Source organism: Diospyros lotus, chromosome 4, assembly GCF_014633365.1.
Source record: "Diospyros lotus cultivar Yz01 chromosome 4, ASM1463336v1, whole genome shotgun sequence".
In the NCBI taxonomy this organism is placed as follows: domain Eukaryota; kingdom Viridiplantae; phylum Streptophyta; class Magnoliopsida; order Ericales; family Ebenaceae; genus Diospyros; species Diospyros lotus.
In genome coordinates, this window is record NC_068341.1 from 15,212,209 (window position 1) to 15,356,387 (window position 144,179).

General features: G+C 37.1%; 6 protein-coding genes across 15 annotated transcripts; 3 read left to right on the plus strand and 3 right to left on the minus strand.

The window, feature by feature from the left end:
* The first annotated feature begins 10,663 nt into the window (after nt 1-10,663).
* On the plus strand, nt 10,664-11,635 carry LOC127800355 (blue copper protein-like). 2 transcript variants are annotated; one of them, XM_052334926.1, is made up of 2 exons: nt 10,664-10,884; nt 11,109-11,635. In XM_052334926.1, the coding sequence occupies exons 1-2, from the start codon at nt 10,716-10,718 to the stop codon at nt 11,501-11,503; spliced, it is 564 nt and encodes a 187-aa protein (XP_052190886.1). In that variant the 5' UTR covers nt 10,664-10,715; the 3' UTR covers nt 11,504-11,635. The 2 variants fall into 2 exon arrangements, with proteins under 2 accessions (XP_052190886.1, XP_052190887.1); XM_052334927.1 differs by having other exon boundaries at nt 11,145-11,635.
* Nucleotides 11,636-17,017: 5,382 nt separating this feature from the next.
* LOC127798820 (classical arabinogalactan protein 5) lies at nt 17,018-17,830 on the minus strand. The gene has a single exon (XM_052332438.1). The coding sequence runs from the start codon at nt 17,631-17,633 to the stop codon at nt 17,241-17,243; it is 393 nt and encodes a 130-aa protein (XP_052188398.1). The 5' UTR covers nt 17,634-17,830; the 3' UTR covers nt 17,018-17,240.
* A 2,780-nt stretch (nt 17,831-20,610) lies between these two features.
* Nucleotides 20,611-65,123, minus strand: LOC127799358 (uncharacterized). Of its 7 annotated transcripts, none has more exons than XR_008022608.1 (12): nt 64,819-65,123; nt 64,521-64,676; nt 56,429-56,546; nt 55,861-55,957; nt 55,180-55,286; nt 53,369-53,491; nt 53,002-53,155; nt 40,236-40,296; nt 39,745-40,127; nt 31,065-32,649; nt 28,059-28,465; nt 20,611-21,093 (listed from the first exon to the last, which is right to left on the minus strand). XR_008022608.1 is itself a non-coding variant. In XM_052333328.1 (11 exons), the coding sequence occupies exons 2-11, from the start codon at nt 64,646-64,648 to the stop codon at nt 28,219-28,221; spliced, it is 3,003 nt and encodes a 1,000-aa protein (XP_052189288.1). In that variant the 5' UTR covers nt 64,649-64,681; nt 64,819-65,122; the 3' UTR covers nt 22,860-28,218. The 7 variants fall into 7 exon arrangements, 1 of the variants encoding a protein (XP_052189288.1); XR_008022606.1 differs by having other exon boundaries at nt 64,521-64,681; nt 64,819-65,122; XR_008022607.1 differs by lacking the exon at nt 20,611-21,093 and adding an exon at nt 21,113-22,852 and having other exon boundaries at nt 64,521-64,681; nt 64,819-65,122.
* A 2,003-nt stretch (nt 65,124-67,126) lies between these two features.
* LOC127800359 (protein APEM9) lies at nt 67,127-91,127 on the minus strand. Of its 3 annotated transcripts, none has more exons than XM_052334932.1 (6): nt 90,933-91,127; nt 90,306-90,476; nt 86,356-86,454; nt 84,647-84,932; nt 69,319-69,677; nt 67,127-67,621 (listed from the first exon to the last, which is right to left on the minus strand). In XM_052334932.1, exons 1-6 carry the CDS (start codon nt 90,986-90,988, stop codon nt 67,492-67,494), a joined length of 1,101 nt encoding a protein of 366 aa, XP_052190892.1. In that variant the 5' UTR covers nt 90,989-91,127; the 3' UTR covers nt 67,127-67,491. The 3 variants fall into 3 exon arrangements, with proteins under 3 accessions (XP_052190892.1, XP_052190893.1, XP_052190894.1); XM_052334933.1 differs by having other exon boundaries at nt 86,377-86,454; nt 90,933-91,125; XM_052334934.1 differs by lacking the exon at nt 86,356-86,454 and having other exon boundaries at nt 90,933-91,126.
* Nucleotides 91,128-102,881: 11,754 nt separating this feature from the next.
* LOC127798883 (homeobox-leucine zipper protein HOX20-like) lies at nt 102,882-109,865 on the plus strand. The gene is made up of 6 exons (XM_052332527.1): nt 102,882-103,265; nt 103,430-103,806; nt 104,492-104,934; nt 109,412-109,500; nt 109,615-109,645; nt 109,744-109,865. The coding sequence occupies exons 1-5, from the start codon at nt 103,211-103,213 to the stop codon at nt 109,626-109,628; spliced, it is 978 nt and encodes a 325-aa protein (XP_052188487.1). The 5' UTR covers nt 102,882-103,210; the 3' UTR covers nt 109,629-109,645; nt 109,744-109,865.
* A 33,342-nt stretch (nt 109,866-143,207) lies between these two features.
* LOC127800169 (uncharacterized) lies at nt 143,208-143,956 on the plus strand. Its single transcript, XM_052334626.1, has one exon. The coding sequence runs from the start codon at nt 143,249-143,251 to the stop codon at nt 143,693-143,695; it is 447 nt and encodes a 148-aa protein (XP_052190586.1). The 5' UTR covers nt 143,208-143,248; the 3' UTR covers nt 143,696-143,956.
* The last annotated feature ends 223 nt before the right edge of the window (nt 143,957-144,179 follow it).

Consider the following 144,179-nt stretch of genomic DNA (forward strand, 5'->3'; position numbering starts at 1 on the left):
TTGCTGTAAAAGGAACTTCAAGCTCTCATGGTCAGTATGGATGATAAAAGACTCGCCTTCTAGATAATGCCGCCATTTCTCTACTGCTATCAAAACAGCCAGCAACTCCTTGTCGTAGATACTTAACCCCGCATGATTTGGCCCCAAAGATTGACTTAGGAAGGCTATAGGTCTGCCCCCTTGCATAAGAACAACTCCGACCCCCATACTGCTCGCATCCGTTTCTAATACAAACAGATGACTGAAATTGGGTAAGGCTAGAACCAACACCTTACTCATTTCTTTTTTTAGCCGTTGGAATGCCTCCTACGCCTGTGCATTCCACTGAAAATTATCTTTTTTTAACAGCTCTGTTAGTGGCTTACTATAAGATCCCATAGTTGCGCACGAAGCGTCGATAATATTCTGTCAACCCCAAGAACCCAGCATCGCCTTATCCAATGTAGGCTCAGGCCAATTCTTCATAGCTTCCACTTTGTTTGGGTCCATAATTACCCCTTGGGCAGAGATAATGTGGCCCAAATATTCCACCTGCCGTTGGGCAAAAGCATGTTTCAACCTCTTCACATATAGTTGGTTAAACCTAAGGATCTTAAATGCAATCTGGAGATGGCTGAGATGTTGGTAGAATGATGGGCTATAAATCAGTATGTCATCGGAAAAAATCAGTATAAACTTGTAGAGATAAGGCTAAAAAATCTGATACATTAAGGATTGAAAAGTGGCAAGAACACGTGTCAAACCAAAAAGCATCACATTGAACTCATAATGCCCATGGTGTGTCCAAAATCCAGTTTTGTGAATGCCCTCAAGTTTCATACGAATTTGGTGATAACCAGCCTTTAAAGTCTAGCTTTGAAAAGAGGGCTGCATGTTTGAGTTCATCTAGGAGGTCTTCTATTATTGGTATAGGGAATTTGTCTTTAATGGTTATTGAATTCAATTGACAGTAATCAATACAAAAGTGTCACAAACCGTCTTTCTTTTTTAACGAGAAGGACGGGAGAAGCAAATGGGTTGTGGCTAAGCTGAATAATAGACTGCTGTAACATTTCCTTAACAATATTTTCGATTTCAGGTTTTTGTTTGGGTGGATATCTATAAGAACGGACATTAACAGGTTTCGAATTAGGTTTGAGAGGTATAGCATGGTAAAAAAAATGCACGTTTAGGAGGTAAGGATGAGGGTTCTACAAGGAGATCCTTAAATTCTTCCAACAAATTATGTAAAGAGTCAGATTCATGTACCTGCCATAGTGGTTGGCCCGAGCTATTGACTGTCACCGATAGCTAGCCCTCTTACGTTGGCACCTCCTCCTCCTCTATGGCTTGTAATGAAAACAAGTGCGCCACCTGGTGGATCCTTGCTTTCAGCAGCTTCCCCAACCTTTTTCTCGTGATGAGTTTGCATGTCCTACCGTCCAAACTCCCACCCAAAGTCACTGCCCTTCCATTCTTTATTAAAATCAAAGATGATAGGACTAATTTTCCTCATCCAATTGACTCCTAATACCACATTGCATCCTCCCAACTTTAAGAGCCTCAAGTCTCAAGAATACTTCACCCTGCATTTCCAAACGAAAATTTATGCAAGCCAATTTGCTCACCATCTTTTCTCCATTCGCCACTGTTACTGTCAACTACTGTACATTAGTGGCTACACATCCCAATTTCTTTTCTATCTTTTCATCTAAGAAGCAATGAGTGCTTCTGCTATTGATCAAGATCATCAACCTGTGATTCCTCGCCTTTCCTTCCACTTTAATTGTTTTGTTGTTTACCAAACCCCTTAACGCATGTAGGGATATCTCCCCATCCTTTTCTTCAGCCTCCATCACCTCTTCCTCTTCTATCACTTCCTCAGCTATTAGAACTTCTTTGTCTCCTTCCAACATCAACAATTGTTTTCTGCATTGGTGGCTTGGTACATATCTTTCTCCGCATTTAAAACATAGACCAGTCTGCCTTCATTGCTCTATGGTTCCAGATCTGCCACCCAACGCCTAATTTCCCCCGGCCATTGGCACCATATTGTTTTTCACCATTAGGCACACTTTCACTACCTCCTTAACACCCTTGCGGTTAAAAACCACCGGATTACTTTGAAAGAAAAATTTTTGCTTCCTCGTTAGGGTCTCTACCAACAATTTGTCACAGCAGTGTGGTGATTGTTGTAATGAGCGGAAGACTCAAACATAGTAACACAAGTATTCATAGAATCCAAACACTTCGGCAGAAGGAAATCACACAAAGACTTACGCAGAAAATAAACGCAAGCAACAAGATAAACCGAGAAAAGGGACACAAAAGTTTTTACTGTGGTTCACTTTAGAATAGGGCTACGTCTATGTTGAGCTTCGGGAGAAGAGCTCATTGCGCTATTTGGAGAAAAAGTTACACCCTCAAACATACAATCTGTACATCAATGGTTCTCTAACAAAAATAACCTCTCAATCACCAAATACAGATTAGAAGCAAACCCTAAGAACCAGAGATTACACAAAAACATAAAACATAGAGAATGAAAAACCATTGCTCACCGAAAGAACCCTTCTGCCGATCGCTCTTCCCTCCATTTTCTTCTTTCTTCAATTTTCCTTTTGCAATCTTCAATCCCGAGGAACTGTAGTATTTATATAGAATCTAAGCGGTTGAGATTGGATCCAAATAAAGACAGAATTGAGGGCCAATGATGGATCGTATAACACGATTAATAGAAATGGCCAAAGGACAATCAAGGGGCGTCGAGCAGAGATGAAAAGTTGTTGATGGTTGCCAAGTGATCATCCATCAGGCGCCTATGTTTGGGCAACTGAGGTTGCAAACTTTACCCTTCATCAAGACGACATTGTTTTGATGTAATTCCCTCCCAAGGTAAAAAAGAATGTTGTCGTGGATTTTCTGGAGTCTTTATTCCCTGCAAAATTTGAATTTACGAATCCCACAAGATCAAGAGTATCATATCTTCTTTTATAACATAAGCTAATATTAATATAACCATTAATATATCTTAACAAGTATTTCAAGGCATCCCAATGAGGTTTTTCAGGGTTTGACATAAATCTACTTAGCAAAGAAATTGAATAAGCAAGGTTTGGACTAGTACTGATCATTGAATACATAATGGTTCCAATTGCATTTGTATATGGTATATTTTCCATCTTAATAATTTCAAAATTTGAAATGGGACACTGTGACTTTGATAGAAGAAAATGACCAGTTAAGAGGATCGTTGCAGGTTTACATTTGTTCATACTAAATGTTTGCACTACCTTTAACAAGTAATCACATTGATGTATTTTTAAACTGTAACTGCTTCTATCCCTTGCTATTTTCATTCCTAAAAATTTTTTAGCATGCCCTAAGTCCTTCATGTCAAATTTCGTATTTAACATAGATTTTAATTCACTAATTTTGGACTTGGATTTGCTAATTAACAAAATATTATCTACATACAACAACAGATAAATAAGAATATCTAAAAGAGTAAAATAAAAGCAGATATCATATTGAATCCTAATAAAACCAATTCCTGTTACAAAATGGTCAATTTTTTTGTATCATTGTCTTGGAGACTGTTTTAGGCCATGCAAAGATTTCCTTAATAAACAAACATGTTGAGGTTTAATTAAATCAATGTATCCAGCAGGTTGAACCATATATATTTGTTCATCTAGGTTACCATGTAGGAAGATAGTTTTAACATCTAGTTGTTCAAGTTTTAGATCAAAATGTACAATAACAACAAGCATTAAATGGATAGTTTTAAACTTGACAATTGGGGAAAATATTTCATTATAATCTATACCCTCCCTTTGAGTGAAACCTTTGGCAACTAATCTTGCTTTGTATTTAATTGGATCAGAGAGAGACATACCTTCCTTTAGCTTGTACAACTACTTACACTGAATTAATTTTTGATTCTCTAGTCTGGAAGCCAATTCCTATGTTTCATTTGCAACAAGCGATGCCATTTCTTCATCTATGGCTTGCTGCTATCTGCCATTGTCTTGAGAGTGGGCAGCCTCATATGTAGAAGGCTCACTGTCCCTCAATTCATATTCTGCAACCAATGCACAATATACTAAATCCGAATAAGTATACCTAGAGGGTGGTCTTACCACCCTCCTGCTTCTATCCCAGGCTAGTTGATAGTCACTAAGATTTTGTTAGGGAGCATTAGTTTGTTCCTTCTCAATCTCAAGGTCATCTATTTGTTCCTCATGATCAAAATTGTGATCATAATCAAAATTGTGATCAGAGGTATGATTAATAGGGGATGTAACACCGCCCAAATTTGGTTCAAGTGTGGCTGGAGAACCTGGCTGGTCATTTATTACGGCTAGTTGCTCCACTTGAATCTGAGTATCACCTAAAATGGCATGATCATCTAAGTTTCTGTCCTCATTAGGTTCTAGTGCATTTGACTTACAAGGAAATTTGGTTTCATTGAATATGGCATCTCTACTAATAATTATCTTAACTTCACCTGAATGCCTATCCCATAATCTATATCCCTTAGTACCTTCTTGGTAGCCAACAAACACACATTTTTTGGATTTGGGTTCTAATTTTCCCTTAGATTAATGAGCATACGCCTCACAACTAAAAACTCTTAGGTATTTGAAATTTACTTTCTTATCAGTCCATATTTCTTCAGGACATTTAAAATTTAACATTGTTGAAGAGCTTCTATTGACTAAGTGGGAAGCAGTTGGAAGTGCCTCTCCCTACAAAATTTAGGCATATTTGAGGTAAATAGAAAACACCTAACTTTTTCAAGTAGGGTTCTATTCATTTTTTCAGCCACCCCATTTTGTTAGGGTGTGTTTCTAATTGTCTTATGTCTAAGTATGCCTTGAGTTACAATATACATCAAATTCCCTACTACAGAATTTCAATCCATTATCTGTCATTAATATTTTAATCTTCTTATCAGTTTGGTTTTCTACTAAAATCTTTCAAATTTTAAATTTTTCTAATGTCTGATCCTTGGTTTTTAGCAAGAATATCCAAAGTTTTCTAGTGTAATCATCTATAATGGAAAGAAAATACCTGTTACCACTATGGGAGAGAACTTGGGAAGGCCCCCACAAATCAACATGTAGGTATTCTAGGCATACCTTCGACAGGTGAGTTCCTTGAGGGAAACTCAACATGTGTTGTTTGCCCAGAATACATGACTCACAAAAATCTAAGGATCCTGCAAACACTGTTCCAAGGTAGCCTTAATTTTTCAGTGCCTGCAGACCTTTCAGGCTCATGTAACAAAGTCTCAAGTGCCATAAGTCTGTCTCATCAGAATTTACAATGCAAGCAAAATGCATATTAATAGAAGGATGATAGCAACCATTTAAAATGTACAAGCCATTTTTCTTGGTACCAGGCAAGATTAGATTATCACCTTTAAGAACATGCATGAAACCATTTTCTGCTTTATATGAAAAACTTAACTCATCAAGTGTGCCAAGATAGATCAAGTTTTTTTTTAAACCTGGTACATACATCACATCAGTTAAAATCCTTGTTTTGCTATTATGTAATTTTAAAGATATGTCACTAATACCTTGGACACTACATGAGTGGTTATTACCTATATAAACTGTTCAAGTTTCTTTATGGTTAAAATTTTGAAATCATTCTCTATTGGTGCACATATGAAAGGAACAGCCTGAATCCATTACCTATTCATTTTCAGCAAATGAACTAGAGACAGTAAGCACTTCAGCTAAACAATTAGAACTACCTGCATTCACATTTATGTTCCCCCTGTTTTTGTTTCCTAATAAAATTATAATAATATTTTTTAATGTGACCTTTTTTCCTACAGTGGTAGCATTTCTACTTAGTTTGTTTTTGTTTTCTCTTCTTATCCTTTTTCTTTCCTTTAGACCTTGTTCCATTAGATTGATTAGAATTACCTATGTGACTTCTACATCATTTTTAGCTTTCACAAACAGATTATTTCCTGACTTCTTAGATGAATTTAGTTCAAGTTCTATCTTTAATACTCTAGATTGCAAGATCTAAACTAGGAACTATGCCAGTATATCGTAAAGCATGTTTAACAACATCATAATCATCAGGCAAGGAATTCAATAAAATCATTGCCTCACTAATGTCTTCCAGTGTTTAGTAAATTCATCTATATTTTCATCCATTGATTTAGAGGTATCCATCTTAAAGTTAAACAACATGTCTTTTAGATATATAAGATTAGGTGCAGTCATAACAGAAAACAGATAATCAAGCTTATTCTAAAGATCAGTAAGGTTAGACATACCATCTACCTTTCGAATAACACTGTCACTGAGATGGAGAAATTTCATATTGTAAGCCTCATCTCTTATTTTCTCAGTTCGAGCAATCTAGTCTATGGATCATTTCCGATCATCTGGTCCCCGTACTATAAGCACTTTGTGATGAGAGAGTAAGACCCTCATCTTCTTTGTCCAACTACCGAAATCCCCTTTTCCATCAAATATTCCGATTTCAAATCGGGTGGACGCCATCTTCGCTTTGCACGAAGGTAACCTAGACCTCTAGATTAAGACTCACTCAGCACACACCCACTGACAATGAATCTCGAAGACCCTAGAGAAATGGTTTGATTTACAGAGCAAAGAACATACCCCCCCCCCCTTCGAAATTGAATAACCTGGATTCTAACTTAAACCCTAGAACACGATAATATAACCGTGTTCTGATACCACTGTTGTAATGAGCAGAAGACTCAAACACATCAACACAAGTATTCATAGAATCCAAACACTTCGGTAGAAGAAAATCACACAAAGACTTACGTAGAAAATAAATGCGAGCAACAAGATAAACCAAGAAAAGGGACACAAAAGTTTTTACCGTGGTTCACCCTAGAATAGGGCTATGTCCACGTTGAGCTCTGGGAGAAGAGCTCATTGCACTATTTGGAGAAAAAGTTACACCCTCAAACATACAATATGTACATCAATAGTTCTCTAACAAAAATAGCCTCTCAATCATCAAATACAGATTAGAAGCAAACCCTAAGAACTAGAAATTACACAAAAATAGAAAACATAGATAATGAAAAACCCTTGCTCACTGAAAGAACCCTTTTGTCGATTGCTCTTTCCTCCATTCTTTTCTTTCTTTGATTTTTCTTCTGCAATCTTCAATCTCGAGGAACTGTAGTATTTATATAGAATCTGAGCGGCTAAGATTGGATCTAAATAAAGGCAGAATCGACGGCCAAGGATGGATCGTATAACATGATTAACAGAAAGGGCCAAAGGACAATCAAGGGGTGTCGGGTAGAGATGAGAAGCCATTGATGATTTCTAAGTGGCCATCCATCAGGCGCCCATGTTTGGGTAACTGAGGTTGCCCACTTTACCCTTCATCAAGATGGTATCGTTTTGATGCTTCATTCACAATAGTGACAATTAGCAACTCTCCTGATTCAGCGAGAATCAGAGGAGTGTGCTGGAACATAAAAGAATAACAGAGAGGGAATTGTAGAGAAAGAGGAAGAGAAGTAGGAGGGAAAGTAACTGAGTTTTTGATTGAATTTTTCAATTGCTTTTACAGAAAAATGAATAAGCATATATAGCTTGTTCCGCGGGTGTTGTCACAGCAGATCCCACCCTCTTTAACCAACTAGTTTGTCTTATTCTAGCACCTGGACACCTAGCATAATTGCTTAACAAACTATTCAGCTGGAAAAAAAATACAATCAAGGGAATAAAATACTAGGCAATACAAAATGGGTAGTATCCGCATCTAAACACAAACTTTAGTTGCAAAAATTCAGATTTCTCCCCTGTCTTGTGACACAGTTCTTGTAGTCGAGCTCCTTTCGTTGCCTCTCTGACTGTTTTCAGTCGCTGTATCTTCACTACTGGCCTTAATTCGTCACTCAACCCACTTATAAAACTTGAAACTAAGTAGGCTTCGCTTGTTCCCGGATTCAACGTGAGCATCATTGACTTGAGTTTTTCAATTTTTTCTTGGTATTGCTGCATTGTTCCCACTTGCTTTAGCTTGTTCAATTCTTCCACAATGTTTGCTAAATTCTTATCTCCAAATCCTATACAGAAATTCTCCATGAATCGTGACTAGCTGTTGCCTTCTTGCGACTTGTACCAATCTTGAAACCAAGAATCGGCAATGTTGTTCAAGTAGGTTGCTGCTAACGTTATCTTATGCTCTTCCGATGTTTGATAGAGACTAAATAATTTCTCACACCTCCGAACCCACCATCGCGAGTTTTGTCCTTCAAACATCGGCATGTCCATCTTGGGCATAGGAAATTGGGGAGGGATTAAACCAATGACATCACTAACCTTCGACCTGCTTGCCCATTTCTGACCTTTGTCGCCAGTGCTTCCGCCTCCAAGCCTGCAGTTTTCGTGATTCTTGTTGGCACGACCGATTCCTTCCAACCTACTCGCCCAATTCCGACTTCCTTCGCCGCCAATGTTGTCGCCTCCAAATCTGTGGTTTCCTCGATTCTTGGCATCGTTCCATGCCTAGACAAGACCAGTTCCAAGCATTCTCTTGGATGAAATTTGGGTGATAATCTGATAGAATTCTGACCCACGAACATGAGCATAAAGCTTTGGATTTGGTCCTTCACTTCTTGAAACTGGCCGGAGACTTGGTCCTTCACTTCTCGAATTTGGTTGAAAACTTCCTCCCACATGTTCGCCATTGCATGATCCAACTTGCGATCAATGGTCTACTCAATCTTTCGTTCAATCACACCATTGATGGTTGCCATCTTCCTTTGAATGTCTGCCACTGTCGCACTGACTTGCTAAATTTGAAGCTCCATCTGCTTCAACCGTGTGCCGTTCGCCGTTCGCCATTGCCCAAACAGAATCGTCGACCAGTCCAAGGCTCGAGCTCCAATACCAAATTGTTAGGGTCTCAGCCTGACAAGGGGTAATTCTCCTCGTGTGAGGGGAATTAGGGTTGAGTTTAAGAGAGAGAGAGGATGAACAAAGAGAATTTAAGAGAGAAGGAAATTAGAATTCATCAAAATATGCATTGATGATCTCTTTTTGAGAGGGAAAGCCCCTTATATATGCCCATCCTCATAGGCGGTTCAACTGTTACAACCACCTTCAACCGCTTAACTCCCTCAACTCCTACTGTTATTTTGTTACAATCTTCCAACTGTATCAACTATCATTAACAACTTCTTGTTACGCTACCCTCTACTTGTTACAACCTCCCCATACATTGATTAATCCCTCTAACTACCCTTAACCAACGTAAAGGGTCCTGACAAGAATATGCATACATAGGAGCTCGTATGTGTTTGCAAGATGCACTTAATTGAATAGAACACTTGAAAGATTAGCAACACATGATATGATGATTATCTACGAAACTTTCACTTTCTTGATCTCCACGTGTTAGGCCAGAACATCAGATGTAAGAGAAACGAAAATAGAAATGAGTTATTGACCAAGAACGTGGATGGTGCGCTATAAGGTTAGGGTGAATTATAAGCATGATGCAGGACAGCAACCAAAAAGTGTAGCAAGTGGGGAAAGAAGTAGTGGTAGTAGTTTGAGAAGAAATAAAAGCTAAGAGAATAAGAGAAGAGAAGGGAATGAATGGCCAAGAGAGAATCAAGACCAATGTATTCAATAATCAAGAGGTGAATAAAAAGTTACATAATTAGCCAAAACTAAACTAATTATTAGTATGATTAAGAATCTAAGTTCTAATAGGATTCCAATCAAAATCCTCTAATGTGATGATAATCATCTAATAGAAATAGAAATAGAAACAAACCAAAATAACAAGATAAATCCTAGGCACGTGTAGATTAGGGCATCCCTTTCATCTTCTTGATTCTCAAATTTCTTTCTACTCAAGCATGATGTTCTAAAAAATGTTGGAAATTCTACATCCTGTTTGATGTCTGCAAAAACTCATGTCTTGGCTACAAATTGTCTTGTGGGTTTCATAAGAATGACATCGAATCCATGCTTCATCAGTCTTAGGATATACGGGAAGTTTCATCTCATATTCTTTCTGAAGTCTGTTATTTAATTAGTCATCGTGACAATTGAGGGTGGAAGAAGGAAATAGTATGAAGAAAATCTCAACTGAAAGTCAAAATGTCTTTATTATAATGAGAAAATAAAATAAGAATATAAAATATGCTTATACTTACGTATATATCTATTTTTACACGTGTGTATAAGTAATTTATACTATATTTTGTACGTAATGCTAGTAGGGAAAAAATAGCTCAAGGTTTGTTCCTATGCTTTGCTCAGTAGATGAAAAGCCTTCTCTCCTTCCCCTTACCAATGAATGGGTTTTCTTTAAATCTTTACTCTTTACCTAATAGACAAAAAAATAAAGAAGACTAATAATATTATCAACAGGATCCTAGTGTAGTAGAGGCAAAACTTGTATGGTACTTATTACTCCTTTTGAATTCTTTTAATAAGATGATCCTAAATTAACTTTTTACTCAATTTATTTTTTAAGAAAAAATCCTTTGGGCAGCTGTGGGCATTAGGCATAGACTCAAACCCAAGTGATCTGCGAGGAAGTTTGTCCTTTACAACCATGCACTTTTCGGTAATTTGGCCACACAAGCAGTTGCTTCAAATACCCTTTATTCCATTACATAAGATACACCTACTTTCCCATTCACCATCCCCAATCACCTCTCTCTCTCTGGCATTGACATATATACTGGCACAAAAATGGCAAGTTTTGGTGCTGGAATTGTGAATCTGCTGATGATGGTTGTGTGTTCAGCAGTGCCTAGTTTGGCCACAGTTTACGCAGTTGGGGACTTAACGGGATGGACAATGGGCGTTGATTACAGCGCCTGGACCACTGGAAAGACCTTCATGCTTGGTGACACTCTAGGTGAGTTCCTACTACATACCTCTTATCACCACTCTATACTCGGATTCAGATCAGAAGTCTAGGACTTCATTCAGTCTTCGGTAGAATTAGCTGTATGAGTTCTAGTTTTCAACCATCTCTATGGATAATAATCATATTAATTTTCGTAAGCCAGTCGTTTTTCTTAATTAGATGGTGATGATTTAGTTATCGTATATGTATGTATGTATATTGTGTTGTGGTAGTGTTTAATTATGGAAGTGGGCATACTGTGGATGAAGTGAGTAGAAGCGACTACAAGACTTGCACTGTGGGGAATTCCATCACCACAGATAATAGTGGCTCCACCACCATAGCTCTCAAGACTGCCGGCACCCATTACTACATTTGTGGAGTAATTGGCCACTGTGGCAGTGGCATGAAGCTGGCAGTCACCGTGGCCGGTGGAGCCGCCTCTGCCGCAGTGCCGCCTCCTGGTAACGCCACCGCCGCTGCTGCCTCAACACCACCGACAATGGTGGTTACCACGCCTCCCGCCACTGTTCTACAGTCATCTTCAGCCGCCGGGACCCTCTCTCGTGTTGTACCTGTTCTTGTTTTGTCGGTCGCAGTGTTTCAGTTTGCTCTCTCACAATTGTGAAAAGTCCCTTACCCCGCTCTCTCATTGTACTAGATCGATGTCACCACCAGAATGCTAAATTTAGTAGCATTACTGTTATAATGCCCAGGGCCGATCAATATTTGAGTTGTACAGAATGTTTTACAGGGACAATAAAATGACCAATTTACCCAAACTCAAAAGACTCAAAACTCTTTTCTCTCTCCCTTTGCTTCTCTTTCATTGTCAATGGAATCATCAAATCAATGATTGAGTTACTCAAAATCTCAAAAGATTAAATCTTAAGGATTAAGGAAGTTGAGAATCAGCCATGAGAGGGCGACAGTTGCAAAGCAAATCATAATGGGACACCATTCAATTCATTTATCAGTAAAAATGGATTGGAATTGGTAGATCTACAGAACACTAACATATTATTCTCTTTTTGACCCAAAATTTGTTCCAAATCAGGAACACCTCCCAAATGGACCCAAAACCCACAAATTTTGTAAATAAAAGAACAAGAATCAAAGGAAAAAGAACAGATTGAATTTGTACACAGCCATGAAATGAATATCTGAAAGAAAATGGAAAGAAGAATCAAATCAAATCAAATTTGAATGCGAAGAAGTCGATAACGGCTGCTTCAATCTGTGATGTTGCCGAAGATGGAACAGATCGTACAGCTGCCAGAGATAATCCAAAGGAAATGGGTTCTTCATGTCGAGTCGGGCCCAGGGCTTGCCCTTCCCGCTCCAATGGAGCAAGCTCACAGGACCCGGGTGGAGTGAGCGACAACTCTCGCTCCGGTTGTCGCCACCGAGCCCGTGCTGGTTCCACCGGTGGTCCACTGCCTCCATGTCGCCGGCGAACACAAGGAAGAACGACGACAGCAAACCCAGCTCGTAGATCTATCGTTTCTTCTAGAGCTCTATCCAACTCTCGATCTTGCTCCGGTAATGACCCACTCGCCATTCTTCTCCCTTTTCAGCATCGAAAAAGTCCCTCAAGTGTACAGTTTCTGGAAATTGGGTGCTTTGATTCTAGCCTTGGTCGTTATTTTCAACAGCGTAATCACCAGAATCAAGCTTTTAGTTATTCGATTCTGCAAAGATAAGTTCTTACATTCTTTAGGACCTTAGTGGACCCAGCAGCTCGACAAGGAGGACGATGAAGACTAGTCCTGCTTCTTGGATTCATCGAAGAACGACGAAGAGGACGACGAGCTGAGTTCTGTCCAGTCTCTCTGTCTCCCGCTTTTCATTTAGATCTAATTTATCGCGATAAATTGCTTCAATTTACATCTCAAATATCACTAATTCTCGCGATATATCACACCTGTAAACCAATTGATAAAAGTGTTTCTGTACAAATAGTATAACTCTCAATATTTTAACAATTAAGCAGCCTATTAGCTTGTACCTGTAGGTATTACCCAGATTGAAGGTGTCAAGGCACCATCAGTAGACGTGTAAAATGGACTGAACTGAATCGTTTTTCAGGCTATTTTCCCCCCCCCCCACCTTTTGTTAAAAAAGGATAATTCTTTTTATTAAGAACCCGCCCTGGTATGGGCTTCTGATGCAGCCCAGATTGCAGGCTGCATGTGGGGCACGGCATGGCCCTGCACATGTGGGCCATGACTGCCCCATGCCAGCGAGGCCTGCAGGCTGTGCCATCGTAAGGCCAGACTCTGGGCCAGGTCTGGCCAACGAGGACGCCTTTGGACGGAGACCATTAAACTCGTTATATTTTTTCTTTTTGGTAATGTCCTATCACTAACGCCCTCATCTATTGATCCTAAAATATAGTAAAAAAGTTAAATTAGAGAACCTGATAGCTCTCGATTTCAATTTCAGAACAACACTCTAACTATGATGGAGCAGGTTCCAAAGGAATAGCTAGGACTACTAGATTGTGTTATTGAGAGCACTAAACTCGTCATATTTAAAATGAATTTAGATGTAAAAAGTTTTATAATAAAGCAAAAGGGGAAAAAAAAAATTTCTCCAGTTGAGGATAAGTAAGGCAAGGGGTATATAATAAGGTTCCTAACTTTAAATAATTTTTTTTTTTTACCCTAAAGCAATTTTTTAATCTTAATATATAGGATTTTTATCTAAAATATTTTTTAAATTTTAGATATGCCCTTTCTTAGGGCCAAATTTGAGCCTATAATGCTTCATGAATTATCTTTTCTGTTTAAATTTTTATTTTTAATGTTTTAAATCTTCATATTTATTGCCTATCAACGTGTTTTTTGAATTATTTTATTTTATTTCAAATTTTAGTAATAATCTAATATGTAAAACCCTTACACTTAGGGTGAGAACACAATATTTTTCAAAAAGAAACTATTATATAAAAAAAATTATAATCTTTTTTTACATAAATTGATTTGATATTGATAATATTATTAAAGGTGCAAGGTGTACTAAGGTGCAAAAGAGTGTTGGAGCCTTAAGGTGTAAGGCGCAAAGCAAGATGAATGCCTGATAAAATATATATATATATATATATATTTTACCTGAAGAATAAAGTATAAATAGGTCTTAATTTCTAATAACATATTCGCAAGCATGTTATCAAGAAAATTAAAAAATTCAACATATATTAATAAAAAGAATAATAAAAAAAATTAAAAGATACAATATAAAAGTCTTTATCTCAACTGAAATTAAATCTTAAAACAATTTATAAGTCTTAAATCTTATCAAGATTAACTAATTATATATTTTAAATAATCTAAAAATCATACTTATCATCAAGATCAAATATTTTCATCATTAAAAACATATCTCTAATATCTTCTTTCACATTATCTCCCTCTCCATCTTCATCTAATTCAATTTTAATTGAAGCATTTGAGGTGATAGCTTTTTTACTCATTATCGAATTTGTAGTTCAAATAATAAATTTAAATTTTAAATAATAAAAAATTAAATAAAATAATAAATAGTAAAATAAAACCCTAAAAAAAACAGTTGAAAAAGCCATAGGCGCTCCTGAGCCCAAGACGCCCTGGGCCTAGGCGCACCTAAGCTCGCCTTGATAGAAGCATTCCAGCGCCGCGCCTTTAATAACACAAGCCAATCCTAGAGGGTTTTTTAACAAAGTTAGTCCAGCCCAAAATCAATGGTCAGTAATCCACCTGTTTGGACCATCTTAACGCCTCTATGCAGTTCAGGAAATTGATTGTTGCTTGAACATGTGGACAGAGAAGTAAATGGGTTTTTAATAGGTCTTAATTGATTTTATTTAAAGTAAAGATAAGCATAAGTATAAAATTTATTTAAGAATTTGCTGAAGTAAATATATGAAAGAGGTCATTGAGACTTATTTATATCCCTACTTTAGGGTGGGCCTTTTTCTATTTATTTGAGAAGGACTTGTTATCTTCTTGTGTGTTAATTGTCCGATAGAAGTTTCCTTCCTTAATCGACTAGTAACCCATTTAAGGATTAGTGTAATGGGTTCATATTAATATAAAGAGGGAATCTGGTTGAAAGGCACCCCACACCACCCTGGCCGGGAGTCACTAAGACATTGGTAGACCACTTAGCTACTACAAAACTCAGCTTTTCAAGTTGTATCTTATGATTGTAGCTAGACAGTGGTAAAAACATCAGTGGGAGTTGGTGTTTGTCCCTTCGTACAGCTCAAGCAAATATCTAGGGGCCAATGAAGCGTTTGGTGGTTAATTACTTCCATTGGACGATGGCGATGGGTTTAGGTAAAGGAGGAAGAGCAGGGTATCCAAGGAGTGAGCGTGGAAGTGGAAGTGCAGCTTTAACGAGTTAAATGTTAGACTTACATCACTAAGAACAAATTCTCTACGTTTAGCATCTGACAGCCTGATCGCTTCGCCCACTTCTCTAGAATTGAATATATGCCCGAGAACAAATTCTCTATGCACTTTCCTACAAGTTTCCAACACGATCACCCCGGGAAAAATAAATAAATAAATAAATAAAAGAGGGTTTGATTTTTTTTTTTTAGACTTATAAACCCTTATATTTATAATTGTGTAAAATTTAAAAATTAATTAACGTTTAAATTAATAACGTGTTTGGATAAATATATTTTATACTATCATTTATATAATTATATATTTAGTTTGAAAAAATTGATAAACTACCCCAATTTAACAAAAAGATTAAAATAGATATTTTGTTGAAAATATAAATAAAATTTATAAAAATATTATTTTTTAATAAAAATAAATTAGAAATTAATACTTATATGTTAATAAATTATACATAATTATTAAAAAATATATTAATATAATATTTATATTAAATATAGTGACTATTAAAGAAGTGAATGCCGATGACAAAAATAGAAGAGATAGCAACGGAGGTTGGAAACGGTGGCCATTGGGGATGGATGGGGTTGGAGGCGACACTAATGGAGAAGCTAGTGGAAGGCAACAACATGGAAGACAGAGGGTTGAAGGAGAAGGATAGAGAATTGAAATATTTGAAAGTAAATTTATAATTTATTTGATCAACAAAACAAATTATAAGTGGTACTTATTTTTTCAACTTTTTTTTTATAAATTATTAAAATAACTTATAAATTTAGTAGTGTTTAAAATTTTAAATTTTGACAAATACGTAATAAAATAAATCATATAATTTATAAACTAAAAAGATAACTTATAAGTGATTAAACCGCCGGTATGCCAACCACGCTCAAAACTCTTGCTAGTTGATAGTTTAATTTTTGTAGATACTAAATGCCAGCGAGCTTGAGATTTTGAATTAAGAGTGAGTTCTAATATCTTAATTTAAATGTAAAAACCTCTCCATTATGTGTTTATTATAGAGTTTACATATTGTTACTACTAAAAGAAGAAACACAATTGTTGAAGCCCTATTATTATATTATTATAGCATAATAATCATTAAGTGCCTGCATCTTGCTTCCCTCTTCTTCAATTTGCGGCCTACACAATCTGCAAGTGTAACCACAAAAGAATATAGTAATAAGGCGGGCAGCAGCATTTGATTTTTCTTTTTTCTTTCTTCCTCAAATCAGATTACTCTACGCTTCTAGCTTGCTTTTAGGCCAGCTAATAAAAAACTGAAAAGAAACACACACACACACACACACCACCTCTCTCTCTCTCTCTCTCTCTCTCTCAGCCACATGCAATGCACATGGAGCACTGAGACGTGGAGAGTTCAACGGCGACTGTGAACCACGTGACACCTGTCTACTTTTTCCAGTCTTACCGAAAAGAAAAAGTAGACTAGAAAACAACACCACCTCATTATTACAACTCACAGCTGGCTTTCCCTCTCTCCCACACCCCTTCTTCACCGTCATCCCTCACTAGCCGACAAATATTTCTTTTGTCTTTAGTTTTTTTCTTTTAGGCTCTACAGTCGTTCTCACATGGGATCTCTCTCTCTCCTCTATCATGCTTTAATACGTCATTAAGTGAATCAATAACGAAGATTGATCCGAAATACGGATGCCATTAAAAGAGATATCATATCACACAGCATGGCCAGAGACTATTTTTGGAATAACAAGAAATAACGATATATATATATATAAAAGAATTCATCATAATTCATCGTGATAAAGCAAATCAACTGTAAATCTGCCAAATGCAATGTAACAATAGTGAAAATCACACCACCGCCATCACCAACAGTCACTGTAATCAAATATCAAAAGTGGAAAACGAAAAAATAAAATCGAAACCAAAATATGAGATATAAACCCTAGCTCTTCAACTCTGCCGGAGCGAAGGAACTCCAGATCAGATCTACAGCAACAACGTCGCGGCGAAGAACATCACGGCAGCGGAGCCGGAAAGAGTGACTCCATTCAGCACGGCCGAGTTACCCGGAGTGGAGGTCGGGGACGGGCCGGGAGATGAGATCGGGGACGGAGACAGGTGGGGCGTGCCTGCGGGAGACGAGACGGGGCCAGTGGGAGGAGAAGGGGGAGAGGAAACCGGAGACGCGGTCGGCGGCGAGATGGTCGGAGCAGAGGTTGGAGAGGAGGTCGGTGGTTTCACGGACGGAGTTGGCGCCGCCGACACCTTGGGGGGCGAGGCAACTGGAGAAGTAGTCGGCGCGGCTCCCGGAGATTGAGCGATGGCCGATCCGGCCACCAAAGCGAACATCAACGCCAACGCAACTGTCGAGTACGCCATTCTCGCGGTCGTCTTCTCTATTTCTAACACCGCCGAGAGAGAGAGAGAGAGAGAGAGAGAGAGAGAGAGAACAATGGATAGAGAGAGGAAAGAAGGATCGAGAGAAACTATCAGAAAGCGGGAGAGAGTTGGGCAGCGATGGATGGAGACGGTGGGGGATAAAGCGGCAGAGGAAGACGGTATATATAGAAGAGGTGGAGAGAGAGAGAGAGAGAGAGAGAGAGAGAGAGAGAGTCGGTTCGAGGACTTATAATTTGGAATTCAATTAATTGCTAATGCTCGAAGTCTTGTCTGTCTAATCATTGATCGACAACTCAGCTACAGACAATCACAGCCCTGGCTCGATCCTAACCGTTCACTCCTACATCTGTTCCGCAAACTCTCCTTTTACTTAAAAAGATAATTTAAGTAGTAATTTCTTTAATTCTACTTAAACTCAGATTAAATGGAAATCATTGAAATACAAATCATCTAAGTTAAATAAATAAACCCATGATTATGATCTGTAATCTGTTGTTGAGGTTTGTTATATATATTTAAATATTATTAGAATAAATAAATGGGTGATATATTGTCATCTTCATTTACAAATATAAATAAAATAAAAAAAGCACACAATCACAGCTTATTTCTTTACACAATTATGCACTATTTGTGAAAAAATTCATATTCACTCAGTTATGTACATAATTCACTCTTGTCTTGATCACATGGATAGATTTAACATTAATTAATTAATTAATACGCGTCAATAATAAATTATGATAAAAAATGAGATTACTCTTTTATATATATATATATAAATAAAATTATACATATACGATGATGATATAGGTGTCTCTAGTCTAAACCCGCGTGAAATCCAGCCACAGCCAGCCATATCTCCAACGGCATCCAATATATCAGAAAAAAATGATCTGGACCGTCCACCTCGTGAAAGATCTTGATATCAGGAGCGTCCAAATTGGGAATTTGAATGACCTATGATTGATTGCCACTGAATGGGCCCTCTCCGCTCTCAGGTTGAGTCCGTGGAGGACCGTTGATTGGGGTACTGAGATTCGATTCTCCCCACCGTGAAATTATAAATAAATACTGGAAGAAGTGTACCGTTATGATTGGCACGTTCGGGGAACATTGTTTATGTTGCTTTGTTTCGTTGGTCGGAACCGTCCCTTTCGATGAACGGCCCCAACGGGCAAATTACAGATCATCCTCAAAAAATTTTGTGCTCTCTCTCTCTCTCTCTCCATTAACTATAATATATTTATATATAATTAAATATGTAGATATAAATATAATATCCCCGTACTAAGCGAAATCAATTATATAATTTTTAACTATTTAGTTTTTCATATAATTGATAAGGTTTTAAGAGTTTTTAATTGTTTTAATTTTAAATTTTTTATTTAAACTAATTTTAACACTATATATAACATCAAAATGGAAAATTTTTTATTATTCGTGTCGGGCAACATAAAATTTGTTCGACACAAGCAAATTAAGAGAGAGGCATAGACCCATGAGTGGTAGAACCCACGCACCCACTCTTTATAAACTCGTGTTGAGTAACATAATCTTGTTCGATGCAGACAACATAACATCCCTACATAAAGATAACAAGTTTCTAATGATTCTTATTTGTCCATAATTATTAACATATAATCACTAATTAATAACTGATTATTAATATTGAGTGTCATATAAAATATTAAAGCTTCGTGTTTAATAACATTTTTGTTTTAGTTTAACATTTTTCTATCATATTTGTTACATTTCTCCCCCATCATCATCACGCATCCATAGCTACATTTATTTATTTCTTTTCACTTATCATTTAACGCTGTAGTTATCCAAGTGTTTTTCTCATATATTTTTTGTTTTATGTATAATAAGCACCACTCTCATTTTAGCATTGAGAACTCTTTATCTTTTAATTTTACCCTATTTAATAATAAAATATATGTTAACAAGAGAATATATATATGTGTGTGTATTGTGTACGTATATATATATATATATATTTATGGGCCCCCACTCTCTCACTTTCCCTTAAGTTGAGGTTTCCATTCTGTATGATCAGGTGGGGTGGGGGACGTTTGAGTGAGATTGTAGCACTTGCAGGCTGGAACAGCTGTGTCATCTATTGAATGAAGGGTACAATACAACAACAAAGCACCACCGCCACCATGTGTACTGTACTACCTATGGCTCTAGAAACAAGCAACACTTCGTTGCTTTTTCTTTTTTCTTTTAAAGGTGGTTAGTTGGGGCCAATACAACTGATATTCCATTGAGATTTCAATTGGTTATTGCAACGTATTATATATATAAATATATACCCATCTATAAATTAGGTTCAAAATTATTATATTAACATGCGATATAATATAATCCTCTGGGTCTGGCAGCTGGCAAGTTTGAAACAAAATTTGATTGGAATGTCACCACAAATGAGTAGGAGTTACATTAGCAACGGAGAGGTCAACATTGACAAGTCCAGTTTGTCATGGCTTTAGGCTTTACCCATACAAATTGATAACACCATTCTTTTTATTGTTTTAAAGCTATTATTATAATATCAGAGCACCTCAATGTTAAGTTTGTTTTACATAAGTTCATATATAACTTTCAAAATGGAAATGACATGCTGCTATAACTTAATTTAGTGAATATCATAAATGTCCAGTATAATTTAACCTGCAAATAATAGTACTTTTATATTAATTAATTATAATGTAAACCTAGAACCTAAAGAAAAAGTTTTGACACAAGTGATACCGTTAAAAAAGCACGTTTTAAAGCGAGATTTTTCACTCTCTCGGTATTATTATATATTATATATATGCCCATGCCCTGATATGTTCTATTCACACACACCGTCTTGAAAGGATTAGGCATTTTCAAAGACACTTTATTCCAAGAAGAGTAAAGAAAGACTTCGTTATTCAGCAAACTAAGTTATCGCTGGAACAGATTGCAATACCTTGCAACACCCTCTCGCTTCGATTCAAAAACAAATAAATATCTGCCCTTTCTTTCAAGAATCATTAGTTCCAATGCAAATTGGCCAGTTTGTGCCAGGACAGATAACAAAAAATATGAACATCCAGACTTAAAAAAGGGATTTTTCAATATGTATGTTATTACAAAGCATTGGATGGGAATGAATGAAGCCCATATAGAAGGTGGCCATGTTCATGTTCCTCCTTTTACTCCACAAACAATGAGCCAAAAATCATGTCAGTTAGTTCATATGAATATGCGCCTATTGACTTTCATTATCATATGTTATGTGCATGTCTTGTCTTGGGTCAATATGCCCTGCTTTGTTAGCAACGAATCCCCGGCACTACTTCACATAAACTCAAGTGGAATGTTAAAAAAAAGAGTAAACTCTTCTTTAATTTCTCTTTTTCTTGTGGTCTACAACAGGATCTTACAAAAGCAAAAGTGCCATCTGCATACAAAGAAAAACAGCTAAATTGGTGAGCGAAACAAAGCAGTTTAAGCTAAAGGAGCGGGAGAAAGTAAAAGTTGAGTTTCACTCAGAATTTATTTATAGTTAACTTGGAAGATATTTGATATGATTATGTTTCGGAAGGGGCTTTCTCAAAAGCTTTCGACAAAATGGCAGTGTACGAATGCTTTAATGCAGCTCAGATTAATACCTGTCAAGGTAGAAAATTTTCATGGCTAATTTTCCTTTTTTCTTTAGCTGGGTCGAGGTAGAAAATTTTCTACTCTGGGTTGCTCCTGGGAAACTTTCACGGGAATGAAAAATCGCCATATGTCGATTTCAAGAAAGTTTCAAGCTTCAAAAAAAGAAATAAGAAAGAAGGGGGAGGTAACTGGCAAGTTCAACCATTGTCAAGAAAATGGGTTGACATAGCTGTGACTCTTTGAAGTTCCAATAATTGCTAGGAAAAGAACCTGAGGACAGTAAGCTGGTGGATGAGACAACGGGTAAGCTCGAGAAGGGGAGGGGGCCAGCAAGTTGATGGATAAGATAAAAGGTGTAAATAGCTCAAGATGTAAAGAAACACTTTAAACCCAGAGATTCTAAGTTAAATAGATTGAAAACAAAATATATAGAATGAAAGGTTAGTAAAAATATAATGGTGGATGATGTTATGGTAAAATTGAAAGATAAAATCGTATTGGGGAAAAATAATATAGATATGTCGGATCAATCATAAAAAAAGATGGGGAGTAATAAGGATGTTATCTATAAAATTAAGATAAGATGGTTAAAAAGAAAATTTTATAAGACAACTATAAGATCAACTTGTATCACACATATTCGCAGATGGGTACTAGCATGTGCAAAATATGTATAATGGAGATGAGGGTGTTGGATGAGGCCATAAAAGAAAAAATAAAATTAGAAACGAAATTATTCATGATAAGGTTAGAATAATCTCTATTGAAAATAAGATACATGAGATATAATTAAGATGGTTTGATCATGCAAAAATAAGACCAAAAGAGGTTTCCTATGGGCAGGGTGGATCAAATAGAACAAATATCTAACAAAAGAGATAAAAGGAAGACTAAAAAAAACTTGATAAGAGACACTTAGATATGATATGAATTACAAGGATCTTATATAAGATCAGGATATCGATAGAAATTATTGATGAGCAAAAATTAACATAGCCTATGTTAAATAAGATAAGTGAGGGATATTAATATAATTAACTTAAATACTTGTATGTATATATATTCTCTTATATTATACATTTTTTGACATAATACACATTATTTTACTCACATAGTATTAGAGCGCTAGACAAACCCTAACCCTAGATCCAGCAGCTCCCGCCGTCGCCGCTATCCAACGCTAGTCTTGCGTATATCTCCAGCAACATCTCATGCATCTTTATCCTCAAAAGTAGAGGTTCTTCTGTCAATTCATGTCAGATGTTGGCCACCTCTGTTTGTCCGTGCCTCGCTGTCGATCATGCTCTCTTAGATCTGGTGCGTCCTTTCGTCAGTGTTCGTGTTAGACGTTGATCGTGCCTCACCGTCGAACGTGAAGCCTTGCTCAGATCTTGTCTTGCTCTGTCGCCTCACCTAGTGACCGACCGACCTTTGACCTTCTACCATCAACCTTCCTTGTGCGTCTCCGGCTGCCGTTCAAGCTTGAAGAAGCTTCAAGCTTCTCACCTAGATTTTACTGCCAGATCTTCAAGTTTATCACCCAGCCCAGATCCAACCTGCTCTAGATCCAGTCAACTAGAACAATGAGGTGTTCTTCTTGTATCATGTCTTCATTTATAGCACTCTTATTCCAGAAGCCTTTCAACCATGTCCACAATTGTGACTATTCCCCATTTTTCAGGCACATCAGTTATTACCATGGAGAAATTAAATGGATAAAATTATTTAGATTGGTCATCAATAGTTGAAATTTGGTTTCTTGGACATGGCCTTGAGGCTTATTTATCAACAACCATTTCAACTATTCCTGAGGGAAATCAACCTCTTTGGTGACAGGTGGATGCACAGTTACTCAATTTGTTGTGGCAGATTATTAAGTCAACTTTGATATTTCAACTTCTTCGTGAGTGTAGTGCTCTATGGATTTGGGCTCGTGAGCTGTATATGAGTGACATCACCTGTATTTATGATGTGATTGGTGTTTTGTTCAATCTACAACAAGTTGATTTAGATATGACCACCTATTTGGTTAAGCTCCAAGCTTCCATTATTGATTTTAACGAGTTAATGCCCTTTGATACAAATATCAAGAAACAACAATAGTAGCGTGATTAAATGTTTATTGTCTTTTGTCTTCATAGGATTCGACCTAAGCTTGAATCAGTTAAGACATAGATTCTAGGTTGTCTCTCTACCTCTTTTGACAAATGTATTTGCCAGGTTACTTAGAGCCTCTTCTATTACTACTGATCGTGGCATGTCTATACCTGGAGATCGCGATGCCCTTGCTATTACCTAGACTGATCGCGGACGTCGCGTTCGTTGTTGTGGTGGTGGGCGTCCTTGGCCCCAATACTCCTATTGTCACACTTTGGAGACTTACTATTGCTTACATGGTTGCCCACCTCAAGCAGGTAGTACTGCTAATATTGTTGTAACATTGTTGTTAGCACTTCTGAAGGTCAAACGTCTATCACACCTAGTGATTCCTCACCAATTACTATCTCCAAGGGAGAGTAAGCTTAGTTCCTTCAGTTCCAAGCAGCACAACAAGCCACTTCACCTGTCATATCCCTTACTCACACCAGTCCTCATCTTCTCTTAGCCAATGGATCTTCGACTCTGGTGCCACCAATCACATGTCTAGTAATCGTTCTCTTCTATCTCATATTCAAACTTTGAAGTCTTTACCTCCTGTTACATTGGTTCATGGCTCTCACGCCTTAGTTGCAAGTATGGGCACAGCATTACCCCTTCCTACTTTACCACTTTCATCTGTTTTACATTTACTACAGTGTCCCTTTAATTTACTTTCTATCAATCAACTCACTCGTAATCTTAATTGCTCTATAACTTTTATATCTAGTTATGTTCTTGTTCAGGATCAGAGGACCAAATGGATAATTGGCACGGAGCTTAAGTCTCAAAGACACTACTATTTGTCTCACCCTACTTCATCAATGGCACACACGATGACTACTTCCCCACTACAGGTCCATTGTTGGTTAGGGAAAATGTCTCTACCTAATCTCAAGAAGATGGTTCCTAATCTCTCTAGTATTTCTTTCTTAAAGTGTGAGTCTTGTCAACTTGGGAAACATAGTCATAGTTCTTTCCCGAGTAGAGTCAATAAACGTGTTAGTTTTCCTTTTTTAGTGGTCCATTCGAATGTATAGCGTCCTAGTTGTGTTAGTTCAAAAGATGGTTTTCATTATTTTGCAACCTTTATTGATAATTTTTCTCGAACTATATGGCTATATTTAATGAAAAGGCATTCAGAATTGTTTTCTGTTTTCACTACCTTTTGTGCTGAAATTAAAACTCAGTTTAATGTGCCTATCTGTGTTCTTTGTAGTGATAATGTTATCAAATATTTGTCCTCGCCATTTAAATCCTATATGGCATCTAATGGAATTCTTCACCAAACTTCGTGTCATGGAGTCCCACAACAAAAATGGGATAGCTAAACGAAATAATCATCATTTAATTGAGACCGCCCGCACGCTTCTTCTTCATATGCATGTTTTGCTTCAATACTGGAATGATATTGTCTTAACTGCATGTTACTTAATTAACCGAATGCCATCTTCTGTCCTTAATGACTAGATTTCTCAGTTTGTTCTTTTTCCTCGAGTTGTCTTATATTCTCTTCCTCGTATCTTTGGGAGTACCTGCTTTGTTCACCATCTTGCCCCAAGTTGTGATAAGTTATTTGCTCATTTCGTCAAAATGTGTTTTTCTAGGTTATTCACGCCTTCAAAAAGGGTATTGTTGCTACTCTGTTCAATTAGCTCGCTCTTTTGTTTCAGCGAGTGTTACCTTCTTTGAGTTATCTCTCTATTCTCTCTCTTTGTTTGAGGTCTTCGAGTTTGTGTCTACTGACTTACCTTCACCTATTTATTTTCTTGACCTTTCTTCTTCTCCTTCTCCACCACCCTCTGCCTCTCGCTTTGATTGCCCTAATCTTCAGGTCTATCAGCGACGTTCTCGACCTGTGGTCCAACCAACAACGCCTATTGTCGCTTGTCCGAGGGAGTCATCCACTGACTCATCCTTTTTGCCCATTAGTTTTTCCTCCTCTGGTCCATCACCCTCGGTTTCTGATCTTGACTTACCTATTGCTTTTCGTAAAGGTACTTGTCATTACACCATTCTCCATCTCATTTCACATTTTATTAGTTATAATTCTTTGTCCCCTGGATATTCTACTTTTGTTTCTTCTTGATCTTTTGTTTCTCTTCCTAAATCTATTCTCGAAGCTCTTTCCCATCCAGGGTGGTGAGCTGTTATGGTTGAAGAAATGTTTGCCTTACATTTCATTAGGACTTGGGACTTGGTACCTCTTCCCAAGGGTAAGTCTATTGTTAGTTGTCGTTGGGTTTACACTGTTAAAGTTGATCCTGATGACTGGATTGATCGCCTTAAGGCTCGCCTTGTTGCCAAAGGATACACTCAGATTTTTTTCCTTTGTTGCTATGTTTCATAGGTTTCTTCATCAACTAGACATAAAAAATGTCTTCCTTCATGGCGATTTACAAGAAAAGGTGTATATGGAGAAACTTCATAGCTTTGTTGCTCAGGTGGAGTCTGGTTTGGTGTGTCGCCTTCGAAAATCCTTATACAGCTTAAAACAGTCTCCTCGAGTTTGGTATGGTTGATTCAGTTCAACTATTCTTGAGTTTGGATTAACTCGTAGTGAAGCTGATCATTTGTTTTTTATCGCTCTCAATTTGGCGGCCACATTCTCCTAGAGGTATATGTTGATGATATTGTACTTACAATGGATGATGATGTTGGTATCACCGAATTGAAGGCATATCTTCACCAACAATTTCAGACTAAGGATCTGGCTTCCTTGAAATATTTTTCAGGTATTGAGGTAGCTCGATCAAAGCAAGGCATCTATGTTTCTCAAAGAAAGTATGCCCTGAATATGCTAGATGAGATAGGGTTGCTTGGATGTAAGTCAAAAGATACTCCTATGGATCCGAATATCAGATTGTTACCGGGGCAAGGGGAGCCTCTTTCTAACCCTGGGCACTATTGTCGGCTAGTTGGGAAACTTAATTACGTCATAGTCACACGTCATGATATTTCATTCCTTGTGAGTGTGATAAGTCAGTTCTTGGATTTATCTTATGACAGTCACTAGAATGCAGTGATTTGTATTCTTTAGTATATTAAGGCTACCCCCGATCGAGGTGTATTATATCAAAATTATGGACACAGTAGATTGTGAGATATACGGATGCTAATTCGACAGGATTACTTAATGACAGGCGATCCACATTTGGATACTATGTATTTATGGGTGAAAACCTATTCTCTTGAAAAAGTAAGAAATAAACTGTTGTCGCTAGGTCCAGTGCAGAAATTGAATATAGGGCAATTGGTAGTAACAACATGTGAGCTAATGTGGTTGAAACAATTAATTGAGGAGTTAGGAGTTACGCAGGTCAAGTTTATACAATTGATTTGTGACAATCAGGCTATAATGCATATTGCTTCTAATCCTGTGTTTCATGAGAGAATCAAACACATTGAAATTAATTGCCACTTTGTTAAAGAAAAGATGCTCCTTGGGGATGTAGTTACAACGTATGATTTACTCATCAAGTCATTTAGAAGTTCTCGTGTGAATTACATTTATATCAAGCTAAGCATATTCAATATATATGCTCCAACTTGAAGGAGAGTGTTAAATGAGATAAGTAAGGGATATTAAATAATTAACTTAAAATACTTATATGTATATATATTCTCTTGTATTATATACTTTTGGATATAATATACATTATTTTATTCGCAGCCTATTGTCAAATGTGATGCTCAAGGCTCGGCTGAGGGGCTCCCTCTATGAGGCACGTGCCTAGTGACAAGGTGCACCTCACCCTAAGGCACAAGGAGCACGCCTTTTGCTCCTGTGTAATTTTTTGTTGTTTTTAGACGAACTTGTTAAAATTTAACAAATAATAACCAGAAAAAATTAAAGAAATTTGATAAAACAATAAAACACCCCATTATTTAGTTAAATAGTGTTGCTTATTTGATATTTACGAGTTTACAAGATTGCATTTACCTCTTTATAGGTGTATATTGAAAATAATGATGTGTAAGCATTTTTATACAAATTTTTTAAACAGGCGCCTCACATCCAAAAGGCTCGCACCTTTGCCTGGCACCTTGCATCTATAGGCTCCAAGCACTGTGGCGCCTCAATGCACCCTGACTCTTGATAACTACAAGCCTAGATATGTTATGAGTTGTAAGGCGGCCTTATAGAAGATAAGGCCATAGATTCAAATGATTGATGAACTAGAATTAATATAGCTGACGCCAGATAGTAAAATAAAGGCTTAATATGTAGTTACTGTTACAGAACCTGAGGATACAATTGCAGAGCAAAAAACCTACCTTCTTAACCATGTAAGAATTCAGAGAATGCCTTAAAACTTGAATAGGTCCATGCTGATTCACACTCAAATAGATAAAAGAACCAACAAATCAAAGTCTAACATTCATTATGAGGAAAAAGAACAAACATAATCTGATACCATTTAAGGAGACAGTTGTTTATCCACATAAACATCTGCTCCACAACACCACCAAAAGTTGCAGATTGCTTGCACGCTTTTTTTTCTTTGTTTAAGAAAATGTTAAAAAAAATAACAGGTGATCCATTTTAATTCAGGGTTTGCAAGCCAAGGGGGTCAAAAAATTTTATGTACAGGAAGATGCCAATGAAAGAGTATTGTTGTTTACCTTGAATAGCAGCTTTGGCTTGTGCACAATGACCAGCCCAAAGGTGAAGCATAATCAACAAACCAGCAGCACCAGATAACTACATAAAGTAGATGACAGTTGCCATCGGTAAGTATTGGGAGAAATTTGTGGTAGCCATGCAAAATTGTAGCTCAAAGCCTTATTTAATTGCTGAAGCTGCAGAAGCTGAAGAAGCCTCTGCCACTAAACAGACTGGCTGGCGAGCCTGCAGGCAAGCACCTATGTCGAATGGCCGCAACTCAGATCCGTCAAAAAGAAGATTAACACCAGGAAGTATTCCATCTCTGCCATCAGCATCATCTAATTCAATTTTTCCAGTACTGACTGGAGGTGATTCTTCAATTGGCCTTGTAGCAGCCTCGTATACGGGAGTAAGGGCATATGATCTGCAGATAGAATTTGCAAATAATGGTCATTTTAGAAGTTCACGGAAAAATAACAAACATATTAAGTCTATTGTTATACTTTTTCTGGGAGCAGTATACCTTTAATTGTCTAAAGCTATTTTATTAAAATTAAAACATGAAAGGATGGCCCTTGCAATTTAAATTTTCTAGGTACTGAAAAGAAGGTGTCTATGTTATCATATATCATTGAATATCAGCAATAAATAGGACTATAGATGCAGAAACTCTTCTCTGTATGTGAGGTAAATGGATCATTTTCCCAAACTCAGTGATAAGAGTCCCACTCTCTAAGCTGCTCCTCATCCTCTCTACCTCACCTATTTTTCCCATATATATAAATTTTGAAATTAACCAATTATGTAACAAATTTGTAATAGGTGGACATTTGGAATGAAAAAATGGATGCATACACCTAATTTGAGTTTATCTCCACAATTAATTCCAGGCAGCTACTGACCTCCTAACCTAATGTTTATACATATGTATGTATATACAAGCTAAAAGTGCAACTCCGTCAAACAAAAATTAGGAGAAATAATGCTCTTGAAACGGAGTCAAATCAAAGGGAAATTAAGAGCAAAAGTTTGCTGAAATCTTGCTTGGTAAGGTAGATTAATTTGTTGCAAAAGACAGCTTGGAACTGAGCTGAAAAGGAAGCTGAAATCAAGCTTGAATTATACAGAAACTGTGACTAAACAAGCAAGAAAACTAGCCTAAATGCCAGCAGAAAGATAAGGAAATTGTGTACAAGTTATGAAATGCATCCTTTTATGCCTATATTTGTTGATTTGAAAAGTGTTTATCATGCCTAAACTTTAACATAGTACCTTAAGAATGGGTTGTTTATAAAGGCAATAGTGTAGCTAAAATTCATGATATCTATCATTTCTCATTTCTCATGGACATGTTGCAATTATGGTGCTGTTAAATGAACTGGCTGAAAAGAGATTTGTTACATGCTATGTGTTTATATGATTATGTGAACTTGGCATGAAAAAATCTTGCTGAAATTGCATAGCACATATAATAGTGGTGTGCTAGGGTTAGATCGCGTAATTTCCTTATTGAATCAAAGGATTGATGTGGTACATTTTCATACCACTTGGATATGCAGAGCCCATGTGGTATATTTGTATATCACTCGATATGCAGAGCTAAAACAAGAAAAGAGAGATTTTGAAGGCTTCCGAAGAACATAAGCAGCAAGTTCTGTCATAGTTATATTTGCCACAAGACAGAGTTCTAGAAAAGCTGAAATTTTTGTAGGAATGCGTTGGTTTTGACTCTTTCTTAAAATGTTTAAATCTGCTGTGTATAAAGAAGTAAGGAGTGGCCTGTTCAATAGTAGTGGTTAACCTTCTTGTTTACAAGAATCACCCAATGTACTGTCAGTTTTAGCTAAGGCAAGCAAGCCAGGAGCAAGCTGGGTTTGTTGGTTGTAATTTTAAACTTGATGTATATTTGATGCATATAGGCTGCATCCAAGTGCCTTGAAATCAAGTGTGAAGTTTCAGTTATTGTGAATATAGTTAGTGTATCAACATGTTATGAGTAAGTCACCTGCTGGTTTACAAAGAGAAAGATATAATGTGGAAATGTAGCCTAGCTAGTTACTTGAAACGGTAAAGTTGTGGAATTTGATACAAACAGTAGTCTAGACACTTGGATTGAGTACATGTATAGCCCAAGAAAAATATGTACGGCATTTGAAAGGTACTCTAGCTGAAAAAAGGTCCTGAAAAATTCTCAGATTTTGACAGCAGGCAGACTGTTTCAAACTTTTGTCCAGACTTCCAAAAATCAATGTTTTCTCAAAAGCCTAGATTTAAATCACTTTCTACTAAGACCTTTCATTATAGTGGGACCAGAGCTCAAAGATCCCTTGATTTGAATCACTTTCTACTAAGACCTATCATTATACGGTTTCAGGATTTGGCTACAAATTGAACAGTTGGATATAACAGGGATGCACCACCCGAGGTATATAGTTTATAAGATAATGTATTTCAATGGATTTTGATACCCCTCATGACCCCGAAGTGAGAAATCTGATGGAAAGAAAGTAATCCTATAATTTTCAGCAAGGGTTTCACCAAAAGGGAGAGAAAAAAAAAACACTTTGAACTGTTATGGACTCAAAATCTGCACATCATCCTCATGTTTTAATAAGTAAGTTTATACTATAGGCAGACTTCTTTGCAATCTCTAGCAGAAGGGCCGCAGGAGCACATCCCAATAGGATGAGGTGTGACAAATCATACCCACAGACTCCTGTTGTAACGTTTTTGTTCCGAATGCCAGCATGGTATTGGTATAAAAAAAAATTCAGGCTGTTAACAGTACATATTTGCTTTGAAGGATTGTTTCTACCCTGTTTCTTTACTTAATAAAGTGACTCTACCAGGATAGTGAATTAACAGGGAATGAAAGAAAAATAGAAGCCAAAGGAACATAAGAAAATACTTATGCATCAAAAGATAATTAGATATATCATATAAAAGTTAAGACTAAGATTATGACTTCTTAGTGGATAAAGGTCCACATGAAAACATGCAAAAGAAGATCAGTTATGTCCCACCTCAAAATGTTACCATCAAAGCTCAGAACTTCTGTCCGAGAACGTTGTCGATTAGCAAGTTTTAACCTCTGATGCTCACTCGATGCTCCAGAAATGGGAGATGAAGGGTCCACAAGAGGATTCCATCTTCCACTTGCATAGTTCATAAGTTGTTGAGATGGATTCTTCAGTGGCTCTCTTTGATAAAGAAATCTTGCAGTTGGTCCTGTTGCTTGATACTCAGCACAAATATCATGCAATCTTTTCCTTAAGTTCTGCATTGCATCATGATGTTCAGGGAGTAGATCTGTTTGAAGTAATCGCGAAGAAACCACTCTTTTACATATATCATTACATAGTTTTGGACTAAAGAGCGGAACCCCAAGGTCCACACTTAATGGCACCCATTCATACTTCTCATCGTCAGGTGAAAAGACCTCAGATTCCCTTTCCTTGAAAAGCCTTAATAGGCGAATATAACCAATGGCCCACAGCTCTACTTTATTCGCCAGATCAGTTAACAAAGAATTTAATCTTAAACTTTCCTCTGACCGTAGTCCCAATTCCTCCCCAATTTGAACAATTAAACCATCAGAATTCTTCAAAGGCAAGGGAACATCCATAGTAATTGTTTTCCCATGCTCGTCAAGGTCATACCTGCTAAGGGGCTGCACAAGCACAGCTGAGTATTTGAGAAGTGAATTTAAGCAATGTAAGAGAATGCCTCCCTTCACTAAATTCCCTTCTAACTTGCCTCCCAAACCTCCAATTGTAGATTCATCCCAAGACCATATAAAAGCTTTCTCACAACCTGCTAGTGGTGCTGGAAGCAAGCGCAAGCATTGTCCTTTCATCAGAACAACTGATAGAGGCCCACTAGCCACAGCAGAATACAGTACCAATTTCATCCACGGTGTCAAAGCTGAATGACAGGGTGGACCAAAATGAATAGGACCTTTAGGTCCAGGTAGAACAGCAGAATGAGGAAGAGGAATCATAGATACAACAATATCATAGTCACGAAGAAACATCCGATCTAAAGTTGCAGGAGACAGAGCAGCCAGGCTTTCACAGCGGAGAATATCCACCCTGACAGTCCTTTTTCTCCTAGGTCCTTTCTCACCATCTAAAACTTCATCAGACATTAATTTCTCATCATTCTGGAGACTGGGATCTGATTTTGAATCCTCATTTAGGGAACTACCTTTTTCAGCCATAGTGGCAGCAACTCTGTCATCATCAGAACTTCCAGTTACAGGTTCTGCAAGAGCAGCATCATTATCACTTCTTGAATGCATGGAACCATTAGTATTTAGGATAGCTTCACCTCTATCAGAACATCCTAATTTGCCATCTGAACTGATATCAGCTATCAAAGGAGTAGCCTCCTCATTGCTTGAAGATACTACACTCTCATCTGTAGCAACGCCACCAGAGGCCAAACATTCTAGAACACATCGGAGACTAAAAGCATGATTTGCAAACTCTTGTAGTTCTCCTTCAAATTTTGTTCCCTCTAATGTACTCAAATCCTTGCAAAGATCTGCAATGCTAGCATGACCTAGTTTTCCTGCTTCATACAATGTGACTGCATGAGATTTCAAGCCTGCAAAAGACATTAAAGAAAAAGTGCATGCTGTCAGATATAGAATAGAGACAATCATAAAGGTGATGCAATTGTAAGCTTTAATCCCACTAGTTCAGATTGGATAAATGAATTCTAGCTCTCCAACAAGGTTTTCTTAGTGATGGCAAGGCCTGTAGATCCCATATCATGCCTAAGGGTTCACCATCAAAGTTTTCTTTGATCTTCCTCTGCCTTTTTTCATAAAAACTTCTTCCATTCATCCACTCACCTCACAAGTGCATCTATTATCTTCTTCTCACAATCCAAATCAAAAGGTAACATAATAGGTATAACTGGTGGGGGTGGGTTTTTTTTGGATTTGGGGGGGGGGGGGGGGGGGGGGGGGTTGATACACCAAGATGCAAATTTTGTGAAAACTCAGGTAATTTGACAACCGTAAACTAGAAACTATTTGCAGAAAAAAGAATAAAGCAAAAAACATCTAAAATCATTTTAACGTAGCTGAAGCAAAAAAAGGTTGAAAACAAAATACCAACTACTTGCTCATTTTTCATCAGAAACTTTATCAAATTCCAGGATGCAGTTCTCAACAAATAGATCCAACAAAATCAAATTAATAGACCAACCTACTTGGCCGACTACTCAACCAAGGGCTCAAATTCTGGCCATCTGTAAAGATAAGGTACATCTTAATAGATAGACAAAAAAGATAACTGGAAGTTATATCATTTCCAAAAGACATTCCAAGATGAAGATTTTTGAAAAAAAAAAAAAGATATAAAAGAAAGGTCATTGCCATTTGTTAGTGTTATGTTACATGCCTCAGTAACTGCTTTCTTAGTGGCTGAGAGTGTGCAACGTGCTACAGCCAACTTGACCAAGTTTTTAGGAGTTTGTTATTAGTTGTTTATTTTTAGTCTTAACAGTTATGAGAACATGGGCAACGTTACAGTTTGTTTGTTGAGTTTTCTATTTACTTAAAAGTGTTTCTCAATTAAATTAAATGTATGTGTCTTTGCAGCAACTTTGATTTTCTTTGGGGGTTAGGTACTTTTCTGCCAACAAAGTGGTATCAGAGCAAGGTTCTAAGGGATTGTGAGAGTTTGAGGGTACACCACACACTCAAAAACTAAACCAACCCTGTTACACCGATTATGGATTCTGATTCACCTTTCACAGCCGTTGCTCCTCCAGTGTTTGAAGGTGTGAATTATCAGGTATGGGCAGTTAGAATGGAGGCATATCTTGAAGCTTGTGATCTTTGGGAAGCTGTAGAAGAGGACTATGTGGTTCCTCCCTTGCCTAACAACCCAACTCTTGCACAAATCAAGAATCACAAGGAAAAAAGGCAAAGGAAATCAAAAGCAAAGGCATGTCTGTTTACAGTTGTATCATCAGCAATCTTTACCAGAATTATGACCTTGAAATCAGCAAAGGAGATATGGGACTTTCTCAAGAAAGAGTATGAAGGCAATGAGAGAGTTAAAGGGATGCAAGTGCTGAATCTGATAAGGGAGTTCGAAATGCAAAGGATGAAAGAGTCAGATACTGTGAAGGAGTATTCGGACAAACTTCTCAGCATTGTGAATAGGGTAAGATTGCTTGGAATTGAATTTCTTGATTCTAGAATAGTTCAGAAAATTCTTGTTACTGTCCCAGAAAGATTTGAATCAACAATTTCCTCTCTGGAAAATACTAAAGACCTGTCAAGCATTACCTTGGCAGAATTATTGAATGCTTTACAGGCTCAAGAGCAAAGAAGACTCATGAGACAAGAAGGTTCCATTGAGGGAGCTCTACAGGCCAAGCTTGAAATTGGTCAAAGTAGCAAAGGGAAGAAAAAGACAGCAAAAGGCAACAACCGTGCTCAAACAAAAGGCGCAAACAACAACAGTAGCAATGGAGGTTATAATAAACAAAGTTACCCTCCTTGTCAACATTGTGGCAGAAGAAATCATCCTCATTATAAGTGTTGGAGGAGGCCAGATGTCAAATGCCATAAATGCAATCAGCTGGGTCATATTGCAAAGTTGTGCAAAAATAAAAACCAGCAGCAACAAGTTGAAGCACAGATTACAAGTCAAGAAGAGGAGCAGTTATTTGCAGCAACCTGTTTTGCTACCAGCAACTCAAGTGAGAGCTGGTCAATTGACAGCGGATGCACCAATCATATGACATACAATGAGGAATTATTCAAGGAGCTTGATAGAACTGCTGCCTCCAAAGTCAAAATTGGCAATGGAGAATTCATTGCTGTCAAAGGAAGAGGGACAGTTGCAATGGAAAGTAGTTTAGGTACTAAAATTATAACTGATGTTCTTTATGTACCTAAAATTACTCAAAACTTGTTGAGTGTTGGGCAGTTGCTTGAAAAGGGATATAAAGTTCTGTTTGAGGACAGATTATGTCTAATCAAAGATACAGCGGGACAGGACTTGTTCAAAGTGAAAATGCGAGGTAAAAGCTTCTCATTAGACTTGATGGAGGTGGAGCAAGCTGTCTTTCCTAGTTCAAACAACAGTGTAGAGCTTTGGCACAAGAGGATGGAACACTTCAATCCTAATGTGCTGCTGCTAATGAGGAAAATGGATCTTGTGCAAGGCCTACCACCGCTGAATGAACTGTTGTCAGGCTGCAAGGTGTGTCAATATGGAAAGCAAACCAGGTTGCCTTTCTCACAGACAGCTTGGAGAGCAACAAAGAAGTTGTAGTTGATCCACACTGATCTCTATGGACCTCAGTCAGAACCATCATTAAAAGGAAGTAAATATTACATTGTCTTTATTGATGATCTAACCAAAATGTGTTGGATTTATTTTTTAAGATTCAAATCAGAGGTTGCAGAAGTTTTTTGGAGATTCAAAGCTTGGATTGAAAATCAAAGTGGCTGCAAAATTCAGATTTTGAGATCTGATAATGGGAAGGAGTATACATCAGCTCAGTTTAATAAGTTTTGTGAAAAAGCTGGAATTGAACACCAACTCACTACCCCTTACACTCCATAGCAAAATGGGGTGAGTGAAAGGAAGAACAGAATAATAGTAGAGATGGTTCGATGTTTGCTACATGAGAAAGGACTTCCAAAAAACTTATGGGCAGAAGCTGCTAATACAGCAGTGTTTTTGCTAAATAAGCTTTGTACAAAAGCTATCAATGGGAAAACTCCATTTGAAGCATGGTATGGTTATAAACCTTCACTACAAAATTTAAAAATTTTTGGTTGTATCTGCTTTACTCATGTGCCTTAGGTGAAGAGAGATAAACTTGATAGGAGAGCAAAACCTGGCATTTTTAATGGTTACAGCAACATCTCTAAAGCTTACAGAATTTATCAACCTCAAACTGGTAAGATTCTAGTCAACAGAGATGTTTATTTTGTGGAAGAGCAACAATGGTGTTGGGAAGGATAAGAAGAAAAGCAAATTTTTGAGCAAATTATTGACTTTCCATTGGAGCAAAGTGAACAAGTTGTGAACCACCTATTAGAGGAACCAGGCTGCTCGCTGATGTTTACCAAACATGCAATGTTGCAGTGTTTGAACCAAAGGGATTTTGTGAAGCAAAAGAAGATCCAAAATGGGTAGCTACAATGCAAGAGGAGCTAAATCAGACCTGGAAGCTAGTTGAGAGGACTCAACACAAAAATGTTATTGGAGTTAAATGGGTATTTAGAACCAAATTGAATGCAGATGATTCTATCAACAAGCACAAGGCCAGACTTGTAGTGAAGGGGTTTGCTCAAGTATTTGGAGTTGACTTCTCAGAAACATTTGCTCCTGTTGCACGACTTGACACCATCAGATTGCTCTTGGCATTGGCAACTCTAAAAAGGTGGAAAGTGTTTCAGCTTGATGTAAAATCCGGCTTTCTTAATGGTTATTTACAAGAGGAGATATATGATGAGCAACCGGAGGGATTTACAATGCAAAGGGAGGAAGACAAGGTTTATTTACTCAAGAAGACCTTGTATGGATTAAAACAGGCTCCAAGAGCCTAGTATAGCAGAATTGATGAGCATTTGTTGAGTCTTGGTTTTGCAAAAGTCTGAGTGAGTCAACTCTTTATGTTAAGCACTCTAATGCGGATACTTTGATTGTTTCTTTGTATGTAGACGATCTCTTGGTAACAGGAAACAATGGTCCACTTGTTAAACAATTCAAGCAGGAGATGATGAAGGCTTTTGAAATGACAGATTTGGGTGAAATGGCCTACTTTCTGGGAATGGAAATTAGACAGGATCAACAAGGGATTTTTATTTGTCAGAAGAAGTATACTAAAGAGATCTTAAAGAAGTTCCAAATGGAGGGTTGCAAGCCAATGAGCACTCCTATGAATCAAAAGGAGAAGCTTTGCAAAGAGGATGGAGCAGATAAGGTTGATGAAGCTGGTTTCAGAAGTCTCATAGGTTGCCTAATGTATCTCACTGCAACTAGACCAGATATATTGCAAGCTGTGAATGTATTATCTAGATTTCTACACTGTGCAAGTGAAGAGCACTATAAGGCAGCAAAAAGAGTACTGAGATATGTTAAAGGAACTCAAGATTTTGGAGTGATGTTTAAACATAAGCATGTTTTTTCCTTCCATGGTTTTTCAGACAGTGATTGGGTAGGCTCTTTAGACGACATGAAGAGTACTTCTGGTTTTTGCTTCACACTTGGGTCAGGTGTGTTCTCATGGAGTTCAAAGAAGCAAGAGATAGTGGCCCAATCAACTGCTGAGGCAGAGTTCATTGCTGCAACTTCAGCTGTCAACCAAGCACTGTGGCTAAGGAAAATCATGGCAGACTTACATATGGAGCAGGAGGAGAGTACCAAAGTGTTTGTGGATAATCAAGCAGCAATTGCAATCTCAAATAATCCAGTATTCCATGGTAAAACTAAACACTTCAATATCAAGCTATACTTTCTCAGAGAAGTGCAGCAGAATGGTGAGGTGAGTCTGCAATATTGCAATAGCGGATATATTCACAAAGGCACTCTCTAGGAGCAGAATTGAATTTCTAAGAGAAAAGTTGGGAGTGTGCAGCTACTGATGCAGGAGGAGTGTTATGTTACATGCCTCAGTAACTGCTTTCTTATTGGCTGAGAGTGTGCAACGTGCTACAGCCAACTTGACTAAGTTTTTAGGAGTTTGTTATTAGTTGTTTATTTTTAGTCTAACAGTTATGAGAACATGGGCAACGTTGCAGTTTGTTTGTTGAGTTTTCTATGTACTTAAAGTGTTTCTCAATTAAATTAAATGTATGTGTCTTTGCAGCAACTTTGATTTTCTTTGTGGGTTAGGTACTTTTCTGCCAACAGTTAGCTTCTCATAGTCAAGGGTGTCAGAATGGGTAGACAGAGAACAGGCTTTCTCCCACATAATCACTGCAGGGTGACTATCTTTGGAACCAATCCATTCATTAATGCTGCAGCATGAAATTGTCTGTTTTTAAATAAATAAATAATAAGTAAATAAAGTCATAGTATTTTGAATTTTGTACAATAATAAAAATGGCCATACATTGTTGGACTGGCCTTTCAATAAATCTTATTAGCTAGAATCTCTCTCCTTCATTCTATGCAGATTGCTAATAATAGGCAGTACCAGTGTCATCTATTAAGTCAATTTTTCATTACTAAGTTGTCTTTTCATCCCAGAAAGAAGAAACCTCTATGTTTTTCCTCCCAGAACACACTTCATCTAGCATATCCACATCCACTCTTAGATCCGCTTTAAAGAAGCGAACTAGCATAGTGGACCCTTATCGTGCTTAACTGGAAAAGAACATCCAAATTCAATTATTTATTGCTGAAGTCTGAAACATGTAGAGTACATTGAAACGATAAATCCATGATCTGGCCTAAGTCATAAATACAATCTTATAACCAAAGCTATGAACCTACATAGAGAAGTTGGCAATAAATAAAGAGCATCTACCCTCACATGAGTAGATGCAAGCATTGGGACGTAAATTCAAAAGGAATGCCTTGTTTCAAGCTTCAAACAAAATAATCACAGGTAGCAATCCTAGAAACACACTGATAAATCAGACAGTTTCAAACAGCTTTCTAACTGTACTCCGTTTTTTACCTGAATAATGAATTAACAAAGAAGTTTATGTTTCGGATTACTTTTTCTCAAATACTTGTAAAGAAGAAAAGAAGAAAAAGTAGCTAGTTATGGATTTCTGTATAATCCACTTCTTGCCAATTCAATGACATTCTAGCAGACACCCCAAACAACTTAAAAGTCTTTAAAATAAAGATCTCCAGATATCACTGAAATATCACCATAAGGCTTAAGAAAACAAAGATAACTCTTCCCCTGCGACATGTAAGATTTCTAAATATTGTGCTGGAGTTTTGGTTCTCTTGATGATTCTATTTGGCAGTCTTCCTCTGACATTTGTATTTTATTGTATAGAGTTTCTTCTTTCTTTTCCTCCTTGGTTCAAACAATTGTTTTAGTTATTAGCTCTTTGTTTTTTCGTTCTCGTTGTGAGCTGGGGTATGCCCCAGTTATTGATGTAGACACTTTTGTGCTGGTTTTGTTTTATATAATTCTTCCTTACATAAAAAAAAAATTCTAAATTTTTTTTAAACAAATTTTCTTGACTAATTTATAGAAGTCAGTTTCATAAACCACAACTTTTATACTTTTGAAGGTGTGCAAGATCCCAACAAAATAATACCAAAACTTCACTTAAACCACAATAAGAATCGTAGCCATAAATAGTTTTCAAATGGGGTCGTAGACTTAACAGAAGTGTAAAATAAAGCAATTTGGATTTTCTCATACCAGAACACCATTTATGATAGATATTAAATGCATCAAAAAGGAACTTACTGTTTAGGTGTGGCAGTAGGTAATGTTTTTTTGGTGTCTAAGTAAACAAAAATGACTTGGGTGCTCCAAACGAAACAAAATGAATTTTGTTCCTTGATCATGCACGTGGATTATCAAATCAATAAGTACAATAGTAGAAACTTGGTATTTAAAAAAAAAGAGGCACTCATAATAACAAGGAGTAAATTCAAAAGTTCGTAATGAGGACAAGACTGGGTGCAATTGTTTCCCCAAGAAAATAATAGGGGTGAGTTTACGAAGAACAGAAAGGAGAAAACAAACCTGGTGAAACAGATCCCATCATAAGATATGATGTTATGTTAGCATCAATGACAAAAGCCACACGAGTATATCCAGAAGTTGGCCCATAGTTTTCTGTCCCTGAAATTTCTCCTTGCAGCACAGTAGTGGCCTCAGTTGACAAGTTCAATGAGCTCATGCTAGCCCGAGAACAATCTTCATCATCACTAAGATTGATGTTGGGAATGGAATGTATGATTGAATCATGAAGAACAGATGCCGGATCAATTAATTTTACTGCCCAACCTAATCGGCAAGCAAATGATGCTGCAGCTTGCAGCTGAGAGAGGTCAGCCTGTAAGGTGGCAGCCAATTCAGCCACAGTTGAATTCTCACTCGAAACCACAAAAACAGCATACAGTAACCTGGACAATGGAGTGATAGACTTAATCTTGTTATCATCCTTAATATCTGTTTGGAAGCTATAATCAAATTAGAAACAAAGTATCTGTTTAATAAAATAACTGCCTTACTCCTCAATAGGATCTTCGTATGACTGCTCCCTGTTAGAAACAAACCCTTCAAGCCTGCAAACTGAACTGCCACCAGATTAACAACCCAAACTCACAAATCAGGTAGGGGGAGCATAAAAATATAAATTATCTAGCTCCATTTCAAGAACATGCCCAAGATGAAATCATTTTTTTTTCTTTTTTTTTATATCTTTTAGTGTCAAAAACAAGTATTAGTAGAATACAAGCCAGTCTAAAACATAGAGAATTAAGTCAACGGGATGACAAGCAAGCATAAACAATAAAAGAAAGCAATTTACATGAAATTGGCAGTTATTTCAATTTATTCGAGTAATATGTTAATTTCTCAGGACTCTGGCTAACCAGATGGATGTTATGAGATCTTAACTATCCCAGTTTAAAAAGGAAGTAAGCTTTTTCTAAACGCTGCAGTAATTATCTGATTTCACTATTCCTAACTCCAAGGTAGGTTTCAGGGGAACACCCCTTTACTATGAGAACTAGTCCAATAAGTAGGTGGTCCGAAACAAGATAATGCAAGTTTTGAAGTGAAACTTTTCCCATTTTTGACCATTCCTGGGATAAGCTCTCCTAGGAAAAACAATTCTGAAAACCAATTTGGTTTTATGCCTGGTAGGTGAACAATGGAAGTGCTATCTACTTAAGTACTTATTGAGGAGTCTAATAGAAAGTTATAAATAGAAGAATTGGCTAGCGGTAATTATAGATATTTGGAAAAAGCCTATGACAGTTCTCATAGATGTCTTGTGAAGGACTTTAAAGAAGAAAAAGAGTCCAGACTGCTTATATACAAGTTATCAAGGACATACTATCAAGTAGAAATGTGTATTAGCACTTGTAGAGGAGATACTGAGACTTTTCCAATTATGATTGGATTACATCAAAGACCTATATAGAGCCCGTAGCTCTTTGCTCTTGTGATGGATGAACTGACAAAACAAATCCAAAAAGTACATTGGAATAAGTTATTTACAGATGATACTGTCTTGGGGGATAAGATAAAAAGGGGGAAATATTAAAGCTTGAATTATGGAGGAATACCTTAGAATCTAAAGGTTTCATATGAGTCAGAACATTAAGTTGACTTTATCTTTCTAATGATTCAGCAAATAACTTTACGAATCCCCAGTTTTCATCCAACTAGGTGATATTCCTTCAGTGATAGACCACCAGCACAAGCAAGCATCCATCAGAATTTTTTTACTTTACTTTTCATAAATTTTTGGGGCTTCACCACTCAGAAGAGTCAAAAGTAGATAGCTTATCATAGGTTGCATCATTGAGCTTTTATCCTCCCTTGACCCATGTATACTAATGTCATGTAATCGGGAGAACAGTATAGATAGAAAAAGATGTGTGGGAAGGTCTCAATCAAGATATAAGAAAGTTTTATATCATTCATGTGAATAAAATAATGTGTATATTCCTCCAATGTGTAAAACAAGAGAATATATGTATATATATATATAACAGGTATTTTAAGTTACTTACACTAATATCCCTTATCTTATTTAATACTCTCCCTCAAGTTGGAGCATATATACTGAGCATGCTCAGCTTCGTACAAATGTAATTTACATGAGGACTTCTAAGTGACTTGGTGAGTAAATCAGCCAACTGATTGTTGGAACCCACATATGTTATAACTACATTCCTAGAAAGCACTTTTTCTCTAATAAAGTGGTAATCAATTTCAATGTGTTTGGTTCTCTCATGAAAAACAGGATTAAAAGCAATATGCATTGTAGCATGATTGTCACAATTCACAAATCAATTGCATAGACTTAACTTGAGTAACTCCTAACTCCTCAATTAATTGTTTCAGCCACATTATCTCACATGTTGTTACTGCCATTACCCTATATTCAGCTTCTGCACTAGACCCGGTAACAACAGTTTGTTTCTTACTTTTCCAAGAGAATAAGTTTTCTCCCACAAATACACAGATCCAGATGTAGATTGCCTGTCATTAGGTGATCTTGACCAATCATCATCCGTATATCTCATAATCTGACTGTGTCCATGATTCTAATACAATACACTTTGACCAGGGGCAGCCTTAATATACCAAATAATACGAATCACTACATCCCAATGACTATCACAAAGTGAATCCAAAAACTAACTTACCACACTCACAGCAAATGAAATATCAGGATGTGTGACTGTGAGATAGTTAAGCTTCCCAATTAATCGATAGTAGCGCCCAGGGTCAAAAAGAAGCTCCACCTATGGCCGGGAAGGTTTGGATCTGCTATTTCCCTGGGAGGAAAATCCGGGGAGAGGCTTACTGGTTGTTGTTGCGCGACCATGACCATGAAGCCTTGTAGCTGCTCACAGATCTGCGCTCCTACTTCTTCTTAGATTTGATTGACCGCACCATCAAAGTTGCGATCGATGGAGATGATCACCTCATGATTACGGTACAATCCCAATTCTAGTTGATCTACCCTTGCCTGCAAGTCCGATATCGTGCATCTGAATTGGTGTAGTTGCGCTTCCATGCTCTTCATCCTCGTGCCATCTGCCATCACCGGTCTTTCTCGCAACTTCGCTTGGCCTAAATCACTTTAATACCAAATTATTAGATCCAACAGAGCTAACAAGTTTATCTCAAGAATTCCGCAAGGAATTCTGGAGAATTATGTAGAAGAAACTCAATCACAGAGAGAGAGAGAGAGAGAGAGGGGGAGAATTTAAAGGGAAATTCAGAATTCAATTCATTCATGCCTTTTCGAGTGAGATCAGGGTGTATTTATATTGATCTCCCCAGCCAAGTGGACAAACAAGTGAGCAATTCGAATAGTTCCTGCCAAGATTCTATACAACCACTAACTACCATGTGCTATGGCTACTTCTACTTTGCCGCCCTTTATTTAATAAGCACATGACAATAGTAGGGTTACCGGTGTGAGGAATCATTGGGTGTGATAGACGCCTAATCCTCTGAAGCGCCAACAACATTAGCAAAACTAGCTGCTTGAGGTGGGCGACCATGTAAGTGATAGCAAGTCTCCTGAGTGTGACCAAGACGATTACAATAGGAGTAATAGGGCCGAGGATGCCCACCACCACGACGTCCACCTGAATTACCTCCATGACTAGGATGAGAATCAGTCTGGATAGTAGCAAGGGTAGAGTGATCTCTAGGTACAAAAGTGCCAAGATCAGTAGTAATAAGGGAAGCTCTAAGTAACCTGGCAAATAACTCTGTCAAAGGAGGTAGAGAGGCACTGCCGAGAATCTGTCTTAACTGATTCAAGCTCCAGTCGAATCCCACCATGAAGACAGAGAACAGTAAAAATTTGATCATGTTGCTTTTGTTGGTTTTCTATATCTGTATCAAAGGGCATCAACTCGTTAAAATCAATAATGGAAGCTTGAAGCTTACCCAAATAGGTGGTCATATCTATGATAGGCCCCCAATTTACTTGACTTATCAAAGAAGGTCTAAGGGGCAGGGGCAAGGGTGTAAATTGGTTGGTTGGCATAACAGCCAGCCATGTGTGTAGGGGTAGAGAAGGGAAATTGTTGGGTTGTGTAACAACCCAGCAAGTGCATAACATATTTCTATTGAGGAGGAGGGGGGGGGGGGGGGGGGGAGAATATGTAAAGGGGGCCAAAGTTGGGGAAGGTAGAGAGTATTCTTGTATTGAATCTTAGGGAGAGTTAAGGGCCTCTCAAATGCCCAGTTTTCTTCTGGTAATCGGGTTGAGTTGGTGAATTGAATAGAGCTTTTGTGGATTTTCTTTTCTGGTTCCCATCAATTTGGTATCAGAGCATCACCGATTCTGATGGTGAACTTGACGAACCGAGTAGGAGAATTAGAAGGGAGGATGGAAGGCATGCAACTGGGAGTTGATGCCATGAGGGGTGAGATGCAATCGGTGGAGAAGAATGTCACGAACTTGTTGGAGCAGTTCGCATGGATGAGAATGAGGTGGGAAAAGCAAGAACGGGAGCGGAAGAACAAGGAGAAGATGGGAGGCCAGCCTCCAAAATTCATTCAAGATTCCAATGCGACCCTGGATGTGGGAGTACGGCACGCCGAGGCAGGTGGTTCTGATGGGGGTTGATGGCCAAAAATCAGAGAGTGACAATTGGAGATCCCCTCTTCGAAGGCGACGATCCGGATGGTTGGATATTCAGAGTTGAACGTTATTTTGCGGTGACTGGGATGAATGATGAGGAGAAGATAGATGCAGCAACCTTGTGTTTGGAGGGACCTACTCTGTCGTGGTTCCAATGGGAGGAAAAGCGGCAAAGGGTGAGGGGCTGGGAGGACTTCAAGTTTTTGTTGAGGAGTCACTTCTGGCCCACCCAAGAAGGCTCCGTTGAGAAGAGGTTCTTAGCCCTCCGGCAGGGAGCTGTCTTGGAGTACTGCCAATGCTTCAAGACATTGGCATCGCCTCTTGAAAACTTGCCGGAAGCCATGCTGGAAGGGCATTTCATAAATGGGTTAAAACCTGAAATCAAGGCCGAGTTGAGGGTGTTGAGGCCAAGGGGTTTGGAGCAGATGATGAACTTAGCTCAACATATAAAGGAGCAGAATCAGGTGGTTTGAGGAGGGGCGGTTGGAGCAGGTTCGAACAAAGGACCGGCCATGCCAAACCCAATTTCAACTTACCAGCAAGGGGGAATTCTGCCACCCTCACAACAGCCCCCAAAACTAACAATGGTCAGTCCTCCTATCCCAAATCGACCACAGACCAGTGGGAGAGGGAGTGACCCACCCTTCAAACGACTTAGTGAAGCTGAGTGGAAGGCAAAAAGGGATAAGGGCCTATGTTTTCGATGTGATGAAAAGTATACTATAGGCCACAAGTGCAGAAACAAAGAGCTGCAAATAATGATGATATATGATGAAGAGGTAGAAGAGAAGGTGGAGGGGGAAGAAAAGTTGGAAGAGTTAGTAGGAGAGTCGAGGCAAGATGGGGAGGTCATTGAGCTCTCCATGAATTCTGTGGTTGGATTGACTACACCACAAACCATGAAGCTCAAGGGGGACATAGAGGGGCAGCCGGTGGTGGTGCTTATAGATGGAGAGGCAACTCATAACTTCATAGCAATCGAGCTGGTGCAGCAATTGGCTTTACTAAGGGAGGAGACAACAGGATATGGGGTAGTTATGGGGACTGGAATAGCAGTGCAAGGGTCTGGAATTTGCAAGGGAATGAAGCTTAATCTCCAAAATCTGCAAATCATAGAGGATTTTTATCTATGGACTTGGGAAGCTCGGATGTGATTTTAGGAATGAAGTGGCTAGCAGCAGTTGGAAAAATGAATGTGGATTGGAAGGCTCTCACAATGAAATTTCATATAGAAGGCATAATAGTAACCTTGCAAGGGGACCCTAGCTTGAGTAAGACCTTGGTGTCCTTGAAGGCGATGGTGAAGGCCTTTAGGGAAAATGGGGAAGGAATGTTGTTAAAGTTGGGAACCATGGCGACAGAGATCAAAGAAGCTGAAGAGGAAGCTCCAGTGATGCTAAGGGGGGTGTTAGCTGAGTTTGAGAGGGTTTTTTCTACACCGAAGGGGATGCCACCTTGCAGGAGGAAGGATCACATCATCAATCTGGTTCTAGGAACCACACCAGTTAATGTAAGGCCCTACCGATACCCCTATTTGCAAAAAAATGAAATTGAGAAGCTGGTGGGGGACATGTTGGCGATTGGAATTATACAGCCTAGTTCCAGCCCATTCTCGAGTCTGGTTTTGTTGGTTAAAAAGAGGATGGAGGGTGGTGTTTTTGTGTGGACTATAGGGCCTTGAACAAGGTCACTATACCGGATAAATTTCCTATACCTGTGATAAAGGAGTTACTTGATGAGTTGCATGGTGCCAAGGTTTTCTCCAAGCTCGATTTGAAATTTGGTTACCATCAGATTAGAGTCAAGTCGGAGGATGTTCCCAATACAGCTTTCAGGACTCATGAAGGGCATTACGAGTTCCTAGTAATGCCATTCGGGCTGACGAATGCGCCAGCCACCTTCCAATCTTTGATGAATGATGTTTTTAGAGAATATTTACGGCGTTTTGTGTTGGTGTTCTTTGATGACATATTGGTGTATAGTAGGGATTTTGAACAGCACGCACAACATCTACGTTGTGTCTTAAAGGTACTAGCGGACAACTAGCTCTTTGCCAACAGGAAGAAATGCGTGTTTGGACAGTTAGAAATCGAATATTTAGGCCACATTATATCTCATCGTGGGGTTTCAGCCGATCGAAGTAAGATACAAGCCATGCTAGAATGGCCTACTCCTACATTGGTGAAGGAATTGAGGAGGTTCCTTGGCCTTACGGGGGTATTATAAACGCTTTGTGAGGGATTATGGCAGGTTAGCAAGGCTGCTAACAGAGAGGTTAAGGAAGAATAACTTCTTTTGGGATGAGGCAACCGGGCAGGCCTTCCAACAACTTAAGGCTAAAATGGTATCCCTACCTATTTTAGCCTTACTGGACTTTAGGAAGCCCTTTGTAATTGAGGCTGATGCATCAGGACAAGGTATGGGGGTTGTATCAATGCAAGAGTCCTATTGCCTATTTCAGTCATGCTTTCAGTCAGTTAGGGAGAAAAAAATCTGTTTATGAGAGGGAACTAATGGCCATAGTGTTTGTTGTACAAAAATGGAGACATTACTTGTTAGGCAGGAAGTTTGTGGTTCGAACAAATCAAAGGAGTCTCAAATACTTGATGGAACAGCGGGTGGTGAGTCCAGAATACTTGAAATGGATGGTGAAATTGTTGGGGTTTCAATTTGAGATACAATATCGGCCGGGTTTGGAAAACAAAGCTGCTGATGGGATGTCTAGGATCTGCCACCCAGCAACAATAGTGGCCTTAACAGTGCCTAAAGTGGTCCAAATGGATAAGTTAGCCAATGAGTTGAAGGCAGATGCAAGATTGCAAAAAGATATTCGGGAGCTCCAAGCTGATCCTACTTCACACCCCAACTTCCAGCTAGTGGAAAGCTTTCTCCTTTACAAGGGTAGGCTGTACTTACCCAAAGGCTCCACTCTCATTCCATTGTTACTTCATGAGAGGCATGATGGGAGCACAGGGGGACACTCAGGATTCTTAAAAACCTACAAGAGGGTGGCAACAAATGTTTGTTGGCAGGGAATGAATATATGGCTTTAGCACCAAGGGGACTCTTGTAGCCTCTTCCAATCCCAACCCAAATTTGGGACAACATTGCTATGGACTTCATTGAGGGGTTGCCAAAGTCGGGCAAGATGGATTCAATTTTGGTGGTGGTGGACAGACTTAGCAAGTACAGGCACTTCATTAGACTTAAACACCCGTTTACAGCTGGGGAGGTGGCTGGAATTTTTATTAAGGAAGTGGTGAGACTTCATGGAATTTCAAGGTCCATCGTATTAGATAGAGACAAAATTTTTATAAGCAAATTTTGGGAGGAGATGTTCCGACTGCAAGGTACCAAACTCAACAGAAGCACAGCCTATCACCCTCAAACGGATGGGTAAATTGAGGTACTTAACCGAACTTTAGAAACCTACCTTCGTTGTTTTGCTTCCTCAAAACCAAAGCCATGGTACATATGGCTACCTTGGACTGAATTATGGTATAATACCTCCTACCACACTGCTACCAAGGTAACTCCATTTCAAGCAGTGTATGAGCGAGAACCACCACCCTTATTGAGATTTGAGAAGGGAACCACCCCTATTTCAATGGTGGAGCAGCAACTGGTTGAGAGAGACTTAATCCTTGAGGAATTGAATGCCCAACTGATGAGAGCACAAGCAGTGATGAAGAAGAGAGCAGATTTGAAAAGAAGGGAGGTGAAGTACAAGGAAGGAGACTGGGTTTATTTGAAGTTAAGGCTATATCAGCAAAAATCATTGGCTGCCCGTGCAAATGAAAAGTTGGTTGCCCGCTATTATGGTCCATTTCAAATTGAGAAGGAAATAGGTCTGGTAGCTTTAAGATGATACTGCCATCTCATTGTCCAATCCATCTGATATTTCATGTGTCCCAGCTACGAGAGGCAGGAGGGGCATTGGAGGCTAATGTGGAGCTTCCTCGACAGCTGAATGAAGACCTTGAGATGCTGGTGGAACCGGAGGCAGTACTGGGAGTTCGACCAGGGACCGGAAAGAACTTGCGGGGGTTAGAAGTGCTCATACAATGGAAGGGGCTACCCCCATTGGAAGCTACTTGGGAACTTTGCCACTTGATCCAGCAACAATTTCCTTTTTTCCACCTTGAGGACAAGGTGTTATAATAATTTCACAGCTCTCCCTCAATGACACTCGCACTTGCAAAAAGACCCTCTCACAGAATCTCTCAACTCCTCACAGCAACAAGAATTAATGAAACACAGAAACAACGAACATGAAATCGAAAACAAGAACACCAACACATTTTTCCTAGTTCGGTCCTTTAAAGAAGACCTACATCTAGACTGCCCGAGGCACTTATCTTCACTATGTTGAATGAAAAACTCAAGAATTACATGCACTACAACTCTCAACAGATTTTTACCCAGAACTGCAATGAGTTTCCCAACCCAAGATTACAAAGATATCCCCTCTTTACTCTCAAGTTTGTCCTTGCGCATACTCCTCTCACTTTCTCGCCACAAGACAGAATAGAATGCCTCCAATGCCTCTCACCCGACCTCTATTTATACACCATAGAGGCGATAAACAGAAACTAACTAAAAAACCAATAGTTTCAACCAACTAACCGGACTATACTGCTATCTAAACCTTCTAGAAACAACCCTTCTAGAATAACACAAGTAATATACAAATGTTAATAGAAAAACCCTCTCCCGAGACAACCTAAAGCTAATCTAATACAAGTGATTACAATACAAGGTGAAAGTTTGGGGGGGGGGGGGGGGGGGGGTGGAGTAATGATAGGCCCCCGATTTACTTGACTTATCAAAGAAGGTCCAAGGGGCAGGGGCAAGGGTGTAAATTAGCTGGCTGGCATAACAGCCAGCCATGTGCGTAGGGGTAGAGAAGGGAAATCACTAGGTTGTGTAACAACCCAGCAAGTGCGTAACAGATTTCTGTTGAGGAGGGGGGGAAGAATATGTAGAGGGGGGAGAAGTTGGGGGAGGTAGAGAGTATTCTTGTATTGAGTCTTAGGGAGAGTTAAGGGCTTCTCGAATGCCCAGTTTTCTTCTGGTAATCGGGTTGAGTTGGTGAATTGAATAGAGCTTCTGTGGATTTTCTTTTCTGGTTCTCATCAATCTAAATCAGTCTACCATAGACTAAACAAAGCACCAATCACATCATAAATACGAGTAATGTCACTTGTTTATAGCTCATGAGCCCGAGTCCATAGGGCACTACACTCACGAAGAGGTCGAAATATAGGCATCAAAGTCAACTCAATAGTCGGCTACAACAAACTTAGTAATTGGGCATCCACCTTTCGCCAAAGAGGTTGATTTTCCTCGAGAATAGTTGAGATGGTCCTTGATAAATGATCCTCAAGGCCATGTCCAAGAAACCAAATTTCGATTGCTCTTGACCAAGCAAAATACTTTTGTTCATTCAATTTCTCTATGGTAATAACTGGTGTGCCCAAAAAAGGGGAATGGTTACAGTTGTGAACGTGGTGGAAAGGCTTGTGGATGAAGAGTGTGTTGTAGATGAAGACATGATACAAAAAGAAACGGCCAAATTTGTATCACAAGAGAGATGTATCGCAAATGTGTTGTAGAATCTAGGCAGTGACAGTGATTGCAACAAGCAGAGACAAGGAAGGCAACGCGATAACGAAGAGACGAGGAAGGCAATGCGACAGCGAGGGAGAAATGACCGGCGAAGGCAAATCAATGGCAAGGTGAGGTCGTGGTTGTGGTTCGACCAACAACCAAAGGCCTTTAACGGAGGAAAAGCCCCAAATGGAGGAGGAAGGCCGTGTGGACAGTGGCAGATGCAGTGTGGCTAACAGTGACGGTAGGGACAACATCGCCTAATGGCAGGGATTGGGATTAGGGTTACGGTTGAGGTTCTGATACCATGTGAATAAAATAATGTGTATATTCCTCCAACGTATAATACAAGAGAATATATATATATAACACGTATTTTAAATTAATTATACTAATACCTCTTATTTATCTTATTTAACAATTCATTTATTTATTTTGGATAGGTAAAGCAAATTTACATAAGGAAAATACCAAAAGGAGTGAACCGCATAAAAGCAAGGAGGTTTCAAACCTTGAAATCATGACTATCTAGAAATGGATCATCAACAAAAAGCACAAGAAGATAGAGAAAAGGGGTATCCTCTCTCAACCACAAAAAAAAAAAGAAAAAAGGAAACAAGGAGTATTCCTTCCAAAAAAAAATGCAAAGAATTTTGAACACCTTCAAGCTGTATTGTTCTCCCACACCAAGTACACCAAATAATAAGAGTGAAGTTCTACACCAATCTCAAGCTCCTTCTTAGGAAATCCTTTGTCTAAGAGAAGAAAGTCCATAATGGAGGTAGGCATCACCCAAGAAACACTAACAGACAAAACCAGGTTCCACAACAGCCAAGCCATCAGGAAATGAAGAAGAAGACAGTCCACTGATTTCCCACCTGCCTTATGCATATAGAATGTATCAGCTACCATATGCCTTGTCTTGTTCAAGTTCGTGATGGAAAGAATAAAATTAAGTGGGGTAATCCATACGAGGAAAGCCTCTTCAGAAGGCATTCTCACTTTCAAAATCGCCTTTCAAGGAAAACTTGATTCCCTGCCATCTAAGCATCTCATAGAAGGAATGAATAGTAAACATCTATCTCCTCAATGAGGCAATACTAAAGTGTCCTTCCCCTACCCTGTTATCCCATGCTCGTGAACTAAACCAAAGAAGGCATTCAAGGAGTCAAGTTCCCAGTCCTAACTAGAGATTTCCCTAAACAATATCAAAGAGATATAGGAAGACTTCACAGAAAGTCTTATACCCACCTCAACTATCAAACTAAGAACTTTACTCTAACCCCTTCCCATCCTTAAATATAAATCTGACAGACAAGCTATCCAAAACACACGCACACACAATGCCTCTCTAATCTCAATGCCAGAAAGTGACCTGGAGCCAATCATAGATCACCTGCCCAAGAGCAACCATACTTGTCAGCCTCAACTCTTCTCCAAAGTCTATTAGTATCAAAAGTGAATTCCTAAAATCACTTTTCCAAGAAGAGCTTTGGTATAACGGCCAACTGATGCGGGACAGCAGTAGGATTGCAAAAAAATGGAGAAGAAAGAGGAGAATTTGAGAGAAGGGAGACAAAATTGGGGATGGGGAAGAAGGAGAGAGGGAGAAGAAGAAAATTCAGCAAAGAGAGTCACCAAATTTTTATTCCAAAATCAACTATATCCTGATTATATTACTAATGTCTAATTATAGGCTAAAGTTCAACTATGAAAGATAAAATTTCAAGTAATAATTACTCAAATAAATCTACTAAAAATAAAATCTAAAATATGTAAATTCTAATATCAAAATTACAATAAATCAAATTTCCTATCAGCAAGCTTTCTAATACCTAGGCCACATTCCCTAAAAGATTATAAAGTTTGTTTCAAATCACAATATTGTACTTAAACTCGTCAACAATTCCACTCAAAAGGAAATCTCTTTTAAGCATCTCTAATCTGTAAATAATTGGGAAGGGAGCTAGCAAGAGGGGCATATTTTAAGTAAGAATACTAGACGAGTACTTAAGATAAATGTTGACAGACCTCCCTTACAGAGTAATTGTATTATCTCTTCCCTCAAGTCAGCATCTTTTCATATTTCTCCCCAACCCTATCCCAAGCTACTATAGACTTAAACTTGGAGCCAATGGGGAGGCCTAATTAAGTAGTCAAGAGAGGGCCAATTCATACCTAGAATATTGCCAAGAGTATCTTTGTTAACCAAGCTCCCAATGGAACAAGCTCAATCTTAGCTAAACTGATGCAAAGCCTAAATACGGCTTCAAAACAAATGAAGACACACCTCAAAATGCATAAATCTCTAGTCACAACTCTGCATAAAAGAATATTGTAGTCAGCAAAGAGAAAATGGGAAACAGAAACAATGCTATCTCTAGAAAGAGTAGAAAAGCCCTTGATCAATCCTAAAAACTCTATTAACCATAAGGCTGAGATCTCCTTGGTGAAGATCTCTAGAGGTTGAATTATAAACTTTAGAGGCCCATTCGACCAGAACGTAACGAGAATAGAGAATTTCACTTTTATGACACAAGGATCCAGTCTCTCCACTTGGCACCTAAATCCATCCTACCTAAGACACAATTAAGAAAGGCCAAGCTAGAAGATCATACACATTTCCAGTAACAAGTTTACAAAGAACTCCAAGGAAGTTGCTAGCCCTACACAAATTAACAAACTCATTAGCAGAAAAGCAGCATCAAGAATGATGTCCCCTCTCCAGAGCATCAATCAAATGATCATCAGCGAGACCTTTCAGAGACCAAGAGGAAAAAATCATAATAACTAGGGGTACATAATACTTGAGATAACAAATGCGGATCATCTAAACCATGCATAATAGCATGGACTAGCAAAAAAGGGTAAACATATAAACCTTCTAATTTGAAGGTTTTCAAGTACATAATAGTCAATGAAATAGGACAATACAAAAGACTCCCAAAAAAAGGAAAAATAAGCACAACTTCTTTTCTATGGGTAGGCAGTGGGTAATTATAGCAACTCTGACATAACAATTATGAATGTCCAGTAATAATTACCTTTAAAACGATCATCCGAATGAACAGGAACATCAAAGTAGATCAATCCCCTTCGATAAAGGCCTTTTACAATGTCGGGATCAAAAAGGATGAATGAATTTGCTTCCTCTTTACAAACTTTATCAATTGTTGCCATTTCTTCCTCTGAAAGTTTCTACAGGTAGAGGGAGAAATAGAAATCACCTCTCAAATGATTCACATAAAGCTTGACATGGAGACAATACTGAAAGATGTGCATAATTAAGAACCCTTTTTCTCAAGTATGCACAGTTGTGAGCTATATGTCCATGTTTCCCTAACTACAGATTAAATAAGGATTGACTAATCTGTACTTCCATTTCATTATCAAAAGGACTGAACAGCTTACCTTAAATTCTTCCAATGTAAAGTTGACAAGACAAACTCCCCACCAAGGCTCAATCACAAAGTCCACAGGTTGTGTAGGTAATAACTCTTTCGCAATTGACTTATTTAGTTTCCACATAATTTTCTGGATGGATTCAGAAGAGTAAAAGATAAGCAAGAAATACTAAGCGTTTACTCCTTTTGCTTAAAACTCACTACAGAACAACAGAATCATTGATTTTGGAAATAAAAAAGAAAAAGAAAGAAGAAATTCTCCTTTTGGAAATCAAAAGATTTTGACCATGATAGGAAAATTACTACCCATGGTACGTATGATTAAAATATATAAAGCTCATAACAAAGAACTAAAATTACTTAGGTAACCACTGGAGTACCAAAGACGGAAGCAACGTGATGGTCATGGTTTTACAGTTGTTTGTCCATAAAATAGAAAATGCATCATTAGTTCACAGAGATGAAAAATAGAATCTGGCATATATAGGCCAAAGGACCAAGATTAACTGGAGGTGTCCAGTGGGTTCAGGCCAAATCCTACTAAAGCTGACTAATGAGCCCAGTATTAGGTAGCTGGGCAGGTGAAGGCTTAGCTAGTCTTTCTGGATGACCAACCACACTGGGAATGAAACACCAACTTGGACTTCAGAATCAATCAAGTGAACTGTCACACTTTCTTAGTAAGTAAAGGTTCACAATTTTTCTCATGTGCTGCTCTCTTTACCACCACAAATTTTGTTACCTCAGGAAGGAAAGGATCTTCTGCAGTGGCAGTGGCAATGGCAAAGATGTCGTATCTCAGTTTGTCCATGGAAGACTTTATTTAAAATTAGGGGAATCTTATCAAAACTTTTATCCTTCTTTTTTGTTACTGTTCCTTTTTTATCTGAGGCATAGTTCAAATCACTCAGCATACACGTAGTCATATGCTTTTTCTCTGTAAGCATGTTGTTTGCCATATTAGCAGAAAGGAGAGCATAGAAAACACAATGTTATTGCTATTGGAAGCCACAAGAATCACAAGGCACTAATTGGACTTACATGATGAAATGAAAAGCAATTAGATGTCACAAAGTCACAAAAGAAAATCCCTAGCATTATAAATATCTTAAACTCCTGGCGAACTTGAGTAATAAGAATTCTATAACTAGAGAAAACAACATGCAAAACAATTGTCATCACATCACAAGATCATGTGTAAGAAAATATTCAAGGATCCATTTTACAACACCTAAAATTACAGCAATAGCACAAGTCTTCAGCTGGTTTAACCCTCCCTACCCTGCCTCCAACAAGAACATATCAAGCTTAATCCCACTAAATGAGTTGGCTACATGAATTCTAGTTTACCAGTTTTTCCTATCTATGGCCTCTCTTTTGTAAGGCCCTTATAAATCATATTACACCTGAGAGTTTCCCCAGTTCCAAAAAGAAATAAGCAAAAATGTACGTATATCAGAAAAAAAAAAAAGAAAAAGAAAAAGAAAAAGAAAAACACATGCACAAGGGTAAAAGAAGAATATAAATCTCAAGGGGAAGAAAAAAGGAAAAAGGACGTAAGAGTTCCCAAGGAGAATAGAGAGGAAGAATTGTGAAGTGAAAGATCAAGAAATAGCCCAAGACCCAGTATTCTAAAAATGGGTCAAATAAATGCAGCAGAATAAAAGAATCCAAATAACTACACTTAGTTGCAAATACATCAAATGCAATTATTTTGTGCAGTGAGAGAAGTATCTGAAAGAGACATACAGAAACTACAGATGCGTAGGCAAAAGGAGCTTGTAAACAAATTACCAAAAGAAATTCTCATAATAATACCTTAGATCTGCACCTGTTCATGATATCAATAAACTCATTTCTTCCTATTCCTGTGAGTCGCAAAGCATCTGCAGCACTGAAATTTGGGATGCTATCATAGGGTTGCTCTGCAGATAATATGAACCCATGTGAATAACAAGCTACCTAAGAACAGCTATATACAAAAAGAAACAAGGACACGTTGAACAATGAAGATATAGTATCCGTTCAAAAGACAAGAATAATGGAATAAAGATGACAAAAAAGACAAACTCCAAATCTCTACTCTCACAAGTCTTTGTTTCTCTTTCTCAATCTATTCATATATTAAGACTCTCATAAGACCTCATTTTGTAAAAGATTTATAACTAGAGAGAGAATACATGTAAACTGATAGAATGAACATATATAATCAATAATCCAGTTTCATAGGTTTTATAAACATTTATTATATGTAATGATTATCAAAATCATCAATACTAATGTAACGTAATAACGAATAACCATTAGAATGTATTAATGGTGGACAGCAACTTTTTGAGTGAATTATAATCTGAAATAGTATTTGATAAAATTTATTTTGTCAATAGTATTTCTTTCCTCCCCTGCATTGAACAGGTCAAGCGCTAGTATTATTACTATAACCAACATAGCAGCTTCACCTTTAGCAGAACTGTATCATATAAAAGAATAACCAAGTACCATTTTTCATGACTTCGAAAATCATGTCGCAGTAATATCTGAAAGGTGAAACTCTCAGTACACGACAAACATACTCTGCAAGGTGATAGGGGAACAACTGCAAACAAAAAATTAATAATTAAATTGCATGAACCTAAAGATAACAGAAAAGAAGGTGCACTAAAGCAGGAGATTTAAGTTCCATCTACAGCTCTCCCTCAATGTTTCTGACTTCTATTTATCCAACAAAATAAAGAAATGATATATCAAAAACTTGTAGCAGGAAAGAACCAAAACTTGTCAGTAAAAATGGGTGGAGGCCACAGAAAACATCCATACACAGCCAAAGATAGATACAAATGACATTCAATTGACAACAAAGACCAGATCTAGAATTAAAATCCCAATATCAAGACTTTAGTGGTGCTACATTGAATATATACTAATTCATTTTCCCTCCAAGTGGAAGAAATAAAGAAAACATGAAATAATGCAGCTACCAAGAGCACAAACAGATAAAAATCTGTATCTATATGAATAATTTCTCTACATACTTAAAATCAACTAGAATTTTCCCTGTATTACCCACCGCTAAATTCTTTCTCAGATAACGCATCATCTCTTCATAATATTCACCTTCTTTGATAACTTTACGTGCAAAACAGGTATTCCACTGGAGTCGTTTCTTTACACAGTGTTCAATTATCCTGCATAAAAAAGTAAAACACTAGAGTAGGAAGAGTGAAGGTAAACCTTCCGCAGACAACAGTGAGACCAAAATATCTGTCATATGGCTAATTCATGTGCAGTGAAAGCATAACTTTAAATTTGAATGCAGAGTAGAAATTTGATGCAATAACAATCACACAATAAACAACCAAGGTTCATGTGTTTACTACCTGCATCCACATGCAAAAGCAAGAAGATTTCAACAAGGAAGAAGACAATGATGGAACCAAAACTCCTAGCCCAACCTAGTCTACATAGAATGAGCTCTATCCATAAAAAATAAGCAACCCCTAATATAATTGGATAGATCATCAGGGTTTCAGAAGAGCACCTGTGTTCTTCATAGCTATGTCTCTCTCAGAGTGTCTTCAGGTTCCCACACCTTAAGCAGGGTAATAATTTTTCTTTCCACATTTTCCCAAAGCATAAGGGACTCTATACTCTTTACCTTTCTCCTTAAGATTCAACACTTCTCTTCTAGAGGAATATATAAGGAGGCCACAGGAGAAAAAAATTTGAGTGCTTCAGATGGAATGCTTAAAATCCTTGTTTCTTCCATATAAACTCATACCATGTACCAATATGAATTTTGAAATTTTACAAATATCTATATGGTTGTATTTTTTTGTTTTTTTCATAAACAAATATATAAATGCATAAGAGGTACCAAGGGGGCACCAATCCTGTATAAAAAGAGAAATCAAAAGAAATGCTTGCACCTTGTATATATCAATCATTCAAATACTTCCACAAAATCCTAATACTGAGATATTGATGGCTCTATAGTTAGGACCACCCAAGAAGCATATGTCAGATTCCAGATCTAACCGGCTAGCCGAGAGTAATGAGGGAAGAGGAAATAGAAGGCTCGAGATAGATGGGAGGGAGAATAGAGAGAAATTTAGAAGGAATAGAAGTGAGGAGGAAACTAATTTCCTGATTTCATTCAACATATCCCAACTAAGCGCCTTGATCAGATTATATACTGATCAAATCAGTTAGGTGCCAAAAGCCGTTGGTTCTCCCATGTGACTGCACAAGTGGCCATGTGCACTTACAAGTGGACAGTGGTCTACGCGCGCCTTGAATCGCTTCACGCGATTGTGCATGCTGGAATAGTTTCTCCAGCTAAGCACACTGCTTTATTTACATACTATCAATGCAATTATACTATGACTTCTACCAACACTAGTTAGCATAACATTCCCAGCCCCTTAAGATGTTTCTTGTCCGCAAGAAATATGAAGTAGGCTGGCCACATTGGGAAATTGCTGGAGAAGGTCTGGTAAATATTCCCAAGTATTGTTGTCGAAATGCAAAGAAGTCCATTGAACTAACACCTGAATCATAGGAGCGCCATTGTGGTGCGTCACCCGTCGGTCTATGATGGCCATGGGAACAGCCTCTGGTGGAATCTCACATGTTATAGGCGGTAAGCTTGGTGTAGAGCTGTGGCTACCCGCTGACTTCTTCAGCAAGGATACATGAAAGACAGGATGTATTCTTGCTTCAGCCGGTAGTTCCAGTCTGTAGGCCACAGCACCAATTTTCTCCAAAACTTTGAAAGGGCCATAAAACTTAGGATTTAACTTTGAAGTGGGCTGTTTAGTCAATGCCTTGTAGTGTTGCGGATTGAGCTTCAAGTAGACTTCATCTCCTACAGCAAATTCTCGTTCGCTCCGCTTCCGATCGGCTTGTTGCTTCATTCGGTTACGTGACTTAGCCAATTCCTCTTTCATCATTCTCAACGCCTCTTGTCTCTGCTGAAGATAGGTTTCCACAGTAGCCACTGTTGTGTGACCTCCTAGGGCAGGAAGTAAATCTGGTTTGTAGCCATAAAGGGCCTCAAAAGGAGTCATCTTAAGAGAGCTGTGGAAACTAGTGTTGTACCACCACGGTGCCATTTCTAACCACTTATGCCATCCTTTGGGCTGCGCGAAACTGAAGCACCGCAGGTAACCTTCCAAGCATTGGTTAACGCGTTCGGTTTGGCCATCCGTTTCCAGATGATATGCGGTAGACATTAGAAGTTTGGTTCCGAGGCTTTTCATCAGCTCCTTCCAAAACAGACTGGTAAAGATTTTGTCTCGATCAGAGACAATTGAGCTAGGGACACCATGTAGCTTGACTACATTATCCAAGTAGATTCGAGCCACCTCTTGAGCTGAGAACGGATGGGTTAAGCCGATGAAGTGGCTAAATTTGGTGAATCTGTCGACAACTACTAGGATACAATCCTTTCCTTCCGACTTTGGTAGGCCTTCAATAAAATCCATAGTAACATTAGTCCAAGCACGATCAGGAATCTCTAAAGGTTGGAGCAAGCCGGGGTGAGCCACTGTCTCATGCTTGCAACGTTTACAAACCTCGCATCTCAAAACATATTCCCACACATATTCCTTGAGTTGTGGCCAGAAAAAGAACTGTCTGACTTTATGATATGTGTTTTGGATACCCGAGTGTCCTCCAATTGGAGATCCATGCAATGCATGAATTATTTTGTCCTTCAACTCCCTGCAATCACCGATTATTATCTTGCCTTTGTACCTGAGTACTCCATTGGTCAGCGAGTACCCTAGTTTGCTGGTGATGCTCACGGTTAGCTGTTCCAGAAGATTCTTGGCCCATTCGTCTTGGTGGTAGCTGTCAGTAATTTCTTGGAACCAATCGGGTACCACTGTAGATAAGGTTGCAGCCATTCCTTCTTCATGACAGTGGGATAATGCATCCGCTGCAACATTTTCTTTGCCCTTCCTGTATTGGATCACATAATCTAAGCCCATGAGTTTAGACATATCTTTTTTCTGTAGTTGATTGTGCAACCTTTATTGTAAGATGTATTTCAAGCTCTCATGATCCGTTTTGATAATAAACTTTCCTCCTTCCAAGTAGTGGCGCCACCTTTCTACTGCCATTAACACTGCCATCAGTTTTTTCTCATAGATACTAAGGCCCTGATGTCTTGGGGCCAAGGCCTAGCTAAGAAAAGCCAAGGGTCTTCCCTCTTGAGTCAATATTGCTCCTATACCCGTGTTGCTTGCATCAGTTTCTAACGAAAAGGGTTTATCAAAATCCGGCAATCCAAGCGTGGGCACGCTACTGAGGGCTGCTTTTAATTGCTCAAAGGCCTCTTCTGCCTTAGTACTCCATTGGAATCCATTTTTCTTTAACATTTCTGTCAGTGGTTTGCTTATAGAGCCATAGTTCCTTACAAACTTTCGATAGTAACCAGTAAGCCCCAGAAAACCCCTTAAGGCCCGTATATTAGCAGGTTTGGGCCAAGCCATAACTGCCTCAATCTTCTTGGGATCAGTTCCCACACCCGCTCCTGATATAATGTGTCTGAGATACTCGACTTGGGTTTGTGCAAAGGCACATTTCAACCGCTTGATACATAGCTGATTGAATCGCAAGATCTCAAATGTAGCCCTAAGGTGGTTAAGGTGTTGGTCAACGGATGGGCTGTATATTAGTATGTCATCAAAAAAAACCAGCACAAACTTTCTGAGGTAGGGTTCAAAAATCTGGTTCATGAGGGCTTGGAATGTAGCGGGAGCATTTGTGAGGCCAAATGGCATTACGGTAAACTCGAAATGCCCATGATGTGTTCGGAAAGCTGTCTTGAAAATGTCATCAGGATGGACTCTAATTTGGTGGTATCCAGCCCTTAAATGTTTGAGTTCGTCAAGTAGATCATCAATGATGGGAATAGGAAACTTATCTTTAACAGTTATAGCGTTAAGCTGTCTATAGTCAACACAAAAACACCAAGTTCCATCTTTTTTTTTAACTAACAGAACAGGAGAAGCAAAAGGGCTGTGGCTTGGGCGAACTAGGGATTGATCTAACATTTCCCTAACCATTTTCTCAATTTCAGATTTGAGTTTAGGCGGGTTTCGGTAAGATCGGATGTTAACCGGTTCAGCCTGGGGTATAAGAGGTATAGTGTGGTCTAAGGAACGTTTGGGAGGTAAGGTTTTAGGTTCCACGAAGAGATCTTGATATTCATTCAGCAATGAATCTAAAAGGGTCAGTTTAAGTACCTGTTGCGATGATTTTGAGCTCACTGTCTAAATTTGCCTCTGATCGCTGGCCTCAATGGAAAATAGATGAGCCACCTGCGCCCACTTCTTTATGAACATCTTTTGTAACTTCTTGCCCCTTATCAATTTGCATGTTCCTACCTCCATGTGTCCCTGCAGCACCACTCTTTTTCCTTATTTATCCAGTGTCACCTCCATGTTATTAAAGTCAAAGCTAATGGGACTCACTTCCCCCATCCAATCTACCCCCAATACAATATGACAGCCCCCCAATCTGAGTAGCCTAAGATCAGCTTGAAATTATTCCCCTTGCATCTCCCAACAGAACCCCATGCAAGCTGCTTTGCTGAGGACTTTATCTCCATTAGCTATCGTGACTGATAATGGCTGTGTCCTCGCCGTTAGCCACCCCATTCTTTTAGCCGTCGATTCATCAATGAAACTGTGGGTACTCCCATTGTCGATTAATACCATGAGAGAACTATCATGCACCTTCCCTTCTACTTTTATAACTTTGCTGTTAGCCACTCCTTTTATAGCGTGTAAGGATATGGCGCCACTGCCCTCGTCCTCACCTTCTTCTATTGCTGCCAATTCTTCTGTCATCTCCTTCCTCTTCACCATCCAATAACAATAATTGTTTCCTACATTGGTGTCTCGGTGTGTACTTTTCCCCACACTTAAAACACAGTCAGGCTATCCTCCTTTGCTCCAGTAGTTTGTCTCTGCTCAACGTATTTACAGGAGGGGCAGGTATTGCGGAATACCTGGTATGCGGGCCCGTCCTGATTGCCTCTCTTCCTGGTGGTCTACCACCTTGGTATACCATTCCTCCCTGATTTCCTCTGATTTGTCCCCTTTGTTTCTTCAGCAACGCATCAAACGTCATTTCCTGTAGGTAAGCCCCTTCTGCTGGACCATCCTGGGCCTAAGGACTTGAACTGCCGATCGAAGCTCCTCATTAAGTCCTCCTATAAAGTTGGATACAAAATAATCTTCAGTGAGGCTGGGGTTCCTATTAAGCATCAAGAACTTGAGCTCTTCAAACTTCACTTGATAATCCATCACGGTTCCTTCCTGTCTTAAGCGATTAAATTCTTGTACTATATTCAACCGTCCCCATTCTCCGAATCCTTCATTGAGGCCTTGAGTGAAGTCTTCCCAATTATAGTTCGCTCTCACCCTAGACCACCCTTGGAACCACACATCTCCTTCATCGTGAAGATATGCTACTGCCAGGGCTACCCTCTGACTCTCTGGTACTTGGTGATCTCGAACAACTTCTCACACCTTCTTAACCACCATCGCGGTTTAATCCCCTCGAAGGTTGGGAGTTCCAGTTTAGGAATTGGAAATCCCCGCCTCCGGTCCACGACTGGTTCTTCACCAATCGTAGGCTCTTCTTCTAACACGGCAATTCCTTCCTGTCGATGTGGTATACCAATTCCTTGTAGAATTGGTTCTGTCCGTTCTCTAGGTGGAAAATCAGGGGAGATCCTTACCTGTGGTTGATTTGCAAACATCAACATAAATTGTTGCAGCTGATCTCGCAACAAATTGCCTTGATCACGAACGTCTTGCAATTCCTCTCGGATTTGCAAACGCATATCCCCCCTAAGCCGATCGGCCAGAGTCTCCAGCTTCCTATCCACCGCCGATCCGATTCTTTCTTCCACCGTATCAACTCTTCCTTGCATTTCTATTACTGTCGCTATTACCTGTTGGAGCTGCATCTCCATCTGACGCATCCTTGTACCATCCGCCATTAACTTGATCGCCTTCAACAATCTGGCCCAGAACTTGCTCTGATACCAATTTGTCAGATTCCATATCTAACCGGCTAGCCGAGAGTAATGAGGGAAGAGGAAATAGAAGGCTCGAGATAGATGGGAGGGAGAATAGAGAGAAATTTAGAAGGAATAGAAGTGATGAGGAAACTAATTTCCTGATTTCATTCAACATATCCCAACTAAGCGCCTTGATCAGATTATATACTGATCAAATCAATTAGGCGCCAAAAGCCGTTGGTTCTCCCATGTGACTACACAAGTGGCCATGTGCACTTACAAGTGGACAGTGGTCTACGCGCGCCTTGAATCGCTTCACGCAATTGTGCATGCTAGAACAGTTTCTCCAGCTAAGCACACTGCTTTATTTACATACTATCAATGCAATTATACTATGACTTCTACCAACACTAGTTAGCGTAACAGCATCTCGAGTAGCACAGGAGAGCGATGCACCTATTCAAGAAAAGAGAGTGGTGGAAGGAGAGATCGCGTGTTCGTACAGTGATTGTGAAGTTGCAGGGATGAAATGGGTGTGTGGGTGTCAGTTTTATATAGACATAACAAAAAAAGGAGGGGGGATTGTTATTGGTACGCCGAAAAAAAAAAAACAACAATAACAATAGCAACAACATTCAAGCCTTAATCCCCGTAGATGAGTCAACTAAGTGTTCTAACTCTCTAATCATTTGAATTATATGCTCATATTCTCTATAAGGCCCTCATAGCTCATATTTATCCATGGATTTTCCACCAAGTTTTCCTTAGTCTTCCTCTACCTCTTTTGCTTAGTCTTCTTCTAATATAAACAAACCATCTTAATCATGTCTCATGCATCTTATCTTCAACAAAAGCCACTTTGACCTTAATACAATGAACTCAATTCTAATTTTATTTTTTCTTGTATTACCACAATCCATTATAACATCCTCATATTTGTTAGATTCATATTTTGCACAAGTTGTGCTGCCCAACATTTTGTGCCATACAACAAAGCTAGTCTTCTAGCCATTGTCTTTTAAAATTTTACTGTGAGTTGTAATGGAATTTTACTATCACATAAAATGCCAAACACACTTTTCTATTTTAACTACCTGCCTTAATTCTATGAGTAACAGAGAATTCCAGAAGGATAATAGTTTCATTGCATGCCTTTTATCGGGTGAGATCAGTTCTTATTTATACTGATCTCCCCAAAATCAAGTGGGAGCGTTCCCGCCAAAACACATAACCACCTCACGCCAAACTCACGCCAAGCATGTGCACTCGGCTTATACTACCCCCCTTTATTTCCCGAATACAATTCATTGAAACAGTACATGACAGGAGACAATATCACACTCCAAGTCACCAGTGTCAAGTTGAATAGACAAAATTATTTGACTTGGTCACACTCCACTTTACTGTATATCAAAAGTAACAGACGAATGGGTTCCCTGAATGGTAGGATCAAACGTCACCAGGTTAGTGACTACAATTATGAGAAATACAAAGTTGAAGATTCCACTATCATGTCTTGGTTATAGAATTCTATGCAACCAAATATTAGTTAGGGATTTCTCTTCCTGCACGCTATTAAGAAAATAGAATTCTAAGTACCTTGCTGATGATTACAGTTATAGAAGTTCATTAAACAAGCTCAAATCGAGAGAAATCTCCAAGCAAAGGGATTCACAAACCTTACAACAACCACAAACAATCACAAGCCCTAAACCCACTAGGTGGGGTCAGCTACATGAAATCTAGAGCTCCAGCCATCTATATCCATGGCCATCCCACAAGGTCGGGGTCAGCTCCGTGGACTATGGTAGAACACTAGGTTCTTGGCTGGATCAGACGCAGGGAATTCAGAAATTAGAAACCAAGCATGTTAAGTAACATCAAATGTAATTCTAAACTAACCCGCGAATGTCTTAAACTTCACTTCCAATAATAAGAAAGTAAATTCTTAAGAAAATACGTAACAGCCTCGGGCTAGAACTGGCCAACTAAGCCAAGCCCAAAATGTTTGATTCAGTATCTGAATGATACACACTAGCACAAGAACACAAAACTTTTAGCTGAATTTTACGCAGAACAAATTCTAGTTTATCTAATACAAAATCCAAAAACAAAAACTAACCTTCTGTGCCATTCATCCTTAGAACCCAAAGTGGCCTGAAGCCGCTTCGGGAGGCTCTCCCAAGGGCATTCCTCCCTGATCGCCTTCAGCATCAGCTGGTCCTCCACCGTCGCCGGAGCGTGCTGCATTGCACCTTTCTAACCTCAAACAACACCACTACTCTGCAAATCAACCGATCGCGGCGTTAAACGATCAAGAGAATTCAAACCAACCAAACAGATCAACCCCGTCCTCAAGTCCAAACGAAACGGAAACCAATAACCGGGCAAAAGAATGTGGGAAGGGGAGAGAGATTTACCTGAATTGGACGAAGATGGAAGTGAAAATGGTAGGGGGATCAAGCTAGGGTTTGGGAGCTGGAGATCGTGGTGGAGATCTGGGCGGGTTTGAAGAAGGGAGCTGGATTTTCATGTGCGGGGTTGAATGAATTATATCAGTGGGTCCCGACCTTTTCCTTCTCGCCGACGGGTCGTTGGTAAACTGTTGATTCGGGTTCCATTTTGCAGACTCACCAACGATCAAACACAAGGAAAGCTGCATTCACCGCCGTGGCGCTGCAGCGGCTTTTCCATTCACGTCCCGGCCCTTGTCCAACTTGAAAAATGAACATATTTCAGTTCACCTAATAAACAAAAAATTAAGTTATTTTTATGACTCGCAGACTTTAATTTTCATAATAAATAAATATGTCATTATGTTAATTAAACAGTTTAACGACATTAGATAATGGATAAATCATCTACATTTGTAATTTGATATTTTAAAAAATTATATCAACGACTTGAACTATAGTGATGTTACTGGCTTGCTAACTTCACATCAATTCTTTGATTGAACTAGTTTCTTTGTTTGCAAAATAAATCATTAAGATTGTATATAAATTTGTCTAAAAAAACACTATCAACGATAAAAAAATAAATAAATAAATAAGAAGTGTCAAGGTAAGAAGAATAAAATACATAATTAACAAGTTGTGTATAAAAGTGAGATTATTCTAATGGTTGAAAAGTTAGATAAGAATAAAAATATGGACAAATTTATAAGTTATTTATAGACATTAACTCATTTTAAAAAGTTTTTAATTCTTGTTATCTCATTTGTTATTACCTGTGATTAGTGAGGTCCCAATTAAGTTGAAATGTAATCATAATTGTCTTGATTTAATAAGAAAAAAAGTAATTATTAGTAGATTTCTTTGATTAATATGTTTCTAACTTAAAATATTATTTTGATTAAAGCGATTAAATGTTATTTGAAAATGACTTGAGATGAAGTTTAATGTTTTAAGGACAAAGGTAATCTCACCTACATGGTGCAGAGTGAATGTACGAGGATAAAAAGTATTCCATGCAAAATCAAGATAAGGTGTTTAGCAAAATTGAAGGACAATTTTTGTAACATAAATATGGGACCTATCAAATCAAAACGAGACTTGTCAGTTACATAAAAAACTTGTGAGTATGCCTTTCAAGTAATTGTTAATTCGAGATACATATAGTGATACCTACGTTTTTAATTCACGTGTAATAATAACGTGAATTTTATAATCATATTAGTATTATTTGTAACTTAACTTGAAAAATATAGAAAAAAGAACAAATGATGAATAATAAATTGTAAAAGATTTTATTACATGTTACTCTTACATTTCATAAAAATTTGAAAACTTTGCAAATATATAGTTCTTAATAATACGAGTACATAACTAATAAATCAATCAATATATATTTATATATAATAGATATGCGCGAACACACATTAACAATAAGCACAATTTTTCTTAAAAAATAGAATGTTCATATGAAATGTTTGGACCATGATCCCATGTTATGTTATCGTAGATCTTATAAATTATACTTAAAATTTTTATATATTTATTTGAGACAATCATTTAAGTTTTTATTTTTATTTTTTTCTTGAATAAGGAGGTTAGTTTGGATAAGAGTAGACCAAACTCGTCCTCCACCCAAGTAGTTGCATTAATGACTAATTTTCTCTGGCTACTCTCAAATACCTTTCTTGACAAGAAAAATAATATATCTCTATCAAACTTCAATAACACCATTATTAATCATTTCATTCTTAAATCCATAATAACCTCCTAAACAGGTGACCACTCAGACTTAAGGATGAGAGGAGATTGCTGACAAGAAACTTAAATCCAGGACCTTTGCAAGTCAAAACATTCATCTTATAATTAATGCATGATATTTAGTGATTATAAATCATAGCAGTCTATAGTGAGTGATGCCTCAGCAGGGAGTTATGGGGGTTGGCTTTTGCAAAATGAAGGAGAAAGCTAATTCAGTGTACTAAAATGGATAATAAATCATTCAATTCAATTTAGGTACATCATTTACCTACCGTTAATCTTAAGGTTTGGCCGTGCCATGTGTGCAATATATTGTATTTGTCAAGGCCAAAAAAAAAAAAAAAACAAGAAGAAGAAATTGAATTTTATTTATTATGTATGCAGCTAGCTAAATCAACTTTTATTCAGTTTTAATGGTAAAGAAAGGAACAACCTTGAAAAAATTAGTGGGCAAAACCATAGCTCAAGCAGGCATTACCCAAATATCCTTTCAGCAATTTCATCAAACAGATGGTCTGCAAGTCCTGAAGGCTATTTGCTTTGCCAGAAACAGGAATGGAACTTTCAAATGAGAAACGAACAAGTTACAACAAGGATCGCGCTCACTGGACACTCATCATTGTCATCAATGAACTCTTATAGAATGAAGCAAGAATGCGATTGATAACTACACTACACTTCTTTTAGGACTAAGAAACCAGTCGGTGTTATTATACAATGAAACCAAGAACAAAATAGCAAGGCAAACTCCAAACAGAGATTATCGACATTGAGAGCCCACCATAACTGCCAAACAGCATAATGTGGGTATAAGCTCTCTCTTCTTATATGCACTGATTGACGTAGTCTTAAGAAGAATTAGGCAACGGCAAGACACCGTTATTGTCTCAGACGGTTTGCAGAAGGGACAGGTTGAACAGCAGCAAGAGGGTTCACCTGGTAAGAAAATGCAAGCTGCCAAAAGTCCACCAAAGCCTTCTTCATGGACAAAGCTCGTCTTCTGAGTATCCTGAAATACATAAAGATCCTTCATTGTTGTATTGAATAACTGTCTCAAAAGTTCAATCTTGCTGGTCAAAAGAGAACCATACACTCCACCTTAGTGGGAATGAGGCTTGATATGTTATTGTATGTTGGTTTTTCTCCCTAGCGACATTAAGACCAATTTTGATATTAGACATAATCTCATATCTAAATGCCTGTATTGTGGACCTAGCAAAATTGATAAAATGCAAAGAACAGGTTTACACTCCAAAAAATGAAATGGAGTGACCCCTCTTTTTGTAAGAATGCCTATCTCCAGAAAAGAATGGTAAATCTCACAGATGAGTTTATGTTCAAATATGCATACCTCCATATTATAGCACACCTGAAATATCACATTCTACTTGACGGACACAACTTGTCCTTTAGGTTGCATTACAACCATAGCTCCAGAAGTGTGAATAATGATTGTCACTACATATGACCTAAGCATGGTTTCCCGGCCAAGTATTAGCACGCACTGAGGAGTAAAAATGGGCATTGCAGCTTGTATATATACAGATGGCTGTCCTTTACTCTTTTACTTAAAAAGAAACGCTAATATCATCGGTGCAGTGTCATGACAAGATTTTGGCATTGTTCGGAACTAAAGTTTGAGGTAGAGAAACTAAGTAAACTGAAAGGTAGTGAAGTTCCTGGGGTGACAAATGTAGGGGCGACAAATATATAACATTCTTATACAAATTAGTGAGATGTGGAGAACAATGGACAACAAGTTAACATAACCAATGTTGCATTGTTTTATTTTTTAATTGATTCCTGGGTCCTCACTTTTCTTTATTCCAATTAATATTTCATGTTAAAGAAAATAGCATTAGCTACCACGATGATTTTATGGTCTCAAAGAAAAATATTTGCCTAAACTCCAAGTCTCCAACTAGTTTAAAAACATTTTCCTTCACCTGAAATTTTAAAATGTTCCCATTGCTGTTCTCTTGATATCCCACACTGCCAAGAGAGCTACAATCCTTTTCCGTGACCCTTCAGCTGCACCAGAGGTAGTAGCCAAATTGGCAGTGAAATCATACGTGGAGGTAACAGATAATTCTGGATATCCAAAAGAAAGGTTGGTTCTTATCCAGATAAGTTAACTTATTTCTACATATTGGATAGGACAGGGGGGCCTGGATACCAAACCAAAAGAGTAACACCTACCCTCAAAACTCAATAAGGTTAGAAACCCATGTGCTTACTTAGCAAAGAAAAGGTTAGAAACTCAGAAGCAAATTGTGATATGACAAAAGCAGACCAAAACTAAGGTCAGATTATCAGGAACACCTCAAGTCCTGGGTTGTACATGATCGTTGTGCAAGCCCTAGCACCAAAAATCCTCAGACAAAGAACAATATTGATCAACAGCATGTGAACATACATACTCTTATCTCTTTTTCAGTGTCTATAAAATAGGGCATGCTTCAAACACAAGAGACGCACAACTGTCTCTCGCTTGAACACACATGGTAAGAAAGAGATTGAACCACTTTTTCACTGCTCACTATGCTCTTCATACCATGTTGTTGTTGGACAGTCCTAAAAACTAGGTCAGAAATCCAAAAAAGGGGTTCATAAATACATTTTTAACCATTGACAATGAATGGATTGCATAGAACAAGTCAAAAGTATTTCATCAGCAGAGAAACCAATTGGGAAAGCACTACTCACCTCTTCAACATGGCTTGCTTCCTTTGGAAAACATAATATAAGAGAATTATCAAGCAGCTCAGCACAATTTTTCCATTTGATATGACTAGTTGATGATTGCCATACTTCAAAGTGAAGGTACGGAACCACCAAAGGCATGGAAATTTTTGTTGTGATAATTTTAGAACGGTTTGTTTCATTTCATTCTTGCCCTTGAACTTGTACGAAGATTTTGAGATTTCTGGTGATCCCTCAGAAACATTCTTTTCTTTTAGAGAGGAAGAACGAGTCTCATCTTCATTTGCTGGCAAAGGTACAACAATTTCTGATGACTCAAGGGCCTTAGAAGAATAAAGGGAGTGTAATTTCCTCAAAAGATCCTACAAGAAGAAATAGATGACCAATTAAATTTTTTAAGAACACAAAACTGAATGTGAAATAGCAATTTACTAATACCAAATGTAAGGTTGATGAAAATAAGGGAAACCAAATTTGTATTAAATAAATTATATACAACTGAATGTAATATATCAATTCATTAAGCATCCTCTTCCCACAATAGTTATATCATTGAAACTATTCTATGGTAAATATAATTGGAAAATCAAAGAAAAAAGGGAAGCATCCAGAAAAGTAGGGACAGGGAACAGTGACTGATGAAAGATAAATAATAATTACTTCAGCCAGAAAGTAGAATTAGATAACATAAACAAGCTACAATATATTCATATCCAATATAATCTACTATATACACATAAAACACGCATCATAGGAAGACAAAGATGAATTTAGGTCTTCTGTGAAAGACTTGGCTCTAGTGAGAAAGGGAAATACCAGCTTTTATGGCTAGTTGAGAATTATAGCAACTATGGCACAAAACAAGAGAGAAGAACACATTTAGTTTGAGTAAGTCTTTAAGCATGGAAATTTCAAACTTGCAAAACTCTAGTATAATTATGGCTAGTTGTCACGACCCTAGGGGTAAATAAGTATTTTACCGGGAAAGATAACCAGTTGTGTTAGTTAGCTACAGGCTTGGATAACTATACAACAGCATTTGCTATTACGTTAGTGAGAATAGTCTTTGTTGTTATGCAGTAGAAGATGCTGTTATGTTGTTGGAAGCCTATAAGAGACCCGTGGATGTGGGAAGAAAGTATCATAGAAGATAGTAATCAAGATCATTTCTCTCTCTCTCTCTCTCTTGCATTTTGTTTGTTCGAATTGCTGATATTGTCCAACCCTAATTAGAGGGCTTGACAAAATGGTATCAGAGCTGGACGAACCGACTGTGGGGTGATCGACAGGTAGCATCACGATGAGGGCAAGCAATCGGAACTGGATAACAATAGCAATTCCGAAGCGGTCACGGTAGTACAAACTATTCCAACGATTCAGTGTCATTAACTCAACATACTTGGTCGAATCTTGAAGGCGAAGTAGGAGGTGGCCATTGGATGGTGATTGGGCTTCCGACTCCTCCTAACCACTGTTCATTTGCGATTCCGAAGGTGGGCGATAGTGGAATCACAATGATCGGCACTATGATCCCAGCGAGTAAGGGAAACGCAAAGCAGACAAGAGCAGTGATCACAGGGTCGATGGACGCCAACAAGAGCGCAACCCAAGGCGCATTCCAAGAAGAGGTAGAAGGAAGAATGCAAGCCAGGGTAGCAACCAAAGTGGTGAAGTGAGATCTAGGTAGATAGCAAAAGGGACCAGATTGAAACAATTGGAGATTAGGATGGAGGCTCTAGAGCATGGGTTGTCTCACACTCAAGAAACAATGCTCCAAACTCAGGAGGACTTAGCGGAATGGAGGGAAATCATGCGGGCAGTGGCGGAGAAGCAGCAAGAAGCCATTGGGCGATGCCAAGAGATGATGGAGCAGCAAGGGCAGAGGATCGACAGTGTGCTAAGCATGTTGTCCTCCCTGCCCCAATTTCGATTGTTGCCAGAATTTTCGCCAAAGCAAGCCTCTGATCCCATTTTACCATAGCAAGGCAATTGATCAAGAACTCAAGGGGTTCTTGAAGAAGAAGATCAGCCTGCCATTCAAGAAACTTAGGTTAGGCATCCATAGCCCCTAACTCACGTCCATACCCTTATACCAAGAATGGAAATTCCAATGTTTGAGGGGAAGAAACCAAGGTGGTGGACAAGGAGATGTGAGAGATTTTTTCAGTTCTACAAAATCCCAAAAGAACAAAAGATCAATATGGCTGCAGCCTATTTTGAATGATGTAGCAGACTCTTGGTATCAAGGGTGGGTTCAAGATGAAGGAATGCAAGGGAGTTGGACAGATTTTGTCTAAGGGTTATGTGAGCATTTTGGGGAGAAAAGTATGGCGAATGTAGTATAGGAATTCAGCAAATTGAAGCAAGAAGGGACCGTAGTGGAGTACCAAGACCAGTTTGAGGAATTGAGGTCCATAGTGTGCACTGTGTAACCGAGACTCACTAAACAATACTTGGCGTCCAGCTTCATTAGTGGATTGAGGGAAGAATTACGGCCCATGATAAAGATGATGATGCCCACATCAGTGAGGCAAGCGATGGAAAAGGCTAGACTACAAGAGTTGACACTAGAAGCCATTTTTAAGAAGCATAATGTTCCCTACGAGCTGAGTTTATTGGCCGAGCAGTACGGAGGTAGTAACTCTAGGCTTTTGCTTACAGGGCCTAATCAAGAGGCAGCCAAAACACCTTCCTACAATAATGGCACTAAGGGTAATTTGATAGAGCAAAGGAGACAACTAGGGCTATGCTTTAGGTGTGGAGACAAATATAGCCCCAGCCATTAATGTAAGAGGCAGCTGATGAATATGGAGGGTTATGATGGGGAAAAGGAAGAAGAAGAAAATGATGTGTCCCATGAGGAAACAGGTGAGTGCAAGGTGATCATCAGGGAGGAATCACAACTGCATTCTATGCAGATTGAAGTGTTTGAAAGAAAGGCTGAGGCAACGACAGAACAACCAGAGGCTGTGAACGTTGCTACACTTCTACTACTAAAAGGGGAAAAGCAAAACAATAAGAAGGAGAAAAGGAGACAACAAGTATTGAAGGTAGGGATTGGTTGAACCATAGCCGTCGCTATCAATTCTTGGGGACAAGAATGGTTTAAAGGGGAGGGGATTGTCACGACCCTAGGGGTAAACAAGTATTTTACCGAGGAAGATAACTAGTTGTGTTAGTTAGCTGGGGGGTTAAGTAGTTAGGGGGTTGGATAACTATACAACAACCTTTGTTGTTAACATTAGTTAGAATAGTCTTTGTTGTTATGCTGTAGAAGATGTTGTTATGTTGTTGAAAGCCTATAAGAGACCTGTGGCTATGGGAAGAAAGTATCATCAAAGATAGTAATCAAGATCATTTCTCTCTCTCGCATTCTGTTTGTTCGAATTGCCGAAATTGTCCAACCCTAATCAGAGGGTTTGACACTAGTTTCTGTGTGAATATGGTGATCAAGGCTAGACATTACATTTTGATCCTACCCAAGGTTTGTAGAGTATTTTGTTTATGTGATCCAATAGCTAAATAGGATGAAACAAACACATATTGCATTGTCCATCAAAGGTTAGTTTACTCAGAGACGCTGTTGTTCGATGTCCAGAGGTCCTTGGCGACCCCAAATAGAAGTTGATGGTTTCTGGGTCTTGCCTGTGACCCATAGCATTTAAGGCATAAGATATAAGATGAGTAACCAAGGGGAGGTCCCCTACCAAAGAATGTTAACAAGAGGTTCTAGACCTAGGGAGAATACGACGACTTTGGCCAAAGATAGAACACCCTTCTCCCCAGCCAATGCAAACCATTTTTAGGAGTAGCTTGAGGAAGGGAGGGTGAGTGCCTACGAGTCACTTCACAAGGTTGATTCATTATAGCTGAACAAATCATTTTTAATTTGGCATTGTCACAAGTCATATGCCATGTCAAGGAGGACAGTCAAGCCAACACTGATCCTCTAGGGCTCGCCATGTAGCAACAGTAGTGCATGCACCCACAACCTTGATAGTAAACAACTTGAAGACAATAATTTTGAGAGCATCCTAAAATGCAGGATATTGAGCAAATGATGCAATATCTTAAAGCAATCTATTCATGCATGAAGGTGAAGAAGACGCATCCAATAGGGAATACTCAACTATCACATTCAACAAAAATGTCTTTGATGAAGGGACAACCTCAGAACCTTGGCACAATGTCACTGACAATTGAACTCGGTGGTGGGTTCTGGTATAACAGAAGTAGCTAAGAGTTACAATTCTAAAATGCGGAAGAAGGCTTTTCTGATTTCTCAGCCAAAATGATTAGTTTAGTCTAACTTTTATTAAGTGTTTAGCACAGAGATTAAATGGGTTAGTTTCAGCTCAACTTTTATTAAGTGTTTGGCACAGAGATTTTGGGAAACAGGTATGAGAGTCTTGAACAGCAAAGATATATGAGTTTTTGGTAGCAACTAAAAGGAGACAAAAAGGCAAGGAAAAGGATTACGATTGACTTATGCACAACTGCAGGAGGTCATGGGACTAGAAAGCTGAGTGTTGTTAGACTATTAACAATATGAGAACAGTAGTTTGCTTACCATGTAAAAAGGTGGAGAAAGAACAGAGAAGGGAAGTAAGGTGGTGCTTAGCCTTACAAGGAATGAGCAAATTCACCAAGAATAACTAGAATTTCTCTAGAAACTCAACTATTCATTTTAAAAAAGGAGTATGGGCATGTAAGCTGCTACTCCTTCTAGTTTTAATGTGACTAGAATTTGCACCATAGTTATCGGGTTCCATCCTACCCCATGGAACCGCGATACAGATCAAGCGTTCTGCATCGTGGCTCTTTTACATTCTGAGATTGCAAGGAACCCATTTTCTTAGGGATCCAAGCAGTGCATGAGCTTAGTTAAAACAAATAAAAATTAGGGAAGAAACTTAAGTTAGAATAATTTTCAAAGAAGATTAGAGTAAAGAAAGCTTGCCTACCCCACTTTCTTGTATATTCTATTGCATTTTAAATTAAATTCAAACCAAACTTCATCTGATCAGGTCGCTTCATTCCACAAGTTGTACAAGAACATAGCAAAAAATTCAAAACAAAACAAACCAAACCAATTTCGACACAATCAAAGTATCAATTTAACTAATTTCGACACAAGTACAACTATAACATAATATGACCCGAAATAACAAACCAATTAAGCCTGCCCTCTTCATAAAAAAATCAGTATACTAACGTGTCATGCACCTAACTGTTTGTACCTAAACAGCATTAGTTTTAGCAGTTGAACTTAGAGCTAGCTGCTCATAGTTGTACTTTGAGTTTGTAATTGGCAGCCTTGTTGGCGCCAACTTAACTGCTGCTTGGATTAGTATATAAAGCTAATCCAGCCTAATGCAAATCTGTGCAAGAAATATTTCCCAGAATCCTCTGTTTCCCACTCAATCCTTCTCTCTCTTGTGCCTCTTTCTGTTCTTCTCTCTCTCTGAACTTTATTCTCAATTTCTCCCTACTTCTGCCCTAGTTCTCGCCAATTGGCTGAGAATTCACCTTGCCAAATTCCAGGATCTGAAAATTTGGTATCAAAGCCAACGGTTCTCAGCTGTGATTCCGGCAATTCTTAGCAGCTGAATTTAGATTTTGAAGCGAAGCAGAGCAAGGCAATTCTCGGCTGCTGATTCCTCTATTACAACTGTTGATTGAGGCGATCAATTTTGGGTTGACATTCAAGCAAATCACAGCAGCTGTTTCAGAGTCAATCGATTCTCAGGAGACTGTCCAGAGCAAATCGATTCTCAGGAGTTAGGTGTCAGGCGACTCTTGGACACAGATTCAGAGGCAGATTCCGATGATTCTCGGCTGTTGATAGGAAATTCCTAGCAGTTAATTCCAATCCGACTTTGAAGGTATCAGAGACAGATCGTAACCGAGCAGAACAGCTGATCTTCGGTTGTTGCATTGTGATATAGGCAATTCAGTGAAGCAGATCCAGAGGCAATTATCAAGAAGTTGTAACAGAGCTGATTGAGTCATAGGAAGTTGAGGATTCAAGCAATTTCTGGAAGCAGTTACAGAGACAGATCCAGGTGATTGACATTGGTTGTTCATAGTGTGGAGATGGCCGAAGGGATTCATGAGAGAGTGCAGACATTGGATAAAGGAATCACGGAAAAATTCACTAACCTCAACCAAAAGCTGGATGAGATTTCAAAGAGGTTTCAGATCAGTCTACCAGTGGAATTTCTTTTAAATTCCACTGTAGAACCGATTCAAGCAGGCACTGGAATCCTACCTATGCATTGTATTAGGCAATTCCGACTAAAGGATCATCATCTCTGCGGATACCCGTGCTGGAGTCCTTCCTCAAATTTCTGACTTACAGGAAACTGAGGAACAATCTGAATTGGAACAAAACATTGATCCATTAGATATGCCGGTTATAAATCAGGTTGAATATGAGAGTTGCGATGAGATCTTTCATGCATCTGCTGAGATGTATGCCTGTGACATCTATTCTAGGCTGGATCAAGTTTTTGATGCTCCACATGCAGTCAAAGAAGTTCTGATTGAGCAATTTGAAACCTAAGGAAACTGATCATAAGGCTGATAAGGTCCTAAGACCAGGAATTTTGGACCTCTGGACTTTAGAAAATCATTACGAGAGGTTTAAATCTAGATATGGAGGTCATGTTTCAGCCAATCAGGAATCTGCAGGACATTCTTGTCTTTTCTTCTGCAATCAGGATGCCAAGAAAGGAATGGCAGTTGCAAGAAAAGTCACTACAACAACATTGGAGGAGAAATTTGTTACAGATGAACCTTTGGTGTACGCTAGCAAGCAGGAAGCAACAGATGCTTTAAAAGCACTGTTGAAGTCTGTAAATGTTGAGTCCAACTGGACCTGGGAGCAGGCAAAGCGAGTAATCATCGATGACAAGAGGAATGGGGCTTTAAGAACTTTTGATGATTGTAGACAGGCATTCAACGAGTACTTTGACCAAAGAAAGAAGCTGGAGGCTGAGGATAGGCGTAATGACTGCATGAAGATCAAGGAAATCATTGGAACTTCTGTTGGGAGGAAAGCACAGATTTTTAAGGAGAGCTCAGAATACAGATCAATGGGAGAAAGAAACAGAAAAAGAGGAAGAAGCGAAAAAAGCCAAGAAGGCGAAAGAAAAAGAGGAAAAAGCGAAAAAGCCAAGAAGGGAAAAGAAAAAGAGGAAAAATAAAAGAGAAAGGAACGAAGAGAAGGTGAAGGATGAACCAGATAGTGAAAATAGGGACTTGATGAAGAAACAACGGAGCAGTTGTTGTAATTTCTTGAGGACAAGAAATTGGGGGGGGGGGGGGGGGGGGTGTAATTTGTCATGCACCTAACTGTTTGTACCTAAACCACATTAGTTTTAGCAGTTGTACTTAGAACTAGATGCTCATAGTTGTACTTTGTTTTTGTAATTGGCAACCTTGTGGCGCCAACTTAACTGCTGCTTGGATTAGTATATAAAGCTAATCCAGCATAATGCGAATCTATTGAAGAAATATCTTCCAGAATCCTCTGTTTCCTGCTCAATCCTTCTCTCTCTCGCACCTCTTTCTGTTCCTCTCTCTCTCTGAACTTTCTTCTCAATTTCTTCCTACTATCTGCCCTAGTTCACACCAATTGGCAGAGAATTCACCTTGCCAAATCCCAGGATCTGACATAACATTCCTCATACCTGTTCTCGTACAACAACCAGGAATGTACCACATTCCTGGTAACAATGATTTGAACTAGGAACTAAAAGGCTTTGATTTCTAAGCCTATCATAGACTACATATGAGAAGCCAAAAAAAGCAATAAGAAAGCAAACATGTCATCCATACTACTGATTCACTGGAAAACCCAAATCCAACAAAGAAATTACCATTAATGCACTCAACTCCCAGAAAATCATAAAATATAAACAAATGCAACCAGTAGGAAGTAGTTTGAAGAAACTAAAATTAAGAAATAAGAATCTAAAAACATGTCATAAACACTTTCATCTAGATCAAGATTACCTTCCAGCAGAATTTTTTTAATGCTTCCAAAGTGGAAAACTGCCACATCAACCAGGGCTCTTATCTTAATGAGAAAATAACCATCTAGCTTTAAAGCCAAATTTTCATGAAATTACAAAGAACTTCCTTTTGTCTTTTTTATAGGTGAGTTACAAGAGGCTTGCAAAGATTAAGTAAATGCAGATCCCTAAAATTAAAACTAAACCTTCAGTTGTACAATTATGTGATGACCCTAAGGATTTCCCAAGGATAAATTAGTAAATATAATAGTAGGAGTTTACATGCATTATACAATAATTGTAATTTCCTTTTGTATTTTCTGTTATAGGGCTTTGTCTTTAGCTAATAGGCAGTTGGGCTATTTGTTACATCGCACATGGGTGCATGTGGGAGGCTGTTAGGCTATATATAAGCCACAGCTGAGGATGGAAGAATCATGTTTTTGAATTGATAATTGAATACTTTCATTTCCCTCTCTTGAATCCTCTCAATCTCCCTCCAAATTTCCTCTAATCTCTCTCTTAAGTTCCCTCTCTTTCTCTTGGTTCTTCCTAATCTCCCTCTTTGTTCTGTTCTTCCTTAATTTTCCTCCCATTTCTTCAGATCTAACTCTCTCAATTCCTCCCCAATTACCTCTTAAACCTGTCATGAACCCTAGGTTCATGACAAATTCTTGTTCTGTTTCAAATCTCTCTACCACTAGCAATTGTCACCAACATGATTCACTTTCATAGTAGACAAAACTCTAGCTCTTACATGAGTATCACAACCTCAATAGATCATAAATAAAAAGAAAACTAAATTGGAAAAAAATAAATAAATAACTGTGCACTTGGTGTTACATAATGGTAGTCTAAGATTCCCATCTTTCATGTGGACATGCCCAGGTTTGAGTAAAATGGAAGAAGTACTATTGGTGGTGAGGGGAAGAATGAAAATAGCAATGATATTATTATCCCTTCCAATAGGAATGAGATACCCATTATATGCCAGTATTTTATCCTTGTAGAAACGGGATTCTTTCATAACAAATATAACATTGATGGGATATAATAAATTAGTATTCCTATCCTTGTTTCACAGGATAGGGGCTTACCATCCAACCAAAGAATGTAACCTACTAGGAAAGCTGTTTACCCATTATTAATGATGTGGGAGTAGGACTCAATACATCCACGACTTTTCATGATGAGCTCCCTCACCTAGACCCCCATGCCATCATCCTTTTGGCAATGGGCTTCCATTGCACATGTTATGAAGCTGTCTCTACCTAAATGCTCCCAAGTCCACTCTAATATGACTTGTGAACAAGATAGGGTTTGGAGGTGAATAACTTTCACACGGTTTCATTATTCTCTAAGGAATATATACAAAATACATTGCCTAATCTAGGATGCTATAGAATATACATAATTGGTTTCCTATTCTAGGATGTTGTAATATTTTCTAATCTAGAATGTTGACTATAAAGCAAATTGGAAATAATTCCTAAGCTATAAATTGAATACTATAGGAAAGGATAACCTGAAGATAACTACTAAAAATATTGCAATCAATCCCACTAATTTGGGTCCACTAATTCGAGATTCTCCAATACTCCCCCTTAAGCTGGTGAATAGATGTCCCCCATTCCTAGCTTGCCAATAAGTGATTTGAATCCTAATCTTGGCATGGCCTTGGTGAGTACATCTGCCTCTTGACTAACTGTAGGAAGATAGGTAAGTTTTATTCTGCCATGTTCAATTTCCCTTTTTATAAAACTCCTATCAATCCTTACATGCTTCATCCTGTCATGTTGGATTGAGTTATTGACAATGCTGATAGCTGACTGGCTATCACTATATAACATTGTTAGTAAAGTCAGAGGCACCCGTAAGTCTTCCATCAGCCTCTCCAACCAATTTAGCTCACAAATTCCTTGGGCAATAGCCTTGAATTTTGCCTTTGCATTACTACGTGCCACAACTGATTGCTTCTTACTCTTCCAAGTGACAAGATTTCCCCATAATTTAGTGCAGAAACCAGAAGTTGATGTAATATCCATAACAAAACTTGCCCAATAAGCATCAACAAAGCCTTCAACTCCTCTGGCTTCATTTTTCTGGAACATTAGCCCTTTTCTTGGTGTCCCCTTTAAGTACCTTATGATGTGATATGTTGCATCTAGATCTTGTTGAGTGGGTGAGTGCATAAATTAGCTCACAATACTCACAGCATAAGCAATATATAGGTGTGTGAGTGACAAAATGGATAAGTCTTCCAACTAGCCTTTGGCATCTTCCTTTATCAATAGGGGGGTCATTCTCAGTTATCCTCCATTTCCAGTTTTTTTCTAGTGGTGTACTTGTTGGACGGCTCCCTAGCATTCCAGTGTCCTTTAGGATATCAAGAGTATATTTTCTTTGGGAAATTAGAATGCCTTGTTTGCTTCTAGCCACTTCCATTCCTAGAAAATACCTCATGGTGCCTAAGTCTTTGACTTCAAAATCAGCTCTCAACCATTGTTTAAGTTTAGCAATTTCTTGAATGTCATCACTAGTGATTATAATATCATCCACATACACAATCAAAATGGATCGTTTTCCACTAGCTTCATGTTTAGTAAACAGAGTGTGATTAGCTTCCCCTTGCTTGTACCCAAACCTAGTAAGAGTAGAACTAAACCTCTTAAACCAGGCTCTTAGTGACTATTTTAATTCATAGATTGAATGGTTCAGCTTACATACTTTTCCAACCTTTTCTCCTCTCTCAAAACTCGATGGAATCTTTGTGTAAATTTCCTCTTATATAACTCACTATTGAGAAAAACACTCTTGATGTCTAGTTGAAAGAGTTCCCAATCCAAGTTAACAGCAAGAGAAAGCAACACCCTTATGGAATTTAGCTTTGCCATGGGAGCAAATGTCTCCTTCAATTCCATAAGTTTGTGTGAACCCTTGAGCTATCAACCTCGCCTCATATTTGTTAATGCTCCCATCAGACTTGTATTTGACTGTAAATACCCACTTGCACCCTACTATTTTCTTGTCTTTGGGTAACTCTACAATATCCCATGTATGGTTTCCAATCAATGCCTTCATTTCTTCCACAATAGCTTCTTTCCACTTTGGATCTTTTAAGGCATCTTGAATACCTTTTGGAATTTTCACGTTATCAATTGTTGCGGTAAAGGCCCCTGAATTGTGGAGACAGTCTAGAATATGTTAAGCAATTAGAAATCGAATGCTTAACATAGGACGTTACCCCTTTTCGAAGAGCAATTGGAACATCCAAGTCATCATAAGCCTTATTGTGTTCTTCTCTTGATGGACAAGCCTTTGGTTCCAAGGATTGGCTGAGTTGAGGAGAAGGAATTTTGGGTCTCCCGGAATAAAGTAGAGTAGGCTTTTCTGAGTCTGATTCTCTCCCTTGACCAGTCACCACTAGTTTAGTTAATTGGGTTGGTTGTCGGGATGGATCGAAGGCAACAAGTTTGGTTAGGTTAGGAGCAATAGGTTAAGTTAGGTTAGGAGCAGCAAATTTGGTTAGGTCAAGAGCTAGAACAGGTGAAAGAGAGATAGGCAGAGAAATAGTGGGATCCTAATGACACTCTTCCTTTGATACTTTGACATCTCCCTCTGAAGAGAGTCCCTTGGGTAAAAGGATTGGTCTTCAACAAAGGTCACACCACAAGAGACAGAGAACTTTTGTGAGAGTGGGCAGTAGCATTTGTATCCCTTTTGAGTAGGAGAATAGCCAACAAAGATGCAATTGAGGGCTCTTGGCTCAAGTTTGTGGTGAGTAGGATTGGTATTGTGAACATACATAGTGCAGCTAAACACCTTGGGAGAGAGAGAACTTAGGAGCCAAACATGAGGGAATTTAGCTAGAAGGGTGTTTAAAGAGGTCTGGTAGTTAAAGACTTTGGATGGTAAATGGTTTATTAGGTAAGAAATAGTCAGAATAGCTTCTCCCCAACATTTGTTAGGGACAAAATTGGTGAACATTAAGGAGCAAGCAACTTCAAGTGAGTGGTGATTTTTCCTTTTAGCCTCCCCATTTTGTTGAGGTGTGTAGGGACAAGTACTTTTGGTGGAAAATCTTATGAGTGGTGAGGTATTGGGTAAAGGGATGAGAAAAATATTCCGACCATTATTAGTCCTAAGAATACAAATAGGGACTAAAAAACAATGAGAATGAGTTTATAAAAGCTTAGGAAAATAACACAAATCTCATATTTCTCTTTCATAAGATATACCAAACAAATCCTAGTATGGTCATCAATAAAGGTGACAAACCATCTTGCACCAGACAAGTTTGGGGTTCAAGTAGGTCTCAATTGTCACACTATGAATCAAGTGAAAAGGTTTGGAAGGAGTGTAAAGATGGATCAAATGACTGTTGTCGGTTTGTTTGGCAAGAATACAATGCTCACATTGAAATGATACTTTCTCTATATTGATAAACAAATGACAGTACAATAGTCTTAGATAAGAGAAGCTTGGATGACCAAGGCGTTTGTGCCACAAAATAAAATTAGAATTGGAAAAAATTGTCACGAACCTAGGTTCGTGATAGGTTAAAAGAGGAATTGGAAGGAATTAAGGGAGAACAGTATAGAGAAGAAGATTTAGGGGGAAACAAGAGAAAGAGAGGGAGATTTGGAGAGAAGTCTTAGAGAGAAATGAGAATTAAGAATTCATTCAATTCAAGCATGCCTTCCATCCTCTCTAGCTGTGGCTTAAATAGCCTCACAGCATTGCACATGCACCCATGTGCAGTTACAACAATGACTATAACTACCTATAGCCAAAACAAATAGCTATAACAGAAAGAAGAAAAGAAATTACAAAGTATAGTAATGCATGTAAGCTAAATACTATTATATTTCTTACTCTATCCTTAGGGATCCTCGGGGTCATGACAAAAATAGTTAGAGAAAGCTTATGTGGTGACTCATGTCTCGGGAAAGGATCATCTCCTGAAGCATAATAGAGCCCATCATTTTCCTTAACAATGCCAATCATCTTCCCCAAAGACCAGTCCTAAAATATGCAATGAGAAGGGAAGAAAGTCACGATACAGTCCATGTCTTGAGTTATCTTACTCGCAGAAAGCAGATTGCATTTTAACTTAGGCACATATAGAACAGATTTTAGTTGCAAACTAGACACATAAATTATCCCTTGTCCTATAACTGAAGTCATAGTACCATCAAGACTATCAAGTGTTTATCATTGGGCTGGAGTTAGTTTATTGTAGTCATAGAACCTGTCATATGATAGGAGGCTCCTATATTTACTATCCAGCAATTTACATTTATTTTTTTAGATAATAAGGAGTATTTCATATTACCTTTTTCTGCCATGGAAATTGTTGGACTAGTGGCTGAGGTGTCTAGTCCCTTAGTCAGATGTGTACTGCTCAACAACTTGTGCAAGAGATCTAGCTGTTCAGGGTCACGCTTGTCCCTCTTTCAGTTACAAGGGCAATTGCAGTGGTATAAGCTGATGGCTCTTTCTCCCTTTTATTTTTTGGCTTCCAATTTGCTAGCTTACCATGTATTTTCAAACAAGTTTCCTTCGTGTGATAGGGTTTATTACAGTGCTCCCATCACTATCTGTCCCAGGGATGTTCCTCACGCTTAAATGTAGCAAGGGTAGAGCTTGAACTTGAGTCCATAGAAGAATTGAGCATTACACGTTTTCTGCTTTCTTCTCTTTTGACTTCCACAAACACTTCCTAGAGGGATGGAAGTGGTTTAGTGCCTAGTAGTCGGCCACATACTTCATATAAATTAGCATTGAGCCCTTGAAGAAAATAAAAAATCCTTTCCTTTTCTAGCATCTTACTATACTTCTGGTTGTCAGTGGTACATTCCCAACTAGGATCATAAAAAAGATCCATCTCTTGCCATAGTTCCATCAAGGTATTATTAGTATTCAGTGGCACTAAGAATACCTTGTCTAATAGTGCAAATAGTAAACCTAATCTTAAAACACTGGGTTGTGTTTTCAAAATCAGAATATATCTCTTGAATTGCCTCCCATACTTCTTTAGCAGTCTTGTAAAATAGGCAGGTTCATCCAATTTTTGTCTCCATCAAGTTGATAAGCCATGCCATTGAATTTTCCGCCTCCCATATTTGATAATCTGTTGTATCCTTTGGTGGAGTCAAAATTGCTCTAGAAAGATAGACAAACTTTCATTTACCTTTGCTTACAAGAATAACAAATTGAGACCACTCTCGGAAGTTTTTTCCGTTCAATCTATGTTGAGTAATCTGCAAGGAATAACTGTTGGTTGATAGAGGGGTTGGAGATGGTAGAGGATTTTGCAGTTGTATGGGCTGCATTCTCAACCATTGTGACTGGTTATCCTGACTAGGTAGAACCGAGCTCTAATACCATGAACAAGATAGGATTTGGAGGTGAATAACTTTCACACGATTTCATTATTCTCTAAGGAGTATATACATAAGACATTGCCTAATCTAAGATGCTATAGAATATACAGAAGTGGCTTCCTATTCTAGGATCCTGTAATATCTATGGGATATATTTCCTAATCTAGAATGTTGACTATAAGGCAAGTTGGAAATAATTCTTAAGCTATAAATTGAATACAATAGGAAAGGATAACTAGAAGATAACTACTAAAAATACTGCAATCAATCCCACTAATTTGGGTCCACTAATTCGAGATTCTCCAACAACTTGTTACTAGTTACCATGCAAAAGGTGCCAAAAATTAACTGGCGGAACAAGACAAAGCCATTTGGAAATGTATCCAAATGCAGAGAGGATAAAAAAAAACATCAATTTGTTTATGTCCTCCAGTCCCTTTGTTTAAAAGATGCCAAGAAACAAACATCTCCAAACAATTTCCCCTTTACCCTTATACATCTTCAGAAGATCAACAAATTGTCATCTCAGAAGATAATGACAGGATAAAGTAAAAAATAAAAAAATAAATTTTAATTCAATATTAAAATCATCAGCATTGCTCAATTCTTCCAAAACTCAACTATGACAAAAGATTGTCAAAGATGAACATTCAGATACATCAAATTGGAATTTGACTAGTAAACCCATACTCCCTGCATTTGCTAAGAAGAAACATATTTTTTTAGGAAATAATGTAATCAAGGCCTTTAATTACTTCCTGAATGAGATATCAAGCCAGGATTCTAAAGACACTTTAAATAAGGGAAAGAACAATGGTTACAAACTACTCATAAGTAAAGATATCATAACATTGTACATAACCTTTTTTTTTTTTTTAGGGTGGGGAGTGTAATCAAATTATACATAAGAGGGAAAACTTATTTTACCTGTTGCTTTTCCTCAGGTAATTCAGCTTTCTCAACCCAAGAGATAGCATGGCTTAGTTCTCCAGAAACCATCCCAAGTAGTGATACAGCATAGATCTCAGCAACTTCCAAGTATTTATCAACTGCAAGCACAAAATGACCACCAGAACCTTCCGTATAATGCACATCTGATTCTGCACCAGAAAGAACATAGAATCGCCCATCCATAAATCTCCATTTGCTTAGAAATTCCTCAAGAAATTCTCGAGTACCCAAACAAGGACCGTCCTTTATCTGAAAGCATACCCTGCAAAGTAAAATATAAAACAAGTTGTACAGTTGCACATCCAACTGGCTAAAATTACTTCTTCCAGAAGATAAGCCTGTTCCATTGCTAAGTTAAAGAGGAAGGTGGGGTGACCAAAATAGTAATCCCCCCTGGGCGTGACCATGAAAGCCCTTTCTCACTAGGGAATGTCTGGTTTGAGAAATAGTTACTGTCATGAAGGCAAGCTCGCCACACTAGCCTTACCACAGTGCATAGGGTTAGGCCCTACATCCACCACTCATTTTTTGGCGCCATGGGTCTGGGTCATCCCACAAGCAAAACAGGTTTAAGGTTTGAATCCAGACCCAAGGGACACAGGAGAACTCCTGAACCACTGGACTACCACCACGATGGTCCAAATTCACTTTTCTAACATTCTTCCAGCACAAGCTGTTTACATAAAGCTTCAAGTCCTAATAGCTATATCCACTGATACAACATGGGTAAACTACCCAACAAATTTAATTGGTAGATAAGATGGTTGCATTAATATTTTGTTGAGAGTAAAAATAATAATCTAAAAAATAAAGTTAACCCTCTAACAAACAACTTAAGCTTTTAGATCAAATGGTGATTAACAATTTAACAGGGTATTAGAGCATACAAAAGTCCTAGGTTCAAACCTCACCACTAGCCTAATATTTAAATAATTGCATGTGTTGGACTATTTACGTAGTGAAGCCTGACCACATGAGGGAGCATGTTGAAAGTAAAAATAATAATATAAAAAATAAAGTTAATCCTCTAATCCAACAACTTAAGCTTTAAGATTAGATGGTGGTTAACAATTTAACATATATCAGCTATGTCCACACACCCTAAACTGAACATCATACAAACATAGCAACAAACTCGTGCTCAAATATAGGACACATGGTTGGTCACAAGTAAATCAACAATAAGACATTTGAACAGAAGAAAGGATTCAAGGAAGCAGTTTGGAGAGCTTATATTGTCCATGTTCATGATACACAACCTTTCTGTTCAAATGTTTTATTCATCCCAATTGAACTATGGTCACACAGAAACATGCACAGGCACACTCCCACATCGAATAGAACTAAATGGGATATATTCATCTTATTCCTCACAATATTTCATTGAATTTTTACTTGCAAGAAATTCTATTATCAAGTTAGTATGTTAGGAGTGAGATAACAGTAAAGGAAGAAGCATTCCTGAACATGCCAAAAGTTGCCAACAAAAATTTTATAGGCCAAAATAATGATTATATTGATGGTTATATTTACAAGTTGATCCAAATCATGCATAGCTCTATAAATTTACTAATCATCTATTCCTGATGACCAAATTTCAGAAGTATCAATAACAAATTTGACTTATAAGTAAAATGCAGTATGATCAGTAAAAGTGCTTCAACAGTATAAGTACATAAACTAACATGTAATAGAGATAACAGTACCCAGTTAGAAGAACTTCAATAGGGATGCTAGTGACTGAACCAAACAACATAGATAGCTCATTTAATATAGCCTGAGTCCTGCCATTAGAAAGAAATACAAAAGAAAGTCAGGATATGATCTTAAGTTATGCATTCTCTATACAACTTGAAACATTATAATGCATGGTGGACAAGGACATGGGAACACAACTATTCTGCGACACACAGACTATAGTCACAGAAACATGCACAGGCACATGTGCACTGCTATAACGAAGCCCCAAATATAGTTAATTCCGTCAAGATGATCCTTTGATTGGTTCATCTACTATCTTTCATAAGGAGAGCAGCCTCAAGAAAAAAGAAAATACATAATGCATTTAGAGTGGAATAGGTAAAAAAAAATGTGCTTTGTAACTGCCAACTGTCACTTCAACAGTACACCCATCAAAGGTAAAGGAAATAGTAATTCCCTTTTGTCTAACAGGTTGGCACCAAAAACTGCATAAGAAAGAATAAGAGGTGTGGAAACACTGGGATATAAAAGACAAACGTCCAGAAAGAACAGAAATGTCTAAAGACAGTGAGAAATGTGAGGCGGCACCAAAAGGCACCGATAGCTTTTTTTTTTCCTCCTTCCTCTGGCAAGTACATGTCATTGTATAGGGCAAGGGAACATGAGTGTACTGCCCATGTAAATCAGTATTAAGATAAAAGACCTATACCCTTGACGTAACATTTACTCCAAAAAATCAATGATATCAAGAAAGGAAATCATTCTTTACCATACTATAGTTTGCATCAAAAACACATTAGCTACTGTAGCACCATACTTTTACTAGTCTGTCTCTCTCCAATAATTAGTTCTCATCAATGATCAAAATCTCGTTTTGTTGTTCTGTTTCAGTTAGCTCAAAAATGGAAACAATTTGGAAATGTTTCTGAAACATCAGGGAAACAATGAAAGACATTGGAAACACAAAAAACTGTTAGGAATATAACTAAATATTATCAAACATCCTGTACCAATTCAACTATTGAATAATTCAACATGCTTTAAGACTATATATCAGGTACATAATAAGCTCATGAGTAATAATTGGAAATAATTCAATACAAATCAATAAATTGCATCATTTCTCAAGCACAATCATATCTGTAGGTTCCAACAACATAAAATGTACCATGTTATTAGAAACAACAAAAATTAAGATGTTAGAAGTAAACAAAGTTCAAGTGGTTTCTAAAATTTAGGAGATCCTTGAAAAAAAATGTTAATAACTTTTTCATTTTTTTATAACAGAAAAAAGAGTTAGTACAAGTTGATAAAATACTAGGTACTCTCAAATAAAAAGCTCTAAACAATTAAGTAGAGAAATGGGCTCATAAGAGTGTTAGGCTCAAGTATAACAAGAACAAGAGTAAGATATAATACAAGTCAATAAAATACTAGACACTCACAAATAAAAAGTTCTAAACAATTAATTAGAGAAATGGGCCAATAAAAATGTTAGGCTCAAGTAATAGTAAGAACAAAAATGTACCAATTACGAGAAGGAGGTATCTAAAGATTGAAAGAAAGAGGGCAAGTGTCTTTAGAACCCTCTTTGCTCGACCTCTCCTTGAAAATCAACTTTAAATTCTATTTATCCTCTGTTGTTTTATTTTGATAAAAAATGGTAAACAGGAATAAATGTTATTAGATATTCCAAATAAATGACAAAACAACTAGGAAAACATTAGGCCATTTTGATGGAGAATAAACTATATTTTGTTCCTTAATTCTCATTGAGCAAGTCCAGTACAGATCATCAAATCAGGATCATTAAGTCCCATTAGGGGAGGTCTCTATTAACAATTATGTTAATGACCATCCATTTTGTACTTTACTCAATGCTTAAAGCAGGTTATGTGCTGAATTTCAAAATACAACAAGCTAAAATGTTGTATTCCAACAATCTAACTTTGATTCACTTATTGCCTCCACCCCACCCATCCAAGCTCTCCTTCTCTTACTAACAAGCCCATTCAAGCTCCAACAACCTCAAACGCACTTCTAAAGGACATCCATGAAGGTCAAAAATCATTAAGCAAGGGAGACAACAATCCTCTTACAGCCAACAATGCATTAGAAGATGGTTAACCAACTACCAATCAAGCTTACACATACAACACCAATTAACATGATAACATAGTCAAGTTGCCAATGGTAACCAATCCAGACTGCAAGGAGGCCAACCAAGAATCTTCTATATGGTACAACCGACTCTAAAATATATTTTGCTAGAGTAGGCATTTGCTAAAAAATAACTAGATTAAAGTAATCATTTTATTGATCGCTAGGAACATAAAATTAGTGTCAACATTGAGTACAAATTTTCATCTCCTAATGCACAAAATATAAATATTAGAATTATAAAGTGTCAAAACTATAGTTTAGAAGACAAAGCACTCCAGCCTTACGTGCCAAGATCTTCGAACATGTTTTCCTCCCCATCCCCTATCAAAATAATCACATCTTAAGAAGGTTGAACTACTTGTATTCGTCTCAAAGTAGTTTTCGTTAATGAGGTAATATAGTGAAGCGCCCATAGTCTTGTATAAAGCACAATTACCCTAGGTTGTGTCAAGCCCCAAGATAAGGTTTGGACGATTCGGGAATTCAAGAAGAATTCCAAGAACAAGAACAGAAATTGGGGTAGGAATAGAGAGAAAAGAGGGAGAATTGAGAGAGAGATTCAAGGGGGAAGAGAGAGAGCTGGAGAGAGAGAAGTTTCTGTTATTACTCAAAAACTAACCTCCAACTTCTTACAAGTGATCTTTTAAAGGCTACTCCTTTCTGTTGAAAGGCAAAAATGTAAAACTGAAAGAATACAACCGCATAACTGCCTAATTAGTACAGGTGGTTTATGCTTTATTCTCCAAAGGTCTAATCTACCCCTGGGTTCGTAACAGGTTGATAACATGACAACAAAAGTACAATCTTGCTCCAAAGTATTCACAAACAATTTTAAGTGGCATTTCAAATTTTAAGTATCACAAGCACTCATATAGCTATCCTCCTCATTCTCAATCCCACCATCCACTAAACTTTCCCTTGCTAGAGTAAATTCAACCAGTGTATCTACTCTAGCAAACTCAGCACAATATGAATTTTCAAAGGAAAAGGGAAATATCATTAATTATCATTTCATAGGTCCCAACAAGTTCACAACCCTTCTTACCAAACCATCTCGTGTCTTTAAGGCAAATAATATTGATTCTTTTCCTAGTCATCACATTTGCTCATTCTATAGATTTTTCCATCAAAAGTTTAATACTCTATGATCCAATCCTAAGCCTAGGGTCTTTGACTAATTTTTGAACTCACTTTTGTTCATGAAAATATGAGAACATTTCTCAGTGCACTAAAGGTACAGTTAGTTGCTGAGAGGATTGTGTGCCAACAAAATATGCTCATGTTTAGGATTCATGTTAAAAGACTTGTGTTAAAAAACTAAATATATCCTACAGTTTTTGCACTAGCAGTTGGCTATCTAACACAACCCTACTCTTTCTTCTAGGTTTGGGACTGACTCTAATAAGGGAAATACCTTCAATGCCAAAAGATTTTACAAGGAAACTCCAAAAAGAAAAAAATGGAATCATGCATGTTTCCACCCCACCTGCCTGTCTATCTAAGTACACAAAAAACCATCAGGATTACGTTCTAACCTTCAAGTTAGGAACTAGAGAGAATATTGCAAGAAACTGCAAAAGTAAAGAACCAGCCAATGGGGTACTGCAGTTTCAGCGCATGGTTAAAACTTAAAGGGACAGTAAGACTGGTGAGCTCCTAGAGAGCAAGGAACTTACAATGGAACATAACACCACAACATATAGATACGAATTACGACATCATTAGGATTCGAGACAATTCTAGAAGAGAAATGCATAGGCAAACCAGTCACCTCCCAAGTTCCTTCAGGGACTGAACTAGCACCATACCGGATGATTCCAGAATGTCATTAAATTGAGCTTCTTCTCCAGCTTCAACAAAGCTATTGTGCCGTGGCCTTATATCCCTCAGAGCAGAAGAGGCCAATGATGCCGCTTCCTCATACATGCAGGAAACAAGGTAGCTGCAAAATCAGAACAACCACAAACATTATTTTATCATTATTGTTGTTGTTGTTGTTGTTATTACGACAACTTGGAAATGGTGCTGTTATGAACTGAAAATGTAGCAACGAATATTTTCGCACTGCAAAAAATAATTTCCAAAACCAACGTGAAGTATCCAGAGAGCTAAATGGCACTTTACTGTTGCTTATCGGTAGCCCTACTCCAGACTTAATCCACATAGCTTTGAGCAATAAACAATTGGTCCGCTAATGGGTTTCCGAGTAAACACCCAAATTAGAGAAAACCCATCTAATTTCCCTGTTTTTCTAGACAAGCAAAGATGGGGAGCGGGATAGAAACTGAAAATTTTGGAACTTGTACGTTACTATATCATGTTGGGATTGCAAACAAATATACAGAAATACCCAATCATGGAATTTTAGTAGCAACAAACAAAGTTTTCGGAAATTGACCTCTCGGAACGTTCGATGTCATTCCAGATTGCGCGGCTAGTATCAGAAAAGGGCATTCCGCAATTCGTATTAACGCCCTCCCTCTATGTATAACAATCGCTTCAATCTATGGAGAGAGAGAGAGAGAGAGAGAGAGAGGCGAGGAGCAGGAAAAACCAGGAGGAGGGATATGGGTCGGATCTATTCGGAATAGACCGGACCGGAGGGCGGTTGTATGGCTAAAGAAATTGTTTCTGGGCTGCTTAACTTGATAAATTCACAAATCGCAGCAATGCTAATATTCGAATTTTGTTTTAAAAATTGAATATTAAATAATATTATTTATATTTATGTTAAAAATTAGTATATTAATATGTTATAATGATAATATAATTATCTTTTTTGTTAAATATGCAAATACTATAATTAGTGTGTGAAATTATGTCAAATTTTCTTATTTCAAAAATACTTTCGAATATATTGCCTATAAATAAAAATTAATTATATCAACAAAATTTAAACCTATAAACTCTAAAAACTATAATAAGTTCATGAATAATTTTATCAATTACACCGATATTTGCTAAAAAAAAATCACCTAAAAAGTAACAACTAAACTACAAATGTCAAATATATTCAAAAATAATTGTATTTAAATTTTTTATTTTATATTTACTTGCATAATACTAGAAGTGTAGCACACCGATATGTGCTACACTTCTAGTATTAATAATAAGTTAACATAATAAAAGATTCTATCAGTTTATAAAATAATATGTTATTATTATTATATAACAATATAATCTTGTTTGAAATTCGAAATAGACACAAAAAAACAAATAAAATCTTATTAACTGATTTTATTTGGTACTAGAAGTCATATCAAAATTATTTACAAATAACTCACTCTCGATTAGGAGAGCTTGTGTTGAGAAAAAACAATCCCGCGTGTGTATAAATTAAGAAAGAGTTAAAACTTATATAAATAAGAGATAATTCGTATTTCTTAACAAAACCCTTTTCAAATATTAAAATAAACAATACTTAGTATAGAAAACAACCACAAACTCTGAGGTTATATTTATATATATATATATATATATATATATATATATTATTTTTATTTCATAAATATAAAAGATCAGTTTTGTAATTAAACAGTCAATTTTGTGTAAATCTATTTATATATATATATATACATATTTAGGTCATATTTGTATTTTAGAAAATATATATTTTAGCTAATTTGTTATTTTTGTAATTAAAATGTATTTTCTATTAAAATATATATTTATATAAGAGATGAGAGAGAATGAGAGATATGGGACTTATATTAGGCCATCTCCAACGCGAATATGAATTGCTCGCCAAACTAAAATTTGGAGAGCCGTCTCCAAATTTTCTGCTCCAACATTGTTGTAAATTTGTCTTCCTACTAATCAAATATTTGTTAAGTTTCAAATTACTTAACAAATTTGCTGAGTGAAAATTGCTTAAGAAATTGCTCTACTATTTCTCTCTCTCACCCAACAACAACAAATACAGATATGGAACAAGGAAAAGATGGCCGATGACAAGTAGCGATGACAAGCAACAACGGTGATAACGAAGAAAAATGAACATTGCATGCATGCAGATGACTTGCAGAAACCAAATCTGGCAATGAAGGTGATAACGGCGGCAACAACGAACACCTCTAACAAAGCATCTACTTTGAGTAGAACAATCTCAAGTTTTATTGTGATTTTGTGGAAATTTGTTATTTATTTTTGTATTTAATTATTAATTTATATATTTAATTATTAATTTGTGTATGTGTGAGAATTATAAAAATGTAAAATAAATAAATGAAATAGGGAATGAAATAAAGAAAGAGAATAAAGAATGTGATTAGAGCACACATAATTTTTTAGCCAAATTAAAAATAGAGTCAATTGTTTATAATATAGTAGGGAGTGGAATAGGGAGATAGGTTTAGAGGGAGAATAGATGTATAAAAATTAGAAGTAAAATAATAAAAATTATGAGTTGTTAATAACATGAGATGTTTTTATAATTTTTAAAAATATAATGATATAAAGTGTAATTTCACTAATATCATCACAGGTCAAAGCATTATTACTGAGCTAATCTTTCAAGTCTCGTTACTGCTTAACTGAAGAAATGCCAAAGCAAAATCCTAAATTATCAATAGGTTAAATTTTCTCACTTTTTTATATTTTCTAAAATTATCAGTTGGTGTCACTTTTTTTCACTTAATTAATTTATAATAATAGAATTGTTTATAATTGTTTAAGATTAATTGAGACATTATGATCATTTTCAGGAGATTTAGTATATTTTAGCCAAAAGAGAGTAATAATTCAAAACTAGAAAAAAATTAAACTTAAATGCTATTATTGATAAAACTAAAAGTGTAAGCACCCCGTCTGGATACCCCAACCACCTAGACTAGTCGAACGAGAACGCCTATGGAAGGAGAAAGAATGAAATACAAGACAAGAACTACCCTGACATGCATACACAAGAATTAAAACAATAGAAGCGAAGCTATATACATGCATGCACTACGGAAACACCGCTAGCACAACGGTCACATGATAAATAAATGAATACAGATTCTTGTGTCAACATACACGAGACTCGAGCAATGACCTGATACAGTAAAAATAATAGAAGAAATCCTACTCAACCATTAGAGTTGACAGTGACTGACGGGACTGCCTGTACACCATACCGACTCTGCCGCTAGATGACATCTCCCTTGCCCTTGACCCACGTTGCTACTATCTGAATGATAGAAAGTAAAGTGAGTAGAGAGACTCAGCAATCATACAGAAAGAAAGGCTGAAGACTGTACATATCCAATAGACTTTCTCTCCAGAACACTAACCCCCAAGCACACATAAGCCATGAGACATCCAACACAGCATAAAAGCGTAAATAAAAGTACATACTGGTCATTGGAGCTCACACAAGGCACATGGCTCCCAAGTCCCATACCAACATGCCGCTGCCTTGAAAGGCAACATCTATCTCCAACAAACCTATGCGCGTCGTCCTAGGTCGGTGCTCCCGTCACCCGAATGCTTGCGCCGGTCCTCCCGACACCTGACTCTTTGAATAACCGAGCCGTAGGCTCCCTCGGAACAGTCCTCATGTCTGAGATCTATGAACTTTCGGTAACCATGCAATGCACATAAAAATGCAATAGCGTAGTGAGCATCGACGTGATACACTGACGCCCATACATCCAAGCATCAGACTATGCTCCGCCCACATAGTAAACCACATGCGATGCATATGCCCGTGCCAGATGCAAACTAACTATGCTAGAATGCTCGTGTCTAAGCATACTCAATAAATGACTATCCCAACATGCGTCCCGTACCTATGTGCATATCAAACCATGAATGATAAAACAATATATCGAATCATGCAGTAAGTCACATAATGACAGAGCTAGTTAGTAGTACCCGGCACCGATCAACGGTCAGTGACTAGGAGTGTCCACCCGACGGTCCACTTCAGAGTCATACAATAGTCTACTCCACGTCACCAAACAGCCGACCCTTATCCCACTGTTCGATAGCTCTAGCCGACCCACACCCGAAAAATCCATAAATAAATCCGTACCACTAAGAATCTAGTCCCCAAGTTAGGTTCGGTATCATTTCGAAAGGACTGGGGGCTGTACAAACTCTCGTAGACTTTCAACAATTAAAATTCTAAAAGTCTCGGATTTAATTTAAATTAAAACAAATGAATAATAACTTAATAAATAATGCTAGGCGCCAAATTAGAGTAAGTAAGGGGATAAAATACAAGAAACTACAGAGTCTCTCACGGGAATTAAAGAACGTGAAGAGAGAGTTAGGAGCTTGCTTTTACACGGTCGTTTCTTGCCTTTCTTGCACTCCCACTGCGATGTAAAATGTTTCCTGACAATAAATAAAATCCTAACTTACATTAAGTAAATCTAACCGTGTAACATGAATAATTTAGCCATATAAAAATTCTTGAACATATAACACTTCTAATAATTTTTACCCACATACCTGGTTACCTTTAACGTCGAAATAATCCCAAAACCCATTTATTTTTCCTTTCTTTTCTTTTATTTTTTTTCTTCTTTTTCCCCGCGCCTCCTTCCCTGCTCGCACCAACGGCCACCTACTGCTGCCCAACCCCACCAGCCACCACCGCCTCTGTCAACGGTACCATCGGCCACCCCCACTACCAGCGCCACCACCCATGGCCGCGCACTGCTGCTCGCGTCGCCTCCTCGCTTAGCTGCGGAGCTCGCGGCCATGGTTGCCATGCTCGCGGCTTTGCTTGCTCCTGGCCGCCATCAACCTTTCCAAAGCACGCACCGCCACCGACCGCACCTTAACCACCTTCATCGTGCTGCTACTCTGCCTCCCGCAACCACCATTGCGCGCTGCTTCGCTCGACTGCCATGGCCAAGCTTCACTTGGCCAGCTTCCATTTTCTTTCCATTTCTTTTCCATCTCACTGCCACACTCCCTCTTCGTTTCTCTCTTTCCCTTCATCTCTCTCTCTCTCGGCTTCCTTCTTGGCCAGCTCTCTCTCCCCATCTCTCTGCTCACTGCTTATTCACGAGCTCTCTCCCCCTCTCTCTCTTCTGTTTTAGCTTTAAAGAAAATGCCATTGTGCAATACTTGGCCTTCAAGTAAGCGCGCACAGCCACACAAATATAAACATACTAATTTAATTTAAATTAGTTTAATTTACTCTTTTATTTTTATTATTATTATTATTATTATTATTATTATTATTTCTACTATTATTTTGTTACCTTAAATCTTCAGAATACTGAAATTTGATAATTATTATCATTTCCAAAATTTCAGGATTTTACAAAAAGTTTGGTGCAAAATTGAAATTATGGTAGAAGATTGTTCCTTTTGATAATTAAATATGTATACTAAACATCGAATATAAACGATAATATTATTATTAAGATTAATTTATTTTATTATAATATAGTTATGTAAAAATTAGCATATTAGTAATATAATTATATTAACAATATGTTAAGACTATAAAATTATATTTTTTTAAATAAAAAAATTATTAATTTATTATATGGATAATAGAATCTTATTATAAAATAATATATTCAGTAATTATATATTGATATAATAATATAACTTATGCTTAAAAATAAAAACAAACACAAAAATGAAATGATATTTTTTGTTTTTACTTACAGATTGGTTACGACCGACAGCAAAAATCAAACGATTGGTTCAATTTTGAGTTTTCTAATTGCAAATGAAAATTAAACAAGAAAAAAGTCAAAAACAAACACATAAAAACTAACCCAACAAATTCAAATACGTCTTAAACAAGTCAGTTTAATTTAATTCGATTTAGTTTTATTGTATCTTACAATAGAAATCTTGCTTCTGGATCACTCATCTTTCTCATGAAGGCCTTTTGAGGCAAAATTGTGCATGTAACATTCATACCCAATGGAGTATAAAAGAGCCGAGGTGGGATTATTTAAGTATGAATAGGGGCGGAGCTATGTACGACCAAGGGTGAGCAATCGAGGTGGAATTATTTAAGTATATGAATGTGGTCAAACTTAACTCGTTTAGGTGGTCGGATTATTTAGGTACGAATGTGGTCAAACTCAACTCGTTTAGGTGGTGTTTTTTCGAATTTTAGTTTTTGGTTTTGAATTTATTTTTAATTTTGTGTTTTGAATATCTATTTTAAAATTGTTGAAAACATATTTTTTTTAGTTATTCTAAGAAATTATTTTTCAAAATAGAAAATTAAAAAATACATTTATTTTAAAATTTTGAGAAAAAATATTTTATACTATTTTATTCAATGAATTTGATTCAAAGTAAATTGTAAGTATTTATTAGTAAATTGTAAATTTGATTTAAAGGCTTTAAATTGTATTACATGAGATAATTGATAATCCAACTGTATGTATATAATGCATTGAAATTACAAAATTTCTGATTTGGCTTAACTATTTTTCATGATAAATTTATTTTTACATACAAATTGAAATCTAACTTTAATTTCGAGATATAAATAAGTTGGAGGAAAGAATTGCAAATCATAAAGTAATAGAACATTGATTTATCATATGTCATCCATTACTATTTCAAATAAAAAACAAAAACACTCAAGCACAAATGGCATATAGACAAAATCTTGGAAATGTCATTGGAAAGGAAAATCAATGGAGAAAATACATGTTACATATTTAGTTTAGCATTCAAACCAAACAAAATAAAAAAACTTGCATACATATTCTGATTCCCCTTTATTGCTATTGCACAAGATTATCACATCAAGTTCATAAACTAGCAAATTAAACCCTAATTCCAAAATTGAAACCCTAATTCCAAAATTGAAACCCTAATTAGAAACCCAAAATCTAAGATCATGAAGAAAAGGAGCCATAGGAGAAAGATCGCAAAAGGAAGAAATGATTGGCGAAGGTGAGGCAAGATGAGGTCGCGATTCAAATGGCAGTGGTGGGCTAGAGATGGATGACGATGGTCGTTCAATGGCGAGTTAGGGTTGTCAGTCGCAATGCTTGGTCATTCAGTTATCGAACGACGAGGGGTAGTTAACGGCGGCTAGCTGCAGTGATGGCGGTGGCGAGCACGATCGACAATCGAGCCTTGAAAAGGAGAGAAGAGAGAAAGAAAAAAAAAAAAAAAAAAAAGAAGAAGAAGGAAGAGTCCAACCTGGATATTGGAGGATTGAGCGCATTTTTCGTGTTTTGGACTCAAATAGCGTGTTTTGACTGAAAACAACCAAAACGTGAATTTGGCATTTTGAGTTTTGTGTATAAATTTTTTTATGTGTTTTGAAAATTGCATTTTTGAAAATGGGTAAGTAAACACGTTTTGGATATTTTGAAAAACTGAAAACGGGCTAAAAACAATAAAGAGAACACAGTTTTAGTTTCTTTATATATTTTTATGCTCATGTCAAATTCATTTAATTTAAATTAGCTTTGTTTCAAGTTTGTTCACGAATAATAAATGAGCATGATAAATGAGTTTGTTTATAAACAATAAACTTGTGTATTTAAAAGATAAATATCTTCATTGACAAAAAAAGAAAAAGAAAAAGAAAATATTGATGAAATAGAAAAATTAATTAATTATTTTTATATAATATGTACTATAATTAATATATAAAGTGTAAGTATATAAGATTTTAAACGAATAATTAATGACTTTTAAACGAATAATAAATAAGTTGGACAAACTTTTGTTCGATCTCACCTCGTTTATTAAATGAGTCTATTTACTTAACAAATCAATATAAACGAGTTCAAATCGAACTTGTTCATCACATGTATGAATTAATTTACACTAAGGAACTCGCTCAAAATTTTTATGACCATATTGTATGATAATATTTATGGGAAATACATGTATACCAAATTCCATTTATGTACAATCTCAACTATAGAACTTGGGTTGAAAAGGTATAGTCTCATGTATGTTGTCACAAGCTTGAACGTGCAGTACTTGATTGCAATTCGTCACAACCAAATTAGTCTATCCTCCAAACAAGCTATAAAGATAGCTAAAGAACTTTAAAAGGTAAGAGGAAATGTAGAAACAAAAAAATACACTTGAAAGGAAGCTTGGAAAGTAAAGAAGTTCTATTGCTTTAAAGAATAATTTATAAGGCTTCTAATTTGACATCCTCTCTACAAATGAATGCCTCCTCCTATTAATAACCTTTCACCTTTTCAATGGATTATGGAGACCAATTTGATCCTACGGTGGTTATGGCTCCTCCAGAAGCTTCTACTATCTCTATCATATTTTAAAATATTTTATACAATTCTATAATGTTTCATGGTATTTTAAAATCTTTCAAACTACTCTAAACTAATCTAGATCTTTATAGGCTAGTCTACACATTTTTAGTGCTTTTTGGAACATTCCGAGGTATCCTGAAACATTCTAGAATCCTCTAGAGTATTCCACACAATTTTATACATTTTACATAATATACAACACTAAGAAAGGTTTTGCCTAATCCAAACCTCCACTGGGCAAAATTGGGGCGGAATGTGGCAACGTGCGAGTAAAAAGAAAAGCAGGTGAAACTTTAGTGCATATCAAATACGTTTGGTTGAATACCAGTGGTGCAGTACGGTATAGAATTAAACCCAACAGTTGAATAACCCAACAGTCTGGAGGGCACGGATGAAGCAGAGCATGAAACTGCCTCCCCCAAGGGTCCAAGAGCCAAAAGGCAACTTCCCTTGCTGGCTCTTCTTTCCAGTTGAGGCCCATCCAAATGCCGCACGATCAATCTTAGTCCTCCTTCCTTGACAATCCTCAGCAAAAGAGTCTTTGTTAGGCGCCTAACATATCAGTCCCCTTCACAGAAAAATAAAGGCTTTGCCTTGGCCATGTGCTGCCCCTTCTAAATCTCCTGTTTAATCGTTCTTGATATATGTGGACTTTCGATTGGTTTAGCCTGTCAAGTATAGTACGAACACAATCCCAATTCCCCCCAACCCTATCCCTTGCTTGCCGCCCTTTCTCTTTTCTGTTTTAAGGGTAGATTCCCAAATCATTGAGGGCCATTGCTTGTTTCCCTCTGGTTAATTTGTCTTCTCAGTTGCCAGCAACACGCTAAATTTTAATTCTTTCAAGTCAACAACATTAATGCCACGACTTGAACTACTGGCCCATTTTTTCTTGCTAGATTTTGATCCTGGATCTAGCCCCAGTGACAGCTGCCTAACTACTTAGTTGTAAACTTGGCTCTAACCACTCATTCAATGAATCAATCCCCCCCCCCCAAAAAAAAAAAAGTGATGGCATATAGTGAGTAGGAAATTTCAGAAATATCTCATTGTAAATTTCAATGTAACAGGTTTAATTTATAATTTTTAATCTAGTTAATACTATAGATGTCTTATCATGCGAGTTTAAATAAAAGAATTAATAACGATAACAAATTCTTAATATAACATGAGATTGGTCACGTACATTATGATATAAGTCATAATATTTTTCAATCCTTTACAGTTTGCATTACTAATTCATTTTATGTTAACTTGTCGTATAAAATTTATTTTTTTTCTATTTTTTAGGTGATTGTACATAAATTTTATGTAAACAAACACTGATCATAAATTAAAGCATATATAGAGTAAGCAATACTGATCATAAAAAGGGACAGATATCTGTCAATAATCTTTGTATAGAAATGCTATGTCTTAAGTGATGTATTAATTTCATTTTTTTTACTATTTATGTATCAATCTCATTTTTACACCCAAAAAAAATATATATTTTTAATTTATGGTATAAACTTGAAAAATTAGAAAACTAAAATTTTTAATTTATAGAAATTCAATTATTTAATAGGACCTTAATTTCTATACAATTAAATAGGACTTTAATTTTTCCAAAATTTATATTTTACATCATCACCATGAATCTATTCCATGCTCAATCGAGCAGCTCCCCTCTCCAACAAATTAAGTGCATGATCTGGGTTAGGAAACCATCTTATCATGATTCAAGTGGGGAACATATATAGCTCACTCCCCTTTTTTCAGTTAAATAAAATAACTAGAGTATAATTAATTTAATGAGACTTTTCTTTTATTATTCAAGAAAATAGGTGTTGGATTGTTTACGGGGTGTGTCCGCATGTTCTTTTTAGTAATATCATAAACTCTTATCCCGTTAAGTTTATGATTTATATAGTTAGAATTAATACTATCAAATTATAAGAAATAGTGAAACTATTCGAAGTCTGACTTTAAGAATTTTATCAAGAGCAATTAACCACTTATATATACCTTACATTGTGTGTGTGGGGTAATTTGATAAAGGAATGGTATTTACATTTGCATGATTCTCCATTTAGATAACGTGAAAAACTTAGCTTGTGTGAGCTGTAGGGATATACGTGCAAGGTCCCTGGTTAATTGTCTAATTTGAAAGAGAGGGGTGGGGGGAATCAGGAATGCATTATGCATCATGCATGCATGTGATTAGAGAGTAGGTACATGTACTTGAATGGCAAAGTCCAGAGCTGATGAGTGATGATCCGAAAAGCAGAAGCTGAAATATGTATTGATGCATATGGGAAGTCAAATAAAGCAGTAACCACATTTTATTTATTTAAATAATTAATGACGCTAGCTAAGGCTTTCAGAGGCTCTAAATTGCTTGCCTGCTCAACTTGAGGACAGTCCATTATTTTCCATGGAAAGTAGAGGGGCTGCATGCCTGCCTGCTGCCAAGCACAATATTTTGGGATATCATTGATTAAAGGTTAATTTTGATCAGTCAATTGTTTGGTAGTGTTCTGTCACAGCGGGGACCCCCCCCCCCCAAAACACACACACATATTCTCTACCATTTAATTAGTCATCATGGACTTTAATTGACCTTTTTCTTTTTGAATTTACACAAACTATACCCACTTTCACCAATTCAAATTAAAAACCAATAATTGCGGCATTGATATAAAATGAATAACGATAATTAATTAAGCGGAGTCGTTGAATTGATAAATTAATAATGTTGTGGTCCGACCATTGGAGTACTGATCATAAAATAGTTTTGATTTGAGAGTTTCTAGAATTAATTTTCAGATTGGGAAATTAACATAAAAAAGAAAAGAAATGTTGACAGAAAGAAAGCAACGAAGAGAAGAGTGAGAGTGGGATCATGTGAGAGAGAGAGAGAGAGAGAGAGAGAGAGAGAGAGAGAGGGAGGGACAGCAGCAGCATCCAGATCAGGAAACAACCAACCCCAGTTGCGTACTAATTAATTGAATGAAGGAAGGAATGAATCAAGGCAAGAATACATTGTATGTAGTGAGTTAGGGGCTCAGAGTTTCAGTCTGCTACATTTTTGCCTTCTCCTCTCTCCCATCGCTGTGTCTACCAGCCTGGCCCTCTCTCTCTCTCTCTCTCTCTCTCAGGCTGAGCAAAACTGGAAAAAAAAAAAAAAAAACTTTGCGGGTGATATTTTCTATATATAAAAAAAAGAAACTATGTATATATAAAATTAATTTATTATTATTATATAATTAAAGCCATTGGGTAGCAGCAACGCATAATTTGCTTAATCATGAGTCATGATTACAATGATTTTGACAGGATGTTTATTGAGAAGTGATCAAATTTATTACTCTTACCATATTCTCTCGAAATATTTAGTAATTTTCTAACACTTTGATAGATCTGATATGGGGTTCGCTCATTCGTCACATCATCTTCATGGTTTTTATTAAATATCCAAAATATGTAAACAAGCTCAAACGTGATTAACATTAGCGCTAGCAGAGACAAAGTCCTTTTACAAGATTTGGGATAGTCTTTAGAAATTAGAAGAAAAAGAAAGCAATCTTCCAAACTATATAAGACTGGACTCTTGGGAGTATAATATAATTCATTAATTCTCAATATATATCATACACACAACTCTCAACTCTCTCTCTCTCTCTCACTCTCTCACTCTCTGTCTGTCTTCAACTTCGAATACAAATATACAGATTCTAATTGAAACATGAACACGGAAGAGGCTGTTTAAAAAACATTCATCACAATTCTTCCTTTTTGCAAGCTTACAACGGGAGCTTAGCTTTCTCATTCTAAAACTTGGCTTGGCTCTCCAATTATCCAAAGTCTTGAAATTCTTACGAGTGCAAATAATGTCGTGTTACTAATAATTATGTACTACCAACTACATAAATAATAAATAATACTTTCATTCTGTTGATATACATTTATGAATTTATGCTCTGAGTACAGTGACAGACAGAGTCGTGGCAACAGAATCTCCATATAAAATAGAATATATAGCAGCAGTTTTGAGAGAGAGAGAGAGAGAGAGAGAGATGCATAATATTATATTATTATTATTATTATTATTATTATTATATTAATTAATTAAAAGAAGAGAGGAGAGGAGAGCAGTCGTCGTCATGCATCGGGATTTGGTAGTACATTTCAGTCTTCCAGCGGGCGCCGGCAAGAGGAAAGATCAAAGATCTGTCTCTCTTTCCATTAAACAATTTAATTCCCTCATTTCTTCGGTTCAGTTAAAGGGTACAAGTGAAAGGCACATCATCGATCCTCTTCCTTTTCTTCATCACCGGGTAATGCAGAAAGCAAAGCCACAGGCTTCTCTCCTTTTCAGTCGGTCCGTCGGTCGTCCCCATTTGATTTCCTTCACCAGTTCTCTGAGACGAAGCTCTCTGAAACCTGCCCAAAGAAGATATATAGAACAAAATACAACTCCATGAAACGTTTCAGCAGCCCAGAAACTTTGGCTGCTTTGGTATACCCACCTCAAGGTAATTATTCGTACGTAAAACACAACAAATTAGATATGATCTGCTAGCTAGCTTCTTGTTTTCCTGCGATCGTGTTCTTTAATTCTCTAGTTAGTTTTCCAGGCAACCAAACAGGAACCAACGCACCTCACTTCCATTCTCTGTTTCTTTATTTGTTGGAGCAGAGAAGGAGAATCCGAAGAAGAACTTCCTTTGCAGCGCGGACTTTCAGCAAATGTTGGACAGCTTAGACGAGGAGGAAAGCGCGGAGGAATGCGGCGGACAAGGAGCCGAGAAGAAGAGGAGATTGAGCTTCGACCAGGTGAAAGCATTGGAGAAGGTTTTCGAGGTTGACAACAAGCTGGAGCCGGAGCAAAAGGCGAAAATCGCCCAAGAGCTAGGCCTCCAGCCGAAGCAAGTCGCCATTTGGTTTCAGAACCGGCGAGCGCGTTGGAAGACGAAGCAACTGGAGAGAGACTATGTCGTTCTTAAGGCCAATTATGAAGCTCTCAAGCTTAACTATCACAGGCTTGAGAAAGATAGAGAGGCTTGTGTTGCAGAGGTAATCTCTCAACCATCCTTAATTTAGCTTCATTTTCACTGTCTGTTTTTTCAGATAGTCAGCTATGATACCATTGTTATCATTGGCCGCTTGATAGAAAATACGAATCAAAATAAAAGACATATATAGATATATATGATATATATATTTAGTGTGCCCATATCTACGAGCAAAATAATGAGTTTACAAAGAGATAAATATCCCGCTCTCAACCGCAATATATACACCCAATTTCACTACGAGTGTGTTTGATTGTATTTAGTTAGAAAAGGAAAATATTTTTCATCTTCCATGAAAAATAAAAACTACCACCCATTGGAATTAATTTTTTATAGAAGTTAGGTCAAAATATGTTTTAAATGGTTGTACCATGAAATTAAATTTCATAAAAAATGTTATGTGTCAAACAACAAGGATAGAATTAAATTTTTTAGATATGACATTTTTCATGAAAATTCTATGCTATCAAATACACCCTAAGGTACATAGCTGTGAAATTTTGCTTATATTCATCCCTTGTAGAAATAGGTGCTTTGCCAAACCATAGTAAATCTCTGCCAGTCTCTTACGTTGATCCTATATATATGGGTCTCTGTTCGATTTATTTCACATCAAACGTAGGCTTCTTTATCTTTAGAAACAGTTTTCAAGAGCAGTTGATTTATCTGTAGTCTTCTTAGCGCAGCTAAAAGAGCTAAGAGCCAAGCTTGGAGACGAAAACACAGACAGCAGCAACCAATCATTCAAAGAAGAAGCTCTAATCATGGAGGCAGAACGCTATAACGTTTCAGAACATAGCAAGCTCTCTCTCAGTGCCAACAATGGGAGCTTAGTCCTCAACAAAGCTTCTTATGTGGGTCTCAGTGAGAGTGATCACCATCGTCATCAAAATGCTCAGCCAGCTGCTTCATCTTCCCTAACACACGAGAGTTCTTCCATGTATCCGCCATGGATGAGTTGCTATCAGTTCTTGGATTCAAGAGCGGTTTCAGTTGAATCAGTTCCTCGGCAATTTATGAAGATGGAAGAACAGAGTTTGTTCGGTGCAGAGGACTGTCCCTTCACTGCTGGCGCCATTGAAGCTCATTGGTTCCACGACAACTATGTCAACCCGCAAGAAAATAAGGGGTGAGTTATCTTTCCTAATATCACAGCAATATTTTAAGACTATTATGGAATTTCAAGCCCAGAGAGAGACGCTAATTTCTCTGAGAAGGGTAGGCATCTAGCTAGTAAATAGTGCTTGTGACATTCTATATAGGTTTCGGCCTCTTTCATGTTTAAGTGAAAATTAGTTCTTAAAATTCGGTTCCCCCATTCCTCAGCTTAACAGAGCTAACTTTGAGATTTATGGATTCATATATTACATCAGATTACATTACACAAACAAGTCCCGGTGGTCACGAATCAATTTGAGATTTTAAATTCAAACACCATCACCATGTATTTTAGTTGTATTTTAAACGTCAGAATACAACTACTACATCAAATTAATTACTTCATAAAGACTTTTCTTTTTTCTTGAATGAAAACAGAAGCTAGCATGTTATAGCTGTGGTCACTTAAATTATCATCTTCTTTTTTTCAAAAGAAAGAATTTATTATAACAGATGCAAACTTCTGTCATTAACTTGGTAATATTAAATGCATATGAAGTCTATGAGGAGCACCTTGCTCAAAGTGGTATTACAGAGTGCCCTCCACATATGAGTGAGTCGGTTCATAAAGAAATATAAAGGCATAGTTTTGTTTCAATGGTGAAGGGCACATATGGAAAAGCTGGGGGGGAAGTGATTCCATTGAGGGTCGGTCCATGCCCTGTTTTATGAGCCTTTTGGACTCTTGTTCTGGTGGGACACAGTATGATTAGGACATCGTACCCTACGCTCGCCCATTGTTTTCCGAGTTATATTGATTCAGTATGTAGTAGAATTCACTAGTTGGTTAATGAGGCAAATATTTATTTCTGTTTTTTAATGGTATATAACACATGCTAACACCATAACAATCATGATATCACCCAAATTCAGTATTTGTGATGAATTATTTTCGTATGGAAAAAAATATTTTCTTTCTATGTGTGATTGATTTTTTTAATTCTTTTTCGTATACAAATTTTGTGCTTATACACTCCACAAAAACACAGTCATGTTTTGTTTTATACTTACTTGGTTGGAAATGTTTTTGGCTTTATGTTCAAAATCATTGTTTATCCATGCGTGACATATCATCATGTTCATTAACTGTCAATTACTGATATCTGTACTATCAAAAATAAATTAATTCTTCATTTTTTTTTTTTTTTTAGTTTTGAATGTAAATCAACAGGCTTCCTCCTCAAAATAAAGTTTGTATTTAAGCATAAATCACACAATTTTTTAACCCAAAATAAATAATTGGACTAATATATGAAGAATAAGTTACACAGAATATAAAGTATAATTCTAGAATTTTTGTAGTAGTCCTTTTGGATAATATAGTACTATAAGATGAAAAATTAGATAACCACAGTATTATGTGTGGTTCCATTCCAAATTGAAAAAAAAAATAATAGTAAAATAATAAAATAAAAAATGAATGAACATGAGTTGAATGTTTCTATTTTTTTCATAATGGTTTTTCCCAAGAAAAAATTGAAGAAATTTGTAGATTATTTATAGGCTTATTGAGGTGACTCAAAAGCCCCTGCAATACACAGATCTATCATTTTCAGGTGTTATCAAATAATTAAATTAAAAAAAATTAAAACAAAAAATATTAAATAGCTTATTTTCTGAAAAATTAAAATAAAAAAAGTATTAAATGTTGAATGTTTCGGTTATGCCACATTATAGCATAGAGTTTAAGAAGTATCTCCTTTCTTATACGATTATGAAAGTGCTTAATAAACTCGATCGACAAACATATTTAATATTTTTTTGGTGAAAAAAAGGGAGAAATTAAAAAAAAAAAAAAAAGCATAGACGAAAAATACTTATCTTTGTTGCTGCCTTCCCGTGCTCTTAAAATTTGGAGTGTATTACATCAGCTGCTCCTTCTCAAGTTCGATGAATGCCGTCGTGAAATTTAGAGAAATTTCAAAAGAATTCTAACGTTGTAACAGTGTATCGGTGCATCCACAGAGAGTTAGAGAAATTTCTAGATAATTTAGGATAAATTTTTCTTAGTTAAGATTGTATTGGTGAATCTAAAGAAAAATGTTGATTATGAATGCAAGAAAATCGTTTATTGGTTTGAATTATTTGCGAATTTTATAGACAATTGGTTGGGAATGAAAAGTTTTGGATATGCGACTGTGTGGTAGTAGAAATGGGAAATGGCATGCTGGGCCGGGTCGCCCCGCATCCCGCTTGGCCCACTCATTTGGTGGGCTGGGCCGAATTTGGCCCACGAGAGAAACGGGCCAGGCCAGGCCAAGAAAATGAAAACTTGGGCACGGCACGGCCCTTTGGCCCTTAATAAATGGGCTAAAGTGGGCCAGGCCGGGCCGGGCCATGGGCCTGCTGGGCCAGCTCGTGGGCTGGCTATTTGGGCCGGCCCGTTAGTAATTTATTTTTAATTTTTTTATATAAATTTTTTAAATATATTTTTTATTTTTTTCCCAAACATAACTAATATTTTTTAAAATATGTTTATTAATGTTTAATTATACTTTTGATGTTTGTAAAATTATAATGTTTACAAACTGTGAATGTGAGATTCATGTTTGTGAGTTAAAATTATGATACATTATGTTTACAAAAATTATACTAAAATTATGTTTACAAACATTACAATAAAATTATGTTTACAAGAAATATAATTTTAAATTATTATGTTTATAATTATTAAATACAAATATAATTTTTTAAATATTTTTTTATTTTTTGATGGGCCGAACTGGGCCGCAGGCCACATATTGCTGACCCGACACGACCCACATTTTGCTAGGCAAGCCGGCTCAGCCCGTTTGCTACAGTAACGGGCCGCGCTATAAGGTGGGCCAATCGGCCCGGCCCATTTCTCATCTCTATGTGGTAGCCAACATTGAGGTATGGGTTTCTTTAGAATTTTACGGACGATTAGTGTATTGATGTCTGTGGTTCATAAATGGGTGTAGGCCATTTCTGTTTTTTTTTTTTTTTTTTTGTGGTTTTGATTTTTTGTTTTTTTTATTGATTGTATGGCCCATTTGTACATGTGGGTGGGCCTTATTATTATTATTTATTTATTTTTGCATTCATATTGCTGGACCATGAAAAAATGTAGTTGGCATTTCTATGTAATGGTTGTAAAATCTTTATTTTCCCGAATTATTGGTGCTTAAGCAATTTAGAAAGGACAATGTTTCTACTCAAATAATATTACATGCTTTAATTTTGTTTTTTTTTTTCAATAATATGATATGTTATAAAATTCACAGAAAACTCTGAACCCTCACAAAGCGAACAAATAGATATGTAAAAGATAAGTTAAAATGCAAAGTTTATGTGGAAATATCTCAAGCCCATTGTCTGCATTGCCTTTAAGCGATATCACTAATGGAATTTTTTGTGTATTTACAAAGAGAGTTCAATATTTACAAAGTTGTTTATTTTTTATCAATTAACTACCCTCATTTTTCAATGCACTAGATGTGGGTTGATTTTATGTTCCGAGTCATTTTGAGTACGATAGTGTGGTCAAGTCAAATGCTACGGCGACCGACAAACACTATTCAATGAATTCAATTAGAGTGTGTTTGATTACATTAAATTTTAGATAATAATTACTTAGAAAACAAAAATTACCCAACCTCCTTGGAAAATAAATTTTATGAAAAGAAGTTTTAAATACTTGTACCCAAGGCGGACCCAAGGCCCAGTGAGACCCTAGGCGAAAAGAATTTTTTTTTTTTTTTAGAGGGTGGACGCTGTATTTTTGAGGCCCCCAATTTATATATTTTTTTTAGGGAGAAGGTGGTTTGTTATCTCAAGTTATTGCTATATTTTACTCTGTGTGGCTGTATTTTTTGGGGCTCAAATTTTGACTATTGTATTTTTCTTTGGGGGGGAGGGGGCTGTATTTTTTTGAGGCCCCAAATTTTGGCTGCTGTATTTTATTTTCGCAGGGGAGGTGTATTTTTTGAGGCTCAAATTTTAGTTGCTGTATTTTACTTTGGGGGTTGTATTTTTTGGGGATCCCAAATTTTAGCTGCTGTATTTTACTTTTGGGGGGGGGGGCGGGGGATTGTATTTTTTTGGAGGCCTCAAATTTGGCTGCTGTATTTTACTTTGGGGGTGTATTTCTAGGGGCTGTATTTTACTTTGGAAGGGGGGTGTATTTTCTTGGGGCCCCAAACTTTTGGGGGCCCTAGGCATAGGCCTTGGTGGCCTATGCCTTGGGCTGGCCCTGTTTGTACCATACACATATTTTTCATAAAAAAAATTAAAAGTGTTTGATTGTTTTCATAAAAAATATATGTAATAATTATATATTTTTTTATAATAAATATGTGCAATCAAACACAATATTAGTATTAGTGTAAATGCAAAGTGTTAATCTCTCGACAGCTAGCACATATAGTAGTATGAGTGTAAATGCAAAGTGTTAATCTCTCGACAGCTAGCACATTGTGTAATTGAAGGACTATGGATAGTGCTAATTGTGGATCTGAATTGCTGGGCTCTGGTGTTGAAGAAATTGTAGATGTTCGAGTTGACAGATTGGATGATTGTAAGTTTTATCTTTAATTGGGCAACTCAGTTGGTCATTGTATAATTATCGTAAGAAATTGAATTGTAGTATTAATAACATTTATTTATTTATGGTATTTTCTTTTTATGTCAGACATCACACTCTGATGAAACCAACGTCGATGGTACACGCTAACCATCCTACACTTTTCATAATGGTTTTATATTTTGGTTTTTTGATTATTTAATATAATATAACTATTTTCAATATTCAATTTTGCAGGAAAGGGCTTGGAAAGTAATGCTGGGAATAGTTCTCTAGATGCATTGTATTATTTTATTTTGCTATTTTTTTGAGGCATATTTTCGACTTTTTATATATGTCAGATATTCGTATTTGTCGTGATCTTTTTTCTTTTTTATTTGTTTGTTTTGATCTCATGATGTGTTCACAAAACAAATGAGCTTTAATTAAGTTTTTTTTTTTTTAACAAGTGCGGTACATTTTATTTTTTTAAAATTTGTTACAATTTATTCCTTTGAGCATTCGACCAAAGCGACTTATATAGCAGTTTGAAGTGATATGTATACCAATTCATTATATCTACAATCATATGTTTTCATTACTCGATCAAAAGATTAATCGTCTAATTTTATATTAATATTATTTTCAAATATACTTTCCAAAATTATAATGTGTATATTTCAATTATAATTTATAATATATTTAAATATTTTCATATTACTGCGATGTTGGAGGTCCTATCCACAAATGTCAATTCTGCGGAGCTATGTTTTGGTACAACGAGAGAGTAGATCGACACGGCAGATCATTAAAGCCAAATTTTCCTTTATGTTGTATGCAAGGAAAAGTTTAGCTACCACGTAGGCAGAGTTCGCCTCAAGTGCTTAATGAATTGTTGTTTGGGACGAATGAGAAGAGCAAACATTTTATTGATAATATTCGATCGTACAACAACATGTTCTGCTTTACTTCGATGAGAGTGAATATAGATCTGAGTATAAATAAGGGAAATTCTCCTCCTTGTATTCAGGCTGCATGGCCAAAACTATCATTTAATTGGATGTCTATTGCCACCTAAAGGTTCAAACCCAAAATTTGCTCAGTTGTATATTTACGACACTGGAAACGAAGTCGCGAATAGGATGCAATCTGTTATGTGAATAACTCTTTCTTTTATCTTGAATTATTAAAAACAATTTCCATTTCTGTCATTCCTATATGGGGTTCTAACTTTCTGTGTTCGATTTTGAATTTTATTCAAGTCATAGCATTCTTACAGGCAAAATAGTGATGTAAACATGCTCCACGCCCAGATTGTATCAGAATTGAAGTCTATGTTAGATGCGAATAATGTCTTGGTGAAGTCGTTCATGATGGTTAGGGATAGAATGTGTGATGAGGATTGCTTGAACCTGAGGCTCAGAATGTGTGATGAGGATTGCTTGAACCTGAGGCTCAAACTGATTGGGAAAAGGGATTGTGACGCAAGAAGGTATAATAGGCCAACTATCGATGAAGTTGCGCGATTACTTCTTTGCGATTTTGATACATCTCTTGGTGACAAAGATATTAGTAGAAACTCGGACTGGATTATTGAAACGTATTAATAAATTCCCTCATTCTTATCTTGAGTTGCAATATCCTTTGCCTTTTCTGTATGGTTAAGATAGAGATTTAAGGACTGCAATGCAGTATGGTAGAACTTCTTTATCCTTAGAGGATGTAGTGTGTGCCTTAAGATCTAGGGATCTTGAAGATGATAAGAAAGATAAAAAAATAAATAGTGCTGAAGGCTTAAATGTAAAGGGTAACTGGGAACAAAAATCTAAGAATAAAGGCAAAGAGAATTCAAGGGGTAGAAGTAAAACGAGGTCAAACTCAAAGTTTAGAGGATCTAGAAGGGAATCCTCAAAAACTAGAACATGTTGGTATTGCAAGAAAGAGGGTCATGTAAGAAAGAATTGTTTCAAAAGGAAAAATGATATAGAAAAAGAAAACTCTAGTAATTAGGATGCAACAAATATTTCTGATGGATATGATAGTGCAGAAGGCCTAATTATGACAGAACATACCATAGGTGATGAGTGGATTTTAGATTCAGGTTGTAATTTTCACATGACACCTAGGAGAGACTAGTTGTTTAACTTCCAGCATATAGAAGGTGGTAAAGTCCTAATGGGGAATAATCAATCTTGCAAGGTAACTGGTTTAGGGTCAGTTAGGTTTAAAATGTGGGATGGAGCATATAGGACTTTAGATAATGTGAGATTTGTGCCAAATCTTAGAAGAAATCTTATTGCCCTAGGTATGTTAGATTCAAATGGGGGGTCTTATAAGTCAAAAAATGGAGTCCTTAAGGTGTTTAAAGGATCCATGTTAGTTCTTAAGGGAATCCGCAAGCAAGGACTATATGTCCTTCAATGAGAGTCTATCTCTGGTTGTGTTGCAGTTTCATCTTCTGACATTGATGACACTGTGTTGTGGCATAGGAGACTAGGTCATATAGGAATGCAAGGTTTACTAGAATTAAGTAAGGAATCTTAGATCCTAAGAGGATTGGTAATTTAGACTTTTGTGAGACATGTGCCTTGGGCAAGTCTCATAGGTTGCAGTTTGCTGCTGCAACTCACAAGTCCCAAGATGTTCTTGATTATGTTCATTCCGACCTTTGGGGTTCTCCCTAAGTCCTTAGCTCCCTTTCAGCCGCCCAATATTTCCTTTCCTTTATAGATGACTATTCTAGGAAGGTTTGGGTCTATTTCCTTAAGTATAAGAGTGAAGCCTTTGCTAAATTTAAGGAGTGAAAGACTTATGTAGAGTTGCAATCAGGATAGAAAATAAAGACCCTTAGAACAGATAATGGCCTGGAATTGTGTAATCAAGAATTCTCAAATTTCTGCAAATAAGTAGGCACTACAAGGCATAGAACTTGTAGTGAAACACCTCAGCAAAATGGAGTTGTTGAACGCATGAATAGAACTATCCTAAATAAAGTTAGATATTTTTTAAAGGACTCTAACTTGCCCAAGAAATTTTGGGCTGAAGCAGTTTCAACTGCTTGTTATTTGATAAATAAATCTCCTTCTTCTTCCATAGAATTTATAACTCCTAAGTAGTTGTGGAGTGGGAAAATCCCATCTCTTAACCACCTTAAACCTTTTGGATATATAGCTTATGTCCATAAGAAAGAAGGGAAGTTAGACCCTAGAGCCAAGAAGACTGTATTCTTAGGATACCCTCAAGGGGGTAAAAGGATACAAATTATGGCTGATTGAGGAAAAGAAAACCGTTACCAGCAGGGATGTAGTATTCAAAGAATCAGAATACTATACCCCAAATAAGGTGGAAAATCTCAAGAAAGACCAAACTGATAAGTTTCAGTTTGAGGTGGAAAGAGATAAAATCAATGATAATGTAGAAAAGTCTAACCAAGAGAGTCTTCAAGAGTTTAGCTCCCAAGACTTTGCTGAAACTGAAATGGAGACTGAGGATAATGAAAATTCAGCTGAAATAATTCTAGAATTAGATGATTATGTCCTATCTAGGGATAGGGTAAGGAAGGAGATTAAACCTCCTACTAGGTATGCTCATGCGGATGTGATTGCCTATGCTCTTAATATTGGAGATTCAATAGAGCATGAAGAATCTCTTAGTTATCAAGAAGCCAGCTCCAGTAAATATAGAACTAATTGGTTAAAGGCAATGAAGGAAGAGATGAAATCTCTTCAAAAGAATAAAACATGGATTCATGTAAATAAACCTAAAGACCAGAAAGTTATAGGTTGTAAATGGATATTTAAAAGAAAGCTAGGTATCCCAGGTGTAGAACCAGCCAGATTTAAGGTTAGGGTAGTTGCCAAGGGTTTTTCCCAAAGAGAAGGTATAGACTACCATGAGGTGTTCTCCCCTGTAGTAAAGCATACCTCTGTAAGGTTAGTTTTAGCCTTAGTAGCCTTAAATAATCTAGAGCTTGAGTAGTTAGATGTAAAGACTGCTTTTCTCCATGGAAACCTAGAAGAGAAAATATATATGGATCAACTTACAGATTTCATAGTAAAAGGTAAGGAGAATAAGGTTTGCTTATTGCAAAGATTTCTATATGGTCTAAAGCAATCTCCTAGACAGTGGTATAGGAGATTTGATGAGTTTATGCTCAAAGAAAAGTACACTAGGTGTAACTTTGACCATTGTGTTTATTTTAAACAGCTTAAAGAAAAGTTGTTCATATATCTCCTTATATATGTAGATGATATGCTTATTGCATGTAAAGAAAAGGGAGAAATAGATAAATTAAAATCAGAATTTGAAATGAAAACCTTAGGAGCAGCCAGGCGTATCTTAGGGATAGATATCACTAGAGATAGAATACATTGACCTTGTCCCAATCTGGTTATTTAAGAAAAGTGATAAGTCTCTTTGATATGGAAGGATGTAAACCTGTTTCAACCCCTATTCCTCCCCATTTTAAGCTTCAAGCTGTAAAAGGAAATTTGCCTAAGGAAGAAGCTGATTACACGAAGAAGGTTCCCTACTCCAATGCAATGGGAAGCCTCATGTATGCCATGATAAGTACCAGGCCTGATATAGCCTATGGGGTTAGCCTAGTAAGTAGACTCATGTGCAATCCTTCAAAGGAATATTGGTCAGCTGTTAAGTGGGTTCTTAGGTATTTAAAGGGGTCAATGAATAAGTGTTTAGTTCAAATGATGAAAATTCCAGCAGCATTAAGGGCTATTGTGATTCTGATTTTGCAGCTGATTTGGATAAGAGAAGATCCTTATTAGGATATGTTTTCACTTTGGGTGGAAATGTGATAAGTTGGAAAGCAAATCTCCAACACATAGTAGCTTTATCAACCACTGAGGCTGAATATGTAGCATTAACAAAAGTTATGAAAGAAGCCATCTGGTTATAGGGAATAGTTAAAGAATTAGGTTTAGGTGACCAAAATTCTAATATATATTGTGATTCCCAAAATGCAATTCATCTCTCAAAGAACAGTGCGTTTCATGAGAGAACAAAGCACATAGATGTGCGTCTTCATTTTGTTAGAGATATTATATCTAAATGTCAGGTTAAAATAGAAAAGATTTATACTTTAATAAATCCTGTAGATATCTTAACTAAATCAGTTCCTGTAGTTAAGCTTGAGCAGGCTTTGGACTTGCTCAACATTCTTCCAACGTAGCTGTGGAAGATTTGTAGGGGTCTCTAGTCATTATCCACAAATTTTAAATCCATTCTTGAATCAAGGTAGAATTTGTTGATTTTATGTGATTCAAAACGTGTTTAATATTTTATCAGAATGTTGGCATGCTGTTACATGATATTGAGATGCATATTATATTTATTTTTTGAATATAATCATGTCTCATTATAATTGGTGTTATATGCTGTTAATATAATGCATGTTATCTTTATTATGGGCTGTTGAGTTTTATTATGGGTTGAGCCCATATCTTTTTGCGGTGTTTGTCAATTGCTAGCCCAAGCCCATTTTTTGGTCCAATTGGCGCTGATATATAAGGGCTGTGAGATGCCCTAATCTCCAGAACTTTCTGATAGTGTCTTGTGCTTTCTCTCTCTGAAACCCTAGTTGGCGATTTCTTGAAGCGAGACACATCCGTGAATCCTTCGTTCTGATCTCTGTTTCGATCGGTTGATTGGTTGTTTCCATGGTAAGATCTGACAGTAAGACGGTTTATTGCTTAATCTCTAGTTGTTTTAAACGCTTGAGGCGTGAGAGGTTGATAGATTGATAGAACATATTCATATTCTTGATCGTGAGATCAGTATAGTGCAGATCTACTATTGTTCTTGTTTTTGTCTCTGTTTATTAGTTGTATTGCAATACTGTATTTCGTTTTGGTTTATGATCTTGTAATCGTTTGTAAACTTGAGATCTAGTGGATTGACTAGAGGCGAAGCCTCTGCCATGAGTAGGATCTATTGATCCGAACACGTATATCGCTGTGTCTTGTGTGTATGAGTTATGTTTTAAAGTTTTATTTTTACTGTTTATCACGCTTGATCTATGTTTGGCCGAGGAAATAGGTTGTTCAAAACCTACAGTTTGGCTGGTTGCTGTTTTGCTGGAAATTATTTCCAGCCAATTAAGGGCCAAACAGCACCATATGGAGAGGGGGGCAGCAGCTTCTGCTGCCCACGTGGCGCGCCCACTGCCAAGTAATGTTTTGGTGGCTTTTAAGCCACTAAATAGCCTATTAAACAGGCCAATTGAGCAGTAAATTGGCTGCCACAACAAAATTAAATTGGAGCAACAGTAGTGCACGCGAGTAACGGAAAATTAGAGAAAAATTGGGATTTTTTTTGGGAAATCTCACTTTTAATCGTAGTTTGAGGATACCAGGTAATTCAAGAAGTTGAGTAATAAATTATGTATGGTTGGAATTTCATTTAGAGCCTACTTTTATTAATTTTGGCAAATTATACGATGTTGCAGTTTGTATAATTTTTGCCACGTTTGGATAGAAAAACCCCAAGGATCTCTTCTACAAGGCAAGTTTCCTACTCACTTTACGAACTTCCTTCCGTTGTGAATTTATTTACCCTCCCTTCGTTTGTTTCGATCCTTTTATTAATTATGGAGTTATGAACCCTTTTGGTGTAAATTAAATTTAACAAGCTATCTTCTGGGATTTTATTTGTTGGTTGCCTACGAGGGTTTGTGCCATCCCCACGCCTTTGGGAATGATGCCGAACTCATTTGGGATTTAGGTTTTTAGATGTCCGGATACAATTATGGATTATTTAGCTGTGAATAGGTTAGAGTTGTTGAACAATGGGAGCAAGGGTTGGCTGTTTGGTGACATTGGAGTGACTATAATATGGTATTTCTTAGGCTGTCGGCCAGACACTCCTAGTCATTGACCGTCGACCGGTGTCAGGCACTGTTGACTAGCTTTGCCATTATGTGATTACTGCATGATTTACTATACTCTGTTATCATTTCATGGTTTTGATATGCACATGGGTACGGGGTGCATGTTGGGGTTTTCATGTTCTGTTTATACTTGGACACAAACATCTTAGTATTGTTAGATTGCATCTGTCATGGGTATATGCATCACGTGTGGTTTATTATGTGGGCGAAGCATATGCCTAATGCCTGGATGTATGGGCGCCAGTGTATCTAGTTGATGCTTAGTACGCCTTGCATTTTATATGCGTACTGCATGGTTACTATATGTTCAGTGGTCTCGAACGGGAGTACCGTTCCAAGGGAGCCTAGGGCTCTGTTATTCAGAGGCTCGGGTGTCAAGAGCACCGACCTTAGGGAGTGCGCACAGGTTTGTTGAAAACTTATGTTGCCTTTTATGGCAACGGTAGGTTGGTATAAGAATTGGGTTCCGGGTGTCTTGTGTGGGCCCCAAGGACCGGCATGTGCTTTCATTATGTTATACTATTGTGTTGTAGCGTCTCATGGCTTATGTGTATGTGTGGGACTATGTCTAAGGAGTTCGCTTCTTCTATTTAACTTATAGCCTTTCCTTTTTTATGAACTTGTTGAGTCTTGCGACTCACCTTGATTTCCATCATTTCAGGTAAGGGCAAAGCTAAAGTCGAGGGCGAGGATCGCAATACCTAGCAACCATGTTGGTATAGTGTATAGTCAGTTTTTCCCCGTTGTCTCTGATGTTTTGATGGGATTTTGGTCCCTTTATTTTTTACTGTGACGGGTCGTTCCTTATATTTTATATTTGTTGACACATGTGTCTATATGTATTTATATGTTATGTGACCGTTGTTCTAGTGGGGTACTCATGTGCGTGCATGTATATAGCTTTGCTTTCACTGTTTTAATTTTTGTGTATGCATGCCAGGGTAATTCCTCATCTTGTGTTTCATTCATTTCCCTTCCGTAAGCGCTCTCGTTCGGGTAGTCCGGGTGGTTGGGATATTCGGGCGGGGGTGTTTACAGTAGACGACGACGAGGGTGATGAAGCATCAGACTGGAAACAGATGGCGACGAGGGCGATTGAACTAGAAGAAGAAGATAGTGAAAAATGAAGGAGGTGGGTTAATTTTTTAGGGCCTCATGTAATCATGCACTGGAAATGCGTTTCCAGCCAAGTTTTAAAATTTTGAAATGGCCCAATTTTTTTTTAAAAATTATACAAGCAACCCAAAAAACATTTTGGGTGTTTTTTCCCGTTTCGAAATAAGAAACAGTTCGAAAATGTCGAAATGGCATCTTCGAGCCGTTTCCGTGCTTCATAGGCTAAGAGAATGGTAGCCTAGGTAGCACGGGTTCTCTATTGGACGTATCTTCTTTGTTCCTCCAGGTTGCGGAGAGAAGTATTATTTGAGGAGTATTCTGAACATAGTCCGTGGACCAACTAGCTATGATGAAACGAAAACTGTAAACGAGGTTAGACACGATTCATTCAGAAATGCTTGTCATGCCCTGGGTTTATTAGGTGACAACAAAGAATACATTGATGGATATGCCGAGGCGAGCCATTATGCATCTGCAGATAGTCTGTGAAGATTTTTTTACCACTTTATTGTTGTCTGAACCTTTGTCACGACCCGAGTATGTTTCGAAAAAATGTTGGGAGTATCTATCAGATGATATACTATACATGCGAAGAAATGTTTTGCAACATCAAGGTATTATATTAATTACAAAATGGTTTGTTTAAAATCATAAAAAATTTAGAAATTATGCTCTTTTTTTTTACAAAAAAAGATATTTATTGTTTTTGCATATAAGCAGAATTGGAATTGAGTGTTGATGAAATAAGAAATTATTCTCTTATGGAAGTTGAAAACATATTACGGAGCAGTGAAAAAAGTCTGCGAGAGTTTTGTTCAATGCCATTTCTAGGTTCTAAATACTTTTCAAGTTGTCGAAATAGACTTCTACATGATGAGCTGCGATATGATCGAAAATCTTTGAGCACAGAGTACAAGATATTGGTTTCTAAATTAAATGATAAACAACATAGCCCATATGATACAATTATGAGGGTAGTTGAATTTAACAAAGGTGGCGTGTTTTTCTTATATGGTTACGGCGGAATAGGGAAAACATTTGTGAGAAAAACTTTATCTACAATTCTAAGATCAAAGGGAGAGATTATACTTAATGTGGGGTCAAGTGGAATAGTGTCTCTTCTAGGTCAAGTGGAATAGTGTCTCTTCTATTGCCTGATGGTAGAACAACTCATTCTAGATTTGCAATTCTACTAAATCTAAATGAAAATTCAACGTGCAATATTGAACAGAGGAGTTATCTTGCAAAATTAATTGTAAAGTGTAAACTCTTTATTTGGGATGAAGCACCTATAATGAATAAGTATTGTTTTGAAGCATTAGTTCAAGATTATTAAAATCGAGATTTTAAGTAGAATCGTAAGAGAATTCATAATATCAGATCATAAAATCAGAAGATTTTACAAATAATTAAAAATATCTTTTAATTTATATAAATATATATTTATAATGACATAATTCTTAATACAAATAATATACATGTACCTATTTCAAAATCATTTCATCTATTAATTTTAAAAATACTACATTAACAAATATTTTTCCTGTAGCAATAATGGAAACTCAAACACATAGTAATTAATTTCCTTTTAGCTAAAACTCAAACCCAATCCACATAGTAATTCAAAGTGATTTTACAAATTGCAATAGTTAATTTTTTAGCTAAAACATAAACACATGAATATAGTAATTAATTACCAATTCACATAGTAATTAATTAATTAGGAAGGAAAACCCACAATCATCACAGTGCCAATTAAAACAAGCTGTAACAAGCCATAGCCATGAATTGTTTTCTAGAACTTCATCATATAGAATATAATACATATAGAACTTCACCATCGGACTTGGTAGCAAAACATATAGAATATAATATATAACTTTGGCCTTTGAGGCTTTAAACTTCAAGCTACAACAAGCCATAGCCATGAAATGTTTCCCTGAACTTCACCATATAGAATATAATATATAGAACTTCACCATCGGACTTAGCAGTTAGCCAAACATATTGAATATAATATATACGGCTTTGAAGTTTGAAGGTGAAGTGGTGAACGGACAAACACAGACCATCACCAGCAATCGGATGCAGCACCTGTAAGCACTGTTGTCCGGATATCTCAATTACCTGATGTATCCGAACGGAAGCGTTTACATAAGGGAAGAGAAATAAACACAAGATAAAAATACTCTGACATGCATACATAAGAAATACAACAGCAGAAGCAAAACGAAATACATACATATCCACGAGTATTCCACTGGAACAGCGGTCACGGTATATATAAGAATATATACAGACATCTGTGCCAACAAATAAAAGATACAAGAAACAACCCGACACAGTAAAAAATGAGAGACAAAAACCCTAACAAAATATCAGAAACAACGAGGGCAAGCTAAATGTACACCCTAACAACACGGCTGGCTGCTAGGTGGAACGATCCTCGCCCTCGACCTTCGTTTTACCCTTACTTGGAATGATGGAAAGCAAGACGAGTCTCAAGGCTTAGCAAGTTATAAGAAAAAGGAAGGCTATATAGTAAATAGAGGAGAAGGTCACCCCAAACATCGTTCCACATATACACACAAGCCATGAGACGCAACAATACAATAGTGCAGCATAATAAAAGCACATACTGGTCCTTGGGGCCCACATAAGACACCTGACACCCAAGTCCCATACCAACCTGCCGCTGCCCTGAAAGGCAACATAGATCTCCAACAAACCTGTGTGCGCTGTCCCGGGTCGGTACTCCCGTCACCCGTGTCCATGTCGGTACTCCCGACACTCGAGCTATAGGCTCTCTCGGAACGGTACTCCCATCCGAGAACTAATAACTACCAGTAACCATGCAATACACATAAAAATGCAATGGCGTAGGGAGGATGCATCATAATCAAGCTAGAATGTTCGTGACCAAGCATAACCAGATCATGAAAATCCCAACATGCAGCTCGTACCCATGTGCACACCAAAACATGCAATAATAATAAAATGATACTAGTCATGCTATAATCACGTAACGGCAGAGCTAGTCAACAGTGCTTAGCACCGGTCAACGGTCAGTGAATAGGAGAGACCAACCGACGGCCTAAGATAGACCGTACAACAGTCACTCCGACACCAAACAGCTGATCCTTGCCCCCACTACACAACCGCTCTAGCCTATAAACAATCAAAATCCATAATAATACCCGAACAGTTAAGAACCTAGCCCCGGGTGAGTACGACATCATTCCCACAGGCATGGGGGCGGCACAAACCCCCGTAGGCAACCAACGAATAAAATTCTCGAGGCCAGTTTAATAAATTAAATTTTAAAACTAACCATTTAAAATTCCATAATTAATTAACGGCCGAAACAAACGAAGGGAGGTTAAATAAATTGACAACAAAAGAAACGTTGAGGAGGGCATAAAGAACTTGCCTTTACGAAGATATCCTTAGGCTTGATTTGACCAAATACGGTAAAATTTATACAAACTACAACACCTAAATTATTTGCCAAAATTAACAAAATCAGACTCCAAACGAAATTCCGATCGTACAGAATATTTATTACTAGATTCTCTACATATCTGGCAAATTAAATTTTCAATTTAATTGGATTTAATCTAAATTTTCCACCCCAAATCTCCCAATTTCTTGATCGCGCACGCTGCCTCCTTTTTCAATTTTGTTTGCTGCTTCTGAAGCAGCAAAAGCGCTTGAAATTGGGCTTAAATTCGTGCAAAAAGAAGCGGAAGAGAGGGACGCCACGTGGCAGCGCGCGGGCCAACCACTGGGAAGGCCACCGCCTCACCGAAACAGCGTCGTTTTGGGACGCCTTTGGCTGATTAAAATCAGCCGAATTTCCACAGCCTCGCACGCTCGCCCGCGGTTTCGAACCCGCGTCCGCTGCCTGGCCACCTCGCGCGCGACTGCTCACGCCCGCACGCCACCTTCAACATTAATACGCCTTACTTTATATTTGAGGTGACTTTTCGGCCCTTTCTGAAATTCGCACCAGCACCCTCCAACTTCTATTATTCACACACACAACCCCCTATAATATTTACACTAACGCCCAAAACTACCAAAAATCACACAATTTTTTCTTATTCCCAAAATATTCCAAAATAACATAATTAATTACCCTAATTTCTTATTTTCTTAAAACCACATAATTTATTATTATTTATAACAACAAGTTATTATAATATTCCTTTTAATTTTTAAATTACCCCGATACTAATAATTAAATTAATTTCTGATTTACGGGGCGTTACAACACCAACCACCAGCAATCGGACAGAGAGTAGCAAGGGCAAGGGGGAACGCAATCGCCGCACGTAGCAAGGGAGAACGCGGTCATCGATAGCTTACGAGCAAAATGGGTTTAGAGTTTGCACAAAAGGGGGAAAAGGACAATATGTATATATATACTATGGTTAGAGACAGAAATATCACCGTCTCTAACATAGCAACATGACCGAGAATTAACTCAGTAAAATCGGCTCATTTTTATTGATTTTATTGAGTTCATCGAGTCGACTCGCGATCTTGGGCAGACTCGTATCAAAATTCGATTCTACATGCTAGTTGACTCGTTTTATGCTTCCAAACTCATAAAATCGTATGACCCGACTCGTGATTTTAACAACAATACATTAGATAGGAGCATGAGAGACATTTAGAGATCCAACAATCCAATGAGTATGGAATTACCATTTGGAGGATAGATAATAGTTTTTGGAAGATATTTTCGACAAATCTTACCCATAATTTCTAAAGAAAGTAGACAAGATATTGTCCTTGCATCTATTAATTCGTCGTATTTGTGGAGATATTGTACAATTTTGAGGTTGACTAAGAATATAAGGCTCCAGAATCCTGAATCAGATAATGAATGTGCCCGGTTGAAAGTGTTCTTCGAATGGATTTCCAGCATTGGAGATGGTACTATATGCAACTAATGACGGTCATGCAACTGTTGAGATACCAGATGATCTTTTGATTACTGATTACAATAATCCAATAGATGCAAATGCAATTGTGACTAGCACTTATTTGACCCTTATAGACGATGTTCGTGACACGTCGTATCTACAGGAGAGGGCTATCTTAACATCGACACTAAATGTTATCGAATCCATAAATGAATACATGATGTCGCTTACTTCGACTGAAGTGAATACTTATTTTAGTTCTGATTATACATGCAGATCAGATGCAAATGCAGATTTGTTACAGGATCTCCACACGCCTGAGTTTTTAAATGGGATTAAGTGTTCTGGTGTACCAAACCATGAATTGAAGCTGAAAGTTGGCACTCATGTCATGCTACTGAGGAGCATAAATCATTCAGTTGGTTTGTGCAATGGAACTAGATTGGTTATTGCAAGACTTGGAAAACATGTCCTTGAGACAAAAATTCTTGTTGGAAGTAATGCTGGACATATTGTTCTCAAACCTAAAATAACATTGACCCCTTTGACCCTAGATTATCTTTCAAATTTATAACCTTCTGACCCTAGATTATCTTCAAATTTATAAGGAGGCAGTACCCTCTAATTGTATCATATGCAATGACAATAAACAAAAGTCAATGACAATCACTATCTCATGTGTGATTGTATTTGAAAAGACCAGTATTCAATTATGGAGAATTATATGTTATTATGTCAAGAGTCACAACGCACGATGAATTGAGGATACTGATTTGTGATAAAGACAGACGACCAACGAATTCAACGACAAATGTAGTGTATAAGGAAGTCTTCCAAAACCTATAATCATTTTGTTGTATATTTGTTCATTTTTCATGATTTTGTTTATTTTTTACTTCTTTATTGTGATATTTATTTGTTTGTAACTACTGAATTATGTAACTTTTACTTTAATAATTATTTTTTTTCTTGCGATATCCGTGCATTGCACGGGTGATACACTAGTTACTTAATAAAGACATTTCTTTTTTCTTGAATGAAAACAGAATATAGCATGTTATATCTGTGGTCACTTAAATTCAGGGATAGATTCAGAAATTTATGTAGGGGAGGCTGAATTTTCTTTTTAAGATATAAAACTGTACATCGCAGATTTTGGGTAGGCTATAATTTTTTTTGAACTAATTTATTATTATTTTTTTTATATTAAAAATATTTTTTTAATATAAAAAACTAATTTTAATTGTGGGCGGGCTTCAGCAAGGGCAGCTCACATGTAGATGAGTCAGTGCTTAAATTTTTTTTATAATAACATATGCAAACTACCGACATTAACTTGGTAATATTAAATGCATATGAAGTCTATGAGGAGCACCTTGCTCAAAGTGGTATTACAGAGTGCCCTCCACATATGAGTGAGTCGGTTCATAAAGAAATATAATAAAGGCATAGTTTTGTTTCAATGGTGAAGGGCACATAAGGAAAAGCAGGGGAGAAGTGATTCCATTTGAGGGTCGGTCCACGCCCTGTTTTATGAGCCTTTTGGACTCTTGTACTGGTGGGAGACAGTATGATTAGGACATCGTACCCTACGCTCGCTCATTGTTTTCCAAGTCATTGATAAAATATTTATGATGAGACTAACGCGACGGTGCGGGAGGAGTTTACACGTGATACGCTGGCTTAGAAACTCGACACATAATTAATTATATATATGATATAAGTCTTGTTAATTATATCTTACACGTTTTTAATCTCCTAAGCACTTTCATCTGAAGACATGGGTTCGACTGAAGTCTTCTTCATCCACTCACTTTAATCCCCAATTACCCGAGTAGAGCTAAAACGTGTAATAATGTAATATTTCATGAAAAAGTAAGAATTAGATTAACAAAATTTGGGATTAGGGGTGGGATGAGGCCTTAAGAAAATGACTAGTATCAAAGGTTGAACCTCAAGTCTCTTTTGGATGACTTGTTTAAGGTCATGGCCTTTTTCATTTACTTTTTTTGGTACAAAAATTATGAAAGTTACTATATATTATCTCCTTTTGATGTTTTTGTCAATTAGAAGTGTATAAATAAAAACCTCAACCATACCCTTTTAGGTCTCATTTAAAAATGGGGTTGTTTAATAACCATTTGATAAAATCTATTGATTTAAGTATAAAAACAAAGGTTATATATTAAGATTGGTTAGAGGACGCCTAGTTTTGTGTGTATATCTACAGATAAGTTTAGGTCTATAAATAGGTATCTAATGTCTTGAAATTAATTGTAACTATATCACTATTGTAGTAACAATATTATCTTAGTGATATTTTGATAACAATTATATCACTATTATTGTATTAATATTATCATAGTGATATTTTATATTTTCTGCTTGTGATTTTTTTCGATTTGAGTTTTTTATATTAAATTTTGTATTCGTATGTGTGGTTGATGGTTTATTTTCTATTCAAATTCATAACAACAATCATTAACAAATACAAGTTTACTAAAACCAACAATAAGTAGAGAAAATTTTTAAAAAATCTTGCATCTAGCAGCAGGATTCCCTATACTACTACTTGAAGTGGAAAGTTAAGGTTCCATTAAATTTCAGAAAACACCCTCCAGTTTTTACCTCTAATTTTACAATTAAAAATGTTTTAACATTTAATATTTTAAAATGCTATAGCATTTTTATGTTTTTAAAATAATAACGACGTCCCTAACAATTTTTCAGTTTACTTCAATATATAACAATTTAAACTATTCTTAATTTTAGAAAATTAAGAATTTTTGATATTTTCTAATTCATAGCACAAAGTTGAAAAATCATAAAAAAAAATCGAGTTTTCTATTTCTTAATGAGAGATTCAATTATTTAATAAAAAATTAAAAGTTTCAAAAAATATTTCCTACAATTGACTATGCCCTAATGTTTTTTTTTGTTTGTTTGAGAAGGGTCTTCCATTATTTCCATCCTAAAGCAATCCAATCCACCCTTTATAAGGCCAAAGCAATCCAATCCAATCCACCCCCACAAAAAGGTTCATGCTATAATCCGTGATGATAAAAGCCCATGCAGAACATCTTTTGATGCTTAACTCAATAAGTTGGGGAAGGTGTGGGTGCATCCCATTGCCGAATTAGGTGCAGAGAGTAAGACATTTTAATTTATATTTATTAAATTATATTTAACCCTTAATAACATTTTTTTAGTTGGGCCCTTTTTACAAATTTTTGATTTAATCGGATTTTGTAACATTGACTAATTTCTTGGAGTCCATGCTGCCTGCCAACACGGAAGGCCTTTGTTTACTCTTGATTTGATTTCTCCACAGGTGCTACGATATGATTGTCATCTCACGTGGCGCCAATTGTCTTCTTTTGATTGTGTAGTTTGCTTCTTTTTTTTTTTTTTAAATTCTAATAATTAATTTTTCAGTTTACTTCAATTTCAAAAAACTATTTTTATGTTTTTAAAATAATAACGACGTCCTTAACAATTTAAAAAATATATGACAACCAAAATACCTTTTTCTTCACCCCCCCCTCCCCTTCCTTTTTAGTCACTAGCTACGACGATGGCTAGTTATTGCCCACCTAACCTTCTCTAAGTTCAAGAGACATGAACGCAAATCACTTAGGATAGGGTGTCTTTAATTGCACATTTTTTTTATAAAAGGTTTTCACTCAAATTCTAATTTTTGAGGTATTTAATTAGTTAATTTTTTTACATAAATTATTTTCTCATTTTGAGTCACGTGATACCCATTTTCCATTTTTACTGAAAAATATTTTTCTATGGGGGGCTAGAATAGATTTTCCAAAAAAATGGAAAATCAACTTAAGTCTTCTTCTTTGCAAATCATTCGAAACCTTGATCTGGCAGAGGAGAATAATAGTGCTTGGTGGTCTCGAGTGTTAGTTTTATATTTAACATGGTGGTCAAGTGATTAGTTATCACCACCCTTTTATTTTGGTATCTGTTAATTGTTGATTTAGTTTTACTACCATGATACAACAATTGTTGTAACACCCCGCTTTTCTCTTACCGAGCATGTCACTATGCTGGGGCCTAAATTAAACGTAAATTATTTTTTTCTTTCTTTCTCGGTACATAACTTAAACCTTAAGTACCGAATTTCAAACAAAACCCCCAACAAATCATTCACAACGCGGAAGCGATAATCGAAACCTGATATGGTACATACCTGAATTCACTTTCTGTTATATCATAAAGAATCCGTATCATATTTTACATCATATTCTCAAATATAAAATATATGGAGATTCCATAAACATTCAACAAGACTAATCATCAATAAAGTATAAGTTAAAATATATCCGAATCAGTTCGCTGAATCCATCGGCCACGCCATCACGTGTTGTCTCATCTCAACCTGCTCTTTGCCTAAGCTGCAAGTCTAAACTGAAACGTTGAATGTTTTAGGGGAATAACCCATTAGAAGATGAATCTTCTAGTGAGAGTTCAAAAACATATATATAAATGCATGATGCGATAACATGAACAACATTTGCTCGGCACGACAAATGTGACTTCCTAAGCCCACTAGCTCGGCACAGAATCCTAGGCAAATCCCAAACCTCTGCAGGATAAGCCTAACATTATTCCATCATTGCCCAAGTGGAATTACGGCTACACTCTGAGGGCGATATCCCATTTCCATGCACAAATATCAATGTGATAATAATATCGTGCCATGCAATTATCACGACTTTCCATATAATATGACAAAATGAATATTGCATTCATAAGCAGCATGCATATATAACAATAATATCATAAATATAAGTTCTTGTGAGAAAACCACTCACCTTTACCCAAAAATTAAGACATCTCGAAAAGCGCGTGTTGCCTCGATATGCGTGCCTGACCTCGAATCTCCTGCCAACTCTCAAAAGTTATACCAATCAATTTTTCTCGATCACGTCAATCATAAAAATGATATTTAATCACTAAATATCCTCAATATTCCATTTATTTTATTTTTCCTTCATTTTCTCTCATTTTTCCTTCTAAAAATCCCAATAAATACCATCGAGACTTTTTTCTCAAATATAATTCCACAACAATTTAGCATAGGCTATGAACTTCAAAGGAAAAATACTAAACTTACTCAAATGTTGCGTTTTCACTCAAAACGAGGCTCTTTGATGCTAAAACTGAGATATCAGGAATCCCAACTTTAAAACTTTTTGCACAGACATCGATAAACATTTTTCTAGATTTTTCAAGATTTTTCCCGAACTTTTTGGATGCTCCTTGGGCCCGCACGGGCTAGGGTGAGTGGCGGCGAGTGAAGACCCGCGCGTGCCGGTCGTCTTCTCGGCCGACGGCCATGCCGTCGATTCTAGTTCTCTCCACCAGCGTCTTCTTCTTCTTCAATCAATTTAGATGGCATACCTTGGAGGCTGAAAGGAGCACTGGAGGGCCGTCAACCGACCGCTTGAAGTCTCGGCCACGGCGTCCGCCCTTCATCTTCGGCGACCTTCTAAACACTTTCAAACCTCCATGAAAATGCCCCAAATTCTCCAAAATGCATCCTTAGTCTATGGACACCAAAAGCCCCTTATTTTGGAGTTCCAATTCGTTCAATAACACGACTGATTTGAAGCTCATTTCTCCCCTATTTTTGACCAAACCCTTGCCCTATTTATAGGTAAAATCGAGCGATGAAACGCTCTTGGCCGCCTTACCCAACCCCTTAGGAGGCTTTACCTCCCCTCGATCAGCCTTCAAGCAGCCTCAACCAACCACCATCATCACTTGCAGGTTTTGATAAAAACGACCCTATTTTTCAGTTGATTTTTCTTGAAATTCGGTCGCCTCTGTGGCCATTGTCAGCCACGCCTTCATCAAAATTCATCCCTGAGCAATCCTCGTGCCATCCCTGTGGCTGAAATCGGCCATGGCCGACCGGCCATGTGCTATTCAGATTTCCCCATGTTGCCATTTTCGAGTTTTTGCACTTTTACCCCACTGATTTTGATTTTCTCATTTTGGCCATTTTTCACCAAGCCCCTTAACTTTTGATAATTTCCTATAAGTCCCTCAAGTCCTAAAACGTCCATTTGACCCCTGAAGATTCCAAAAAAACATCATTTTGACCTTCCTCGGGCAATTTCCAAAAATCGCACTTAGGCCCGAATCTTCGTTTTGGCCCTAGACCTTTTTGTTTCTTTCTGAAACCACTTAAGGGTTGTTCTTTATGAAAAATCGAAACCCCCTCAAATTTCTGTTGACTTCCTGGAAGTTGTCTATAACAATTTGATATTGCAGCCTAATTGGCAGCTGCATTTTAACTGTACCGAAAATTGTTCCTGATCTCATTTCTTTCAATGTCATAAATCACGAAATACTCATCACGACCATATCATTTTCCTTTGGCATCTCGACTCCAGGGCACTCCCTACAGTCGATTCGATCAATTTTTTGAGCTATTTAGATACCAATCTTCCTCGAAATTTCGTTTTTCTAATAAAACGCTCATTTTCAACTAATCCAAATTTCTTGGGTATTATAGTTGTAAACGTGGCTTATATTTGCTTATTTCAGTTTCTTTTATAAGGCTATTTAACAGCCAAGTTGGTTATTCAATTGAGGTAGTCTTAAGTGTGATTTCCTCCATCTTCTCTGTTCTATATTTCTTAACAATTGGTATCAAAGCTCCATAACAGGGGCCTGGTTAAATAAAAGAAACAGTCTTCTACGAGAAATCTACAAATGGCGACAGAGAGTTCGTTTGTACAGCCAGCCGTTCAGAAGTTTGATGGGTATTATGATCATTGGGTGATGCTCATGGAGAACTTCTTGCGATCAAATGAGTATTGGGGGTTGGTGGAAAATGGCGTTCCTGCGGTTCCAGCAGTAGCATAAGGTGTTGTTCTCACTAATGCACAGAGGAAGCATATTAAAAACTAGTTGTTGAAGAATTTGAAAGCAAAGAACCATCTATTTCAGGCATTAGATCATTCTATCCTAGAGACAATTCTTAATAAGAAGACTTCGAAGGATATATGGGACTCTATGAAGCAGAAAAATCAAGGTACATCACGAGTAAGGCGTGGAAATCTACAAGCTCTTCAAAAGGAGTTCGAAGTTCTTCATATGAAGACTGGAGAAACTGTGAATAAGTATTTTTCTCGCATTCTTACCATCAGCAACAAGATGAAAGCAAATGGATAAGGGTAATACTGATTTTGTTGAGAAAATTTTAAGATCCATGACTCCTAAGTTTGATTATGTTGTGTGTTCCATTGAGGAATCTAAAGATATTGATACTCTAACCATTGATGAACTGCAAAGTAGCCTAATTGTGCATGAACAACGCATGAGTTCCCATGTTGAGGAAGAACAAGTCTTGAAGATTACTCATGGTGATCACTCAGGTCGTGGTCGTGGCAATTATAGAAGAAGAGGAAGAGGAAGAGGTTGAAATAAGAGGGTTTTTGATAAGGCTACAATGGAATGCTATAATTGTCACAAGTTAGGACATTTTGCATGGAAATGTCCAAGCAAAGAAACAGAGGCAAATTATGTAGAGAATCAAGAAGAGATGTTGTTAATGACATATGTGGATCTGAACAAAGCTAGTAGAGAAGATGTATGGTTTCTAGACTCCGAATGCAACAATCATATGTGTAGAAAGAAGGAATATTTCTCAAATCTTGATGGGAATTTTTGAGACTCTATGAAGCTTGGCAACAACACAAGTATGGCTATTCTAGGAAAATGAAATGTTAGGTTGCAAATGAATGGCATAACTCAAATCATTACAAGTGTATTCTATGTACTCGAGCTGGAGAGTAATCTGCTAAGTATTGGACAGTTGCAAGAAAAAGGTCTTACTATTTTATTTCAACATGGCAAATGTAAGGTGTTCCATTCACAAAAAGGTTTGATTATGGAATCGAAAATGTCTTCAAATTGGATGTTTGTCTTGCATGCTTTATCTCAGCCTATAGTATCCACTTGATTCAACACAATCACAAAAGATATTGTGCAGCTTTGGCATTGTTGATATGGACATTTGAGTTTTAAAGGTTTAAAGACTCTTCAGAAAAAACAAATGGTAAATGGATTACCACAACTTCAACCTCCCTCCAAGTTATGCAAGGATTGCTTGGTAGGGAAACAACACAGGGATTTATTTCCAAAGAGAAGTACCTGGCGAGTTGCAGAGATTCTTCAATTAGTGCATGCAGACATTTGTGGACCCATTACACCCATGTCTAACAGCAACAAAAGGTACCTGCTTACTTTCACTAATGATTTTAGTAGAAAAACATGGGTTTATTTTTTGGTAGAAAAATCAGAAGCCTTTACTATTTTCAAGAATTTTAAGACTTGTGTTGAGAAGGAAACCAATTCTTTTCTGAAAAGCCTGCGAACTGATCGTGGAGTTGAGTTTACATCCCAGGAATTTGTAACCTTCTGTGATGTAAATGGCATACAACGACAGCTAACAACTGCATATACACCCCAACATAATGGTGTTGCGGAACGCAAGAATAGAACTATCATGAATCTGGTTCGAAGTATGTTGGCAGCGAAGAAACTTCCCAAGACTTTTTGGCCTAAAGTAGTAAATTGGACAGTGCATGTTCTAAATAGAAGTCTAACTTTCGCAGTTCAAAACAAGACCCCAGAAGAAGCTTGGAGTAAAGTTAAGCCTTTAGTTGATTATTTTAGAGTTTTTGGATGCATTTCTCATGTTCATATTCCTGACAATAAGAGAACTAAGCTAGATGACAAGAGTTTCAGTTGTGTTTTGTTGGGAGTTAGTGAAGAATCAAAGGCTTACAGACTTTATGATCCAATTTTGCAAAAGATTATTATCAGTAGAGATGTTGTATTTAAGGAAGACAAGCATTGGGATTGGGATAAGAAGTATGAACCATGTATTATATGTGATTTGGAATGGGGTGATTCTAAAGAAGCAGTAATTGTAAATGAAGAAGAAAATGAATTAAATGTTGATGTGATGTAGAAGAAAATGCAGCAGTAAATGCAGATGATGCTGCTGCTAAAATAGATTCTCAACTTACTACAAGAAGTCGCAGACCACCTGTCTGGATGAGAAATTATGAAACTGGAGAAGGTTTTTCCGAGAAAGAAAATGAAGTTCACCTTGCCATGTTTGCAATTGCTAATCCTATTTATTTTGACGAAGCAGTTAAAAGTGAGAAATGGAAGACAGCTATGGATGTGGAAATGGAAGCAATAAAGAAAAATGGTACCTGGGAATTAATAGAATTACCTAAGGGAGGAAAGACAATTGGAGTAAAGTGGGTTTATAAGACCAAGCTAAATGAAAATGGAGAAATAGAAAAGCACAAAGCTCGGCTTGTAGCAAAAGGTTACACACAACAATATGGGATGGACTATATTGAAGTTTTTGCACCTGTGGCACATATGGAGACAATCCATTTGCTGATTGCACTTGCAACTCAAAAAGGGTGGTCCATTTATCAATTGGATGTAAAATTTGCATTCTTACATGGTGAGTTGAATGAAGAGGTCTTTGTGGAGCAGCCTTGTGGTTATGTGCAAAAAGGAAATGAGCAAAAAGTTTATAAGCTAAAAAAGGCACTTTATGGGCTTAAGCAAGCACCCTGTGCTTGGTACAGTCGCATGGAAGCATATTTCATGAAGGAAATGTTTGAAAAGTGTGACTATGAGCATACTCTATTCATCAAGACTAACAAGAAAGGTAAAATTTTGATCGTAAGTTTATATGTCGATGATCTAATCTTTACTGGAAATGATGAATCAATATTTACAGAATGTAAACATTCAATGAAGCATGAGTTTGATATGACTCATCTTGGTAGGATGAGGTACTTCCTTGGTCTTGAAGTTTTGCAAAAGTCTAATGGAATTTTTGTTAACCAGAAGAAATAAGCCTCTGAGGTATTATATAGGTTTGGAATGGATAAAAGTAATTATGTTTTTAATCCCATTGTTCCTGGTTGCAAGCTTGTGAAAGATGAATGAAGAGTTAAAGTGGACAAGACTTACTATAAGCAGATTATAGGAAGTCTCATGTACCTCACAACCACTCAACTAGAATTAATGTTTATAGTAAGCATCATTAGTAGGTATATGGAGAATCCTACTGAACTACATCTACAGATAGCAGAAAGGGTGTTGCGTTATTTAAAAGGAACAACTGATTTTGGGATTTTTTATAGAAATGGAGGAGAAGATGAACTAGTTGCTTACACTAATAGTGACTATGCTGGTAATTTAGAAGATAGAAAGAGTACATCAGGCTATGTTTTTCTATTGAGTTCAAGGGCAATCTCTTGGTCATCAAAAAAACAACCAGTGGTGAGTCTATCTACCACAAAGACAGAGTTCATTACTGCAACTTCATGTGCATGTCCGGTAATATAGCTAAAAAGAGTTCTGGGAAAACTCGATCAAAATCAAAGTAAGTCATGTGTAATTCAATGTGATAGTAGCTCTACAATCAAGCTTTCCAAGAATGCTGTAATGCATGGTCGAAGCAAGCACATAGATGTTCGTTTTCATTTTCTTCGAAATCTTATAAAGGATGGTATTGTGGAGTTGGTGCACTGTGATACACAAGATCAATTGCTGATATAATGACTAAGCCACTCAAGTTGAACACCTTTGTCAAGCCGCGAGAATAATTGGGAGTCTATGCTGGGAATGATATGAACTGAAGCCCATAGCATTCAGTTTGAGAAAGGAAATGTTAGTTTTATATTTAATGTAATGGTCAAGTGGTTAGTTATCACCACCCTTTTATTTTGGTATATGTTAATTGTTGATTTAGTCTTACTGCCACGATAGAACAGTTGTAAACGTGGCCTATATTTGCTTATTTTAGTTTCTTTTGTAAGGCTATTTAACAGCCAAGTTGGTTATTCAATTGAGGTGGTCTTGAGTGTGTGATTTCCTCCATCTTCTATGTTCTATATTTCCTAACATGGAGGAATAGGAGAAGTGCGACTGGCGATCGCGAGGATGAGCGGAAGCTCGACCCAGTGGTCTGAGCGAGAGAGATGGCGATCAAACTAGAGGGCAAACGAGACCAGCGACCAAGGGGTAAATGACGATGGTCATAGGGGAAGCTCAGCAGTGGTAGCCAGTGTGTAATACCCGAAAAACTTTTGGGTAAGAAGTATGAGGTTTCAAATGAAATTGGTATCAAAATATCCCGAGAAAATGTCCGAATCGATTAGATGGAATGCTCGAGGGCTCATATACCTAAAAAAATAGGCATATACCTATTAAGAATATAAAGAAATGATTTTTAGCATCGAGAGAAATTGAATCAAGAATGATTTTCGGTACAGTTAAAATACAGCAATGATTCAGGCTGAAAAATTGAATTATCATAGGAGCCTTTCGAGAGATCAACGGAACCCCAAGAAAGTTCATATTTAGTATGTAGAACAACCCTTCAGTGGTTTCAAGAAAAAATAAAAGAATTTACGAACAAAATGAAGGTTCGGGCCTGAGTGCAATTTCTCAAATTTGCCCGAGTGAGGTCGAAATGCCATTTTTTCGGAATCTTAAAGGAAGAAATGAAGATTTCAAATCTTGAGAGACTCAATGGAAGTTATAGAAAGTTCAGGGGTTTCATGGAATGGCCAAAATGTAAAGAAGTCAAAATGAATGGGCAAAAGTGCAATTTTTAAAACTTGGAAGTTGCTATGGCAGACCAAGCTTCTGGCCACCCTTCCATCACTGAATTCGGTGGCAGAAGACCCAAGAAAGTGGCAAGGGATGTCTGGGTAAGGTCCCAGAATCAATCTTGGTTGACAATTGGCCTTGGCTTGGTCGAAAACGGCCAAATTTTTGACCGAAAGTAACTATAATTTATCCTCTATAAATTAGCTTTTGGGTAACTTTCAGTTCATTTTGGACCGACCCAGGGCACGAGAAAGTCTTAGTGGCTTTGGGTGAAGCAAGATCCGTCGTTTTGGAGTTCGAATTTGGCGATAAATAGAGGATATAATGGCTGAAGGTTTTGCAAGATTTGAGTTTCAAATCGATCTCATTTTTTAACAAATTGAGGCACCAAACCATAGGACTTTTGTTTCCCATGAGGTGAGAATCATTTCTGAAAATTTTGAGCTATTTTGGAATTCATTTGAGGGGTGATCGGAGTTTCGCCGGAAAAATCGAATTTCATTAGAGCCAGACTGATTTTTGCTCGGAGGAAAGTCTTTCGGGTGTTGTTTCAAGCTCAAGTTTGGATAGAGTGATCAAATCAAGGTAAGCTATCTTTTGGTATAGTCCATTTAATTTTCTGGTGTGCCAGCACTGGAGAAGACGATCAGAGATAATTTTTATTATTTTTTAAATGCTAAAAAAAATAAAAATAGAGTAAAAATAGAAATATGATGGATACAATTCTGGAAAAATATCCAGAAATACAGGAAAAAGGAATAATTTTCGTTTATGAATTTTTATTTTGAAAATTTCGTGAGAAAATAATTATTTTGAATTTTTGAAAGGAAACCTAATTAGAAAAAAATAGTGAGAGGTTTTGAAAAATTCCCAGAAAATTTCTAGAGATTATTTAGGAATTTGTATGAAGAACCATTTAAGAAATTACTTGATTAGGTATTTATTTTGAATTTTGGAAGAATTTATGACTATGAAAAATAGAGGAAAATAAGAAAATTAGAGAAAAATTATGAAAAATTCTAGAAAAATTACATTATTGATTTTAGTTGGAAATTATTGGCTAAGGAGTTTGAGGATTCAGATGATTTTTTAGGTTGACACGTATTCTGAGATAAGTCGAATTTTTGTTCAAAGTGAGTGGTTTTACTCCGAAAGCTTATACATGCTATGTATTTTCTATGTTAAGCATGATTACCATGATAGTGGCTAAGTTATATGTATTATATGAGCATTCTGTCATATTTATACATGTATTATTGCATTGATGGAATATAATTTTTGTATGACATGATATTATTGGCATATTGATACTCGTGCATGGGATTAAGATGTCGCCTTAATAGTGTAGTCGTAATTCCTTAAGGGCAGATGATGGCACAACGTTAGGATTATCTTGAAAGCAGGTCGGGATTCTGCCTAAGGTTCTGTGTTGTGCCGGTGGGCCAGGGAAGTTACACTGGAGTATGTATTCATTTACATTACTGCATCATGCATTCATGTAATTGTCATTTTAACCCTCACTTAGAAGATTCATCTTCTAATGTTGGACGTATGTCCCTAGAATATTCCACATTCCAGACGAGTCGACCAATTGGAAGGGTAAGGGCGTGGTTGAACCATGATCGTGATGGACATTACTGTGGGCCCTATATAGGGCAAAATCCCAGTTGTATCTTTTAATTATGTTATGAGGTTAAAATGGTCACTATAATGATGTGATGGGCAAACGATATGTGCGAAACCATGCGTGTTATATTTTTTTTTAGGTTTCGATCTTATTTTGCTAGTAATTATGAATTTTATTTTCTTATTATTAATTTTGGGAATTGTTATTATCATGCGAATGTGTTGAGGATTTTAGTGTGTTTCATGTATATAAAAAAAAAATCCTAACATATGATATAATGCCCTGAAGAGGCTAGGGTGTTACACAGTGACTGTGATGATGGTAACGGTGGCCAGTGACAACGGCCCTTCTCCTTCATCTTCGTCTTCATCGTCGTCTTTGTCAAATTTAAGCTCCGATTCAACCCTCTTTCGATTCCCCTTCGATTTGTACTCGCACAATGTCACCCCTGCTAAAGTCATTATCTTCGACTTCTTCCTCATCACTGTCAACATCAAACCACCATTCGACTTGCATCCATATTTATATATATACACGTATATATGTATGAAAATCAAACACCAAAATTGAAAAAATATAATAATTTTAGGTAGAAATTTAAGTCAATCAAACAACTTCAATTGACATTTATCCTGGAATTTAATTCTAGACAATTCAATTGCCTAGAAAATATTTTCTATCTACCTAAATTTCATACTTACAATCAAATGCACCCTTGGTTCTTAATTCTAGCAAAGCAAGACATGAATTTTCAGTTGGAGAAAAAAGGAAAAGGGATAGATAGATAGAATATAGAAAGAGGAATAACATAAAATCGCCCTCAGTATTGTTGTCATAGAAAACAATTGTCTTTGCCACCACAATCAAGCTGAAAAGCAATGCTAGAAGTAAGCTCCATTGATGATCGATAATTATTGAGAAATTTGTATTTTGATTTATTGAGAAAGTAGTTTTTAAAAAAATATTTTTTAGTAAATTTAATTTATTAATAATTTTTAAAATATTTTGAAATGCTCTTAAGTTTGCTAATTTTATATTCTAGTATATTTTGAAAATAGTCGAGTATATGATTATTGTCGACGTTCGACTTCAGTCAACTGTGATTCGTTTTGGACCGCGGTGAGTGAATCCGAAATGTCAAGAAGAAGAAAACAAAGATCTCAAATATGAGTGAACACAAGCAATTTTCACGTGGTTCAGCTAAAACGATGCCTACTCCACGACCGCACTCTGATTATTCTTTTAGAGTGGCAGTATCTGATTATTCTCTTTGCCCCCCTTAGGATATCTCTAACTCCTATTTATAATGAGGGGTTTTTACAATTTGGATAAAATATAGAAATATAAAGATTATATAATGGGGGACAAATAGTCCTTATCATCTGCATAAAACCAAGAGTGGGATCCTCATTTTGAGAAGTATGGTCTATTTCAAATAAAGTAAATAGGCCTTGCTTCTGGTTGTTCAGCAGCTTTGTCATTTATGATGTTTTTTTGGCCAGCGAGCTGATCGATCCAGGGAACTGGGGGTTTTATTGAGAGTTCGTTAGGTCGATTGCTGAGAGCTTACTAGGAGCTTTGCCGGAAGCTCGCAAGGAGCTCGCTTTATGAGCTTCGAATTTCGGTGGTGTGTGAGCTTTTTTTGACGAGATTGCCTAGAGCTTCTAGGCTTCGGGCGATTGGGCCGACCTATTGGATTGAGTCCGGCCCATAAGGAGTGGTGCAGGAAATACATATAACATAAGCCTCCAAGCTCGCAGTGCGATCTTCGGACTGGGAGTTGACGTGTGCCAACTGCGAGTATGTACAAGTAACAAGGCAAGACCCAAGTCTCAAAACTTCTATAAAAGGCCAAGTGTTGTAAGAGATCAAGTTGTTATTATCCAGTGAGTATAAGACAATGTCGAGCTAACCTAAACCTAAACACAGCCAAATTGAATTCATTTTCAGGCCAAAGTTCATTGTTTGAGTAATAGTCTTACATGATCATTTTCCTTCAGTTCAACGAGCCTCAAGTAAATCTTCTTGAATAAAAAATTAGGAACAAAGGAGTGGAATGCTCTATTATTCATTTTATTCTCACTTTTCTTGTTTATTCCCTCATGTGCTATATTTCTTATTCTTTGAGGGAATCTTTGTTGTGAACTTTCCTTGTCACTTTTCTTTCCAATAAGTAATTGTAAGGTTCTACCTTATCTTTTGAAAAAAGTATGTTAATATCTGCTTTGTCCATAAAATCACAGGTTACGCCTCATATTTGAAAGACAATGGTTATGGTTGAGTGTCTTGAAAAAATTGGAGTCATTACTTAATTCGCAAAAACATGGGTTACAGTTGTTCATATAAAAGTTGTGGTTCTTACTTATCCCATGAAAAGTTGAGATTTCAATTAAACTTATAAAAACTATGCATGAGTTATAGTTGATTCCTAAAAGCTACAATCGCTTAGTGGATGTTTTTAAAATCCTTAGTGAGGAGATAAGATAGTGGACTAAACTTGTTGACCAAATCTGTAATATCCTGAAATTTTAAAATAAATAATAATTATTCAAACCGGTATTTGAGGACATTATGGAATATTTGAGAAATTAAGAAAAAATAATAATTTATGTTGTTTGAGGAAATATGAAAGTAAAGGTAATTAATGAAATTATTTGGAAGTGGTTAATCATTATTAATTATTGTAATTGTGGGTTTAAAGGAAATATTAATTTATTTGGGTATTTGGAGATTTAAGAAAAATGTTTATTTATGTTATTTTGATAAAATAATTATTTATTAGGAAGTATTTAGAAAAATAATAAAATAAAATTATTTGGGTGAATTTCTGGAAAGTCGTGGTGTAAGTGTAATAACAGGAAAATTGGAGTCTGGGTGTGTGTAATTAATGGAAATAGTGGGCACTGAAACCTGATTTACGAAAGTGACAGAAAGTCACTTTAAATTTAATGGAAGGCACATATATGTTGAATGTGAGCACGGGCGCAAGCGGTCGCGTGCGAGGGCGGCTGGACGCGGGTTCGATTCTGCTCGCACGTAAGGGAGGAAAATGTTGATTTTTAATCAGCAATGATGCCCAAAACAGCATCGTTTCGCCTAAGGCGATGGTTCCTCCAGCGGCTGCCTCCGCTGCTGCCACGTGGCTCTCCCTTAGCCACTCATTTTTTTTACCCTTTTTAAGCCCAATTCGGGTGTCTCGAACCAACAAAAACAGTAAGAAAATTTGAAGAAGATAAAGCTCGCGCAGAGTGAGAAAAATGGTGGAATTTGGCAGCAAATTCAGGTTTAAATGCGATATAATTGAGTTTTAATTAGCCAGGTGAGTAAATAAATATGTATTAAACATTCTGTACGGTTAGAGTTTTATTTTTGGTCCTATTTTGTTAATTTTGGGAGTTTAATCTATTTTACAACATGTATTATTTTAGTGGCGTTCAAGCGTAAAAACGTTGTAATCAACTTAAACAAGGCAAGTTCCAGCTACCCTTGAGATCTTTTTCCATTTTGTGAACCCCATGTCTTCCCTTAATTAGTTTCGATTTTACGTATTAATTATATGAAATGAGGATTTTATTGGCATGATTTAATTTAAAATAAATATGAGATTTATTGGAATTTTATTTGCAGTGTGCCTACGTAGGATTTTAGACGGTTAAATTATTTATATTAAACGGTTAGATTTAATTAATGTGAGTCGTGATTTTATTAATTGCTAGAGAAACTTTTTACTTCGCAACGGGAGCACAAAAGAGGCAGAAATTAGTCGATTACAGGTAAGCTCCTAACCCTCTTCTCGTGTTCTTTAATTCCCGTGAGAGACTCCGTGGTTTCTCGTATTTTATCTCTTCCCTTACTCTAATTCGGCGCCTAACATTATTTATTGATTTATTATTCATTTGTCTTAATTTAAATTAAATCCGAGACTTCTAAAGTTTTATTTATTGTGTGCCTACGGGGGTTTGTACCACCCCCATTCCTTTCGGAATGATGCTGAACCCAGCTTGAGGACTAGATTCCTAGACATGCAAGCTTATTGACGGTTTTCTCAGGTTTATTTATGATTCGGTTAGAGCTATTGAGCAGTGGGGCAGGGGTCGGCTGTTTGGTGACGTTGGGGTAGACTATTGTATGGCCCTAAAATGGACCGTCGGGTGAACACTCCTAGTCACTGGCCATTGATCGGTCCCGGGCACTGCTGACTAGCTCTGCCAGTATGTGATTTACTACACGATTAAATTAATTATATTACTGTTCATGATTCGATATGCGCATGAGTACGGGTTGCATGTTGGGATATTCATTTATTGAGTATGCTTGGGACACGGACATTCTAGCTTGGTTAGGTTGCATCCAGCACGGGCATATGTATCGCGTGTGGTTTACTATGTGGGCGGAGCATGGCCTGATGCCTGGATGTATAGGCGCTAGTGTATCACGTTGATGCTCACTACGCGATTGCATTTTTATGTGTATTGCATGGTTACTGGTAGTTATCAGATCTCGGATAGGAGGACCGTTCCGAGGGAGCCTATGGCTCGGGCGTCGGGAGTACCGACGCGGACACACGGGTGACGGGAGCACCGATCCGAGACAGCGTGCGCAGGTTTGTTGGAGATTTATGTTTCCTTTCAGAGTAACGGCAGGTTGGTATAAGACTTGGGTGTCGTGTGTCTTGTGTGGGCCCTAAGGACCGATATGTGCTTTCATTATGCTATACTATTGTGTGGTAGCGTCTCATGGCTTGTGTGTGCTTGGGGGTTGGTGTTTTGGGGGAAAGCTTATTGGATCTATACAGCCTTCAGCCTTTCTTTCTTTATGCTTGCTGAGTCTCTCGACTTACTTTGTTTTCCATCATTCTAGGTAGTGGTAGCATGGGTCAAGGGTAAGGGAGTCAACTTCTAGCAGCAGTGTCGGTGTGTTGTAGAGGCAGTCCCGTCAGTCCCTGTCAACTCTGATGGTTGAATAGGATTTACTCTATTATTTTTACTGTCCCAGGTCATTACTCGAGTCTCATGTATGTCGGGACATGAGTATGTATTCATTTATTTATCTTGTGACCGTTGTACTAGCAGTATTCCCGTAGTACATGCATGTCTATAACTTCGCTTCTATTGTTTTAATTCTTGTGTATGCATGCCATGGTTGTTTTTGTCTTGTGTTCTATTCTTTTTCCTTCCGTAAGCACTTCTTTTCGGGTAGTCCAGGTAGTTGGGATATCCGGGCAGGATGCTTACAAAATCACTCTAAATTATTGCGTTTTGTGATTTGCTTCTTATGTTTTGATAATATTATTTTTCACCTATCAATGCAATGTTTACATACATGTTTTCAACTCATAAGTTTCAAGCATAACAATTTCGGTTTTCATTGCAAGCATAAAACTTTCTTTTAAAATCATTACTTGTATGCATACTTCTTTAGTGCATATGATTTTCATGAGATTAAAAGGTTAAAATTTAGAAAAGCAAACGGAATCTTTTTTATGCCAACATAATAATTTTCTTATTCCGATTTTCAAATGCAGTCACCTTCTTATATATATATATATTATGTCTAAAATATGCTTGAGATAATCTTTGTGAAAAATGTAATAATGTATATAAATTTATATTGAACTGTTGTATCTTATTTTATATTAAGAAACATATATTTTCAAATTAGTATTGATGCATATTTTTTTTTAATATGACAAAAAAATTTCAATACATCCAAGTCACCCCTTTTAGGTGATCTTTCAGCAGTATTCTCCAATTGAATTCTAAAATCACTTCATATGCCTTGTTTAATTGTCAATATTGAAAATATTGGCTAAATATTATATACAAAATAATTTTGAATATAAAAAATATAATTGTTTTTAAAAAAACTCATCTTCCATCTTATTTTTAATTAGCTAGTTTTTGGAGAAGTGTTTGTATTTTTTGCAAGATATTTCGGCTCTATCTTATCAAAGAAGATAAATTGCTTGACATCCTAAGTGCAAGGAAATCGTTTTATTATTTAAGGCAATAACTTAAAATTTAGTGGTTTTTTTAAGTTGTGGAACTCCATATATATATATATATATATATATAAGACAAGCAAGAGCAGGCTGCTGTTAGTGTTGATTATGCATCCGATGGGTTGCTATTAGCATTAGGAATTCTTCCGATAATTCAGAGTGATAGTTAATTGTCTTCGTTTTCACACCCAATTAATTCAAAGACCCTTGTTGATAGAATGATACTAGGAATTGATCGACTTGCTAATATATGAAACATTTTTCTGATACAAAGTTCATTTTGAATTAATAGTTACTTAGTTACATGCAAAATATAGTCACATTCTAAATTATAACTCAATACATATTATAAAGATTCTCATTTAAAACCTCCCCCCTAGGCCCTACCCTTCTTCTTTAAAAACTTGTGTTTTGGCGATAAAACAAGGCTTCACCGGCAATAACATAATAAAACACGGGGAACGACCCAATATGCCCATAAAAATCGCATATTTGGAAGCTTAGTGGCAACGAATATTCGATGCTAATAATAATAATGCTGGAATATTGTCGCCGTACTCTCTTTCTTGTTCGTGGAATGGCTTAATAACCTTTGATTGATTGAGTTAGCGATGTATATATGTAGCAATTAATCAATTATTAATATTAGACTCGCGAAAAGCTGAGTTGCCAGCCCCCTGTCACACCACTGTCTCGCTCTTCCTTCTCTCAACCTGTCTCTCTCACTCCCAGAAACTTCTCATTAAACACCCTCCTCGTGCCTCTGCGACATAAACATCATTTGATCTAGCTACTAACGTATTTTAGTAATCAAGTTTTCCAATTATAGTTTATTGCTACGGAAATTTGATTTTTTATATATATTAGAAGTTATATATTTGAGAGATTGAAAGTTATAATTCTGTGAAAAATTATTGATAGATTTTAGTTACTCCATTTATTTGATCTAACTAATTGGCATCTTAATTATGTGATTAGTCCTGGCTAAAGTAAATTGTTAATTATATCGTGTAATGTATTTAGGTGTAAATTAATTGTTTGTTGAGTTTTGAATCTTTTGATACCCTTTTTTCTTTTTTCTTTTTTATTAAAGGGGGAGTTGTTCGATTTTGTATAGGAATTAGTTTGGTTTGTATAAAAATGATTTTATTCTGTGCTTTTACTGCATTGGGTTGGTAACAGTAAGTAACACAGAGCTCAAAAGCCTTCCCCACAATAAAATATAGTTTATTTTTAATTCAACCAGACCAAACACGTATTTTCTAAATATAAAATGAGGCCACCCACAAAATCTCAGCCACCGACTCCATTGCCCCTTCAGATCCCAACCGTTCACCTAATAAATTCTCAAAAACCGACTTTTCAAACTCGCAAACCGTCAAAAAAGCCACTTTTGTGAAGCACGCGACGAAGCTCACTTGAACTCTCATGGAAACGCACTCTCTCCCTCTCTATATATACCTTCTAAGCTGCTTCTCCCACCACCTCACCAACACCAATCCATGGAACCCAACTGCCGCCAAATCCGCCGCCCCAGGCCGGAGCTCCGTTGCCGGAAGCACCCCAAGCACCGCCAGCCTGCCGGAGGTGTTTGCTCGCTTTGCCTGTCGGAGAAGCTCTCTCAGCTATCCAAAAGAAGTAGTAAATATAACATCGTTGCTACGGCGTCTTCCTGTTCTTCTTCTTCTTCTTTGTCGTCCTTGTCTTCCCATTATTCTTCGTCCGAGGCTTCGCCGATCCACGAGCGGCGTGGAATGGAATTGAATGGAAAAGGGTTCCTTTCCGTGCTCGGGAAGAGTAGATCAATGGTGGCTGCTTATAATCGGAGAGAAGGGGATGGGAAGAAGAAGGAAGGGTTCTGGGCGAAGTTGCTTCGACCCAGAAGCAAGAAGATGGATCGTGGCGGTTTGGTGCACTCGAGTACTGTGAGAGAATTAAGGGTTCATTGATGGAGATCTTTCATGCAATATTCATATCTTTGGTTTGGCTTCATTTTTGCTTTTTATAAACTGTACAAGTTAGGGTTTTTTGTAATACATAGTGTTAAAATTGAAAAAATCAGTCAATCGAAAGAAAGATACAGATCATGGAAGCTTGTTTGATTAATTAATCGTCATATGTTCTCCATGTATCATCAGTTAAGTAATTTTTCTTTGGAATTTTGGAAATTATATAAAGGAATGCTTAATTTGCTTTTGCAATTTAATTAATTCTTTGGCGATGGTAACTGTTAATATATATATATATATCATTTTAAGGATTCAGATCTTAAGAATTAAGACTCGTTTTGAGTTTAATTTTGAGGTTGAGGTTGAGTTTGATTTTGATTAGAGACCGATTACAATTAGCTTATCTAATTTATCTCTTGTATATATAATTGGTTTTTATATATGAATGACTCTGATAATTTTCCCTGTATATGATTGGATTTGT

Coding starts and splice junctions, on each gene's coding strand:
- LOC127800355 (XM_052334926.1), top strand. CDS start 10,716: ATGGCAAGTTTTGGTGCTGGAATTGTGAATCTGCTGATGATGGTTGTG. Junction 10,885..11,108: donor CATGCTTGGTGACACTCTAG/GTGAGTTCCTAC, acceptor GTGTTGTGGTAG/TGTTTAATTATGGAAGTGGG.
- LOC127799358 (XM_052333328.1), bottom strand. CDS start 64,648: ATGCAGCACGCTCCGGCGACGGTGGAGGACCAGCTGATGCTGAAGGCG. Junction 56,547..64,520: donor AAGGATGAATGGCACAGAAG/GTTAGTTTTTGT, acceptor TTTTTTATGCAG/GATAATTGAACACTGTGTAA. Junction 40,128..40,235: donor TACGAAGATCCTATTGAGGA/GTAAGGCAGTTA, acceptor TCCATTGTCCAG/GTTACTGTATGCTGTTTTTG.
- LOC127798820 (XM_052332438.1), bottom strand. CDS start 17,633: ATGGCGTACTCGACAGTTGCGTTGGCGTTGATGTTCGCTTTGGTGGCC.
- LOC127800169 (XM_052334626.1), top strand. CDS start 143,249: ATGGAACCCAACTGCCGCCAAATCCGCCGCCCCAGGCCGGAGCTCCGT.
- LOC127798883 (XM_052332527.1), top strand. CDS start 103,211: ATGAAACGTTTCAGCAGCCCAGAAACTTTGGCTGCTTTGGTATACCCA. Junction 103,807..104,491: donor GAGAGGCTTGTGTTGCAGAG/GTAATCTCTCAA, acceptor TTCTTAGCGCAG/CTAAAAGAGCTAAGAGCCAA. Junction 104,935..109,411: donor AACCCGCAAGAAAATAAGGG/GTGAGTTATCTT, acceptor GTGTAATTGAAG/GACTATGGATAGTGCTAATT.
- LOC127800359 (XM_052334932.1), bottom strand. CDS start 90,988: ATGCCCTTTTCTGATACTAGCCGCGCAATCTGGAATGACATCGAACGT. Junction 90,477..90,932: donor GACATCGAACGTTCCGAGAG/GTCAATTTCCGA, acceptor CTGATTTTGCAG/CTACCTTGTTTCCTGCATGT. Junction 69,678..84,646: donor TACCTGAGGAAAAGCAACAG/GTAAAATAAGTT, acceptor TTCTTCTTGTAG/GATCTTTTGAGGAAATTACA.